The sequence below is a fragment of the Somniosus microcephalus genome, chromosome 4, assembly GCF_052327205.1.
Source record: "Somniosus microcephalus isolate GS21.2 chromosome 4, FLI_Smic_1.0, whole genome shotgun sequence".
Taxonomy (NCBI): Eukaryota; Metazoa; Chordata; class Chondrichthyes; order Squaliformes; family Somniosidae; genus Somniosus; species Somniosus microcephalus.
Genome location: NC_140990.1, coordinates 22,941,648 through 23,085,826, shown reverse-complemented (window position 1 = coordinate 23,085,826; position 144,179 = coordinate 22,941,648). Strand labels below are relative to the sequence as shown.

The following is a 144,179-nucleotide window of genomic DNA, read 5'->3' as shown; positions in this document are numbered from 1 at the left end:
AGTTCTACACTCACTGGTTCCCCTCCGCTGAAGGTGCTGACTCTGGCTGGGTTCAGTTCTACACTCACTGGTTCCCCTCCCTCTCCTCCCCTGAAGGTGCTGACTCTGGCCAGGTTCAGTTCTGCATTCACTGGTTCCCCTCCGTCTCTTCCCCTGAAGGTGCTGACTCTGGCCAGGTTCAGTTCTACATTCACTGGTTCCCCTCCCTCTCCTCACCTGTAGGTGCTGACTCTGGCTGGGTTCAGTTCTACACTCACTGGTTCCCCTCCCCTGAAGGTGCTGACTCTGGCTGCGTTCAGTTCTACACTCACTGGTTCCCCTCCCTCTCCTCTCCTGAAGGTGCTGATTCTGGCTGGGTTCAGCTCGACAATAACTGGTTCCCCTCCGTCTCTTCCCCTGAAGGTGCTGACTCTGGCCGGGTTCAGTTCTACACTCACTGGTTCCCCTCCCCTGAAGGTGCTGACTCTGACTGGGTTCAGTTCTACACTCACTGGTTCCCCTCCCCTGAAGGTGCTGACTCTGACTGGGTTCAGTTCTACACTCACTGGTTCCCTGCCCTCTTCTCCCCTGAAGGTGCTGACTCTGGCTGGGTTCAGTTCTACACTCACTGGTTCCCCTCCCCTGAAGGTGCTGACTCTGGCTGGGTTCAGTTCTGCATTCACTGGTTCCCCGCCCTCTCCTCCCCTGAAGGTGCTGACTCTGGCTGGGTTCAGATCTACACTCACTGGTTCCCCTCCCTCTTCTCCCCTGAAGGTGCTGACTCTGGCTGGGTTCAGTTCTACACTCACTGGTTCCCCTCCCTCTCCTGCGCTGAAGGTGCTGACTCTGGCTGGGTTCAGTTTTACATTCACTGGTTCCCCTCCCTCTCCTCCCCTGAAGGTGCTGACTCTGGCTGGGTTCAGTTCTACACTCAGTGGTTCCCCTCCCTCTCCTCCCCTGAAGGTGCTGACTGTGGCTGGGTTCAGTTCTACACTCTCTGGTTCCCCTCCCACTACTCCCCTGAAGGTGCTGACTCTGACTGGGTTCAGTTCTACACTCACTGGTTCCCCTCCCCTGAAGGTGCTGACTCTGGCTGGGTTCAGTTCTGCATTCACTGGTTCCCCTCCCTCTCCTCACCTGTAGGTGCTGACTCTGGCTGGGTTCAGTTCTACACTCACTGGTTCCCCTCCCTCTTCTCCCCTGAAGGTGCTGACTCTGGCTGGGTTCAGTTCTACACTCACTGGTTCCTCTCTCTCCTCCCCTGAAGGTGCTGACTCTGGCTGGGTTCAGTTCTACACTCTAGTTCCCCTCCCACTCCTCCCATGAAGGTGCTGACTCTGACTGGGTTCAGTTCTACACTCACTGGTTCCCCTCCCTCTCCTTACCTGTAGGTGCTCACTCTGGCCAGGTTCAGTGCTACATTCACTGGTTCCCCTCCCTCTCCTCCCCTGAAGGTGCTGACTCTGACTGGGTTCAGTTCTGCATTCACTGGTTCCCCTCCCTCTCCTCACCAGTAGGTGCTGACTCTGGCTGGGTTCAGTTCTGCACTCACTGGTTCCCCTCCCTCTTCTCCCCTGAAGGTGCTGACTCTGGCTGGGTTCAGTTCTAGACTCACTGGTTCCCCTCCCCTGAAGGAGCTGACTCTGGCCGGGTTCAGTTCTAGACTCACTGGTTCCCCTCCCCTGAAGGTGCTGACTCTGGCTGGTTTCAGTTCTGCACTCACTGGTTCCCCTCCCTCTGCTCCCCTGAAGGTGCTGACTCTGGCTGGGTTCAGTTCTGCATTCACTGGTTCCCCTCCCTCTCCTCACCTGTAGGTGCTGACTCTGGCCGGGTTCAGTTCTACACTCACTGGTTCCCCTCCCCCTCCTCCCCTGAAGGAGCTGACTCTGACCGGGTTCAGTTTTCCACCCACAGGTTCCCCTCTCTCTCCTCCCCTGAAGGTGCTGACTCTGGCTGGGTTCAGTTCTACACTCACTGGTTCCCCTCTCTCTCTCTCCTCCCCTGAAGGAGCTGACTCTGGCCGGGTTCAGTTCGACACTCACTGGTTCCCCTCCCTCTCCTCCCCTGAAGGTGCTGACTCTGGCTGGTTTCAGTTCTACACTCACTGGTTCCTCTCTCTCCTCCCCTGAAGGTGCTGACTATCGCCGGGTTCAGTTCTACACTCACTGGTTCCCCTCCCTCTCCTCCCCTGAAGGTGCTGACTCTGACTGGGTTCAGTTCTACACTCACTGGTTCCCCTCCCCTGAAGGTGCTGACTCTGGCTGGGTTCAGTTCTACACTTACTGGTTCCCCTCTCCTGAAGGTGCTGATTCTGGCTGGGTTCAGTTCTGCACTCACTGGTTCCCCTCCCTCTCCTCCCCTGAAGGTGCTGACTCTGGCTGGGTTCAGTTCTACACTCAATGGTTCCCCTCCCTCTCCTGCGCTGAAGGTGCTGACTCTGGCTGGGTTCAGTTATACATTCACTGGTTCCCCTCCCTCTCCTCCCCTGAAGGTGCTGACTCTGGCCGGGTTCAGTTCTACACTCACTGGTTCCCCTCCCTCTCCTCCCCTGAAGGTGCTGACTCTGGCTGGGTTCAGTTCTACACTCTCTGGTTCCCCTCCCACTCCTCCCCTGAAGGTGCTGACTTTTGACTGGGTTCAGTTCTAAACTCACTGGTTCCCCTCCCTCTCCTCACCTATAGGTGCTGATTCTGGCTGGGTTCAGTTCTACACTCACTGGTTCCCCTCCCCTGAAGGTGATGACTCTGACTGGGTTCAGTTCTGCACTCACTGGTTCCCCTCCCTCCTCCCCTGAAGCAGCTGACTCGCCCTGGGTTCAGTTCTACACTCACTGGTTCCCCTCCGCTGAAGGTGCTGACTCTGGCTGGGTTCAGTTCTACACTCACTGGTTCCCCTCCGTCTCTTCCCCTGAAGGTGCTGACTCTGGCCAGGTTCAGTTCTACATTCACTGGTTCCCCTCCCTCTCCTCACCTGTAGGTGCTGACTCTGGCTGGGTTCAGTTCTACACTCACTGGTTCCCCTCCCCTGAAGGTGCTGACTCTGGCTGCGTTCAGTTCTACACTCACTGGTTCCCCTCCCTCTCCTCTCCTGAAGGTGCTGATTCTGGCTGGGTTCAGCTCGACAATAACTGGTTCCCCTCCGTCTCTTCCCCTGAAGGTGCTGACTCTGGCCGGGTTCAGTTCTACACTCACTGGTTCCCCTCCCCTGAAGGTGCTGACTCTGACTGTGTTCAGTTCTACACTCACTGGTTCCCCTCCCCTGAAGGTGCTGACTCTGACTGGGTTCAGTTCTACACTCACTGGTTCCCTGCCCTCTTCTCCCCTGAAGGTGCTGACTCTGGCTGGGTTCAGTTCTACACTCACTGGTTCCCCTCCCCTGAAGGTGCTGACTCTGGCTGGGTTCAGTTCTGCATTCACTGGTTCCCCGCCCTCTCCTCCCCTGAAGGTGCTGACTCTGGCTGGGTTCAGATCTACACTCACTGGTTCCCCTCCCTCTCCTCCCCTGAAGGTGCTGACTCTGGCTGGGTTCAGTTCTGCATTCACTGGTTCCCCTCCCTCTCCTCAACTGTAGGTGCTGACTCTGGCTGGGTTCAGTTCTACACTCACTGGTTCTCCTCCTCTGAAGGTGCTGACTCTGGCTGGGTTCAGTTCCATACTCACTGGTTCCCCTCCCTCTCCACCCCTCAAGGTGCTGACTCTGGCTGGGTTCAGTTCTACACTCACTGGTTCCCCTCCCTCTCCTCCCCTGAAGGTGCTGACTCTGGCTGGGTTCAGTTCTACACTCACTGGTTCCCCTCCCTCTCCTGCGCTGAAGGTGCTGACTCTGGCTGGGTTCAGTTTTACATTCACTGGTTCCCCTCCCTCTCCTCCCCTGAAGGTGCTGACTCTGGCCGGGTTCAGGTCTGCACTCACTGGTTCCCCTCCCTCTCCTCCCCTGAAGGTGCTGACTCTGGCTGGGTTCAGTTCTACACTCAGTGGTTCCCCTCCCTCTCCTCCCCTGAAGGTGCTGACTGTGGCTGGGTTCAGTTCTACACTCTCTGGTTCCCCTCCCACTCCTCCCATGAAGGTGCTGACTCTGACTGGGTTCAGTTCTACACTCACTGGTTCCCCTCCCTCTCCTTACCTGTAGGTGCTCACTCTGGCCAGGTTCAGTGCTACATTCACTGGTTCCCCTCCCTCTCCTCCCCTGAAGGTGCTGACTCTGACTGGGTTCAGTTCTGCATTCACTGGTTCCCCTCCCTCTCCTCACCAGTAGGTGCTGACTCTGGCTGGGTTCAGTTCTGCACTCACTGGTTCCCCTCCCTCTTCTCCCCTGAAGGTGCTGACTGTGGCTGGGTTCAGTTCTAGACTCACTGGTTCCCCTCCCCTGAAGGAGCTGACTCTGGCCGGGTTCAGTTCTAGACTCACTGGTTCCCCTCCCCTGAAGGTGCTGACTCTGGCTGGTTTCAGTTCTGCACTCACTGGTTCCCCTCCCTCTCCTCCCCTGAAGGTGCTGACTCTGGCTGGGTTCAGTTCGACACTCACTGGTTCCCCTCCCTCTCCTCCCCTGAAGGTGCTGACTCTGGCTGGGTTCAGTTCTCCACCCACAGGTTCCCCTCTCTCTCCTCCCCTGAAGGTGCTGACTCTGGCTGGGTTCAGTTCTGCATTCACTGGTTCCCCTCCCTCTCCTCACCTGTAGGTGCTGACTCTGGCCGGGTTCAGTTCTACACTCACTGGTTCCCCTCCCCCTCCTCCCCTGAAGGTGCTGACTCTGGCTGGTTTCAGTTCTACACTCACTGGTTCCCCTCTCTCCTCCCCTGAAGGTGCTGACTCTGGCTGGGTTCAGTTCTACACTCACTGGTTCCCCTCCCTCTCCTCCCCTGAAGGTGCTGACTCTGGCTGGGTTCAGTTCTGCACTCACTGGTTCCCCTCTCTCTCTCTCCTCCCCTGAAGGAGCTGACTCAGGTAGGGTTCAGTTCTACACTCACTGGTTCCCCTCCCTCTCCTCCGCTGAAGGTGCTGACTCTGGCTGGTTTCAGTTCTACACTCACTGGTTCCTCTCTCTCCTCCCCTGAAGGTGCTGACTATCGCCGGGTTCAGTTCTACACTCACTGGTTCCCCTCCCTCTCCTCCCCTGAAGGAGCTGACTCTGACTGGGTTCAGTTCTACACTCACTGGTTCCCCTCCCCTGAAGGTGCTGACTCTGGCTGGGTTCAGTTCTACACTCACTGGTTCCTCTCTCTCCTCCCCTGAAGGTGCTGACTCTGGCCGGGTTCAGTTCTGCATTCACTGGTTCCCCTGCCTCTCTTCCCCTGAAGGTGCTGACTCTGGCCAGGTTCAGTTCTACATTCACTGGTTCCCCTCCCTCTCCTCACCTGTTGGTGCTGACTCTGGCCGGGTTCAGTTCTACACTCACTGGTTCCCCTCCCTCTCCTCCCCTGAAGGTGCTGACTCTGGCTGGGTTCAGTTCCACACTCAATGGTTCCCCTCCCTCTCCTGCGCTGAAGGTGCTGACTCTGGCTGGGTTCAGTTATACATTCACTGGTTCCCCTCCCTCTCCTCCCCTGAAGGTGCTGACTCTGGCCGGGTTCAGGTCTGCACTCACTGGTTCCCCTCCCCTGAAGGTGATGACTCTGACTGGGTTCAGTTCTGCACTCACTGGTTCCCCTCCCTCCTCCCCTGAAGCAGCTGACTCGCCCTGGGTTCAGTTCTACACTCACTGGTTCCCCTCTCTCTCTCTCCTCCCCTGAAGGTGCTGACTCTGGCCGGGTTCAGTTCGACACTCACTGGTTCCCCTCCCTCTCCTCCCCTGAAGGTGCTGACTCTGGCTGGTTTCAGTTCTACACTCACTGGTTCCTCTCTCTCCTCCCCTGAAGGTGCTGACTCTGACTGGGTTCAGTTCTACACTCACTGGTTCCCCTCCCCTGAAGGTGCTGACTCTGGCTGGGTTCAGTTCTACACTTACTGGTTCCCCTCTCCTGAAGGTGCTGATTCTGGCTGGGTTCAGTTCTGCACTCACTGGTTCCCCTCCCTCTCCTCCCCTGAAGGTGCTGACTCTGACTGGGTTCAGTTCTACACTCACTGGTTCCCCTCCCCTGAAGGTGCTGACTCTGGCTGGGTTCAGTTCTACACTTACTGGTTCCCCTCTCCTGAAGGTGCTGATTCTGGCTGGGTTCAGTTCTGCACTCACTGGTTCCCCTCCCTCTCCTCCCCTGAAGGTGCTGACTCTGGCTGGGTTCAGTTCTACACTCAATGGTTCCCCTCCCTCTCCTGCGCTGAAGGTGCTGACTCTGGCTGGGTTCAGTTATACATTCACTGGTTCCCCTCCCTCTCCTCCCCTGAAGGTGCTGACTCTGGCCGGGTTCAGTTCTACACTCACTGGTTCCCCTCCCTCTCCTCCCCTGAAGGTGCTGACTCTGGCTGGGTTCAGTTCTACACTCTCTGGTTCCCCTCCCACTCCTCCCCTGAAGGTGCTGACTTTTGACTGGGTTCAGTTCTAAACTCACTGGTTCCCCTCCCTCTCCTCACCTATAGGTGCTGATTCTGGCTGGGTTCAGTTCTACACTCACTGGTTCCCCTCCCCTGAAGGTGATGACTCTGACTGGGTTCAGTTCTACACTCACTGGTTCCCCTCCCTCTCCTCCCCTGAAGCAGCTGACTCGCCCTGGGTTCAGTTCTACACTCACTGGTTCCCCTCCGCTGAAGGTGCTGACTCTGGCTGGGTTCAGTTCTACACTCACTGGTTCCCCTCCCTCTCCTCCCCTGAAGGTGCTGACTCTGGCCAGGTTCAGTTCTGCATTCACTGGTTCCCCTCCGTCTCTTCCCCTGAAGGTGCTGACTCTGGCCAGGTTCAGTTCTACATTCACTGGTTCCCCTCCCTCTCCTCACCTGTAGGTGCTGACTCTGGCTGGGTTCAGTTCTACACTCACTGGTTCCCCTCCCCTGAAGGTGCTGACTCTGGCTGCGTTCAGTTCTACACTCACTGGTTCCCCTCCCTCTCCTCTCCTGAAGGTGCTGATTCTGGCTGGGTTCAGCTCGACAATAACTGGTTCCCCTCCGTCTCTTCCCCTGAAGGTGCTGACTCTGGCCGGGTTCAGTTCTACACTCACTGGTTCCCCTCCCCTGAAGGTGCTAACTCTGACTGGGTTCAGTTCTACACTCACTGGTTCCCTGCCCTCTTCTCCCCTGAAGGTGCTGACTCTGGCTGGGTTCAGTTCTACACTCACTGGTTCCCCTCCCCTGAAGGTGCTGACTCTGGCTGGGTTCAGTTCTGCATTCACTGGTTCCCCGCCCTCTCCTCCCCTGAAGGTGCTGACTCTGGCTGGGTTCAGATCTACACTCACTGGTTCCCCTCCCTCTCCTCCCCTGAAGGTGCTGACTCTGGCTGGGTTCAGTTCTGCATTCACTGGTTCCCCTCCCTCTCCTCAACTGTAGGTGCTGACTCTGGCTGGGTTCAGTTCTACACTCACTGGTTCTCCTCCTCTGAAGGTGCTGACTCTGGCTGGGTTCAGTTCCATACTCACTGGTTCCCCTCCCTCTCCACCCCTCAAGGTGCTGACTCTGGCTGGGTTCAGTTCTACACTCACTGGTTCCCCTCCCTCTCCTCCCCTGAAGGTGCTGACTCTGGCTGGGTTCAGTTCTACACTCACTGGTTCCCCTCCCTCTCCTGCGCTGAAGGTGCTGACTGTGGCTGGGTTCAGTTCTACACTCTCTGGTTCCCCTCCCACTACTCCCCTGAAGGTGCTGACTCTGACTGGGTTCAGTTCTACACTCACTGGTTCCCCTCCCCTGAAGGTGCTGACTCTGGCTGGGTTCAGTTCTGCATTCACTGGTTCCCCTCCCTCTCCTCACCTGTAGGTGCTGACTCTGGCTGGGTTCAGTTCTACACTCACTGGTTCCCCTCCCTCTTCTCCCCTGAAGGTGCTGACTCTGGCTGGGTTCAGTTCTACACTCACTGGTTCCTCTCTCTCCTCCCCTGAAGGTGCTGACTCTGGCTGGGTTCAGTTCTACACCCTAGTTCCCCTCCCACTCCTCCCATGAAGGTGCTGACTCTGACTGGGTTCAGTTCTACACTCACTGGTTCCCCTCCCTCTCCTTACCTGTAGGTGCTCACTCTGGCCAGGTTCAGTGCTACATTCACTGGTTCCCCTCCCTCTCCTCCCCTGAAGGTGCTGACTCTGACTGGGTTCAGTTCTGCATTCACTGGTTCCTCTCTCTCCTCCCCTGAAGGTGCTGACTCTGGCTGGGTTCAGTTCTACACTCTAGTTCCCCTCCCTCTCCTCCCCTGAAGGTGCTGACTCTGACTGGGTTCAGTTCTGCATTCACTGGTTCCCCTCCCTCTCCTCACCAGTAGGTGCTGACTCTTGCTGGGTTCAGTTCTGCACTCACTGGTTCCCCTCCCTCTTCTCCCCTGAAGGTGCTGACTCTGGCTGGGTTCAGTTCTAGACTCACTGGTTCCCCTCCCCTGAAGGAGCTGACTCTGGCCGGGTTCAGTTCTAGACTCACTGGTTCCCCTCCCCTGAAGGTGCTGACTCTGGCTGGTTTCAGTTCTGCACTCACTGGTTCCCCTCCCTCTCCTCCCCTGAAGGTGCTGACTCTGGCTGGGTTCAGTTCTGCATTCACTGGTTCCCCTCCCTCTCCTCACCTGTAGGTGCTGACTCTGGCCGGGTTCAGTTCTACACTCACTGGTTCCCCTCCCCCTCCTCCCCTGAAGGAGCTGACTCTGACCGGGTTCAGTTTTCCACCCACAGGTTCCCCTCTCTCTCCTCCCCTGAAGGTGCTGACTCTGGCTGGGTTCAGTTCTACACTCACTGGTTCCCCTCTCTCTCTCTCCTCCCCTGAAGGAGCTGACTCTGGCCGGGTTCAGTTCGACACTCACTGGTTCCCCTCCCTCTCCTCCCCTGAAGGTGCTGACTCTGGCTGGTTTCAGTTCTACACTCACTGGTTCCTCTCTCTCCTCCCCTGAAGGTGCTGACTATCGCCGGGTTCAGTTCTACACTCACTGGTTCCCCTCCCTCTGCTCCCCTGAAGGTGCTGACTCTGACTGGGTTCAGTTGTACACTCACTGGTTCCCCTCCCCTGAAGGTGCTGACTCTGGCTGGGTTCAGTTCTACACTTACTGGTTCCCCTCTCCTGAAGGTGCTGATTCTGGCTGGGTTCAGTTCTGCACTCACTGGTTCCCCTCCCTCTCCTCCCCTGAAGGTGCTGACTCTGGCTGGGTTCAGTTCTACACTCAATGGTTCCCCTCCCTCTCCTGCGCTGAAGGTGCTGACTCTGGCTGGGTTCAGTTATACATTCACTGGTTCCCCTCCCTCTCCTCCCCTGAAGGTGCTGACTCTGGCTGGGTTCAGTTCTACACTCACTGGTTCCCCTCCCTCTCCTCCCCTGAAGGTGCTGACTCTGGCTGGGTTCAGTTCTACACTCTCTGGTTCCCCTCCCACTCCTCCCCTGAAGGTGCTGACTTTTGACTGGGTTCAGTTCTAAACTCACTGGTTCCCCTCCCTCTCCTCACCTATAGGTGCTGATTCTGGCTGGGTTCAGTTCTACACTCACTGGTTCCCCTCCCCTGAAGGTGCTGACTCTGGCTGGGTTCAGTTCTACACTCACTGGTTCCCCTCCCTCTCCTCCCCTGAAGGTGCTGACTCTGGCCAGGTTCAGTTCTGCATTCACTGGTTCCCCTCCGTCTCTTCCCCTGAAGGTGCTGACTCTGGCCAGGTTCAGTTCTACATTCACTGGTTCCCCTCCCTCTCCTCACCTGTAGGTGCTGACTCTGGCTGGGTTCAGTTCTACACTCACTGGTTCCCCTCCCCTGAAGGTGCTGACTCTGGCTGCGTTCAGTTCTACACTCACTGGTTCCCCTCCCTCTCCTCTCCTGAAGGTGCTGATTCTGGCTGGGTTCAGCTCGACAATAACTGGTTCCCCTCCGTCTCTTCCCCTGAAGGTGCTGACTCTGGCTGGGTTCAGTTCTACACTCACTGGTTCCCCTCCCCTGAAGGTGCTGACTCTGACTGTGTTCAGTTCTACACTCACTGGTTCCCCTCCCCTGAAGGTGCTGACTCTGACTGGGTTCAGTTCTACACTCACTGGTTCCCTGCCCTCTTCTCCCCTGAAGGTGCTGACTCTGGCTGGGTTCAGTTCTACACTCACTGGTTCCCCTCCCCTGAAGGTGCTGACTCTGGCTGGGTTCAGTTCTGCATTCACTGGTTCCCCGCCCTCTCCTCCCCTGAAGGTGCTGACTCTGGCTGGGTTCAGATCTACACTCACTGGTTCCCCTCCCTCTCCTCCCCTGAAGGTGCTGACTCTGGCTGGGTTCAGTTCTGCATTCACTGGTTCCCCTCCCTCTCCTCAACTGTAGGTGCTGACTCTGGCTGGGTTCAGTTCTACACTCACTGGTTCTCCTCCTCTGAAGGTGCTGACTCTGGCTGGGTTCAGTTCCATACTCACTGGTTCCCCTCCCTCTCCACCCCTCAAGGTGCTGACTCTGGCTGGGTTCAGTTCTACACTCACTGGTTCCCCTCCCTCTCCTCCCCTGAAGGTGCTGACTCTGGCTGGGTTCAGTTCTACACTCACTGGTTCCCCTCCCTCTCCTGCGCTGAAGGTGCTGACTCTGGCTGGGTTCAGTTTTACATTCACTGGTTCCCCTCCCTCTCCTCCCCTGAAGGTGCTGACTCTGGCCGGGTTCAGGTCTGCACTCACTGGTTCCCCTCCCTCTCCTCCCCTGAAGGTGCTGACTCTGGCTGGGTTCAGTTCTACACTCAGTGGTTCCCCTCCCTCTCCTCCCCTGAAGGTGCTGACTGTGGCTGGGTTCAGTTCTACACTCTCTGGTTCCCCTCCCACTACTCCCCTGAAGGTGCTGACTCTGACTGGGTTCAGTTCTACACTCACTGGTTCCCCTCCCCTGAAGGTGCTGACTCTGGCTGGGTTCAGTTCTGCATTCACTGGTTCCCCTCCCTCTCCTCACCTGTAGGTGCTGACTCTGGCTGGGTTCAGTTCTACACTCACTGGTTCCCCTCCCGCTTCTCCCCTGAAGGTGCTGACTCTGGCTGGGTTCAGTTCTACACTCACTGGTTCCTCTCTCTCCTCCCCTGAAGGTGCTGACTCTGGCTGGGTTCAGTTCTACACTCTAGTTCCCCTCCCACTCCTCCCATGAAGGTGCTGACTCTGACTGGGTTCAGTTCTACACTCACTGGTTCCCCTCCCTCTCCTTACCTGTAGGTGCTCACTCTGGCCAGGTTCAGTGCTACATTCACTGGTTCCCCTCCCTCTTCTCCCCTGAAGGTGCTGACTCTGGCTGGGTTCAGTTCTAGACTCACTGGTTCCCCTCCCCTGAAGGAGCTGACTCTGGCTGGTTTCAGTTCTGCACTCACTGGTTCCCCTCCCCTGAAGGTGCTGACTCTGGCTGGTTTCAGTTCTGCACTCACTGGTTCCCCTCCCTCTCCTCCCCTGAAGGTGCTGACTCTGGCTGGGTTCAGTTCGACACTCACTGGTTCCCCTCCCTCTCCTCCCCTGAAGGTGCTGACTCTGGCTGGGTTCAGTTCTCCACCCACAGGTTCCCCTCTCTCTCCTCCCCTGAAGGTGCTGACTCTGGCTGGGTTCAATTCTACACTCACTGGTTCCCCGCCCTCTCCTCCCCTGAAGGAGCTGACTCTGGCCGGGTTCAGTTCTACACTCACTGGTTCCCCTCCCTCTCCTCCCCTGAAGGTGCTGACTCTGGCTGGGTTCAGTTCTACACTCACTGGTTCCCCTCCCTCTCCTCCCCTGAAGGTGCTGACTCTGGCTGGGTTCAGTTCTACACTCTCTTGTTCCCCTCCCACTACTCCCCTGAAGGTGCTGACTCTGACTGGGTTCAGTTCTACACTCACTGGTTCCCCTCCCCTGAAGGTGCTGACTCTGGCTGGGTTCAGTTCTGCATTCACTGGCTCCCCTCCCTCTCCTCACCTGTAGGTGCTGACTCTGGCTGGGTTCAGTTCTACACCCACTGGTTCCCCTCCCTCTTCTCCCCTGAAGGTGCTGACTCTGGCTGGGTTCAGTTCTACACTCACTGGTTCCTCTCTCTCCTCCCCTGAAGGTGCTGACTCTGGCTGGGTTCAGTTCTACACTCTAGTTCCCCTCCCACTCCTCCCATGAAGGTGCTGACTCTGACTGGGTTCAGTTCTACACTCACTGGTTCCCCTCCCTCTCCTTACCTGTAGGTGCTCACTCTGGCCAGGTTCAGTGCTACATTCACTGGTTCCCCTCCCTCTCCTCCCCTGAAGGTGCTGACTCTGACTGGGTTCAGTTCTGCATTCACTGGTTCCCCTCCCTCTCCTCACCAGTAGGTGCTGACTCTGGCTGGGTTCAGTTCTGCACTCACTGGTTCCGCTCCCTCTTCTCCCCTGAAGGTGCTGACTCTGGCTGGGTTCAGTTCTAGACTCACTGGTTCCCCTCCCCTGAAGGAGCTGACTCTGGCCGGGTTCAGTTCTAGACTCACTGGTTCCCCTCCCCTGAAGGTGCTGACTCTGGCTGGTTTCAGTTCTGCACTCACTGGTTCCCCTCCCTCTCCTCCCCTGAAGGTGCTGACTCTGGCTGGGTTCAGTTCGACACTCACTGGTTCCCCTCCCTCTCCTCCCCTGAAGGTGCTGACTCTGGCTGGGTTCAGTTCTCCACCCACAGGTTCCCCTCTCTCTCCTCCCCTGAAGGTGCTGACTCTGGCTGGGTTCAGTTCTGCATTCACTGGTTCCCCTCCCTCTCCTCCCCTGAAGGTGCTGACTCTGGCTGGTTTCAGTTCTACACTCACTGGTTCCCCTCTCTCCTCCCCTGAAGGAGCTGACTCTGGCCGGGTTCAGTTCTACACTCACTGGTTCCCCTCCCTCTCCTCCCCTGAAGGTGCTGACTCTGGCTGGGTTCAGTTCTACACTCACTGGTTCCCCTCCCTCTCCTCCCCTGAAGGTGCTGACTCTGGCTGGGTTCAGTTCTACACTCACTGGTTCCCCTCCCTCTCCTCCCCTGAAGGTGCTGACTCTGGCTGGGTTCAGTTCTGCACTCACTGGTTCCCCTCTCTCTCTCTCCTCCCCTGAAGGAGCTGACTCAGGCAGGGTTCAGTTCTACACTCACTGGTTCCCCTCCCTCTCCTCCGCTGAAGGTGCTGACTCTGGCTGGTTTCAGTTCTACACTCACTGGTTCCTCTCTCTCCTCCCCTGAAGGTGCTGACTATCGCCGGGTTCAGTTCTACACTCACTGGTTCCCCTCCCTCTCCTCCCCTGAAGGAGCTGACTCTGACTGGGTTCAGTTCTGCATTCACTGGTTCCCCTGCGTCTCTTCCCCTGAAGGTGCTGACTCTGGCCAGGTTCAGTTCTACATTCACTGGTTCCCCTCCCTCTCCTCACCTGTTGGTGCTGACTCTGGCCGGGTTCAGTTCTACACTCACTGGTTCCCCTCCCTCTCCTCCCCTGAAGGTGCTGACTCTGGCTGGGTTCAGTTCCACACTCAATGGTTCCCCTCCCTCTCCTGCGCTGAAGGTGCTGACTCTGGCTGGGTTCAGTTATACATTCACTGGTTCCCCTCCCTCTCCTCCCCTGAAGGTGCTGACTCTGGCCGGGTTCAGGTCTGCACTCACTGGTTCCCCTCCCTCTCCTCCCCTGAAGGTGCTGACTCTGGCTGGGTTCAGTTCTACACTCAGTGGTTCCCCTCCCTCTCCTCCCCTGAAGGTGCTGACTGTGGCTGGGTTCAGTTCCACACTCTCTGGTTCCCCTCCCACTACTCCCCTGAAGGTGCTGACTCTGACTGGGTTCAGTTCTACACTCACTGGTTCCCCTCCCCTGAAGGTGCTGACTCTGGCTGGGTTCAGTTCTGCATTCACTGGTTCCCCTCCCTCTCCTCACCTGTAGGTGCTGACTCTGGCTGGGTTCAATTCTACACTCACTGGTTCCCCTCCCTCTTCTCCCCTGAAGGTGCTGACTCTGGCTGGGTTCAGTTCTACACTCACTGGTTCCCCTCTCTCTTCTCTCCTGAAGGTGCTGACTCTGGCTGGGTTCAGTTCTGCACTCACTGGTTCCCCTCTCTCTCCTCCCCTGAAGGTGCTGACTCTGGCTGGGTTCACTTCTAGACTGACTGGTTCCCCTCCCCAGAAGGTGCTGACTCTGGCTGGGTTCAGTTCTGCATGCACTGGTTCCCCTCCGTCTCTTCCCCTGAAGGTGCTGACTCTGGCCGGGTTCAGTTCTGCAGTCACTGGTTCCCCTCCCTCTCCTCCCCTGAAGGTGCTGACTCTGGCTGGGTTCAGTTCTACACTCACTGGTTCCCCTCCCTCTCCTGCGCTGAAGGTGCTGACTCTGGCTGGGTTCAGTTATACATTCACTGGTTCCCCTCCCTCTCCTCCCCTGAAGGTGCTGACTCTGGCCGGGTGCAGTTCGACATACACTGGTTCCCCTCCCTCTCCTCCCCTGAAGGTGCTGACTCTGGCTGGGTTCAGTTCGACACTCACTGGTTCCCCTCCCCTGAAGGTGCTGACTCTGGCTGGGTTCAGTTCTACACTCACTGGTTCCCCTCCCTCTCTTCCCCTGAAGGTGCTGACTCTGGCTGGGTTCAGTTCTAGACTCACTGGTTCCCCTCTCTCTCCTCACCTGTCGGTGCTGACTCTGGCTGGGTTCAGTTCTACACTCACTGGTTCCTCTCTCTCCTCCCCTGAAGGTGCTGACTCTGGCTGGGTTCAGTTCTACACTCTCTAGTTCCCCTCCCACTCCTCCCATGAAGGTGCTGACTCTGACTGGGTTCAGTTCTACACTCACTGGTTCCCCTCCCTCTCCGCCCCTGAAGGTGCTGGCTCTGGCTGGGTTCAGTTCTGCATTCACTGGTTCCCCTCCCTCTCCTCACCAGCAGGTGCTGACTCTGGCTGGGTTCAGTTCTGCACTCACTGGTTCCCCTCCCTCTTCTCCCCTGAAGGTGCTGACTCTGGCTGGGTTCAGTTCTGCACTCACTGGTTCCCCTCCCTCTTCACCCCAAAAGGTGCTGACTCTGGCTGGGTTCAGTTCTAGACTCACTGGTTCCCCTCCCCTGAAGGAGCTGACTCTGGCCGGGTTCAGTTCTAGACTCACTGGTTCCCCTCCCCTGAAGGTGCTGACTCTGGCTGGGTTCAGTTCTACACTCACTGGTTCCCCTCCCTCCTCCCCTGAAGGTGCTGACTCTGGCCGGGTTCAGTTCGACACTCACTGGTTCCCCTCCCTCTCCTCCCCTGAAGGTGCTGACTCTGGCTGGGTTCAGTTCTCCACCCACAGGTTCCCCTCTCTCTCCTCCCCTGAAGGTGCTGACTCTGGCTGGGTTCAGTTCTGCATTCACTGGTTCCCCTCCCTCTCCTCACCTGTAGGTGCTGACTCTGGCCGGGTTCAGTTCTACACTCACTGGTTCCCCTCCCCCTCCTCCCCTGAAGGAGCTGACTCTGGCCGGGTTCAGTTCTCCACCCACAGGTTCCCCTCTCTCTCCTCCCCTGAAGGTGCTGACTCTGGCTGGGTTCAGTTCTACACTCACTGGTTCCCCTCTCTCTCTCTCCTCCCCTGAAGGAGCTGACTATCGCCGGGTTCAGTTCGACACTCACTGGTTCCCCTCCCTCTCCTCCCCTGAAGGTGCTGACTCTGACTGGGTTCAGTTCTGCACTCACTGGTTCCCCTCCCCTGAAGGTGCTGACTCTGGCTGGGTTCAGTTCTACACTCACTGGTTCCTCTCTCTCCTCCCCTGAAGGTGCTGACTCTGGCCGGGTTCAGTTCTACACTTACTGGTTCCCCTCTCCTGAAGGTGCTGACTCTGGCTGGGTTCAGTTCTGCACTCACTGGTTCCCCTCCCTCTCCTCCCCTGAAGGTGCTGACTCTGGCTGGGTTCAGTTCTACACTCAATGGTTCCCCTCCCTCTCATGCGCTGAAGGTGCTGACTCTGGCTGGGTTCAGTTATACATTCACTGGTTCCCCTCCCTCTCCTCCCCTGAAGGTGCTGACTCTGGCCGGGTTCAGTTCTACACTCACTGGTTCCCCTCCCTCTCCTCCCCTGAAGGTGCTGACTCTGGCTGGGTTCGGTTCTACACTCTCTGGTTCCCCTCCCACTCCTCCCCTGAAGGTGCTGACTTTTGACTGGGTTCAGTTCTAAACTCACTGGTTCCCCTCCCTCTCCTCACCTATAGGTGCTGACTCTGGCTGGGTTCAGTTCTACACTCACTGGTTCCCCTCCCCTGAAGGTGATGACTCTGACTGGGTTCAGTTCTGCACTCACTGGTTCCCCTCCCTCCTCCCCTGAAGCAGCTGACTCGCCCTGGGTTCAGTTCTACACTCACTGGTTCCCCTCCCCTGAAGGTGCTGACTCTGGCTGGGTTCAGTTCTACACTCACTGGTTCCCCTCCCTCTCCTCCCCTGAAGGTGCTGACTCTGGCCAGGTTCAGTGCTACATTTACTGGTTCCCCTCCCCTGAAGGTGCTGACTCTGGCTGGGTTCAGTTCCATACTCACTGGTTCCCCTCCGTCTCTTCCCCTGAAGGTGCTGACTCTGGCCGGGTTCAGTTCTGCATTCACTGGTTCCCCTCCCTCTCCCCCCCTGAAGGTGCTGACTCTGGCTGGGTTCAGTTCTACACTCACTGGTTCCGCGCCCTCTACTCCCCAGAAGGTGCTGACTCTGGCTGGGTTCAGTTCTGCATTCACTGGTTCCCCTCCCTCTCCCCCCCTGAAGGTGCTGACTCTGGCTGGGTTCAGTTCTACACTCACTGGTTCTCCTCCCTCTCCTCCCCTGAAGGTGCTGACTCTGGCTGGGTTCAGTTCTACACTCAATGGTTCCCCTCCCTCTCCTGCGCTGAAGGTGCTGACTCTGGCTGGGTTCAGTTATACACTCTCTGGTTCCCCTCCCACTCCTCCCCTGAAGGTGCTGACTCGGACTGGGTTCAGTTCTACACTCACTGTTTCCCCTCCCCTGAAGGTGCTCACTCTGGCTGGGTTCAGTTCTCGACTCACTGGTTCCACTCCCTCTCCTCCCCTGAAGGTGCTGACTCTGGCTGGGTTCAGTTCTACACTCAATGGTTCCCCTCCCTCTCCTGCGCTGAAGGTGCTGACTCTGGCTGGGTTCAGTTATACATTCACTGGTTCCCCTCCCTCTCCTCCCCTGAAGGTGCTGACTCTGGCCGGGTTCAGTTCTGCACTCACTGGTTCCCCTCCCTCTCCTCCCCTGATGGTGCTGACTCTGACTGGGTTCAGTTCTACACTCACTGGTTCCCCTCCCCTGAAGGTGCTGACTCTGACTGGGTTCAGTTCTACACTCACTGGTTCCCCTCCCCTGAAGGTGCTGACTCTGACTGGGTTCAGTTCTACACTCACTGGTTCCCTGCCCTCTTCTCCCCTGAAGGTGCTGACTCTGGCTGGGTTCAGTTCTACACTCACTGGTTCCCCTCCTCTGAAGGTGCTGGCTCTGGCTGGGTTCAGTTCTACACTCACTGGTTCCCCTCCCTCTCCTGCCATGAAGGTGCTGACTCTGGCCGGGTTCAGTTCTGCATTCACTGGTTCCCCTCTCTCTCTCCTCCCCTGAAGGAGCTGACTCTGGCCGGGTTCAGTTCTACACTCACTGGTTCCCCTCCCCTGAAGGTGCTGACTCTGGCTGGGTTCAGTTCTACGCTCACTGGTTCCCCTCCCTCCTCCCCTGAAGGTGCTGATTCTGGCTGGGTTCAGTTCTGCACTCACTGGTTCCCCTCCCTCTCCTCCCCTGAAGGTGCTGACTCTGGCCGGGTTCAGATCTACACCCACAGGTTCCCCTCTTTCTCCTCCCCTGAAGCTGCTGACTCTGGCTGGGTTCAGTTCTACACTCACTGGTTCCCCTCCCTCTTCTCCCCTGAAGGTGCTGACTCTGGCTGGGTTCAGTTCTAGACTCACTGGTTCCCCTCCCCTGAAGGTGCTGACTCTGGCTGGGTTCAGTTCTGCATTCACTGGTTCCCCGCCCTCTCCTCCCCTGAAGGTGCTGACTCTGGCTGGGTTCAGATCTGCACTCACTGGTTCCCCTCCCTCTCCTCCCCTGAAGGTGCTGACTCTGGCTGGGTTCAGTTCTGCATTCACTGGTTCCCCTCCCTCTCCTCAACTGCAGGTGCTGACTCTGGCTGGGTTCAGTTCTACACTCACTGGTTCTCCTCCTCTGAAGGTGCTGACTCTGGCTGGGTTCAGTTCCATACTCACTGGTTCCCCTCCCTCTCCTCCCCTGAAGGTGCTGACTCTGGCTGGGTTCAGTTGTCCACTCACTGGTTCCCCTCTCTCGCTCCACCCCTGAAGGAGCTGACTCTGGCCGGGTTCAGTTCTACATTCACTGGTTACCCTCCCCTGAAGGTGCTGACTCTGGCTGGGTTCAGTTCTACGCTCACTGGTTCCCCTCCCTCTCCTCCCCTGAAGGTGCTGACTCTGGCTGGGTTCAGTTCTACACTCACTGGTTCCCCTCCCTCTCCTCCCCTGAAGGTGCTGACTCTGGCTGGGTTCAGTTCTACACTCAATGGTTCCCCTCCCTCTCCTGCGCTGAAGGTGCTGACTCTGGCTGGGTTCAGTTCCACACTCACTGGTTCCCCGCCCCCTTCTCCCCTGAGGGTGCTGACTCTGGCTGGGTGCAGTTCCACATTCACTGGTTCCCCTCCCTCTCCTCCCCTGAAGGTGCTGACTCTGGCTGGGTGCAGTTCCACATTCACTGGTTCCCCTCCCTCTCCTCCCCTGAAGGTGCTGACTCTGGCTGGGTTCAGTTCTACACTCACTGGTTCCCCTCCCTCTCCTCACCTGTAGGTGCTGACTCTGGCTTGGTTCAGTTCCACACTCACTGGTTCCCCTCCCCTGAAGGTGCTGACTGTGGCTGGGTTCAGTTCAACACTCACTGGTTCCCCTACCTCTCCTCCCCTGAAGGTGCTGGCTCTGGCTGGGTTCAGTTCTACACTCACTGGTTCCCCTCCCTCTCCTGCCATGAAGGTGCTGACTCTGGCCGGGTTCAGTTCTGCATTCACTGGTTCCCCTCTCTCTCTCCTCCCCTGAAGGAGCTGACTCTGGCCGGGTTCAGTTCTACACTCACTGGTTCCCCTCCCCTGAAGGTGCTGACTCTGGCTGGGTTCAGTTCTACGCTCACTGGTTCCCCTCCCTCTCCTCCCCTGAAGGTGCTGAATCTGGCTGGGTTCAGATCTGCACTCACTGGTTCCCCGCCCTCTTCTCCCCTGAAGGTGCTGACTCTGGCTGGGTTCAGTTCCACACTCACTGGTTCCCCTCCCTCTCCTCCCCTGAAGGTGCTGACTCTGGCTGGGTTCAGTTCTACACTCACTGGTTCCCCTCCCTCTTCTCCCCTGAAGGTGCTGACTCTGGCTGGGTTCAGTTCTAGACTCACTGGTTCCCCTCCCCTGAAGGTGCTGACTCTGGCTGGGTTCAGTTCTACACTCACTGGTTCCCCGCCCTCTCCTCCCCTGAAGGTGCTGACTCTGGCTGGGTTCAGTTCTGCATTCACTGGTTCCCCTCCCTCTCCTCAACTGTAGGTGCTGACTCTGGCTGGTTTCAGTTCCATACTCACTGGTTCCCCTCCCTCTCCTCCCCTGAAGGTGCTGACTCTGACTGGGTTCAGTTGTACACTCACTGGTTCCCCTCTCTCTCTCCTCCCCTGAAGGAGCTGACTCTGGCCGGGTTCAGTTCTACACTCACTGGTTCCCCTCCCCTGAAGGTGCTCACTCTGGCTGGGTTCAGTTCTACACTCACTGGTTCCCCTCCCTCTCCTCCCCTGAAGGTGCTGAATCTGGCTGGGTTCAGATCTACACTCACTGGTTCCCCGCCCTCTTCTCCCCTGAAGGTGCTGACTCTGGCTGGGTTCAGTTCTGGACTCACTGGTTCCCCTCTCCTGAAGGTGCTGACTCTGGCTGGGTTCAGTTCTGCATTCACTGGTTCCGCGCCCTCTCCTCCCCTGAAGGTGCTGACTCTGGCTGGGTTCAGATCTACACTCACTGGTTCCCCTCCCTCTCCTCAACTGTAGGTGCTGACTCTGGCTGGGTTCAGTTCCATACTCACTGGTTCCCCTCCCTCTCCTCCCCTGAAGGTGCTGACTCTGGCTGGGTTCAGTTGTTCACTCACTGGTTCCCCACTCTCTCTCCTCCCCTGAAGGAGCTGACTCTGGCCGGGTTCAGTTCTACACTCACTGGTTCCCCTCCCCTGAAGGTGCTCACTCTGGCTGGGTTCAGTTCTACACTCACTTCTTCCCCTCCCTCTCCTCCCCTGAAGGTGCTGAATCTGGCTGGGTTCAGATCTACACTCACTGGTTCCCCGCCCTCTTCTCCCCTGAAGGTGCTGACTCTGGCTGGGTTCAGTTCGACACTCTCTGGTTCCCCTCCCACTCCTCCCCTGAAGGTGCTGACTCTGACTGGGTTCAGTTCTACACTCACTGGTTCCCTGCCCTCTTCTCCCCTGAAGGTGCTGACTCTGGCTGGGTTCAGTTCTACACTCACTGGTTCCCCTCCCCTGAAGGTGCTGACTCTGGCTGGGTTCAGTTGTACACTCACTGGTTCCCCTCCCTCTCCTCTCCTGAAGGCGCTGATTCTGGCTGGGTTCAGCTCTACAATAACTGGTTCCCCTCCGTCTCTTCCCCTGAAGGTGCTGGCTCTGGCTGGGTTCAGTTCTGCATTCACTGGTTCCCCTCTCTCTCTCCTCCCCTGAAGGAGCTGACTCTGGCCGGGTTCAGTTCTACACTCACTGGTTCCCCTCCCCTGAAGGTGCTGACTCTGGCTGGGTTCAGTTCTACGCTCACTGGTTCCCCTCCCTCCTCCCCTGAAGGTGCTGATTCTGGCTGGGTTCAGTTCTACACTCACTGGTTCCCCTCCCTCTCCTCCCCTGAAGCTGCTGACTCTTCCTGGATTCAGTTCTACACTCACTGGTTCCCCTCCCTCTTCTCCCCTGAAGGTGCTGACTCTGGCTGGGTTCAGTTCTAGACTCACTGGTTCCCCTCCCCTGAAGGTGCTGACTCTGGCTGGGTTCAGTTCTGCATTCACTGGTTCCCCGCCCTCTCCTCCCCTGAAGGTGCTGACTCTGGCTGGGTTCAGATCTACACTCACTGGTTCCCCTCCCTCTCCTCCCCTGAAGGTGCTGACTCTGGCTGGGTTCAGTTCTGCATTCACTGGTTCCCCTCCCTCTCCTCAACTGTCGGTGCTGACTCTGGCTGGGTTCAGTTCTACACTCACTGGTTCTCCTCCTCTGAAGGTGCTGACTCTGGCTGGGTTCAGTTCCATACTCACTGGTTCCCCTCCCTCTCCTCCCCTGAAGGTGCTGACTCTGGCTGGGTTCAGTTGTACACTCACTGGTTCCCCTCTCTCTCTCCTCCCCTGAAGGAGCTGACTCTGGCCGGGTTCAGTTCTCCACTCACTGGTTCCCCTCCCCTGAAGGTGCTGACTCTGGCTGGGTTCAGTTCTACGCTCACTGGTTCCCCTCTCTCCCTCCTCCCCTGAAGGTGCTGACTCTGGCTGGGTTCAGTTCTACACTCACTGGTTCCCCTCCCTCTCCTGAAGGTGCTGACTCTCCCTGGGTTCAGTTCTACACTCACTGGTTCCCCTCCCTCTCCTCCCCTGAAGGTGCTGACTCTGGCTGGGTTCACTTTTACACTCACTGGTTCCCCTCCCTCTCCTCCCCTGAAGGTGCTGACTCTGGCTGGGTTCAGTTCTACACTCACTGGTTCCCCTCCCTCTCCTCCCCTGAAGGTGCTGACTGGCTGGTTTCAGTTCTACCCTCACTGGTTCCCCTCCCTCTCCTCCCCTGAAGGTGCTGACTCTGGCTGTGTTCAGTTCTACACGCAGTGGTTCCCCTCCCTCTCCTCCCCTGAAGGTGCTGACTCTGGCTGGGTTCAATTCTACACTCACTGGTTCCCTGCCCCCTTCTCCCCTGAAGGTGCTGACTCTGGCTGGGTTCAGTTCCACATTCACTGGTTCCCCTCCCTCTCCTCCGCTGAAGGTGCTGACTCTGGCTGGGTTCAGTTCTACACTCACTGGTTCCCCTCCCTCCTCCCCTGAAGGTGCTGACTCTCCCTGGGTTCAGTTCTACACTCACTGGTTCCCCTCCCTCCTCCCCTGAAGGTGCTGACTCTGGCTGGGTTCAGTTCTACACTCACTGGTTCCCCTCCCTCTCCTCCCCTGAAGGTGCTGACTCTGGCTGGGTTCAGTTCTACACTCACTGGTTCCCCTCCCTCTCCTCCCCTGAAGGTGCTGACTCTGGCTGGGTTCGGTTCTACACTCACTGGTTCCCCTCCCTCTCCTCCCCTGAAGGTGCTGACTCTGGCTGGGTTCAATTCTACACTCACTGGTTCCCCGCCCCCTTCTCCCCTGAAGGTGCTGACTCTGGCTGGGTTCAGTTCGACACTCACTGGTTCCCCTCCCTCTCCTCCTCTGAAGGTGCTGACTCTGGCTGGGTTCAGTTCTACACTCACTGGTTCCCCTCCCCTGAAGGAGCTGACTCTGGCCGGGTTCAGTTCTACACTCACTGGTTCCCCTCCCTCTCCTCCTCTGAAGGTGCTGACTCTGGCTGGGTTCAGTTCTACACTCACTGGTTCCCCTCCCCTGAAGGTGCTGACTCTGGCTGGGTTCAGTTCCACACTCACTGGTTCCCGTCCCCCTCCTCCCCTGAAGCTGCTGACTCTGGCTGGGTTCAGTTCTACACTCACTCGTTCCTCTCCCTCTCCTCCCCTGAAGGTGCTGATTCTCCCTGGGTTCAGTTCTACACTCACTGGTTCCCCTCCCTCCTCCCCTGAAGGTGCTGACTCTGGCTGGGTTCAGTTCTACACTCACTGGTTCCCCTCTCTCTCTCCTCCCCTGAAGGTGCTGACTCTGGCCGGGTTCAGTTCTACACCCACTGGTTCCCCTCTCTCTCCTCCCCTGAAGGTGCTGACTCTGGCTGGGTTCAGTTCTACACTCAATGGTTCCCCTCCCTCTCCTGCGCTGGAGGTGCTGACTCTGGCTGGGTTCAGTTATACATTCACTGGTTCCCCTCCCTCTCCTCCACTGAAGGTGCTGACTCTGGCCAGGTTCAGTTCTACACTCACTGGTTCCCCTCCCTCTCCTCCCCTGAAGGTGCTGACTCTGGCTGGGTTCAGTTCTACACTCTCTGGTTCCCCTCCCACTCCTCCCCTGAAGGTGCTGACTCTGACTGGGTTCAGTTCTACACTCACTGGTTCCCCTCCCACTCCTCCCCTGAAGGTGCTGACTCTGGCTGGGTTCAGTTCTACACTTGTATTAAAGTATTACAGCTGCTGTAAACCTGAAATAAAACAGAAAATATTGTCAATACTCAGGCAGCATCTGCGGAGACAGAAAGAGTTAACATTTCAGGTGAATGACCTTTCATCAGAACTGGAAAAATGATGGGATGTAACAGGTTTTAAGCAAGTGCAGAGGCAGGGAAAGCGGGAGAGGAGGAAAGAACAAAGGGAAGGTCTGTGATCCTCTTTTTTGTGAACCCATAAATTTAGACAAATAAAAACTGTAAATAAACTATAAAACTGTAAATAAACCAATAAAACTCCAAATAAACCTTAATAATCAAATTAAAATTTGGTTCTCCAGCCCAATTATGCACTCCAGTCCCCGCGGCGCCCACCGGTCACGAAAGTAATCGAGCGCGCCGGCAGACACCGCGTGCTCCAGCTCCAGGGCCACCCGGGCGCGAACATGGCCACGGAAGAGAGGGAGGCAATGGAAGGTCTGTGATAGGATGGAAGAACAAAGGGAAGGTCTGTGATCCTCTTTTGGTGAAACCATAAATTTAGACAGATAAAAACTGTAAATAAACCATTAAAACTGTAAATAAACCAATAAAACTGTAATAAACCAATAAAACTTCAAATAAACCTTAATAATCAAATTAAAATTTGGTTCTCCAGCCCAATTATGCACTCCAGTCCCCGCGGCGCCCACCGGTCACGAAAGTGATCTAGCGCGCCGGCGGACACCGCGTGCTCCAGCTCCAGGGCCACCCGGGCGCGAACAAGGCCACGGAAGAGAGGGAGGCAATGGAAGGTCTGTGATAGGACGGAAGAACAAAGGGAAGGTCTGTGATAGGATGGATGGCAGGAGTGATGAAATGACAAAAGGGATGATTGTACAAAGCACAAGGAGATGGTAACGGGACAAGCAAAGAAACAAAGGATGGGTCGAGAAGAGGTGTAAATGGGAATAGCAGAATCAACAGCTGCTGTACTAAAAAATGGGAGCAGTGGTTATGATCTGAAATTGTTGAACTCAAGATCGAGTCTGGAAGGCTGTCAAGTGCCTAATTGAAAGGTGAAATGCTGTTCCTCAAGCTTACGTTGAGCTTCATTAGAACAGTGTAGGAGGCCGAGGACAGAGAGGTCAGAGAGGGAGTGGTCCAGAGAATTAAAATGACGAGAGACTGGAAACTCGGGGTCCTCTTTTTATTTGAACCCCAAAAAAAACCAATTAGACTGTAAATAAACAAAAGTTCAACCAAATCTTAACAAATCAAATTAAAATTTGGTTTGGAAACTCGGGGTCACACTTGCGACTGAACGGAGGTGTTCCCCAAAGCGATCACCCAATCTGCGTTTGGTCTCTCCAATGTAGAGAAGCAGTGAATACAGGATACATAATTGAAAGGAGTTCAAGTAAATCGCTGTTACCCCTGGAAGGAGTGTTTGGGGCCCTGGACGGTGGGAAGGGAGCAGGTAAAAAGGCAGGTGTTGCATCTCCTATTGTAATGTGGGAAATGCGGCAGCCAATTTGCGCACAGCAAGTTCCCACAAACAGCAATGTGATAATGACCAGGTAATCTATTTTAGTGATGTTGATTGGGGAATATATATTGGCCAGGACACCGAGGTAACGCCCCTGCTCTTCTTCGAAATAGTGCAATGGGATCTTTTACATCCACCTCAGAGGGCAGACGGGGTCTCGGTTTAATGTCTCATCCAAAAGACGGCACCTCTGACAGTGCAACACTCCCTCAGCACTGCACTGGAGTGCCAGCCTGGATTTTTGTTCTCAAGTCTCCGAGTACATGGGGCCTAAATCTGGGGCCCTTCTGTTACAATTCTGTGGGATGCAAACCGTAACCCCGGCACTTCAGGAGAGACGGTGAGAAACCCGCTGTGTGCAGAGTGAGAATAAAATCAATGAGTCAATGATTGTCTCTCCTGGTCACTGGGACCCTGAAGCCCCGCCCACTCTCTGTTCCTGGCCACGATGGCCGCGCATGCGCGGTACTACTTGTTGACTCATTATGGCGACGCTCAAAGCCTCCCGCTTTCCCTTACAAAGATGGCGGCCGTTAACCTGGGCCTGTTTTCAGGAAAAAGCCCGGTAGCTGCAAACGCGGGAGCTGTAGGTTATTATTCGGGACTTGCCACCTACTGTAACAGTTGATGAAGCCTTTCCCCTCCACCCGCCAGCTCCATTACTGCGCCGCACCACCTCGCACCCGCTGCAAAATCGCGCTCCCGACATCTGCCCGCCTCCCGTACTGCGCATGCTCCAAACCCAGCCCAGTTCCGCACCTGCGTACTGGGCTCCTATAGTCTGAGTGCGGCACATTCCCCACCGTGCGTAATGCTGGGTAAAAGACCAGATTCGTGACTAGAACATGATTTACTGTGATTGCATTGAGGACTGAACCATGTTCATTCTCGCAGTTATGGTTCGTTTCTGATCATCTTAATAACCCCTATAATTGGCTGGAGATTAATACTCTTTATAAATATGTAAAATAAATGTTTGTTTTAAAAGCAGTGTGTCGAATATTTGATTTCTCCATGATAAGAGACTAATTTAATGTTCTGTTACCGACTGTTACATTTTTCGGCCTTTTCTTACTCTATATTATTTCAGTTCTCATCTCGTTTGCCTTCTACCACATCAAACCCCAAGCTTGTTCCGTTTGAGTACATGGCTTGTGGGTGTCACAGACTGTAGTGTCTCACTTACACTCATCTGAAAGCCCTTTGAACCACCCCTTTACAGAACTATCTTGCATAAGATTTGAAATCAGTTATTTTCTGTATCATCACTTTTTTGGATCTGATTTAGTAAAACTCCTCCACAAATACTGCATATGACAATCTTTGAAATGTTCTGATCTTTGTAACTTACATTGCTGATTTTGATGGTCTCGTTGATTTAATCTCTTGTTACTAACATACCTTGCACTATTTCTTTAATTGAGATAATTGTTTCAAATACTTCCTTTATCAGGTCTTTAGCTCCTCCATTGATCTCTGTCAATAATCCTTGGTTAGGGGCTGGGGTAAGGGTGTAGGTTTAGGGGCTAGTGGTTAGGATTGGTGTTAGTGGTTGGGGCTAGTGGTTTTTGTTTAGGGTTGGGGTAGTCAATAGGATGTTGGCGTTAGGAGTTAGGGATTAGAGATGGAAACCACTATTGACAACGCCAGTGTAACTGGACACGTCCTTTTTCATTTTTTGTTTTTTAAACTCATGTAGACGAGTCACGAAACAGTCTCATAAATTGTTCATTCGAGGAATCTTCTTTCTGGCCAGAGCCCAATTTTACCCCTTCTTTCACATCTCTACATTTCTCACAGAACAAGATATCAGTGACAAGAACAGGTGGATCCAGGTTTTGCGCAGATAACGTCCAATCATTGGCCTGCCTGAAAAGGGTTTCTGACAATAGCCATCTGTTCCACCGTCACATCTTCATCCATTAGCGGCCTTTCACCCTCACTAGAGATGGAATCACCATTATGACCATTCCCATTTTACAGTCTCAGTGTACGTGGTCCCTGGATTTGGTGTCTCACTGTAAGTGGTCCCTAGATTTGGTGTCTCACTGTAAGTGGTCCCTAGATTTGGTGTCTCACTGTAAGTGGTGCCTAGATTTGGTGTCTCACTGTAAGTGATGCCTAGTTTTGGTGTCTCACTGTAAGTGGTGCCTAGATTTGGTGTCTCACTGTAAGTGGTCCCTAGATTTGGTGTCTCACTGTAAGTGGTGCCTAGATTTGGTGTTTCACTCTAAGTGGTCCCTAGATTTGGTGTCTCACTATAAGAACATAAGAAATAGGAGCAGGAGTAGGCCAATTGGCCCCTCGAGCCTGCTCCGCCATTCAATAAGATCATGGCTGATCTGATCCTAACCGCCAATCCACTATGACAGGACCATCTCCTGAATCTAACAGAATTAGACACACGAAACAGGAGCAGGATCAGGCTACACGGCCCCTGGGCCCGCTCCGCTACCCACAGGGCCATGACCGATCCGAACCTAGACTCATGTCCAAATTCCTGCCCGCTCCCCGTAACCCTTAATTCCCTTTTCTTCTAGGAAACTGTCTATTTCTGTTTTAAATTTATGTAATGATGTAGCTTCGACAGCTTTTTGGGGCAGCATATTCCATGGACCTACCACCCTCTGAGTGAAGTAGTTCCTCCTCATCTCAGTTTTGAAAGAGCAGCCCCTTATTCTAAGACTATGCCCCCTAGTTCTAGTTTCACCCATCATCTGGAACATCCTCCCTGCATCCACCCGATCCAACCCCTTCACAATCACACAGAAATCACACAGAAACCCCACAGTGCAGATAGAGGCCATTTCGGCCCATCGAGCCTGCACCGACACATATCCCACCCTATCCCTGTAACCCCAATCTTATATGTTTCAATAAGATCGCCTCTCATTCTTCTGAACTCCAATGAGTAGAGTCCCAATCTACTTAACCTCTCCTCATATGTCCATCCCCTCATCCCCGGGATTAACCGAGTGAACCTTCTTCGAGAGCAAGTATGTCTTTTCTTAAGTATGGACACCAAAACTGTACGCAGTATTCCAGGTGCGGTCTCACCAATACCTTGTACAACTGAAGCAATACCTCCCTATTTTTATATTCTATCCCCCTAGCAATGAAAGCCAACATTCCATTGGCCTTCTTAATTACTTGCTGCACCTGCATACTAACCTTTTGAGTTTCGTGCACCAGGACCCCCAGATCCCTTTGTACTTCAGTACTTTCCAGTTTCTTGCCATTAAGATAATAACTTGCTCTACGATTTTTCCTGCCAAAGTGCATAAGCTCACACTTTCCAGTATTGTATTCCATCTGCCAAATCTCTGCCCACTTGCTTAGCCTGTCTATGTCCCCTTGCAGGTTTTTTATGTCCTCCTCACTTGCTACTTTCCCTCCCATCTTAGTATCATCTGCAAACTTTGATATGTTACACTCGGTCCCCTCCTCCAAATCATTAATATAGATTGTAAAGAGTTGGGGACCCAGCACTGACCCCTGCAGAACACCACTAGTTACTGATTGCCAGCCTGAGAATGAACCATTTATCCCAACTCACTGTAAGTGGTCCCTGGATTTGGTGTCAGGGAGGAAACTCACTGTCTCCACCCACTCATCCCAGTCCATCTCTCGGCAACTTTTGATCTTTTTCTGGGCTCTCTTCCCAGTCTTGTTGTTTTACTCCTTTTAATGTGGGGCAAAGCGGGAGATCTCCCTGCCGAGCCCCCTCTGCTACCCCGTTTCCCTGCTGCACCTTTTGTGCTCGGATATTTCCCATTGAAAAGGGTGTTTAGCTGCAGAGCAAAGGAGCCGAGGCCCCGCTGCAGAGTGAGTAAAGGGGACTGAAGGACAGGCGCGGGCTGAGCACTCAAACCCCGCGGGGTAAGAGAGCGGGAAAAGGTAGGACCAGTGAGCATGTGTGGGAGGAGCAGAACTCAGTGCTCACCCCAACTCCTCTTTCACCCCAACTCCTCTTTCACCCCAACTCTCCAACCCCTCTCACCCCAACTCCTCTTTCACCCCTACTCTCCAACCCCTCACCCCAACTCCTCTTTCACCCCAACTCTCCAACCCCCTCACCCCAACTCCTCTTTCACCCCAACTCTCCAACCCCCTCACCCCAACTCCTCTTTCACCCCAACTCTCCAACCCCCCTCACCCCAACTCCTCTTTCACTCCTACTCTCCAACCCCTCACCCCAACTCCTCTTTCACCCCAACTCCTCTTTCACCCCAACTCCTCTTTCACTCCTACTCTCCAACCCCCTCACCCCAACTCCTCTTTCACCCCAACTCTCCAACCCCCTCACCCCAACTCCTCTTTCACTCCTACTCTCCAACCCCCTCACTCCAACTCCTCTTTCACCCCAACTCCCCTTTCACTCCTACTCTCCAACCCCCTCACCCCAACTCCTCTTTCACCCCAACTCTCCAACCCCCCTCACCCCAACTCCTCTTTCACCCCAACTCTCCAACCCCCTCACCCCAACTCCTCTTTCACCCCAACTCTCCAACCCCCCTCACCCCAACTCCTCTTTCACTCCTACTCTCCAACCCCCTCACCCCAACTCCTCGTTCACCCCTACTCTCCAACCCCCTCACCCCAACTCCTCTTTCACCCCTACTCTCCAACCCCCCTCACCCCAACTCGTCTTTCACTCCTACTCTCCAACCCCCCTCACCCCAACTCCTCTTTCACTCCTACTCTCCAACCCCCTCACCCCAACTCCTCTTTCACCCCAACTCTCCAACCCCCTCACCCCAACTCCTCTTTCACCCCTACTCTCCAACCCCCCTCACCCCAACTCCTCTTTCACTCCTACTCTCCAACCCCCTCACCCCAACTCCTCTTTCACCCCTACTCTCCAACCCCCCTCACCCCAACTCCTCTTTCACTCCTACTCTCCAACCCCCTCACCCCAACTCCTCGTTCACCCCTACTCTCCAACCCCCTCACCCCAACTCCTCTTTCACCCCTACTCTCCAACCCCCCTCACCCCAACTCGTCTTTCACTCCTACTCTCCAACCCCCCTCACCCCAACTCCTCTTTCACCCCTACTCTCCAACCCCCTCACTCCAACTCCTCTTTCACCCCAACTCCCCTTTCACTCCTACTCTCCAACCCCCTCACCCCAACTCCTCTTTCACCCCAACTCTCCAACCCCTCTCACCCCAACTCCTCTTTCACCCCTACTCTCCAACCCCCCTCACCCCAACTCCTCTTTCACTCCTACTCTCCAACCCCCTCACCCCAACTCCTCGTTCACCCCTACTCTCCAACCCCCTCACCCCAACTCCTCTTTCACCCCTACTCTCCAACCCCCCTCACCCCAACTCGTCTTTCACTCCTACTCTCCAACCCCCCTCACCCCAACTCCTCTTTCACTCCTACTCTCCAACCCCCTCACCCCAACTCCTCTTTCACCCCTACTCTCCAACCCCCCTCACCCCAACTCCTCTTTCACCCCTACTCTCCAACCCCCCTCACTCCAACTCCTCTTTCACCCCTACTCTCCAACCCCCTCACCCCAACTCCTCTTTCACCCCTACTCTCCAACCCCCCTCAGCCCAACTCCTCTTTCACCCCTACTCTCCAACCCCCTCACCCCAACTCCCCTTTCACTCCTACTCTCCAACCCCCTCACCCCAACTCCTCTTTCACCCCAACTCTCCAACCCCTCTCACCCCAACTCCTCTTTCACTCCTACTCTCCAACCCCCTCACCCCAACTCCTCTTTCACCCCTACTCTCCAACCCCCCTCACCCCAACTCCTCTTTCACTCCTACTCTCCAACCCCCTCACCCCAACTCCTCGTTCACCCCTACTCTCCAACCCCCCTCACCCCAACTCCTCTTTCACTCCTACTCTCCAACCCCCCTCACCCCAACTCCTCTTTCACTCCTACTCTCCAACCCCCTCACCCCTACTCTCCAACCCCCCTCACCCCAACTCCTCTTTCACCCCTACTCTCCAACCCCCTCACCCCAACTCCTTTCACCCCTACTCTCCAACCCCCCTCACCCCAACTCCTCTTTCACTCCTACTCTCCAACCCCCCTCACCCCAACTCCTCTTTCACCCCTACTCTCCAACCCCCCTCACCCAAACTCCTCTTTCACCCCTACTCTCCAACCCCCCTCACCCCAACTCCTCTTTCACCCCTACTCTCCAACCCCCCTCACCCCAACTCCTCTTTCACTCCTACTCTCCAACCCCCCTCACCCCAACTCCTCTTTCACCCCTACTCTCCAACCCCCCTCACCCCAACTCCTCTTTCACTCCTACTCTCCAACCCCCCTCACCCAAACTCCTCTTTCACCCCTACTCTCCAACCCCCCTCACCCCAACTCCTCTTTCACCCCTACTCTCCAACCCCCCTCACCCCAACTCCTCTTTCACTCCTACTCTCCAACCCCCCTCACCCCAACTCCTCTTTCACTCCTACTCTCCAACCCCCCTCACCCCAACTCCTCTTTCACCCCTACTCTCCAACCCCCCTCACCCCAACTCCTCTTTCACTCCTACTCTCCAACCCCCCTCACCCCAACTCCTCTTTCACCCCTACTCTCCAACCCCCCTCACCCCAACTCCTCTTTCACCCCTACTCTCCAACCCCCCTCACCCCAACTCCTCTTTCACCCCTACTCTCCAACCCCATCACCCGAACTCCTTTCACCCCTACTCTGCAACCCCATCACCCGAACTCCTTTCACCCCTACGCTGTAACCTCCTCTCCCCAACTCTCTAACCCCCTCTCTCCAACTCCTCCTTCAGAGTAACTCTGCAAACCCTAAACCCCAACTCCTTTTTCACCCCTTCTCTCCAATCCCTCACCCCAACTCCTTTCTTCCCTACTCTCCAACCCCCCCAACTCTGTTTTCACCCCAACTTTCCAAACCCCCCTCACCCCTACTCCTCTTTCACCCCTACTCTCCAGCCCTTCTCTCGTCTTCCATTGACTTCAATGGAACGTACACTGACAACTGATATCAGTCAGGATTTGAAAGATATTTACAAATGATTCTGGAGGTTCTTCGAGTTGGTATCTTTCTTTATTCTGTCCATTCGAGGAGTGTGATAACAGACTTTCTCCTGTGAATATAGAGCTGGAGTATTGGGCCCTGATGTGTTTACTTATTCATCTTGTTGACTCTAAAAATTGAGTCTTGTGGTTTCAGACACCAGATAATCAAGCTCACAACAACAGATAGTCTTTCACTGACTTTATTAACAGCACTGCAAAAATACAGACAGAGTATAATTACCCGATCCGGAGAACAGAGATAATACAGTGGATTCAGAGCTCTCTTCTCCCCAGGTCTGTTCTAACAAGCTGCGACTACACTGGCGATATTTATATTTAACTTGTTTACTACATTATTGACCTGGCCCTGCCCAAACCATAACCACAAGGATATCTGTCATTGTTCTGACTGTGACCACAAGGCTGTGTCACTATCACACACACACACACCGTTTCCTTCTTTCACATCTCCATACACAGACCATCTCTTTACACATCCCCTTTCTACACAATTACAGCCGATTTGAGCAAGGACATGAGGCTCATTAAAAGACACACTAATTTCATGACAGCAAACGTTACAATGAGACTAATCTTCAGTTATTTTCCATTACAGGTACAATGCAGAGCGGTCCAGCAGCACATGGCACCTTAACAGAGTCTCATCGACCTACAATATAGAGCTGGAGGATTGGGCCGTGATCTGTTTACTTGTTCAATACATTTGCTGAGTGCATTTACATTGAAAACCAGGTTCTGAGGCGTGATGCTCTATTCACACATCGAAGGTGAGAGAGATGCTGTGGGTCACACGCTAAGTCCAGTCGCTGAAAGCGATTAACAGACTGGGTTTTGTGTTTAGTGATCCCGGGCGTGTTACCGATACCTTCCCTGGATACCAAGGCTAGGAGAGGCACTCTGGAAGGTATGGGGAGCTGGGACTTGTCCATGAGAGTAACCGAAGGTCTGAGAACAGAAATAATCTAGAGTTAGAAAGGAGAAAAGGCCCAAAAATGGAGCAGTCGGTAACAGGACATCAATTAGTCTCCTCTTATAAGAACATAAGAAATAGGAGCAGGAGTAGGCCAATCGGCCCCTCGAGCCTGCTCCGCCTTTCAATAAGATCATGGCTGATCAGATCCTAACCGCCAATCTACTATCACAGAACCATCTCCTGAATCTAACAGAATTAGACACACGAAATAGGAGCAGGATCAGGCTACACGGCCCCTGGGCCCGCTCCGCTACCCACAGGGCCATGTCCGATCCGAACCTAGACTCATGTCCAAATTCCTGCCCGCTCCCCGTAACCCTTAATTCCCTTTACTTCTAGGAAACTGTCTATTTCTGTTTTAAATTTATGTAATGATGTAGCTTCGACAGCTTTTTGGGGCAGCATATTCCATGGACCTACCACCCTCTGAGTGAAGTAGTTCCTCCTCATCTCAGTTTTGAAAGAGCAGCCCCTTATTCTAAGATTATGTCCCCTAGTTCTAGTTTCACCCATCATCGGGAACATCCTCCCCGCATCCACCCGATCCAACCCCTTCACAATCTTATATGTTTCAATAAGATCGCCTCTCATTCTTCTGAACTCCAATGAGTAGAGTCCCAATCTACTCAACCTCTCCTCATATGTCCATCCCCTCATCCCCGGGATGAACCGAGTGAACCTTCTTTGTACTGACTCGAGAGCAAGTATGTCTTTTCTTAAGTATGGACACCAAAACTGTATGCAGTATTCCAGGTGCGGTCTCACCAATACCTTGTACAACTGAAGCAATACCTCCCTATTTTTATATTCTATCCCCCTAGCAATGAAAGCCAACATTCCATTGGCCTTCTTAATCACTTGCTGCACCTGCATACTAACCTTTTGAGTTTCGTGCACCAGGACCCCCAGATCCCTTTGTACTTCAGTACTTTCCAGTTTCTTGCCATTAAGATAATAACTTGCTCTACGATTTTTCCTGCCAAAGTGCATAACCTCACACTTTCCAGGATTGTATTCCATCTGCCAAATCTCTGCCCACTTACTTAGCCTGTCTATGTCCCCTTGCAGGTTTTTTATGTCCTCCTCACTCACTACTTTCTCTCCCATCTTAGTATCATCTGCAAACTTTGATATGTTACACTCGGTCCCCTCCTCCAAATCGTTAATATAGATTGTAAAGAGTTGGGGACCCAGCACTGACTCCTGCGGAACACCACTAGTTACTGATTGCCAGTCTGAGAATGAACCATTTATCCCAACTCTCTGCCTTCTGTTAGATAGCCAATCCTCTATCCATGCCAGAATATTACCCCCAATCCCGTGATTTTTTATCTTAAGCAATAATCTTTTGTGTGGCACCTTGTCAAATGCCTTTTGGAAGTCTAAATACACTACGTCCACTGGTTCCCCTTTATCCACCCTATATGTTACTTCCTCAAAGAACTCCAGCAAATTTGTCAAACATGACTTCCCCTTCATAAAACCATGCTGACTTTGTCCTATTAAATTATGATTATCCAAATGTCCTGTTACTGTCTCCTTAATAATGGGCTCCAAAATTTTACCTACCACAGATGTTAGGCTAACCGGTCTATAGTTTCCAGCCTTCTGTCTACTGCCCTTTTTAAATAAGGGTGCTACATTAGCAGTTTTCCAGTCTGCCGGGACCTTTGCTGAGTCCAGGGAGTTTTGGAAAATTATTACCAATGCATCCACAATCCCTACCGCCACTTCCCTCAAGACCCTAGGATGTAAGCCATCAGGTCCAGGTGATTTATCCGCCTTGAGTCCCATTATTTTACCGAGTACCACTTCCTTAGTGATTTTGATCGTGTTTAGCTCCTCCTCCTCTGTAGCCCTGTTTGTCCAGTGTTGGGATATTCTTAGTGTCTTCTACTGTAAAGACTGATACAAAATATTCATTGTGTTTTTGCCACCTCCATATTTCCCACCATTAATTTCCCGGTCTCATCCTCTAAGGGACCAACATTTACTTTAGCCACCCTTTTTCTTTTTATATAACTATAAAAACTCTTACTATCTGTTTTTATATTTTTTGCTAATTTACTTTCATAATCTATCTTCCCTTTCTTAATCAATCTTTTTGTTATTTTTTGCTGTCTTTTAAAGTTTTCCCAATCCTCTATCCTCCCACTAGATTTGGCTACCTTATATGCCCTTGTTTTTAGTCGAATACTATCCTTAATTTCTTTACTTAGCCACGGATGGCTGTCTTTTCTTTTACACCCTTTTCTTCTCAGTGGAATATATATTTTTTGGAAGTTGTAAAATAACTCCTTAAATGTACACCACTGATCATGTATCGTCTTACCCTTTAATCTATTTTCCCAATCCACTCTACTCAATTCCGCTCTCATTTCTTGGAGGAAACAAATACTCCACACACTGTGTGTTTGAAACAAAGCCGATTTATTTGGCATTGATCCAGAATATTAAGCTCCAGCCTAGTTACAGGTTAACATCAACAGAAACAAACCCCAACTGTCAGAATGAACATGGTTCAGTCCTGGATGTGATTCACAGCAGGAATAACAGCAGAATCTAATCCATGCAGTCACTTGTGAACTCGCCGGTGTCTCAACAGGTTGGATGTAAAAGTGAATCCCTTCCCACACACGGAGCAGGTGAATGGCCTCTCCCCAGTGTGAACTCACCAGTGTGTCAGCAGGTTGGATGTAAAAGTGAATCCCTTCCCACACACGGAGCAGGTAAACGGCTTCTCCCCAGTGTGAGTGCGTCGGTGTCTCAGTAGGTGGGATGGATCAGTGAATGCCTTCCCACACACGGAGCAGGTGAACGGCCTCTCACCAGTGTGAACTCGCTGGTGTCTCAGCAGGTGGGATGAACGAGCGAAACTCTTCCCACACATGGAGCAGGTGAACGGCCTCTCCCCAGTGTGAGTGCTTTGGTGTGTCAGCAGATCCTTACTTCTTTTAAAGGTCTTCTCACATTCAGAACATTTAAAAGGTCTCTTATCAGAGTGAACACATTGGTGTTCATGGAAGTGGGATGACTGAGCGAATCTCTTCCCACACACGGAGCAGGTGAACGGCCTCTCCCCAGTGTGAACTCGCTGGTGTGTCAAAAGTTCGTTTGAATGAGTGAATCCCTTCCCACACACGGAGCAGTAGAACGGCAAATCCCCAGTGTAAATGTCCTCATGTGTCAAAAGGTGGGCTAAACGAGTGAATCCCCTCCCACACACGAAGCAGTTGAACGGTCTCTCCTTGGTGTGAACTTGCTGATGTTCAGCGAGTTGCAATGACTGGCTGAACCTCTCCCCACAGTGAGAGCAACTGAATGGACTCTCATGAGTGTGAAGAAGCTGGTGTTGAGCCAGACGGAATGACTGCCGGAACCTCTTCCCGCAGTGAGAGCAACAGAACGGTCTCTCGTCAGTGTGAACTCGCTGGTGTTTCATCAGTTCCTCGGAGGTTTTAAAGCTGTTCCCACAGTCAGAGCATTTAAAAGGTCTCTCATCAGCGTGATCAAGTTGGTGTGCAGTGAGGTGGGATGAACAAGTGAATCCCTTCCCACACACTGAGCAGGTGAACGGCCTCTCCCTACTGCGAGCTCGCTGGCATGTCAACATGCTAGACAATTGAGTGAATCCCTTCGAATAAAAGGAGCTGGTAAACAGCCTCTTCCCAGATTCCAGCTAGGACGGTTAATTGAATCCCATCCCACTGTCCCCACATTTCTCCATGGTGCAGGTGTCCTTGTATCTCTCCAGGTTGGACGATCAGTTGAAGCCTCGTCCACACACAGAACACGTGTACAGTTTCTCCCCGCTTTGAATGGTGTGATGTTTTTTCAGGCTGTGTAACTGGTTAAAGCTCTTTCCACAGTCAGTGCACTGGAACAGTCTCAGTGTGGGTGTCTCGGTGCTTCTGCAGTTACACTGATGTTTGAAATCTTTGCCCACGGACAGAACAGGCAAACATTTCTACTACATTCAAAGGCCGATGATATTCAAGTCCTTATGAATCGAGTGACTCTTATCAGATCTTGACATGATGTTTGGTTTGAGTTTCTCGTTTGCAAATCCTCCCCATCTGATTCTCTGTAAAGGGAGTTTACAAAAGTCATCACTAAGTACAGGATAGAAATTCAGGACAGACAATTCTAGTTTCTATGGAACAATCTTTCCTCTCTCGCTCCCCCAAAGCTGTAAAGCACATCTGCCAATGCACTTTATTATGGTTATGTTTATGTTAATGTATTACAAGCCAAATGTATGTTGAATGTTTAAATGTCTTAATCTAAATGTACACTCTTGGGAGCCGCAAGCCAACATTTCGTTGTACTGCACTTGTGCACTAACAATGACAATAAAGTTGATTATTATTATCTTCCCGCCTCCCTGTGCTGAAATCCAAACCCATCGCACCATCTCCAACATTTCTTTAATAACAACAGAAAATGCTGGAAATACTCAGCAGGCCAGGCAGCATCCGTGGAGAGAGAAACAGAGTTAACGTTTCAGGTCTGGGACCCTTCATCAGAACTGGAAAAAGCTGGAGATGTAACAGATATTAAGCAGGTGCAGAGACAGGGGGGGGGGGGTTAGGAGGGGAGGAAGAAATAGAAAGAACATCCTGTACTTTTGTAAGAGGCAGGAAAGATAAAATGTTGCAAATGGGAATGGCAAAAATCATACTGCATGAAAAATGGGGGCAGGGATAATTATCTGAAATTGTTGAACTCAATGTTGAGTCCGGCAGGCTACAAAGTGCCCAATCGAAAGATGAGGTCCTGTTCCTCGAGCTTACATTGAGCTTCATTGGAACAATGCAATAGCCCGAGGACAGAGAGATCAGAGTGGGAGTGAAGCGGTGAATTAAAGTGACAGGCGACCGGAAGCTCAGGGTCACCCGTACAGACTGAACGGAGGTGTTCCGCAAAGCGGTCGACTAATCTGTGTTTGGTCTCCCCAATGTAGAGGAGACCCTCCACTCCCAGTTTTCCCCCTCCCTCTACTCTGGTTGGGTTCAGTTCTACACCCGCTGTGTGCAGAGTGAGAATGCAATGAGTCAATGATTGTCTTTCCTGGTCACTGGGACCCTGAAGCCCCGCCCAATCTCTGTTCCTGTACCAAGTTGGCTACGCATGCACCGTGATCCCTCCCTGTCCAAGATGGCGGCCGGGCCTGTCACCGCAGGGCAAACACGGGGCCTGTGGGCTCTTATTCGGGGCCTGAGGCCTACACCGGGTGTTTATGAAGCTTCCCAGCCCAACTGCGGGTCCAATTCGTCCCCGATCCCACAATCTCCTACCACCTCCTGGAACCGTGTCGTCCGACTCACTCCGGACTGGCCCGGATCACGTGTCCCTGGTGAGATGACGTCACTGAGGCCCCGGTCACGTGTCGCTGAGGAAGTCTGACCCGCTCCGGGAGGCTGACTTCGCTCCGTTCGCTTCCCGGGACCCTCGGACTCCAGGTTTGTGTTTACCGTCATTTATTTCCCCGTCCCTCTCCGCTCGTCCGTCTAGCTGAAAAAACTCGCTTTCCGCCAGTAATTCCGATTCTTCAACCATTAACGGCCGTTACCCAGTGTGTCGCCCCCGAGCATGCGCACTAGCAGCTGTTCGTGGGACTCTGGGCCCCTGAGCATGCGCACTAGCAGCTGGTTCTGGGACTCTGGGCCCCTGAGCATGCGCACTAGCAGCTGGTTCTGGGACTCTGCTACCCCTGAGCATGCCCACTAGCAGCTGGTCCTGGGACTCTGCTGCCCCCTGAGCATGCCCACTAGCAGCTGGTCCTGGGACTCTGCTGCTCCTGAGCATGCCCACTAGCAGCTGGTCCTGGGACTCTGCTGCCCCTGAGCATGCCCACTAGCAGCTGGTTCTGGGACTCTGCAGTCCCTGAGCATGCCCACTAGCAGCTGGTCCTGGGACTCTGCCCCTGAGCATGCGCACTAGCAGCTGGTTCTGGGACTCTGCAGTCCCTGAGCATGCGCACTAGCAGCTGGTCCTGGGACTCTGCCCCTGAGCCCTGAGCATGCCCACTAGCAGCTGGTTCTGGGACTCTGGGCCCCTGAGCATGCTCACTAGCAGCTGGTCCTGGGACTCTGCCCCTGAGCATGCCCACTAGCAGCTGGTCCTGGGACTCTGCCCCTGAGCATGCCCACTAGCAGCTGGTCCTGGGACTCTGCTGCCCCCTGAGCATGCCTACCAGCAGCTGGTTCTCGGACTCTGCTGCTCCTGAGCATGCCCACTAGCAGCTGGTCCTGGGACTCTGCTGCCCCTGAGCATGCCCACTAGCAGCTGGTTCTGGGACTCTGCAGTCCCTGAGCATGCGCACTAGCAGCTGGTCCTGGGACTCTGCCCCTGAGCATGCCCACTAGCAGCTGGTCCTGGGACTCTGCCCCTGAGCATGCGCACTCGCAGCTGGTCCTGGGACTCTGCTGCCCCTGAGCATGCGCACTAGCAGCTGGCCCTGTGACTCTGCCCGTGAGCATGCCCACTAGCAGCTGGTCCTGGGACCCTGCTGCCCCTGAACATGCCTACTAGCAGCTGGTCCTGGGACTCTGCTGCCCCTGAGCATGCTCACTAGCAGCTGGTCCTGGGACCCTGCCCCTGAGCATGCGCACTAGCAGCTGGTCCTGGGACTCTGCTGCCCCTGAGCATGCCTACTAGCAGCTGGTCCTGGGACTCTGCCCCTGAGCATGCGCACTAGCAGCTGGTCCTGGGACTCTGCTGCCCCTGAGCATGCCTACTAGCAGCTGGTCCTGGGACTCTGCTGCCCCTGAGCATGCTCACTAGCAGCTGGTCCTGGGACCCTGCTGCCCCTGAGCATGCCCACTAGCAGCTGGTCCTAGGACTCTGCCCCTGAGCCCTGAGCATGCCCACTAGCAGCTGGTTCTGGGACTCTGGGCCCCTGAGCATGCTCACTAGCAGCTGGTCCTGGGACTCTGCCCCTGAGCATGCCCACTAGCAGCTGGTCCTGGGACTCTGCCCCTGAGCATGCCCACTAGCAGCTGGTCCTGGGACTCTGCTGCCCCCTGAGCATGCCTACCAGCAGCTGGTTCTGGGACTCTGCTGCTCCTGAGCATGCCCACTAGCAGCTGGTCCTGGGACTCTGCTGCCCCTGAGCATGCCCACTAGCAGCTGGTTCTGGGACTCTGCAGTCCCTGAGCATGTGCACTAGCAGCTGGTCCTGGGACTCTGCCCCTGAGCATGCCCACTAGCAGCTGGTCCTGGGACCCTGCTGCCCCTGAACATGCCTACTAGCAGCTGGTCCTGGGACTCTGCTGCCCCTGAGCATGCTCACTAGCAGCTGGTCCTGGGACCCTGCTGCCCCTGAGCATGCCCACTAGTAGCTGGTCCTAGGACTCTGCCCCTGAGCCCTGAGCATGCCCACTAGCAGCTGGTTCTGGGACTCTGGGCCCCTGAGCATGCTCACTAGCAGCTGGTCCTGGGACTCTGCTGCCCCTGAGCATGCCCACTAGCAGCTGGTCCTGGGACTCTGCTGCTCCTGAGCATGCCCACTAGCAGCTGGTCCTGGGACTCTGCTGCCCCTGAGCATGCCCACTAGCAGCTGGTCCTGGGACTCTGCTGCCCCTGAGCATGCCCACTAGCAGCTGGTTCTGGGACTCTGCAGTCCCTGAGCATGCGCACTAGCAGCTGGTCCTGGGACTCTGCCCCTGAGCATGCCCACTAGCAGCTGGTCCTGGGACTCTGCCCCTGAGCATACGCACTCGCAGCTGGTCCTGGGACTCTGCTGCCCGAGCATGCGCACTAGCAGCTGGCCCTGTGACTCTGCCCGTGAGCATGCCCACTAGCAGCTGGTCCTGGGACCCTGCTGCCCCTGAACATGCCTACTAGCAGCTGGTCCTGGGACTCTGCTGCCCCTGAGCATGCTCACTAGCAGCTGGTCCTGGGTCTCTGCTGCCCCTGAGCATGCCTACTAGCAGCTGGTCCTGGGACTCTGCTGCGCCTGAGCATGCCCACCAGCAGCTGGTCCTGGGACCCTGCTGCCCCTGAGCATGCCCACTAGCAGCTGGTCCTAGGACTCTGCCCCTGAGCCCTGAGCATGCCCACTAGCAGCTGGTTCTGGGACTCTGGGCCCCTGAGCATGCTCACTAGCAGCTGGTCCTGGGACTCTGCCCCTGAGCATGCCCACTAGCAGCTGGTCCTGGGACTCTGCCCCTGAGCATGCCCACTAGCAGCTGGTCCTGGGACTCTTCTGCCCCCTGAGCATGCCCACTAGCAGCTGGTCCTGGTACTCTGCCCCCTGAGCATGCCCACTAGCAGCTGGTCCTGGGACTCTGCTGCCCCTGAGCATGCCCACTAGCAGCTGGTCCTGGGACTCTGCTGCCCCTGAGCATGCCCACTAGGGGCTGGTCCTGGGACTCTGCCCCTGAGCATGCCCACTAGCAGCTGGTCCTGGGACTCTGCTGCCCCTGAGCATGCCCACTAGCAGCTGGTCCTGGGACTCTGCTGCCCCTGAGCATGCCCACTAGGAGCTGGTCCTGGGACTCTGCCCCTGAGCATGCCCACTAGCAGCTGGTTCTGGGACTCTGCCCCTGAGCATGCGCGTTCTAAACCCCAACAAGTGCGGCGCATGCGGACTTTGAGGTGCCCAGAGAGGAATCTGTCATTTGCCTTTGATCAATAACCCTCATGGTCTTGAGGACCTCCATCAGGCTGGCCCTCATCCTTCGCTGTTTCAGTGCAAAAAAAGCCCCAAACTTCTCCAATCTCTGTTACTAACTGCTCTTTGGAACAGTGGAGACTGAGGGAGATTTGATTGAGGCGTATAAAATTATGAGGGGCCTGGATAGAGTGGGTAGGAAGAACCTATTTTCCTTAGCAGCGAGGTTAATAACCAGGGGCCATAGAATTAAAGTAATTGGTAGAAGGATTACAGGGGAGTTGAGGAGAACTTTTTTCACTCAGAGGGTGGTCGGGGTCTGGAACTTTCTGCCTGAAAGGGTGGTAGAGGCAGAAACCCTCATCTCAGTTGAAAAGTACTTGGAGATGCACATGAAGTGTGGTAACCTGCAGGGCTACGGGCCAAGAGCTGGAAAGTGAGATTAGGCTGGAATGCTGTTTTTCGGCCGGCTCAGGCACGATGGGCTGAATGGCCTCCTTCTGTGTCCTAAATTTCTGTGATTCTATGATAACCCCTCCATTGCTAGACAGTCTGGGTCAAAATGGAGTGAAAAAGAGAAACAAAGAACTTAAAGAAAGAAAAGAAAGACTTGCATTTATATAGCGCCTTTCACCACCATCGGACGTCCCAAAGCGCTTTACAGCCAATGAAGTGGACTCACTGCTGTAATGTAGGAAAAGCGGCAGCCAATTTGTGCTCAGCAAGCTCCCACAAACAGCAATTCCAAAATCCTATAGATTATGGAACAGTTCCTGCAGATTGGAGGGTGGCAAATGTAACCCCGCTATTAGCCTAACATCAGTAGTAGGGAAAATGCTAGAGTCGATTATAAAGGATGTGATAACAGGACACTTAGAAAATATCAACGGGATTAGACAAAGTCAACATGGATTTATGAAAGGGAAATCATGTTCGACAAACCTACTGGAGTTTTTTGAGGATGTAACTGGTAGAACAGATAAGGGAGAACCAGTGGATGTGGTGTATTTGGATTTTCAGAAGGCCTTTGATTAAAGTCCCACATCAGAGGTTAGTGTGCAAAATTAAAGCTCATGGGATTGGGGGTAATAAACTGGCATGGATTAAAAATTGGTTAACAGACAGGAAATAGAGAGAAGGAATAAATGGGTCTTTTTCTGGGTGGCAGGCGGTGACTAGTGGGATACCGCAGGGATCAGTGCTTGGGCCCCAGCTATTCACAATATATATCAATGATTTGGATGAGAGAACCAAATGTAATATTTCCAAATTTGCTGATGACATGAAACTAGGTGGGATTGTGAGTTGTGAGGAGGATGCAAAAAGGGTTCAAGGCGATTTAGACAAGTTGAGTGAGTGGACAAATACATGGCAGATGCAGTATAACGTGGATAAATGTGAAGTTATCCACTTCGGTAGAAAAAACAGAAAGGCAGAGTATTATTTAAATGGTGATAGATTGGGAAATGTTGATGTACAGAGGGACCTGGGTGTCCTTGTACACCAGTCACTGAAAGCAAACATGCAGGTGAGCAAGCAGTTAGTAAGGCAAATGGTATGTTGGCCTTCATTGCAAGAGGATTTGAGTACAGGAGCAAGGATGTCTTACTACAGTTATACAGGGCGTTGGTGAGACCACACCTGGAGTACTGTGTGCAGTTTTGGTCTCCTTACCTAAGAAAGGATATACTTGCTGTGGTAAACCACTGTTGTTAGTATTGTTGTTCACTGTTAGTACTGTTGTTCACTCTTGCATATTGTTGTACTTGTCTGTGCATGCCTCAGCTGACTCCGCCCCTGGCTCCACCCTCATGGCTGGGTATAAAGGTCGCTGCTCAGAAGCCTCCAGCCCTTTTGGATACCAGGCAACCACAAGAGGCATGCTCTGTTCTTTGGTAATAAAAGCCTGTTTATTACTTTCTCAATCTCCAGTCTTTTGTAGCAATTGATAGTGCATCAATTTTATTACCAAAGTTAAATGTTGGCTGCGGATGCTGATCAACCGATGGCGCAAAACGCTGAGCAGCAGGCGCTGCTGCGAGCCCTCAGACCAACATGCCTGGACCTAGACCCCCAAGAAGCGGGTTCGTCGACTAAATTCGCACAATGGCTGCGTTGCTTTGAGGCGTATCTGGAAGCCTCGACCGTGACTCTTGATGAAAATAAACTGAAAATCCTGGCCTCGAAGGTGAGCCACCAAGTCTATACTTTAATCCAAGATGCGACAACCTACGCGGCGGCTATCGACCTACTGAAAGGGCAGTATGCACGCCCGGTTAACACGGTCTATGCCAGGCACCTTTTAAGATCTCGCAGACAGCAGCCCGGGGAATCGGTGGAAGCCTTCCTACGGGCACTGCGGGTACTCGGACGCGGCTGCGACTGCAAGGAAGTATCGGCCGCGGCACATGCGGAGGGATTGATACGAGACGCTTTCGTTGCGGGTCTAAGGTCCGACTACTCCCGGCAGAGGCTGCTGGAGAAGGGTGAAATAGACCTGACAAAGGCAGTGTCCCTCGCGCTCTCGCTCGACGCGGCCCACAGAAATATGGACGCTTTCTCCCCTCATCGCCCCGCGCCGTGGACGCCGCAATCTTGGGCCATGGGACCGCCACCTCCGACTGCTGCAGCGATGTCCAAGGCACAAAAATGCTATTTTTGTGGCCAAGCTAAACACCCTAGAGCACGCTGCCCCGCGAAGAATGCTACCTGCTCCGGCTGCGGGAAGAAAGGTCACTACGTTAGCGCCTGCAAAGGGAAGACCGCTAACGCCAGCAGCGCTGCGTGCGAACCGTGGGCGCAGCCATCTTGTCCGCCATCTTGGGCTCCCCCAGCCGCGTGGGGATCGGGACCGTGGGCGCCGCCATTTTGTCCGCCATCTTGGACGCCTCCGACTTCAACCACGGGGGAGCCGGACTCAACCACCGCCTCATCTGACGACCACATCGACTCGCTCGACCATACGCTGGCCTCCGTGACGCTGGACCAATCTCTCCCTCATCAACTGTCCAGGTCCATGATGGATATTACGGTAAACGGCCGCGCCACTACCTGCCTTTTTGACAGCGGGAGCACGGAGAGCTTTATCCACCCCGACACGGTGCGCAGTTACTCTCTCCCGGTCCTGCCGACGCGCCATCGGATCTCTTTGGCTTCCAAAGCCCAGTCAGCGGACGTCGGTGGCTACTGTGTAGTGACCCTTTCAGTAAGGGGCACAGAATACAAAAATTTTAAACTTCTGGTCCTGCCCCATCTCTGCGCTGCCGTTCTACTGGGGTTGGATTTTCAGTGCCACCTTAAGAGTGTCACATTAGCGTATGACGGACCCCTCCCCCCACTCACAGTCTGCAGCCAGCAGCTTTTAAATCGCCCGCCGTGCACCATTTGCAGCCTCTCCACCCTTAAAGTTCCCCCCCCCTCCTTGTTCGCTAACCTCACCCGCGACTGTAAGCCCATCGCTACCAAAAGCAGGCGTTACAGTGTTGGGGATAGGAGCTTCATTAAATCCGAGGTAGCGAGACTCCTGAAGGAAGGGATTATTGAAAGTAGCACCAGCCCATGGCGAGCACAAGTGGTGGTAGTGAAGACTGGCGAAAAACAGCGCCTAGTTATTGACTACAGCCAGACGATCAATCGCTACACCCAACTAGATGCATACCCACTCCCCCGCATATCTGACATGGTCAATCAGATAGCACAATACCGGGTGTTCTCGACGATTGATCTGAAGTCGGCATACCACCAGCTCCCCATCAGGGCTGAGGACCGCCAGTACACAGCTTTTGAAGCTGACGGTCGGCTCTATCACTTTCTCAGAGTTCCCTTCGGCGTCACCAACGGAGTTTCTGTCTTCCAACGGGAGATGGACCGGATGGTTGACCAGAACGCGCTCCAGGCCACTTTCCCATATCTAGACAACGTCACCATCTGCGGCCACGACCAGCAGGACCACGACGTTAATCTAGAGAAATTCCTCCGGACGGCCCAGCGGCTGAATCTCACATACAACAAAGACAAATGTATGTTTCGTACTACGCGCCTCGCTATTCTTGGCTGCGTAGTGGAGAACGGAGTCATCGGCCCAGACCCCGATAGAATGCGCCCCCTTATGGAGCTCCCCCTCCCCCACTGCCAGAAAGCACTGAAGAGATGCCTGGGGTTTTTCTCTTACTATGCTCAGTGGGTGCCCAACTATGCGGATAAAGCCCGACCCCTCATCAAGTCCGCCTCCTTCCCCCTGACAGCAGAGGCCTGTGCAGCCTTCACTCTCATAAAAGGAGACATTGCGAAGGCCACAATGCACGCTGTGGATGAGTCCCTTCCTTTTCAAGTGGAGAGCGACGCATCCGACTTTGCCCTAGCTGCAACCCTTAACCAGGCGGGGAGACCCGTGGCCTTTTTCTCAAGGACCCTCCAGGGCCCCGAGATTCGACACTCCTCTGTCGAAAAGGAGGCCCAGGCCATTGTGGAAGCCGTGCGACATTGGCGGCATTACCTGGCCGGAAAACGATTTACCCTGCTCACTGACCAGCGTTCAGTGGCTTTTATGTTTCATAATAAGCAGCGGGGCAAAATCAAGAATGACAAGATCTTAAGGTGGAGAATCGAACTCTCCACCTACAATTACGATATCTTGTACCGGCCCGGGAAACTCAATGAGCCCCCAGATGCCCTATCACGTGGTACGTGCGCCAACGCGCAGGTTGATAGGCTACAGACCCTCCACAATGACCTCTGCCACCCGGGGGTCACCAGGTTCTTCCATTTTATCAAATCCCGTAACCTGCCCTACTCCATCGAGGAGGTCAGGACCATGACCAGGAACTGCCAGATCTGTGCCGAGTGCAAGCCGCATTTTTATAGGCCAGACAGAGCGAACCTGATCAAAGCCACGCGCCCCTTCGAGCGGCTGAGCATCGATTTTAAAGGGCCCCTCCCCTCCTCTGACCGCAATGTGTACTTCCTCAATATAATTGATGAGTACTCCCGTTTCCCGTTTGCCATCCCTTGCTCGGACATGACCAGTACCACGGTCATTAAATGTCTGAATGACCTCTTCGCCTTGTTCGGTTTCCCTAGCTATATCCATAGCGACAGGGGCTCATCTTTTATGAGCGACGAACTTCGGCAGTACCTGCTCGCGAGAGGCATTGCTACAAGCAGGACCACCAGCTACAACCCCCGGGGTAACGGCCAGGTGGAAAGGGAGAATGCGACAGTCTGGAAGGCAGTCCTTTTAAACTTAAAATCTAAGGGCCTTCCGACCTCCCGCTGGCAGGAGGTCCTCCCTGCGGCGCTCCATTCCATTCGGTCGCTGCTCTGTACACCCACCAATGCCACTCCTCACGAGAGAATGTTCTCCTTCCCCAGGAAGTCCACGTCGGGGATTTCGCTACCAACATGGCTGACTTCTCCAGGTCCCGTCCTACTGCGGAAGCACGTGAGGACCCATAAGGCGGACCCCCTGGTCGAGAGGGTGAGCCTCCTCCACGCCAACCCGCAGTATGCTTACGTGGTGTACCCGGACGGGCGGGAGGACACAGTCTCCATTCGAGACCTCGCACCTGCAGGTGCTCCTGAAACACCCTCTTCGCCACCCACCGCTACTCCTGCCTACCCCCAGGACACAGTCCCCGCACGGGACCTCGCACCTTCGGGTGCCTCTGAGAGACCACCATTGCTACCTCCCATTACCCATGCTCTGACCCCTGTAGACGGCATGCAGCAGCCCCAGGGTCCGCCACCTGCTACACCTCCTCTGAACGAGACACCGGGTTCACCATTGGATGCTGCACCATCACCGCCGCTGCTGCGACGCTCAGGACGGCTTACAAGGCCTCCTGATAGACTTCAGTACACAAATTTTTAGTGCACTTCACCCCGCCGGACTCAATTCTAAACAAGGGGTGAATGTGGTAAACCACTGTTGTTAGTATTGTTGTTCACTGTTAGTACTGTTGTTCACTCTTGCATATTGTTGTACTTGTCTGTGCATGCCTCAGCTGACTCCGCCCCTGGCTCCACCCTCATGGCTGGGTATAAAGGTCGCTGCTCAGAAGCCTCCAGCCCTTTTGGATACCAGGCAACCACAAGAGGCATGCTCTGTTCTTTGGTAATAAAAGCCTGTTTATTACTTTCTCAATCTCCAGTCTTTTGTAGCAATTGATAGTGCATCACTTGCCATAGAGGGAGTGCAGCGAAGGTTCACCAGACTGATTCCTGGGATGGCAGGACTGTCGTATGAGGACAGATTGGGTCGACTAGGCCTGTATTCACTCGAGTTTAGAAGAATGAGAGGGGATCTCATTGAAACGTATAAAATTCTGACAGGGCTAGACAGTCTGGATGCAGGGAGGATGTTTCCCCTAGCTGGGGGGGTCGAGAACAAGGGGTCACAGTCTCAGGATACGGGGTTGGCTAATTAGGACTGAGATGAGGAGAAATTTCTTCACTCAGAGGGTGGTGAACCTGTAGAATTCTCTACCACAGCAGGCTGTGGAGGCCAAGTCACTGAATATGTTTAAGAAGGTAGATAGATAGATTTCTAGACACAAAAGGCATCAAGGGGTATGGGGAGAGAGCGGGAATATGGTATTGAGATAGAGGATCAGCCATGATCGCATTGAATGGTGGAGCAGGCTCGAAGGGCCGAATGGCCTACTCCTGCTCCTATTTTTCTATGTCTCCGCCACTCACTCTGCGCATGCTCAGAGCGGCGTCCTGTCTCGCGCCTGCGCACTGGGTTCCTGTAGTCATTGATAGGGCACATTCTGCTGCGCGGTGCATTCTGGGTAAACGACGCCATTGAAAGCTCTAATTGGTGAACAAAACATTATTTTTGTCATCCGATTGAGAGTGGGCCTTTTTTGACTACCGGTAGGGGCGACACTAAGTCGTCCCACTGTCACCAGACAGGAACAAAACTGTTTAGGCAAGAGCCCTAGTGCACCACAAATATGAAACAAACAGTAATAACTCTGTCGTGTACAGCGACACACAAATACGGTGGAAAGATGGCTACAAACTTCCCTTCACTCCAATCCTCTGATTTCTCAGCCATCTTTCCATCCATTCTGCTGCCTGGCCCTTCACTCCACACGGCCTGGTCACCTTCTAGATCTTACATATTGTTATGGATAGCAAGCTGGTTACAAAACAGAGAGTAGGGGTTAGGAGTAGCTACTCAGACTGGCAAAAGGTGGAAAGTGGTGTTCCACAGGGATCGGTGCTGGGACCACTGTTTACATAAACGATTTGTACTCGGGAATCAGAAGTACAATTTCAAAATTTGTTGGTACCAAGTTGGAGGGTAAAGTTTATACTGAGGAAGACTGCGACAAAATGCAAGAAGATATTAATACCTTTGCAGAATGGGCATGTAATTTGCAAATGAATATCAATATAGATAAGTGTGAGGTGGTGTATTTTGGTCGGAAGAATGAGGAGGCCACACACTGCTTGGAAAGTAAGAATCTAAATAGGGTAGAGGAGCAAAGTGATCTCGGGGTCCAGATACACAAGTCACTAATAGTAACAATGCAGGTTAATAAGGCCATAAAAGGAGCAAACAATGAACTGGGGTTCTTCTCTAGAGGGATAGAATTGAACAGCAGCGAAGTTATGTTAAACTTGTTTTGAACCTTGGTTAGTCCACACTTGGCGGACTGTGAGCAGTTTTGGTCTCCATATCATAAAAAGTAGAGGCACTGGAGAAGGTGTAACAAAGATTTGCAAGGATGATCATAGACCTGACAGGATATACTTATCAGGAAAGGCTGAACAGGAATGGCCTCGCCTCTAACTCTGTCATCTCCTCCAGGCCCACAACCATCCGAGTTATCTGCACTTCTCTAATTCAGGCCTTTTGAGCACATCCGGTTTTAATCGCTCAATCATTGCTGGCTGTGCCTTCAGCTGCCAAGATCCTAACCTCTAGAATTCCCTCCCCAAACCTCTCTGCCTCTCTACCTCTCAAGAGGTTCCTTAAAACCTACCTCTTTGACCAAGCGTTTGGCCATCTGCTCTAATATCTCCTTCTGTGTCTCAGTGTCAAATTTAGTTTTATTATGTTCCTGTGAAGCGCCTTGAGACGTTTTACTGTGTTAAATGTGCTATATAAATACAAGTTGTTGTTGTAACTCTGGCACGGAGTTGATGGGCCAAATGGCCTCCTTCTGTGCCGTTATGACTATGTGACGATGCCTTCTGCCTCCTGACGTAGTTGGGAAAGTTTTGGTATTATTACCACAATTGTGCACCATCTTCTTTTCCAAAAATGTCTTAGTTTTTCGAATGGCTGCTTTTGTCCCCCTCAATTGTAGGTGATATTTGTCCCTATTCTCCTATAAACTGAATTGATGTTGTTCCAAACTGGGTTCAATGTAAGACAGTTCAGGGAGTCAGGAGTCATTCACCCCTAGACCTACGCTGGCAGGTAAAACCCCACACGGTTCCTTAGTAAGGATTCCTCTGGTTCCTCAGCATATATTTGTCAGGATACCGAAACCCAGCTTCCTTACCGTCCACTCCTGGAGGCCCCACTCCCTGAGCCTACAACCTTCAGCAGGGTCAGTGCTGGAGTTCCACAGCGGGAGTGATCCCAGAGTAACTGTCAGGATCACACCATAATGGATGATCATTCATTTTTAGTTATCCTGGTGTCTTAACGTGCACACATCAATAAACCAGGGAATTCCTGGAAACACGCTGCAGGTCCTTCTTTATCTGGAGATCAAAGGTCTGTTGTATAATTGTACCAGCAGTTAACAGGCTCCTGTGAACTCTTCCGTCTGCTACTTTAATGCGGACTTGAACCAACTTACTTTAATCGAATGAATGCCTGCCTTAAAATGGTACTCGGGACTGTCAGACAAACATGTTAAATCTTCATAGAATAATTACCACAGTCATTTTTAGACTGGAAACTTAAACCTGCTGTTTCACTTTCAGTCAGGAACAGATCGCAGTTTGACACCAATCTCTGATTTGACAGCATGTTTCCAGCATTCACCGTTGTTCTTCCCGACTCTAAACACAGTTGTAAAGGATCTATCTGTTCCATGCCTAGGAGCTCTGAACCATGGCAGAGAGCGGCTGGGACACGTTTCTGACACGCCTCAAGATTAACCCGCACAGGGACTTTGCTGTCGGTGAAGAGAGACGAGAAAGACCAAAGTGCCGTTTGCCCCTCTCAGTGTGGCCCTGAAGGACTGTGTCCAGGCTGGAGTTCTGTTCCCGCCGTACAATCCTCCCCCAGATTGTCCTTTCTGAGCTCCAGCCAGGTGATGCTAAACACTCAGGTGGGAAAGAAGAAAATCTACAACAATGTGTTTAAAACAAAACTCTATCTACCCTATCACCTCCTTTAATCATCTTAAACACCTCAATCAGATCACCCCGTAATCTTCTATATTCAAGGGAATACAAGCCCAGTCTGTGCAACTTGTCCTCATAACTTTACATCGAGTTACGGACAGGGTAGAAATTCTGAACAGACAGTACTCGTTTCCCTGGAACATTCTTTCCTCTCTTGCCCCTCCTAAGCTTTAAACCCTCATCCCACACACTCTCTCATCGCCTCATCCTCGCCGTTTGAAATCCCCATTTATCACAGGCTCGGATTTTCCTCCATTTCACTCCTGAAGGTGCTGTGTGATGGTGGGGTTCGGCCTCAGTCACTGTCTGCCCTCCAGCACCTCACCAAGTGGTAATTCTGAGCTGTGAGCCTATACTGAAGGTGCTGTGATGGTGGGGTTCGGCCCCAGTCACTGTCTGCCCTCCAGTACCTCACCGAGTGGTAATTCTGAGCTGTGAGATGGTGGGGTTCGGCCCAGTCACTGTCTGCCCCCCAGTACCTCACCGAGTGGTAATTCTGAGCTGTGAGCCTGTACTGAAGGTGCTATGTGATGGTGGGGATCGGCTCCAGTCACTGTCTGCCACCCAGTACCTCACCAAGTGGTAATTCTGAGCTGTGAGCCTATACTGAAGGTGCTGTGTGATGGTGGAGTTCGGCCCCAGTCACTGTCTGCCCTCTAGTACCTCACCAAATGGTAATTCTGAGCTGTGAGCCTATACTGAAGGTGCTGTGTGATGGTGGGGTTCGGCCCCAGTCACTGTCTGCCCCCCAGTACCTCACCAAGTGGTAATTCTGAGCTGTGAGCCTATACTGAAGGTGCTGTGTGATGGTGGGGTTCGGCCCCAGTCACTTTCTGCCCCCCAGTACCTCACCAAGTGGCAATTCTGAGCTGTGAGCCTATACTGAAGGTGCTGTGTGATGGTGGGGTTCGGCCCCAGTCACTGTCTGCCCTCCAGTACCTCACCAAGTGGTAATTCTGAGCTATGAGCCTAAACTGAAGGTGCTGTGTGATGGTGGGGTTTGGCCCAGTCACTGTTTGCCCCCCAGTACCTCACCGAGTGGTAATTCTGAGCTGTGAGCCTATACTGAAGGTGCTGTGTGATGGTGGGGTTCGGCCCCAGTCTCGGTCTGCCCTCCAGTACTTCAGCGAGTGGTAATTCTGAGTTGTGAGCCTGTACTGAAGGTACTGTGTGATGGCGGGGTTCGGCCCCAGTCACTGTCTGCCCTCCAGTACATTGCTAATTCTGAGCTGTGAGCCGATACAGCGAGCTGCCAACATTTCGACCATGGGGAGCAGCACAGCCGCCGGCCCTGGATGATTCTGTCTGGCAAAGCTCAAGCCAATGGTAGCACAACAACAACAACTTTCATTTACATAGCACCTGTAACGAAGTAAAACCTTCACTAGAGCGGAATCAGTCAAAAACTGACACCGAGACAAAGGAGGAGACTTTAGACAATGTGGAAAATTGCCGAGGTATGTCCTTTCTACAAAAAGCAGGACAAATCCAATCCAGCCAATTACTGCCCCATCACTGTGCTCTCAATCATCAGCAAAGTCATGGAAGGTGTCGTCGACAGTGCAATCAAGCGGCACTTACTCACCAATAACCTGCTCACTGATGTTCAGTTTGGGTTCCATCACGACCACTTGGCTCCAGACCTCATTACAGCCTTGGTCCAAACATAGACAGAAGAGCTGAATTCCAGAGGTGAGGTGAGAGTGACTGCTCTTAACACAAGGCAGCAATTGACCGAGTGCAGCATCAAGTAGCCCTAGTAAAACTGAAGTCAATGAGAATCAGGTGGAAAACTCTCCACTGGCTGGAGTCACACCTAGCACAAAGGAAGATAGTTGTGATTGTTGGAGGTCAATCATCTCAGCCCCAGGACATCACTGCAGGTTTGCCTCAAGGCAGTGTCCTAGGCTTAACCACCTTCAGCTGTTTCGCCAATGTCCTTCCTATCATAAGGTCAGAAGTGGGGATGTTCGCTGCTGATTGCACAGTGATCAATTCCATTCACAACTCCTCAGTGAATGAAGTAGTCCATGCCCGCGGGCAGCAAGACTTGGATGATGTAAGTGGCAAGTAACATTCGCGCCACACAAGTGCCAGGCATTGACTATCTCTAACAAGAGAGATTCTAACCACTGACCCTTTACATTCAACGGCATTACCATCACTGAATCTCCCACCATCAACATATTTGGGGTTACCATTGACCAGAAACTTAACTGGACCAGCCACATAAATACTGTGGTGACAAGAGCAGGTCAGAGGCTGGGTATTCTGCGACAAGTGTCTCACCTCCTGACTCCCCAAAGCCTTTCTACCATCTACAAGGCACAAGTCAGGTGTGTGATGGAACACTCTCCACTTGCCTGGATGAGTGCAGCTCCAACAACACTCAAGAGGCTCAACACCATTCAGGACAAAGCAGCCCGCTTGATTGGCACCCCATCCACCACCTTAAACATTCACTTCCTCCGCCACCGGTGTACCGTGGCTGCAGGGTGTACCATCTACATGATGCACTGCACCAAGGCTTCTTTGACAGCACCTCCCAAACCCGCGACTTCTTCCACCTAGAAGGACAAGGGCAGCAGGCACATGGGAACACCACCACCTGCAAGTTCCCCTCCAAATTACACACACCGTCTTGACTTGTAAATATATCGTCGTTCCTTCATCGTCGCTGGTTCCAAATCCTGGAACTCCCTCTATAACAGCACTGTGGGAGCACCTTCACCACACGGACTGTAGCAATTCAAGAAGGCAGCTCAAGAGCAGCTTCTCAATGGCAGCTGGGGATGGGCAATAAATGCTGGCCTTGCCAGCGATGTCCACATCCCAATTCAATAAAAAAAATCTAAATAGTAAACCTTTAAGAGGAGTAGAGGAGCAGAAAGAAGTGGGTGTTAGATTCCAGCTAACGCCTTGTCTTATTATTTAATAAATAGGTCCAAGAGTTGAGTGTCAACAACTTTAAGATGAGCAGATTCTCCGTCCTCTACCGTATCTTATATTGATCCATCAAGCAGAGTAAACAGGCAAGTCCCACGTCCGACTAAGGCAGGTTTGTTGGACACGACCTTCTTTTCCAGAAGCTGTGAGTATTTCTAATGGATCCTTCCCTGTCCCAGTGACCATAAACAGCATCTCTCAGGATCCCTTCAAGCATCTTCCCTCTAATCGAGATCACACTAATTCCAGGCGCTGACTTCTCCCTGTTTTGAAAATGGGAATGACGAGAGCTACCTCCAATCTCAGGAAACAAACCCTGACTCTATGGAGCTGTTGATGATATGGGCAAGGGGCTCACAGAGCACCATCCCATCTCTTTAAACACCCGTGAGTGGATATCATCTGGACCTGGAGCGCCATCTAATTTCAGATCTCCTATTTTATCCAAGGTGATAATCCCTTTCTATTTTAATACTTATGATGTTATTGCCCCCTGACCAGTCCCCATTTCTCCTCCATTTACAGACGCTCCCTGACCAGTCTCCATTTCTCCTCCATTTACAGACGCTCCCTGACCAGTCACCATTTCTCCTCCATTTACAGACACTCCCTGACCTGTCACCATTTTTCCTCCATTTACAGACGCTCCCTGACTTCCTGTCTGTCCCAGAGTTTGGCGCGGGGCCCCTTTGCTGAGCGAATCGGGAGAAACCGGGAAGCGGCGGGCGGATAATGTTGAGTGTTTTAATAATGGGGCCTGGGGCCGCACTCGGGGTGTGAGCGTCCCGCGTCCCCCCGGGGTCCATAAACCTGCTCCCTGAGCTCGGGGTGTGAGCGGCCCGCGTCCCCCCCGGGTTCATGAACCCGCTCCCTGAGCTCGGGGTGTGAGCGGCCCGCGTCTCCCCGGGGTTCATGAACCCGCTCCCTGAGCTCGGGGTGTGAGTGGCCCGCGTCCCCCTGGGGTTCATGAACCCGCTCCCTGAGCTCGGGGAGTGAGCGGCCCGTGTCAGGAGCAGCCCGACTAGAGCGGGCCTTGTGGGAACACAGCATCGGCAGCAGTTCAAACCGGCGGCAGTGAGTCAGGAGCAGCCCGACTAGAGCGGGCCTTGTGGGAACACAGCATCGGCAGCAGTTCAAACCGGTGGCAGTGAGTCAGGAGCAGCCCGACTAGAGCGGGCCTTGTGGGAACACAGCATCGGCGGCAGTTCAAACCAGTGGCAGTGAGTTAGGAGCAGCCCGACCAGAGCGGGCCTTGTGGGAACACAGCATCGGCGGCAGTTCAAACCGGTGGCAGTGTGTCAGGAGCAGCCCGACCAATTCAACAGCAGGGGAGAGAGGTAAAAAGTAAGCAAAGTGTGACGTCATCAGGAAGCAGGTAAGTGATTGGTTGGTGAGTATATCTCTTTTTTTTTAAACTTTAACTCTGGTTTATAGTTTCTAAGGTCTCTCTGGTGTAGCAGGGACTGTTGGTAAACCAGTTAACTGTAGTGTAATTAGTGGGATTGATTGATTTAATTTAAATTCAATTAATTAAAGGGTAAGTCATGGCAGGACAGCCGGGCCCCGTGATCTGCTCCTCCTGTGATATGTGGGAAATCAGGGACACTTCCTGTGTCCCTGACAACTACATGTGCAGGAAGTGCATCCAGCTGCAGCTACTGACAGACCGCATTGCGGCGCTGGAGCTGCGATTGGACACATACTGGAGCGTTCAGGATGCTCAGGACAACGTGAATAGCACATTTACGGAGTTGGACACACCGCAGGTAGAGGTTGGACAGGAAGAAAGGGAACGGGTGACCAACAGGCAGAGTACTAGGCGCAGGCAGGTAGTGCAGGGGTCCCCTGTGGCCATTCCCCTCTCCAACAGATACACCACTTTGAGTACTGTTGGGGGGGATGGCTTATCAGAGGAAGGCAGCAGCAGCCAACTTCCTGGCACCAGGGGTGGCTCTGCTGCACAGAATGGGAGGAAAAAGAGGGGTAGAGCTATAGTAATAGGGGATACAATTGTAAGGGGAATAGATAGGCGTTTCTGCGGCCGCAAACGAGACTCCAGGATGGTGTGTTGCCTCCCTGGTGCAAGGGTTAAGGATGTCTCCGAGCGACTCCAGAACATCTTGGAAGGGGAGGGTGAAGAGCCAGTTGTCGTGGTGCATATAGGCACCAACGATATAGGTAAAAAGTGGGATGAGGTCCTAAAAGCGGAGTATAGGGAGTTAGGAGATAAATTAAAAAACAGGACCTCGAAGGTAGTAATCTCAGGATTGCTACCAGTGCCACGTGCTAGTCAGAGTAGAAATAGAAGGATACTTCAGATGAATACGTGGCTAGTGGAATGGTGCCAGGGGGAGGGATTCACGTTCCTGGGACATTGGAACCGGTTCTGGGGGAGGTGGGACCAGTTCAAACCGGACGGTCTGCACCTGGGCAGGGCTGGAACCAATGTCCTAGGGGGAGTGTTTGCTAGTGCTGTGGGGGAGGGTTTAAACTAAAATGGCAGGGGGTTGGGAACCTGAGAAGGGAGACAGAGGAAAGGGAAACAAGGATAAAAGCAAAAGATAGGAAGGAGTAAAACAAAAGTGGCAGTCAGAGAAATCAACGGTTTAAATCAAACATGGCCACAGTAAATAATAATTCTAATAGGTCTAAGAGCGTTAAAAAAACAAGCCTGAAGGCTTTGTGTCTTAATGCAAGGAGCATTTGTAATAAGGTGGATGAATTGGCTGCGCAAATAGAAGTAAACAAATACGATTTGGTTGGGATTACGGAAACGTGGCTCAAGGAAGGCCAGGACTGGGAACTCAACATCCAGGGGTATTCGATATTCAGGAAAGATAGGTAAAAAGGAAAGGGAGGTGGGGTAGCATTACTGGTTAAAGAAGGGATTAACACAATTGTAATGAAGGATATTAGCTCTGATGAGGTGGAATCTGTATGGGTAGAATTGAGAAATACTAAGGGGAAAAAACGTTGGTGGGAGTGGTTTATAGACCTCCAAACAGTAAGGCGGAGGTTGGGGATGGCATTCAAAGAGAAATTAAAGAAGCGTGCAATAAGGGCACAGCAGTCATCATGGGTGACTTTAATCTACATATAGATTGGGCCAACCAAATGAGTAACAATACTGTGGAGGAGGAATTCCTGGAGTGTTTACGGGATGGTTTCCTGGACCAATATGTCGAACCAACCAGAGATCAGGCCATCTTAGACTGGGTATTATGTAACGAGAAAGGATTAATTAGCAATCTTGTTGTAAGAGGCCCCTTGGGTCGGAGCGATCATAATATGATCGAATTCTTCATTAAGATGGAGAATGAAGTAGTTGACTCGGAGACTAGGGTCCTGAATTTAAATAAAGGAAACTATGATGGTCTGAGGAGCGAGTTGGGTAGGATTGATTGGGGAATGACACTCAAAGGGTTGACGGTGGATAGGCAATGGCAAACATTCAAAGACCGAATGGATGAACTGCAGAATTTGTTCATCCCAGTTTGGCATAAAAATAAAACAGAAAAGGTGACCCAACCGTGGCTAACAAGGGAAATTAGGGATAGCATAAGGTCCAAGGAGAGGGCATATAAATTGGCCAGAAAAAGCAATAACCCTGAGGATTGGGAGCAGTTTAGGATTCAACAAAGGAGGACAAAGGGATTAATTAAGAAAGGGAAAATAGAATATGAGAGTAAGCTTGCAGAGAACATAAAAACTGACTGTAAAAGCTTTTATAGATATGTGAAGAGAAAAAGATTGGTGAAGTCAAGCATAGGTCCCTTGCAGTCAGAATCGGGGGAATTTATAATGGGGAACAAAGAAATGGCAGTCCAACTAAATACATATTTTGGTTCTGTCTTCACAAAGGAGGACACAAATAACCTCCCAGAGATGCCGGGGAACATAGGGTCTGATGAAAGGGTGGAACTGAAAGAAATCAGTATTTGTAGGGAAATGGTGTTAGGAAAATTGATGGGACTGAAGGCCGATAAATCCCCAGGGCCTGATAATCTACATCCCAGGGTACTTAAGGAAGTGGCCCTAGAAATAGTAGATGCATTGCTGGTCATCTTCCAGAACTCGATAGACTCTGGAACGGTACCCATGGATTGGTGGGTAGCTAATGTTACCCCACTATTCAAAAAAGGTGGTAGAGAAAAGGTGGGGAATTATAGACCGGTAAGCTTGACATCGGTAGTGGGGAAAATGCTAGAGTCCATTATAAAAGATGTAATAGCAGAGCACTTGGAAAGCAGTGACTGGATCGGACAAAGTCAACATGGATTTACAAAAGGTAAATCATGCTTGGCTAATCTACTGGAATTTTTTGAGGATGTATATGGTAAAATAGATAAGGGAGAACCAGTGGATGTGGTGTATTTGGACTTTCAGAAGGCTTTCGATAAGTTCCCGCATAAGAGATTAGCGTGCAAAATTAAGGCACATGGGATTGGGGGCAAGGTATTGACTTGGATAGAGAACTGGTTGGCGGACAGAAAGCAAAGAGTTGGAATAAACGGGTCGTTTTCCGAGTGGCAGGCAGTGACTAGTGTGGTACCGCAAGGATCGGTCCTAGGACCCCAGCTGTTCACAATATATATTAATGATCTGGACGAGGGAATTGGATGTAATATCTCCAAATTTGCAGACAACACAAAGCTGGGGGGGGAGGGTATGCTGTGAGGAGGATGCCGTGAAACTCCAGCACGATTTGGACAGGTTGGGTGATTGGGCAGAAACATGGCAAATGCACTATAATGTGGATAAATGTGAGGTTATCCACTTTGGTGGCAAAAACAGGAAGGCAGATTATTATTTGAATGGTAATAGTTTGGGAGAAGGGAAAGTGCAAAGAGACCTGGGTGTTCTTGTACACCAGTCGCTGAAGGTAAGCATGCAGGTGCAGCAGGCGGTTAAGAAGGCAAATGGTATGTTGGCCTTCGTAGCAAGAGGGTTCGAGTACAAGAACAAGGATGTCTTGCTACAGTTGTACAGGGCCTTGGTGAGACCACACCTTGAGTATTGTGTGCAGCTTTGGTTGCCTTACCTGAGGAAGGACGTTCTTGCCATGGAAGGAGTGCAGCGAAGATTCACCAGACTGATACCTGGGATGGCAGGAATGACGTATGAGGAGAGATTGTGTCGATTAGGCTTATACTCACTGGAGTTTAGAAGATTGAGAGGGGATCTCATCGAAACCTATAAAATTCTGTCAGGCCTGGACAGACTAGATGTAGGAAGGATGTTTCTGATGGCCGGGGAGTCCAGAACCAGGGGTCATAGTATAAGGATAAGGGGTAAGCCATTTAGGACTGAAATGAGGAATTTCTTCACCCAGAGAGTGGTGAACCTGTGGAATTCTCTGCCACAGAGGGCGGTGGAGGCCAGTTCATTAAGTATATTCAAGAAAGAGTTGGATATATTTCTTAAGGCTAAAGGGACCAAGGGATATGGGGAGAAGGCAGGGACCGGGTACTGAATTTGGATGATCAGCCATGATCTCATTGAATGGCGGAGCAGGCTCGAAGGGCCGAATGGCCTACTCCTGCTGCTATCTTCTATGTATCTACGTGTCCCCCCAGGGTTCATGAACCTGCTCCCCGAGCTCGGGGTGTGAGTGGCCCGCGTCCCCCCGGGGTTCATGAACCCGCTCCCCGAGCTCGGGGTGTGAGCGGCCCGCGTCCCCCCGGGGTTCATGAACCCGCTCCCCGAGCTAGGGGTGTGAGCGGCCCGCGTCCCCCCGGGGTTCATGAACCCGCTCCCTGAGCTCGGGGTGTGAGCGTCCCGCGTCCCCCCGGGGTTCATGAACCCGCTCCCCGAGCTCGGGGTGAGCGTCCCGCGTCCCCCCGGGGTTCATGAACCTGCTCCCTGACCTCTCACCTGATGTGTCAGCGGCTACTGCCAAGGGCCGCGCATGCTCAGCTCACCTTCTGTTCCGGTTTAAACGTCAAGCCCCTCCCCTCTCACACTCCGATTGGTTGGAGGACCCGCCGCCCGCTCGGTCCTCCAGCCCCGCCCTGCTCTTCCTATTGGTCTGGAGCTCCCGTCAATCACCCGGGCAGTGTGAGCTGAGCATGCGCGGACCTTGGCAGCAGCCACTGATACATCAGGTGAGAGTTCAGGGAGCGGGTTCATGAACCCCGGGGGGACGCGGGACGCTCACACCCCGGGCTCAGGGAGCGTGTTCACGAACCCCGGGGGGACGTGGGCCGCTCACACCCCGGGCTCAGGGAGCGTGTTCACGAACCCCGGGGGGACGTGGGCCGCTCACACCCCGAGCTCAGGGAGCGGGTTCATGAACCCCGGGGGGAGGCGGGCCGCTCACACCCCAAGCTCAGGGAGCGGGTTCATGAACCCCGGGGGGACGCGGGCTGCTCACACCCCGAGCTCAGGGAGCGGGTTCATGAACCCCGGGGGGAGGCGGGCCGCTCACACCCCAAGCTCAGGGAGCGGGTTCATGAACCCCGGGGGGACGCGGGCTGCTCACACCTCGAGCTCAGGGAGCGGGTTCATGAACCCCGGGGGGCCCGGGGCCGCTCACACACCGAGCCCAGGGAGCGGGTTCATGAACCCTGGGGGGACGCGGCTGCTCACACCCCGAGCTCAGGGAGCGGGTTCATGAACCCCGGGGGGACGCGGGCCGTTCACACCCCGAGCTCAGGGAGTGGGTTCATGAACCCCGGGGGGACTCGGGCCGCTCACTCCCCGAGCTCGGGGAGCGGGTTCATGAACCCCGGGGGTACGCGGGCTGCTAACACCTCGAGTGCGGCCCCAAGCCCCATTATTAAAACACTCAACATTATCCGCTTCACAAGCACCCGGGGTGGGCCTCAGGCCCCGAACAAGAGCCTCCGGGCTGGGTGTTTGCCCCGAGCGGGGCGGCAGCTGCGGGGCTTTCTCCCGGTGACAGGCCCGGGGTAACCGCCGCCATCTTGAGAAGCTCAGGGGGCAGCAGGGCGCATGCGTGGCCCCCTTGACCAGGAACCAGGAGGAGAGAATCTTGTCAATTTCTATCCTGGACACACAGTGATGGCTTTTGTAAACTCCTTTTACAGGCTGTGAGAAGGGCAGCATTTACACACCGCAAACTGAGACCAAACATCACATCAAGATCTGACAGAGAGTCACTCCATTCATCAGGACCTGAATATCATCGGCTTCTGAATATGGAAGGAGAAATGTTTGTCTGTTCTGTCTGTGGGGAAAGATTTCAATCAGTGTGACTGGAAAAGCACCGAGACTCTCACACCCGAGTGAGTGTTCCAGTGCACTGACTGTGGAAAGAGCTTTAACCAGTTACACAGCCTGAAAAATCATCGCACCCTTCACAGTGAGGAGAAACCATACACGTGTTCTGTGTGTGGGCGAGGCTTTAACCGATCGTCCAACCTGGAGAGACACAAGGACAGCCGCACCACAGGGAAACCGTGGAAATGTGGGGACTGTGGGAAGGGATTCAGCTCCCCGTCCCGACTGGAAACTCATCGGCGCATTCACACCGGGGAGAGGCCGTTCACCTGCTCTGTGTGTGGGAAGGGATTCAGTCAGTCATCACACCTTCTGACACACCAGCGAGTTCATACTGGGGAGGGGCCATTCAGTTGCTCTCATTGCGGGAAGAGATTCGGGCAGTTATCTAACCTCACTGACCACCAGCGAATTCACACGGGAGAGAGGCCATTCAGTTGCTCTCAGTGCGGGAAGAGGTTCGGGCAGTCATCTAGTCTCACTGACCACCAGCGAGTTCACACTGGGGAGAGGCCGTTCACCTGCATTGTGTGTGGAAAGGGATTTGCTCGATTAGCCAACCTCTCTAAACACCAACTTGTTCACATTGAAAAGAGACCTTTCAAATGTTCTGAGTGTGAGAAGAGCTTTAAAAGCACAAGAGATCTACTGACACACCAACACACTCACACTGGGGAGAAGCCGTTCACCTGCTCTGTTTGTGGGAAGGGATTTGCTAATTCATCCAACCTGCTGACACACCATCGAGTTCACACTGGGGAGAGGCTGTTCACCTGCTCCATTTGTGGGAAAAAATTCATTCAGTCATCCTACCTGACACACCAGCGAGTTCACACTGGGGAGCGGGCGTTCACCTGCTCCGTGTGTGGGAAGGGATTCAGTAATTCATCCACCCTGCTGAGACATCAGCGAGTTTACACTGGGGAGAGGCCATTCACCTGCTCTGTGTGTGGGACGGTATTCATTCAGTCATCCCACCTGCTGAATCATCAGCAAGTTCACACTGGGGAGAGACCGTTCACCTGCTCCGAGTGTGGGAAGGGATTCACTCGGTCATCCCACCTGCTGAAACACCAGCGACTTCACAAGTGACTGCAGGGGTTGGATTCTGTTGTTATTGCTGCTGTTAATCATATCCAGGACTGAATCTTGTTCATTCTGACAGTTGGGGTTTGTTTCTGCTGTATATAACTTCTATAACTGGGCTGGAGTTTAATATTCTCGATAAACGTCAAATAATTCAGTTTTGTTTCAAACACGCAGTGTGTCGAGTATTTGTTTCCTCCAAGATGAGAGGAGATGAACAGAACTGGAAAATATTGGAAAACTAACAGATTTTTAAGCAACGTTTTCCATTTCTGATGAAGGGTCATTGACCTGAAACATTAACTCTGTTTCTCTCCCCACGCTGCTGCCTGACCTGCTGAGTGTTTCCAGCATTTTCTGTTGTTGTTTCAGATTTCCAGCATTCACAGTATTTTGCTACAGAAAATCATCTGGTGGATGCTGATTCGCTCAATTCCTTCAAGCGAGAGCTGGACCTGTTTCTGGCTGGGGCGGAGATCACCTCTTACAGAAGGTTGGTATTGCAGGGATTTCATAGCCAGTGTGATCTCCTGGACTAGTTGCGATCACCTAGATGGGTCGGACAGGAATCGGGAAGATTTTTTTGGCCTGGGTTTTTACCTGTATTTTTGCCTCTCCCAGGAGTTCACGTGATTTCGGGAGAGGTGGAGTGTATATATTGTGATACACAAGGTATCGCCAATGTGTGGGACTGGCTGGATGGACCAGAGGGTCTTTACCTGTTCCTCATTGTTCGGATCTTCCATTCACTAATCTGGTCTTTCAAAGGTGGGGCTTTTACCCAGCATTCCCCGCAGTGGGGAATGTGCCGCACCCAGACTGCAGGAGCCCAGTGCGCAGGTGCGGTACTGGACTATGTTTGGAGCAAGCGCAGTAAGTGTACCGGGGAAGGACAGAGGTTGGACACTGGGTCCTTGCAGCGCGGAATAGACGGCGAGGCGGAGCGGAGTAATGGACCGGCAAGTGGGCGGGGCGGGTTCATAAACAACTGGAGAAGGCCGCAAGTACCGGATAATAACTCGAGGATCCCGCATTTGCAGCTACGGGACTTTTTCCGGGTGACTGGCCCAGGTTAACGATCGCCATCTTTGTGCAGCAAAGCGGAAAGATTCAGTGCGCCGCCATCATGATTCAAAACGTATCAGAGCGACTGCGCGGCCATCTTAGTATAGGAAGATAAAGGTTTCACAGTCTGTTCCCAGCCGGGACCCAGTGCCCGGGTGAGAGAATCATTGCTTCATTTATTTTACCCTTATTCTCCACACACAGCGTCACGATCTGACAGAGTCAGTCGATTGATCAGGACCAGACTATCATCGACCTTCGAACGTGGATGAGAAATGTTTTAACCAGTTACACAGCCTGAAACAACATTGCACCATTCACAGCGGGGAGAAACCGTATACAGAAGAATTCATAAGAAGCAGTAATAGGCCATACGGTCCTTCGAGCCTGCTACATGTTCTGTGTGTGGACAAGGCTCCAATTGATCGTCCAACCTGGAGAGTCGCAAGTATACCTGCACCACGGAGAAACCGTGGAAATGTGGGGACTGTGGGAAGGGATTCAATTGCCCGTCTCAGCTGGATAACATCAATGCACTCACACCAGGGAAAGACTGTTCACCTGCTCCGAGTGTGGGAAGAGATTCACTCGTTCATCCAACCTGCTGATGCACCAGCACATTCACACCGGGGAGAGGCCGTTCACCTGCTCCATGTGTGGAAAAGGATTTAATCCATCATCCAACCTTATGATGCACCAGCGCATTCACACTGGGGAGAGGCCGTTCACCTGTATCTGTGTGTGAGAAGGGATTCACTAATTCATCTGAGCTTCTGATACACCAGTGAGTTCACACTGGGGAGAGGCCGTTCACTTGTTCCGTGTTTGGGAAGCGATTCACTCAGTCATCCAACCTGCTGAGACACCAGCGAGTTCACACTGGGGAGAGGCCGTTCACCTGCTCCGTGTGTGGGAAGGGATTCACTCGGTCATCCCACCTGCTGACACACCAGCGAGTTCACAAGTGACTGCAGAGGTTGGATTCTGCTGTTATTGCTCCTGTTAATTGCATCCAGGACTGAACCGTGTTCATTCTGACAGTTCAGGTTTGTTTTTGCTGATGTTAAACTCCAGCCCAGTTATAGGGGTTATTAATATTCTGGATATATGGCTGATTGTCTTGTTGGGTTTGCAGTGTCTCTTTAAGAACCGCTGTCTGATTTTGCCCCTTAATTCAGGGACTCTCATCAGAAATTTGTTTGCAATAAAATTATGAACTTTTACTTCAATGCTAAATTGAGCTTTGGTACAAAATCTACAATTCAATATCTGAAAGGTTTCACTGATTAACATCTCCAATTAGAAAGTGCTGATTAATCCTCGCTGACAGTTCTCACTGACTTGAAGATTACACACAGTGGCATCTCCATTATCCAGCAGAAAGAAGGGGAATGGGAATTGGTGGATAATCGAGAGTCCCCAAATGTTGCCCCTCCCGTCTGGTACAGCAATCCCCTCGGCATGGGAATGGAGACAGTACGCAGTACTCCAGGTGTGGTCTCACTAATACCCTGTACAGTTGTAGCAGTTTGAGAGTGATGTAGTCCAATCTAAAACTAAGCTCTTCAATCTAAACAGAGGAAACAACAAGGGTATGAGGGACAAATTGGCCATGGTAGATTGGGAGACTACACTAAAAGGTATGAAGGTGGACATACAATGGCTAACATTCAAGGAAATAATGCATAATTTGCAACAAACATATATTCCTCTAGGGCATAAAAACCCAAAAGGAAATGTGATCCAACAAAAGAAATTAAAGCTAGCATTAAGTCAAAGGAGGAAGCTTATAAAGCTTCCAGAAAAAGTGGTCAGCCTGAGGATTGGGATCTTTTTAGAAATCAGCAAAGGGGGACCAAGAAATTGATAAAGAAAGGGAAAATGGAATATGAGCACAAACTAGCAAAAAATATAAAAACGGACTGTAAAAGCTTCTATAGGTATGTGAAAAGGAAAAGACTGGTGAAGGTAAATGTAGGTCCTTTACAGTCAGAGATGGGAGAATTTATAATGGGGAATGAGGAAATGGCAGGGAAATTAAATAAATACTTTGTTTCTGCCTTCACGGAGGAAGACACAAAAAACCTCCCAGAAATACAAGAAAACTAAGGGTGTGGCAAGAATGAGGAACTTAAAGAAATTATTATTAGTAAAAAAACAGTACTAGCAAAATTAATGGGACTAAAAGCTGATAAAGCCCCAGGACCGGATGACCTACATCCTAGGGTTTTGAAAGAGGTGGCCATTGGGATAGTGGACGCATTGGTTGTCATCTTCCAAAATTCTATAGATTATGGAATGGTTCCTGCAGATTGGAGGATAGCAAATGTAACCCCACTATTTAAGAAAGGAGGGAGAGAGAAAACTGGGAACCTCAGACCTGTTAGCCTCACATCAGCAGTTGGGAAAATGCTGGAATCTGTTATAAAGGATGCAATAACTGGGCACTTAGAAACTAATAGTAAGATTGGGCAGAGTCAACATGGATTTATGAAAGGGAAGTCCTGTTTGACAAACCTATTGGAGTTCTTTGAGGTTGTAACTAGTGGAGTAGACAAAGGGGAACCGGCAGATGTGTATTTGGATTTTCAGAAGGCCTTCAATAAGGTCCCACACAAGAGGTTGGTGAACAAAATTAGGGGTAATATACTAGCATGGATTGAGAATTGGTTAACAGACAGAAAACAAAGAGTAGGGATAAACGGGTCCTTTTCAGGATGGCAGGCTGTGACTAGTGGGGTACCGCAAGGATCGGTATTTGGGCCCCAGCTATTCACAATCTATATCAATGATTTGGATGAGGGGACTACATGTAACATTTCCAAGTTTGCTGATGATACAAAGCTAGGTGGCAGTGGCAGTTGTGAAGAGGATGTGAAGAGGCTTCAAGGGGATCTCGACAGGCTCAGTGGGTGGGTGAGAACATGGCAGATGGAATATAATGTGGATAAATGTGAAGTTATCCACTTTGGTAGGAAAAAACAGAAAGGCAGAGTATTTATTAAATGGTGAAAGATTGGGGAATGCAGATGCTCAAAGGGACCTGGGTGTCCTTGTACATGAGTCACTGAAAGTGAATGCGCAGGTGCAGCAAGCCATTAGGAAGGCAAATGGTATGCTGGCCTTCATTAGAAGAGGATTTGTGTACAGGAGTAAAGAAGTCTTACTCCAATTATATAGGGCCTTGGTGAGACCACACCTGGAGTACTGTGTACAGTTCTGGTCTCCTTACCTAAGGAAGGATATACTTGCCATAGAGGGAGTGCAATGAAGGTTCACAAGATTGATTCCTGGAATGGCGGGACTGTCGTATGAGAAGAGATTGAGTAAACTGGGCCTGTATTCTCTTGAATTCAGAAGAATGAGAGGGGATCTCATTGAAGCATACAAAATTATTACAGGACTTGATAGGGTGGATGATGGGAGAATGTTTCCCTTGGCTGGGGAGTCTAGAACCAGGGGCCACAGCCTCAGGATAAAGGGTAGGCCATTCAGGACTGAGATGAGAAGAAATTTCTTCACACAGAGGGTGGTGAATCTTTGGAATTCTCTACCCCAGAGGGCTGTGGAGGCTGAATCATTGGGTATATTCAAAACAGAAGTAGATATATTTCTGACTAGTAAGGGCATCAAGGAATACGGCGATCGGGCCGGTGAATCGAATTCAGGCAGAAGATCCGCCATGATCTTATTGAATGGCGGAGCAGGCTTGAAAGGCTAAATGGCCCACTCCTGCTCCAATTCTTATGTTCTTATAAGACCTATGCATGGAGGCAGAGGCCATGCCTGAGGTACTAAATGAGTACTTTGCATCTGTCTTCACCAAGGAAGCAGATGCTGCCAAAGTCATAGTGAAAGAGGAGGTAGTGGAGATACTGGTTGAGATAAGAATTGATAAAGAGGAGGTACTAGAAAGGTTGTCTGAACTTAAAGTTGATAAGTCACCAGGACCTGATGGGATGCATCCTCGGATGCTGAGGGAGGTTAAGGAGGAAATCGCAGAGGTACTGGCCATAATCTTCCAATCCTCCTTAGATACAGGGGTGGTGCCAGAGGACTGGAGAATTGCAGATGTTACACCCTTGTTCAAAAAAGGATGTAAGGATAAACCCAGCAGCTACAGGCTAGTCAGTTTAACCTCAGTAGTGGGGAAGCTTTTGGAAATGATAATCAGGGACAAAGTTAACAGTCACTTGGAGAAGTGTGGATTAATTAAGGAAAGCCAGCATGGAATTGTTAAAGGCAAATAGGTTTAACTAACTTGATCGAGTTTTTTGATGAGGTAACAGAGAGGGTTGATGAAGGCAATGCGGTTGACATGGTGTACATGGATTTCCAAAAGGTGTTCGACAAGTGCCACGTAATAGGTTTGCCAGCAAAGTTGAAGCCCATGGAATAAAAGGGACAGTGGCAGCATGGATATGAAATTGGCTAAGTGACAGAAAACAGAGAGTAACGGTGAACGGTTGTTTTTCGGACTGGAGGAAGGTATACAGTGGTGTTCCCCAGGGGTCGGTACTAGGACCACTGCTTTTCTTAGACTTGGACTTGGGTGTACAGGGCACAATTTCAAAATGTGCAGATGACACAAAATTGGAAGTATAGTGAACAGTGAGGAGGATAGTGATAGACTTCAAGAGGACATAGACATGCTGGTGGAATGGGCGGACACGTGGCAGATGAAATTTAACGCAGAAAAGTGTGAAGTGGTACATTTTGGTAGGAAGAACGAGGAGAAGCAATATAAACTAAAGGGTACAATTCTAAACTGGGTGCATGAACAGAGAGACCTGGGGGTATGTGTGCACAAATCGTTGAAGGTGGCAGGGCAGGTTGAGAAAGTGGTTAAAAAAGCATACGGGATCCTGGGCTTTATAAATAGAGGCATAGAGTCAAAAAGCAAGGAAGTTATGATGAACCTTTATAAAACACTGGTTCGGCCTCATCTGGAGTATTGTGTCCAATTCTGGGCACCGCACTTTAGGAAGGGTGTGAAGGCCTTAGAGAGGGTGCAGAAAAGGTTTACAGGAATGATCCCAGGGATGAGGGACTTCAGTTACATGGATAGACTCGAGAAGCTGGGGCGGTTCTCCTTAGAGCAGAGAAGGTTGAGAGGAGATTTGATAGAAGTGATCAAAATCATGAGGGTTCTGGACAGAGTAGATAGAGAGAAACTGTTCCCATTGGCGGAAGGGTCGAGAACCAGAGGACACAGATTTAAGGTGATTGGCAAAAGAACCAAAGGCGACATGAGGAAAAACTTTTTTACTCAGCGAGTGGTTAGGATCTGGAATGCACTGCCTGAAAGGGTGGTGGAGGCAGATTCAATCACGGCTTTCAAAAGGGAATTGCAGGGCTATGGGGAAAAGGCGGGCAGTGGGACTAGCTGAAGTGGTTTCGCAGAGAGCTGGCACAGGCTCGACGGGCCGAATGGCCTCCTTCTGTGCTGTCACCATTCTATGATTCTATATATGTCAAATAAATCAGCTTTGTTTCAAACACAATGTGTTGAGTCCTTGACGTCTCCAAGATAAGAGGAGACTATTTGATGTCCTCTTACTGACTGCTCCATTTTTGGGCCTTTTCTCCTTTCTAATTATTTCAGTTCTGATACCTTCGGTTACTCTCATGGACCAGTCCCAGCTCCCCATACATTCCAGAGTGCCTCTCCCAGCCTTGGTATCCAGGGAAGGTCTCGGTAACACACCCGGGATCACTAAACACAAAACCCAGTCTGTTAATCACTTTCAGCTACTGGACTTAGCGTGTGACCCACAGCAGCTCTCTCACCTTCGATGTGTGATTAGTGCATCATGCCTCAGAGCCTGATTTTAAATTTAAATCCACTTAGAAAATGTATTTCACAAAATACGAACAAATAAACACGTCACGGCCTAATAATCCAGCTCTATGTTCACAGGAGGAAGCCTGTTATCTAACTCCTGGAGTGGACAAAATAATGAAAGATCCCAAATGTAAGAGTCCCTCGAATCCTTTGTTAATACCTTTCAAATCCTGAACGGTTCCTGCCTTATTCTAGAATTCCCCATCCCTGTGGGAGTCGATTTTGGTTAAAAACTACTAATTGGAAATATCTTTCTTTCAGGTGTTTCAAGCTGACCAGGTCCTTCTCTCAGAGAATCTCCAAGGAGACTCTTTGATTTAAACACAGCTCCCCCCTCTTTTATATCCGGGATTAGTTACCGGGAATTTGAATACTTGACCATTCAAATTTAAAAGGACCCTTCAATGATATACAGATTGAACCAATCGCACAGCTCTGGTGTGGAAGACTGCTAATGTGGTACCCTTGTTTAAAAAGGGAGAAAAGGATAGACTGAGTAATTAGAGGCCAGTCAGCCTAACCTCGGTGGTGGGAAAATTATTGAAAATAATTCTGAAGGACAGGATAAATCTTCATTTAGAAAGACACGGATTAATCAAGAATAGTCAGCATGGATTTGTTAAGGGAAGGTTGTGTCTGACAAATTTGATTGAATTTTTTGAGGAGGTAACGAGGATAGATGAGGGTAGTGCATTTAATGCAATGTATATGGACTTTAGCAAGGCTTTTGTTAAGGTTCCACATGGCAGACTGGTCACGAAGTTAAAAGCCCATGGGATCCAGGGCAAAGTGTCAAGTTGAATTCAAAACTGGGTCGGAGACAGGAAGCAGAGGGTAATGGTAGATGGGTGTTTGTGTGACTGGAAGGCTGTTTCCAGTGGAGTTCCGCAGGGCTCAGTACTAGGTTCCTTGCTTTTTGTGGTATATATCAATGATCTAGACTTGAATATAGGGGGTATGATTAAGAAATTTGCAGATGATACTAAAATTGGCTGTGTGGTTGATACTGAAGAAGGAAGCTGTAGACTGCAGGAAGATATCAATATCAATAAGTTGGTCAGGTGGGCAAATCAGTGGCAAATGGAATTCAATCCGGAGAAGTGTGAGGTAATGCATTTGGGGACGGCTAACAAGGAAAGGGAATACACATTAAATGGTAGGACACTGAATAGTGTAGAGGAACAAAGGGACCTTGGAGTGCATGTCCCTTTATCAACTTGTCCTCCCACTTTTAAAGGTTTGTGTATCTGAACCGCTTGGAGGTTTTAGAGACATTAACATAACATGGTTAAAATACATTAGCATAAAATGTCTGATAGAATGTGTATTTTGGGAAAGAGAAGTTTAGTCTGAGTTAGAAACTCAAACAGGTGTTTCACTGCAGACAGGTCGCCATGGCAACACTGATAAGACATTCCATTCACTGAATCGACTGATTGGAATCTGTAATCAGATCAGGGGAAAGAACAGGTTTTGTCTGTTGTTAACCACAATATAAGCTTAAACCAGAGTGAGTAATAGAATAGATTAGATTATAATGTGTGATGTTTATACCTATAATTGTGAAACTATAAGAAATAACATAATTAACAGCAGGCAGGGTAGTTTAGGGAAAAATGAGAAAATTACTGAAGAAAAGTAACAGCTGGGAACCAGGGAATGTGTCTTTTCCTCGCTTCCTGCCAAAACCCAGAGTCCGGTGCCAGAGATGGATCACTGCAGGGTATAAAAGTGAGGGGATGCTGATGTAAGGGGGCAGTCGGGACTGGAGACACCGGAGATCAAGCTCAGGGTGCCTGAGGTTCCATCCAGCGGGCAGACCTTGTGTAAGTTACCGTGGACACGCAGGACTTGCATGTTTACCCTGATTGAGGATCAATATAAGGTACAACAGAAAATGCTGGAAAAACTCAGCAAGTCAGGCAACATCCGTGGAGAGAAATTTGAGTTGACGTTTCGGGTTTGACCCTTCTTCAAACCCGAAACGTCAACTCAAATTTCTCTCCACGGATGTTGCCTGACTTGCTGAGTTTTTCCAGCATTTTCTGTTGTTATTTCGGATTTCCAACATCTGCAGTATTTTGCTATCAATATAAGGTACGGTGGAGGACAGAGAATCTGCTCATCTTATATTTCTTAGTAAGGTGTTAAAGTTGCTGAGACTAGACTCTCGAACCTGCTAATTAATAAGACAAGGCATTAGCTAGAATCTTACACCTCCTTTACTGTTCTGCTGCTCTACTGCTTTTAAAGCTTTTCCATTTAATATACTTTTCCTACTATTGTCTTCCTCCCAAAATGTATCAGTGGTAAATTTCATCTGACATCTACCTGCCCCATTTACTAACCTGTGTATATTCACACTGAAGTCACTTAACATTATCCGCCTCCCCACAACTACCCGCCAGTTTAAGACACAAACTCCGGGACAACCAGGAAGTGCTGGGAAATCCCCAGCGAGTCAGGGAGCGTCTGTAAATGAAGGTGAAATGGTGACTGGTCAGGGAGCGTCTATAAATGAAGGAGAAATGGAGACTGGTCAGGGAGCGTCTATAAATGAAGGAGAAATGGAGACTGGTCAGGGAGCGTCTATAAATGAAGGAGAAATGGAAACTGGTCAGGGAGCATCTGTAAATGAAGGAGAAATGGAGACTGGTCAGGGAGCATCTATAAATGAAGGAGAAATGGGGAATGGTCAGGGAGCGTCTGTAAATGAAGCTGAAATGGAGACTGGTCAGGGAGCGTCTGTAAATGGAGGAGAAATGGTGACTGGTCAGGGAGCGTCTGTAAATGAAGCTGAAATGGTGAGTGGTCAGGGAGCGTCTGTAAATGAAGCCGAAATGGTGACGCATTAGGAGCGTGTAAAGAAGTAGAAATAGTAAACAGTTAGGAGGACATAGATGGACTGGTGGAATGGGCAGACACATGGCTGATGTAATTCAGTGCAGGGAAGTGAAAAGTAATGCATTTTGGAAGGTCGAAAGAGGAATGGCAATATAAACTAAATGGTACAGTTTTAAATCGGGTGCAGGAACAGAGAGACCTGGGATTGTATGTGCACGAACCATTGAAGATGGCAGGACAAGTTAATTGTTAAAATAGCATACGGGATCCTTGGCTTTATTAACAGAAGCATAGAGTACAAAAGCGAGGAAGTTATGCTGAACCTTTATAAATCTCTAGTTCGAGTATTGTGTCCAATTCTGGGCACCACACTTTAGACAAGACCTCAAGGCCTTGGCGAGGGTGCAGAGGAGATTTACTCGGATGGTGCCAGGGATGAGGGGGTTCAGTTATCTGGAGAGACTGGAGAAGCTGAGATTGTTCTCCTTCAGGCAGAGAAGGTTAAGGGGAGATTTAATAGGGGTGTACAAAATTATGAGGGGTTTTCATGGAGTTGATAGGATAGTAGATGTTTCCACTGGCAGGAGGGTCGGTAATCAGAGGACACAGAGTTAAAATAATTGGGCAAAAAGCCAGGGGGAGATGGGGAGAGACTTTTTTAATCAGTGACTTGTTGTGATCTGGAATGCATTGCCTGAAAGTCTGGTGGAAGCAGATTCAATAGTAACTTTTTAAAGGGAATTGGATAAGTACTGCCCAAGGAATATTTTCCAGTCTATGGGGAAAGAGCCGGGCAGTGGGACTAATTGAATGGCTCTTTCAGAGAGCAGCACAGGCACGATGGACCGAATGGCCTCCTCCTGTGCTGTATGATTCTGTGAAATGGTGATGGTCAGAGAGTGTCTGTAGAAGAAGGTGAAATGGAGAGTGTTCAGGGAGAGCCCAGCACCAAATCAGGGAGATATTACAGATGGATAGGAGGGGCCGGAGTGTTGGAAAGAGCGGGAGAGAGCACAGACACCCAGCCAGAGACGACAGCTTCAGGGGAGGAGAGGGAGGAGAACCAGTGAGTGTAGAACTGAACCCAGCCAGAGTCAGCACCTTCAGGGGAGGAGAGAGAGGGGAACCAGTGAGTGTAGAGCTGAACCCAACCAGAGTCAGCACCTTCAGGGGAGGAGAGGGAGGGGATCCAGTGAGTGTAGAACTGAACCCAGCCAGAGTCAGCACCTTCAGGGGAGTGGAACCAGTGAGTGTAGAACTGAACCCAGCCAGAGTCAGCACCTTCAGGGGAGGAGAGGGAGGGGAACCAGTGAGTGTAGAACTGAACCCAGCCAGAGTCAGCACCTTCAGGGGAGGAGAGGGAGGGGAACCAATGAGTGTAGAACTGAACCCAGCCAGAGTCAGCACCTTCAGGGGAGGAGAGGGAGGGGAACCAGTGAGTGCAGAACTGAACCCAGCCAGAGTCAGCACCTTCAGGGGAGGAGAGAGAGGGGAACCAGTGAGTGTAGAACTGAACCCAGCCAGAGTCAGTACCTTCAGGGGAGGAGAACCGGAGAGTGTAGAACTGAACCCAGCCAGAGTCAGCACCTTCAGGGGAGGAGAGGGAGGGGAACCAGAGAGTGTAGAACTGAACCCAGCCAGAATCAGCACCTAGAATTGCCTGTTCTGAATTTCTATCCTGTACTTACAGTGATGACTTTTGAAAACTGCTTTTACAGGGTATTAGAAGGGGAGGATTTGCAGACAGGAATCTCAAACCAAACATCACATCATGATCTGACAAGAGTCACTCGATTCATCAGGAACTGAAAATCATCAACCTTTGAATGTAGACAGAGAAAAGTTTTAACCAATTACACAGCCTGGAAAAACATTGCACCATTCACAGCGGGGAGAAACTGTACATGTGTTGTGTGTGTGGATGAGGCTTCGACTGAACATCCAATCTGGAGAGAGACAAGGACACCCGCACCATGGAGAAACCGTGGAAATGTGGGGACTGAGGGAAGGGGCTTAATTAACCATCCCAGCTGGAAACTCATCAACACAGTCACACTGGGGAGCAACCGTTCACCTGCTCAGTGTGTGGGAAAGGATTCACTCAGTCATCCGACCTTCTGACACGCCAGCGAGTTTACACTGTGAAGAGGCCGTTCACCTGCTCTGTGTGTGGGGCGGGATTCACTAATTCTTCCCACCAGCTGAGACACCAGCGAGTTCACACTGGGGAGAGGCCGTTTGCCTGCTCCATGTATCGGAAGGGATTCACTCTGTCATCTCACTTGCAGACACACCAGCGAGTTTACACTGGGGAGAGGCCGTTCACTTGCTCAGTGTGTGGGGAGGGATTCACTAATTCCTCCCACCAGCTGAGACACCAGCGAGTTCACACTGGGGAGAAACCGTTCACCTGCTCCATGTGTGGGAAGGGATTCACTCAGTCATCCAACCTGCTGAGATACCAGCAAGTTCACAAGTGACTGAAAGAGTTGGATTCTGCTGTTATTGCTGCTTTTAATCACAACCAGGACTGAAGCATGTTCATTCTGACAGTTGGGTTTGTTTCTGCTGATGTTAATAACCCTATAACTGGGCTGGAGTTTAATATTCTGGATATATAGCAGACTGTGATCTCGGGGCTGCAGTGTCCCTTTAAGAACTGCTGTCTGATCTTTCCCCTTAATTCAGGGACTCTTCAGAATTTAGTTTCCAATAAAATCATTAATTTTACTTCAATCCTATATTAATCTTTGGTACAAATCAGTGTCTGAAAGGTTCCATTGATTAACATCTCCAATTAGAAAGTGCTGATTAATCCTCGCTGACAATTCTTACTGACTTACACATTACACACAGTGGCACCTCCATTATCCACCAGAAAGAAGGGGAATGGGAATTGGTGGAGAATCGAGAGTCCCCAAATGTTGCCCCTCCCGTCTGGTACAGCAATCCCCTCGGCACGGGAATGGAGACAAGTCCAATTCAAATAACGGGCTGAGTTTAATCTCTCTGGGCCTGTGGGGTTGGTTTATATCAGACAGGAGGAGATTGGTGTCAGTGACTGTGGGGTCAGTTTATATCAGACAGGAGGAGATTGGTGTCAGTGACTGTGGGGTTGGTTTATCAGACAGAGGATAGGAGCAGGAGTAGGCCATTCGGCCCCTCAAGTCTGTTCCGCCATTTAATGAGATCATGGCTGATCATCCAAATTCAGTACCCTGTCCCTGCTTTCCTCCCGATATCCCTTGATCTCTTTAGCCTTAGGAAATATATCTAACTCCTTCTTGAATATATTTAATGAATTGGCCTCAACTGCCTTGTGTGGTAGAGAATTCCACAGGTTCACCACTCTCTGGGTGAAGAAATAGAAACATAGAAGATAGGAGCAGGAGTAGGCCATTTGGCCCCTCGAGCCTGCTCCGCCATTCAATGAGATCATGGCTGATCATCCAAATTCAGTACCCTGTCCCTGCCTTCTTCCCATATCCCTTGATCCCTTTAGCCTTAAGAAATATATCTAACTTCTTCTTGAATATATTTAATGAATTGGCCTCATCTGCCTTCTGTGGTAGAGAATTCCACAGGTTCACCACTCTTTGGGTGAAGAAATTCCTTCTCATCTCTGTCCTAAATGGCTTACTTCTTATCTTTAGACGGTGACCCCTGGTTCTGGACTCCCCCACCATCAGGAACATCTTTCCTGCATCAAGTCTGTCTAGTCCTGTTAGAATTTTAGAGATCCCCTCTCATTCTTCTAAACTCTAGTGAATATAAGCCTAATCAACCCAATTTCTCCTCGTCATTCCTGCCATCCCAGGTATCAGTCTGGTGAATCTTCGCTGCACTCTCTCCATGGCAAGAACATCCTTCCTCAGATAAGGCGACCAAAACTGCACACAATGCTCAAGGTGTGGTCTCACCAAGGCCCTGTACAACTGCAGCAAGACATCTTTGTTCCTGTACTCAAACCCTCTCGCTACGAAGGCCAACATACCATTTGCCTTCTTAACCGCCTGCTGCACCTGCATGCTTACCTTCAGCGGCTGGTGCACAAGGACACCCAGGTCTCGTTGCACTTTCCCTTTTCCCAATCTATTGCCGTTCAGTTAATAATGTCTTCCTGTTTTTGCCACCGAAGTGGATAACCTCGCATTTATCCACATTGAGCAGATGCATGGCAAATGCAGTATAATCACCCAACCTGTCCAAATCAGACAGGAGGAGATTGGTGTCAGTGACTGTGGGGCTGGTTTATATCAGACAGGAGGAGATTGGTGTCAGTGACGGGACATAAGAACATAAGAAATAGGAGCAGGAGTAGGCCAATCGGCCCCTCAAGCCTGCTCCACCATTCAATAAGATCATGGCTGATCTGATCCTAACCTCAAATCTTCTATCACTCTCCATCCCACCCGAACCCATGTGATCTCCCGGGAGAGGCGAAAAACCAGATAAAAAACCCAATGGCCAATTTGGGAGAAAAAATCTGGGAAATTCCTCTCCGGCCCATCTAGGCGATCGAAACTCTTCCAGGAGATCACTCTGTCCCTATATTTTCTACAGTACTTAGCTTCTGTAAAGGCGATCTCCACCCCAGCCAGGAACAGGAATAAAACCATCTCCTGAAATATAACACAGAATTAGAACACAAGAAGTAGGAGCAGGACCAGGCTACACGGCCCCTGGGCCCGCTCCACTACCCACAGGGCCATGACCATTCTGAACCTAGACTCGCGTACAATTTCCTGCCCGCTCCCCGTAACCCTTCATTTCCTTTACTTCTAGGAAACTATCTATTTCTGTTTTAAATTTATTTAATGATGTAGCTTCCACAGCTTTCTGGGGCAGCAAATTCCACAAACCTACCACCCTCTGAGTGAAGAAGTTTTTCCTCATCTCAGTTTTGAAAGAGCAGCCCCTTATTTTAAGATTATGCACCCTAGTTCTAGTTTCACCCATCATTGGGAACATCCTCACCGCATCCACCTGATCAAGCCCCTTCACAATCTTATATGTTTCAATAAGATCACCTCTCATTCTTCTGAACTCCAATGAGTAGAGTCCCAATCTACTCAACCTCTCCTCATATGACCACCCCCTCATCCCCGGGATTAACCGAGTGAACCTTCTTTGTACTGACTCGAGCAAGTATGTCTTTTAAGTATGGACACCAAAACTGTATGCAGTATTCCAGGTGCTGTCTCACCAATACCTTGTACAACTGCAGCAATACCTCCCTGTTTTTATATTCTATCCCCCTAGCAATAAAAGCCAACATTCCATTGGCCTTCTTGATCACTTGCTGCACCTGCATACTAACTTTTTGAGTTTCGTGCACCAGGACCCCCAGATCCCTTTGTACTACAGTACTTTCCAGTTTCTTGCCATTAAGATAATAACTTGCTCTATGATTTTTCCTGCCAAAGTGCATAACCTCACACTTTCCAGTATTGTATTCCATCTGCCAAATCTCTGCCCACTTACTTAGCCTGTCTATGTCCCTTTCCAGATTTTTTATGTCCTCCTCATTCACTACTTTCCATCCCATCTTTGTATCATCTGCAAACTTTGATATGTTACACTCGGTCCCCTCCTCCAAATCGTTAATATAGATTGTAAAGAGTTGGGGACCCAGCACTGACCCCTGCGGAACACCACTAGTTACTGGTTGCCAGTCTGAGAACGAACCATTTATCCCAACTCTCTGCTTTCTGTTAGAGAGCCAATCCTCCACCCATGCCAGAATATTACCCCCAATCCCGTGATTTTTTTATCTTGAGCAATAATCTTTTGTGTGGCACCTTGTCAAATGCTTTTTGGAAGTCTAAATACACTACATCCACTGGTTCCCCTTTATCCACCCTGTATGTTACTTCCTCAAAGAACTCAAGCAAATTTGTCAAACATGACTTCCCCTTCATGAAACCATGCTGAGTTTGTCCTATTAAATTATGTTTATCCAAATGTCCCGTTACTGTCTCCTTAATAATGGACTCTAACATTTTACCAACCACAGATGTTAGGCTAACAGGTCTATAGTTTCCAGCCTTCTGCCTACTACCCTTTTTAAATAAGGGTGTTACATTAGCAGTTTTCCAATCTGCCGGGACCTTTGCTGAGTCCAGGGAGTTTTGGAAAATTATTACCAATGCATCCACAATCCCTACCGCCACTTCCCTCAAGACCCTAGGATGCAAGCCATCAGGTCCAGGGGATTTATCCGCCTTGAGTCCCATTATTTTACTAAGTACCACTTCCTTAGTGATTGTAATCGTATTTAGCTCCTCCCCCCCTAGAGCCCCCTGTTTGTCCTGTGTTGGGATATTCTTAGTGTCCTCTACCGTAAAGACTGATACAAAATAATTGTTCAGCATTTTTGCCATCTCCATGTTTCCCAGCATTAATTTCCCGGTCTCATCCTCTAAGGGACCAACATTTACTTTAGCCACCCTTTTTCCTTTTATATAACTATAGAAACTTTTGCTATCTGTTTTTATATTTTTTGCTAATTTACTTTCATAATCTATCTTCCCTTTCTTAATCAATCTTTTAGTTATTTTTTGCTGTCTTTTAAAGACTTCCCAATCTTCTATCCTCCCACTAGATTTGGCTACCTTATATGCCCTTGTTTTTAGTCGGATACTATCCTTAATTACTTTACTTAGCCACGGATGGCTATCTTTTCTTTTACACCCTTTTTTCCTCAGTGGAATATATATTTTTTGGAAGCTGTAAAATAACTCCTTAAATGTACACCACTGATCATGTACCGTCGCACCCTTTAATCTATTTTCCCAGTCCACTCTAATCAATTCCGCTCTCATACCTTCATAGTCTCCTTTATTCAAGCTCAGCATGCTTGTTTGAGATACAACCTTCTCACCCTTTAATTGAATATGGAATTGAACCATGTTATGGTCACTCATTCCAAGGGGATCCTTTACTAGGACATTTTTAATTAATCCCGTCTCATTACACAGGACCAAATCTAAGGTTGCTTGCACCCTGGTCGGTTCAGTTACATACTGCTCAAGAAACCCATCCCTAATACACTCAATGAACTCATCCTCAAGGCTGCTCTGCCCAATTTGATTTGTCCAGTTAATATGATAATTAAAATCCCCCATAATTATAGCTGTTCCCTTATTACAAGCCTCAACTATTTCCTGATTAATACTCCATCCAACAGAGTTGCAACTGTTCGGAGGCCTATAGATTACGCCCACTAGTGTTTTTTTCCCCTTATTATTCCTTATCTCCACCCAAACTGTTTCACTATCCTGCTCCTTTGACCCAATATCATTTCTCTGTATTATAGTGATTCCTTCCTTTATTAACATAGCCTCCCCTCCCTTCCTGCCTGCCCTTCCTGATTGTTAAATAACCTGGTATGTTTAATTCCCAGTCATGGTCACCCTGCAGCCATGTTTCTGTAATGGCCACAAGATCATACCCATATGTCGTTATTTGTGCCGTTAACTCATTCATTTTGTTACGAATGCTACGTGCATTTAGATAAAGAACTTTCAAATATGTTTTGTAACACTTAGTTCCTGTTTTTTCCCCTTTTAGTACTTTACTTTTTACTCCATACTTTCTGTCCCTTCCTGACACGTTCTGTTTTTTAATTCCCCCACTGCTACCTAAATCTATGACCTTCTCCATTGTCATTTCTATTATTTGCTCTCTAGAAACCTCCCCCCCACTAATTAGTTTAAAGCCCTCTCTACAGCCCTAGTTATATGATTCACCAGGACTCTAGTCCCAGCACTGGCCAAGTGGAGTCCGTCCCAATGGAACAGCTCCCTCCTGTCCCAGTACTGGTGCCAGTGTCCCAAGAAGCAAAACCCATTTCTCCCACACCAGTCTTTGAGCCACACATTTAACTCTTTAATTTTATTTATCCTAGCCAAATTCGCTCGTGGCTCAGGTAATAACCCAGAGATTATTACCCTTGAGGTTCTGTTTTTTAATTTGACCCCTAGCTGCTCATACTCCTTTAACAGAACCGTCTTCCTTGTCCTATCTACATCGTTTGTACCAACATAGACCACGACAACTGGATCCTCCCCCTCCCACTCCAAGTTTCTTTCCAGCCTAGAAGAGATGTCCTTAACCCTGGCACCGGGCAGGCAACACAGCCTTCGGGACTCCCGCTCTTGACTGCAGAGAACCCTATCTATCCCCCTAATGATACTATCCCCTACCACTACAACATTTCTTTTTACTCCCTCCACTTGAATGGCCCCCTGTACCATGGTGCTGTGGCCAGGTTGCTCATCCTCCCTGCAGTCTCCGCTCCCGCCCTCACAGGGAGTAAGAACCTCGATCCTGCTTGACAAGAGCAAGGGCTGTGGCTCCATCAACACTGCCTCCTGGATCCCTGTACCTGCCTCACTCGTAGTCACACCGTCCTGTCCCTGACTACGGATTACATCTGCATTAATTAATTTCATAGGTGTGACCATCTCCTGAAACATAGAGTCCAGGAACTTCTCCCCCTCCCTGATGTGTCGCAGTGTCTGAAGCTCGGTCTCAAGCTCTTTAACATGGAGCTTGAGTTCCTCTAGCAGCAAACACTTATCGCAAATGTAATGACCGTGAGCCTCAATGGGGTCCACCAGCTCCCACATTTTGCAACAGTGACACATCACCTGTTCACCCATATCTATGTAATTAATTAAATTTATTATTATTATTTATGAAGACCCTCTGCCCCGATATAGATGATACTATTACACCACTATTCAATAGGACTTACCAACTTAAAGGAATAAAAGAGAAGGAAGAAAATCAACCAACCAGCTGATCACCAACCTCCTCCTTGAATACTGTCTGTGGGGCCTGTTTGGTTGACTCGTCTCGCTGCTCCGCTTCCGCAGTGCTGTCTAAGCCTGGGAGTGGGTGTTGTATCTGTGTGTTAATAGAGACACTGAAGGCAGGAGTTGGTTTCACAGGTGTTTACTGAACAAAGTCTGGAGGTGAACTATCTGATACAACACAATATACAGGCTTATATAGCCCGAGTGGCCATTACCGGCATTACAGTACACAGGGGGCTCTTAAAAGCACATACACTACAATTCCTCCCCTTATAGCCAACCAGTACACAATATTTTAAGTAATCATTAATTACATGTTACAAGAACAATAATCTACACATTGCTGCTGTTAATCAATTATAAGTCAGTCTCTCTGGAGGCTTCCTGACTCGGTCCGGATAACGCCTCGGTGGTGTAGTAGTTTCTGGTGGTGGTGTAGGTTCTTTTCGCAAGGCTGATTCGGCTTGAATGCCAGTGTCGGGTTCATCTGGTTCCAGTATCACCGGATCGGAGGTAGATACTATGGGTATCTCTACTTCATCATTAGGCGTATAGAGTTGTGGTGTAGGTTGTCCCTTTTCGGATGACTCTATGATCTGGTCAGCATGGTGCCTTATTATGCTTTCTCCAATGTCCGCGGTTTACATTAGCGGTCCTAGTCGTGTGCAAATAGTTCCAGGCTGCCATTTCTCGGTACGGTAGTCCCGGGCCAAAACTTGTTGACCTATCTGGAAGGTTCTAGTTGGCCTTTCATTCATGCCTTGAAATTGCCGGTTCTCCACGTCCCTTCTGATGTTTGGCTTGATCAAATACAGCCGGCATCTTAGGCTTCGATTGAAGAACATCATGGCGGGAGTTTGGTTTGTAACCATATCTGTTGCATTCCTGTATGCAAACAAGAAGTTATCTACCTTATGCTGAAGTTTTATGTCTTCATTACCCATGGCCTTTATGGCCTTCTTGAAGGTCTGGACAAACCATTCAGCCAATCCATTGGTGGCGGGATGGTATGGGGCGGACGTGTAGTGTTTAACCCCATTGTTTTTTAAGAACTTCCTGAATTTTTCGGACACAAATTGCGGTCCATTATCAGAACAGATCTGTTCAGGCAGCCCATTCCTGGCAAATATGGTCCTTAATACTGTGATGGTTTTTTCCGTGGTGGTGGAGGACATCTTTATTACCTCCAGCCACTTGGAGTGTGCATCAACCGCGATTAAGAACATTGAGTCCATAAATGGACCAGCAAAGTCGATGTGTACCCTTTGCCATGGAGATGAGGGCCACTCCCATGGATGTAGAGGGGCTTGTGGTGGAGCGTTTTGGACCGTCTGGCATCCTAGGCAGCTCTTGGTCATTTCTTCGATGTCTCCATCGATACCTGGCCACCATACAAATGCCCTGGCTAGGTTCTTCATTTTCACTCCACCCAGATGCCCCTCGTGAAGCTTCTTTAGCACTTTATCCTGGAGTTTGGGTGGAATCACCAATCTGGATCCACACATCAAGGTTCCTCAGCACACTGACAGCTGTTCTCTTTGCAAGAATGCTGGCAACAGTGGTTCGCCATTTGCTGGCCATCCCTTCACGGTTAAATCGTAGACACGTGAGAGTGTCGGGTCATTTCTCGTTTCCCTTTCAATGGCAGAATTTGTTACTGGTAGACATTCCACTATGGTAGAGTGGAACATCTCCACTGGGTCTACTGTAGGTGCCTCTTCTGCCGTTGGCAACGGTAGGCGCGATAAACCGTCAGCATTCCCATGCTGTTTTGATCCTTTGTATTCTATGTCATATTGGTGTGCCCTAGAAAAAGGGACCACCTCTGTAGCCTTTGCGCTGTCATAATGGGAACACACTTTTTAGGGTTGAATATGGAGATGAGGGGTTGATGGTCAGTCAACAAGGTAAATTTTAGTCCGTGTAGGTAATGGTTGAATTTCTTCACTCCCCATACCAGGCTGAGTGCTTCCCTGTCGATTTGGACATAGTTATGCTCAGCTGAGTTCAATGAGCGTGACGCAAAAGCTATCGGCCACTCCGAGCCATCAGGGAATCTATGCGATAATACCGCTCCTACGCCGTAAGGGGATGCATCGCACGCCAGTCTGATTGGCAGTGATGGGTTGTAATGAGCCAAAACTTCCTTGGACGTGATTAAGTCTTTGCACTTATGGAAGGCATGTTTACAGTCTTCGCTCCATTTCCAAATTACTCCTGTTTGTAGCAGTTCATTAAGAGGGTGCAGACAAGTTGATAAGTTCGGTAAAAATTTATGATAGTAATTTATCAATCCCAGGAACGACCTTAATTGTGAAACATTTTCAGGTGCTGGGGCTTTTATGACCGCTTCAATTTTGTCAGGTGACTTATGCAACCCTTCCTTATTAATTATGTGGCCACAATATGATATTTGTTTCTGGAAAAATTCGCACTTGGGGCGATTTGCTCGCAGGCCCCGTTCTCTCAGCCTAGTAAGCACCTGCTCCAAATTGGCAAGGTGCTCGTTGTCATTTTCTCCTGTTACAAGGATGTCGTCTAGGTAGCATTGAGTCCCTGGAATCCCTTGGAGGACTTGCTCCATAGCTCTTTGCCAGATAGCTGGAGCTGATGCTACTCCGAAAACCAGTCGATTGTACTGGTAGAGGCCTTTGTGTGTATTTATCGTGAGATACTTTTTAGAGGCCTCTTCAACCTCCATCTGTAGATATGCCTGTGCCAATTCAATTTTGGCGAAACGTTTCCCTCCGGATAGTGAGGCGAAAATATCTTCTACCCTCGGAAGAGGATACTGTACCGTGTGAAGGACCGGGTTTACAGTCACCTTGAAGTCTCCACAGATGCAAATTTTTCTCTGTTCTTCAGATTTATCATTATTCAACGTTTTCCTCATGACCGGGACGATGGGTGTTGCCCGCTCGCTCCAATCTATCTTGGATAATACGCCTGCCTTTTCCAAATTCTCCAGCTCTGCCTCGACTGCTGGACGAATTGCGTATGGCACCGGCCTTGCCTTAAAAAACTTGGGAATTGACGCATCTTCCACTTTTATTGAGGCGATGATGCCTTTCAAGGTTCCTAGTTTCTCTTGAAACACTTCCTTGGCGTTGGCCAAGATGTCTTTTAATTGTTCAGGTATGAATTGGGGGAAGGCCGATTTTAATATGATAAGGCAGGATCTGGCCAAATTGGACTGGGAGCAGCTACTTATAGGAAAATCCGCATCAAAACAGTGGGAGACTTTCAGAAGGGAAATAGAGAGAGTACAACGCCAACATGTTCCTGTAAAGGTCAAGGGTGGGACCAACAAGCAAAGGGAACCTTGGATGACAAGGGATATACAAAAATGCATTAGAAATAAAAGGGGGGCTTTTGGCAGTTACAAAAGACTAAAGACGGAAGAAGCCCTAGAGGAGTATAAAAAATGCAGGGGCATACTTAAAAAAGAAATTAGGAGGGCGAGGAGGGGCCATGAAATAACACTGGCGAGCAAAATAAAGGAAAATCCTAAGATGTTTTATAAGTATATTAAGGGCAAGAGGATAACCAGGGAAAGGGTAGGGCCCATTAGGGACCAAAGTGGCAATCTGTGTGTAGAGCCAGATGATGTAGGCGGGGTTTTAAATGAATTTTTTGCATCTGTGTTCACTATGGAGAAAGACGATGCAGACATAGAAATCGGGCAAGGGGGCTGTGACATACTTGAACATATTAGCATCGAGAGGGAGGAGGTGCTAGCGGTTTTAGCAGGCCAAAAAGTGGATAAATCCCCAGGCCCAGACGAGATGTATCCCAGGCTGCTGTGGGAGGCAAAGGAGGAGATTGCAGGGGCTCTGACACAAATTTTCAGAACCTCTCTGGCCACAGGGGATGTACCAGAGGACTGGAGAACAGCTAACGTAGTACCATTATTCAAGAAGGGTAGCAGGGATAAACCAGGGAATTACAGGCCAGTGAGCCTAACATCTGTGGTAGGGAAATTATTGGAAAAAATTCTGAGGGACAAAATTAGTCTCCACTTGGAGAGGCAAGGATTAATCGGGGATAGTTAGCATAGCTTTGTCAAGGGTAAATCATGTCTGACAAATCTGATTGAATTTTTCGAGGGGCTGACTAGCGGGGTGGATGAGGGAAATGCTGTGGATGTGGTTTACATGGACTTCAGTAAAGCTTTTGACAAAGTCCCGCATAGGAGACTGGTCAAGAAGGTAAGAGCCCATGGGATCCAGGGTGCCTTGGCGCGTTGGATCATAAACTGGCTGAGTGGCAGGAGGCAGAGGGTGATGGTCGAAGGTTGCTTTTGTGACTGGAAGCCTGTGTCCAGTGGGGTACCTCAGGGATCGGTGCTGGGTCCCTTGTTGTTTGTGATCTACATAAATGATTTGGATGAGAATGTAAAAGGTATGATCAGTAAGTTCGCAGATGACACGAAAATTGGTGGGGTGGTAAATTGTGAGGAGGAAAGCCTCAGGCTACAGGACGATATAAACGGGTTGGTCAGATGGGCGGAAAAGTGGCAAATGGAATTTAACCCTGAAAAGTGCGAGGTGATGCATTTTGGACGGACAAATAAGGCAAGGGAATACACAATGAGTGGTAGGACCCTAGGAAGTACAGAGGGTCAGAGGGACCTTGGTGTACATGTACATAGATCCCTGAAGGCAGCGGAACAGGTAGATAAGGTGGTTAAAAAGGCATATGGGATACTTGCCTTCATTAGCCGAGGCATAGAATATAAGAGCAGGGAGGTTATGATGGAGCTGTACAAAACGCTGGTGAGGCCACAGCTGGAGTACTGTGTGCAGTTCTGGTCGCCTCACTATAGGAAGGATGTGATTGCTTTGGAGAGGGTGCAGAGAAGATTCACCAGGATGTTACCTGGGATGAAGCGCCTCAGCTATGAAGAGAGGCTGGACAGGCTGGGGTTGTTTTCCTTGGAGCAAAGAAGGCTGAGGGGGGACCTGATTGAGGTGTACAAAATGATGAGGGGCATAGATAGGGTAGACAAAGAGGAACTTTTCCCCTTAGTAGGGGGGTCAATAACAAGGGGGCATAGATTCAGGGTAAGGGGCAGGAGATTTAGAGGGGATTTGAGGAGGAACTTTTTCACCCAGAGGGTGGTTGGAATGTGGAACTCAATGCCTGAAAGGGTGGTAGAGGCAGGAACCCTCACAACATTCAAGAAGCATTTGGATGAGCACTTGAAATGCCATTGCATACAAGGCTATGGACCAAATGCTGGAAAATGGGATTAGACTGGACAGGGATGGATGGGCGGCGCAGACACGATGGGCCGAAGGGCCTCTTTCTGTGCTGTAAAACTCTATGACTCTATGACTCTATAGGTATTTTTAATAGGTGGAGACTCGTTCCCGCCGGACTCTCTGGGACTTTTCCCTCCCTCTGCTTGGTCCGAACGCCGACCTGCTTTGCAGCGCTGGCCGTCTCCCGAGTGCTCCACCCCCTGTCTCTGTCTGCCTCCGCTTTCGCTGCTCGGCCCCACTGCAGAGCCAGCCGATGGAGCCCCAGCCCGCCGCCCAGGAATGATTATTGCAGTACCTGCCACCAGCTCAGCTAGCTGGTGAAACCACAGTTTTTTTTTCTTTCTTGTTTTTCTTCAACTTTCGTCTGACGAATCGATGTCCTTGAGGTGCTGCCGAATTGCAGGTAAGTCCGTTTCCAATTCGTCGCCACTGTTGTATCCGTGTGTTAATGGAGACACGGAATGCAGGAGTTGGTTTCACAGGTGTTTACTGAACAAAGTCTGGAGGTGAACTAACAGATACAAGACACTATACAGGCTTATATAGCCCGAGTGGCCACTATCGGCTTTACAATACACAGGGGGCTCTTAAAGGCACATACACCACAATCTCTGTCTTCAATGGTCGACCTCTTATCCTGAGACTATGCCCCCTATTTCTAGACTCTCCAGCCAGGGGAAAGAACCTCTTAGCATCTACCCTGTCAATTCTCCTCAGAATCTTATGTTTCAATGAGATCACCTCTCATTCCTCCAGGTCCCAGCAAACACTCCCAGGGCAGGTACAACATGGGTTAGATACAGAGTAAAGCTCCCTCTACACTGTCCCATCAAACACTCCCAGGGCAGGTACAGCATGGGTTAGATACAGAGTAAACCTCTCTCTACACTGTCCCATCAAACACTCACAGGGCAGGTACAGCATGAGTTAGATACAGAGTAAAGCTCCCTCTACACTGTCCCATCAAACACTCCCAGAGCAGGTACAGCACGGGTTAGATACAGAGTAAACTTCTCTCTACACTGTCCCATCAAACACTCACAGGACAGGTACAGCACGAGTTAGATACAGAGTAAACCTCTCTCTACACTGTCCCATCAAACACTCACAGGGCAGGTACAGCCCGGGTTAGATACAGAGTAAAGCTCCCTCTACACTGTCCCATTGAACACTCCCAGGACAGGTACAGCTCGGGTTAGATACAGAGTAAAGCTCCCTCTACACTGGCGCATCAAACCCAGGACAGGTACAGGGACGTGTTACCAATACCTCCCCTGGATACGAAGGCTAGGAGAGGCACTCTGGATGCTATGAGGAGCTGGGACTTGTCCATGAGAGTAACTGAAGGTATGAGAACTGAAATAATCTAGAGTAATGATCGGGTGCTAGTCGTGGCTCAGTGGGAGCACTCTCTCTCTCTCTCTCTCTCTCTCTCTCTCTCTGTGTGTCTCAGTGGGAGCACTCTCTCTCTCTCTCTCTCTCTCTGTGTCTCAGTGGGAGCACTCTCTCTCTCTCTCTCTCTGTGTCTCAGTGGGAGCACTCTCTCTCTCTCTCTCTCTCTCTCTGTCTCAGTGGGAGCACTCTCTCTCTCTCTCTCTCTCTCTCTCTCTCTCTCTGTCTCAGTGGGAGCACTCTCTCTCTCTCTCTCTCTCTCTCTCTTGTCTCTGAGTCAGTAGGTTGTGGGATCAAGTCCACCTCCAGAGACTTGAGAACACAATCTAGGCTGACACTCCAATGCAGTACTGAGGGAGCGCTGCACTGACAGAGGTGCCGTCTTCAGATGAGACGTTCAAGCGAGGCCCCATCTGCCCTCTCAAGTCGACGTAAAAGATCCCATGATGTTATTTCGAAGAGCAGGGGATTCTCCCTGGAGTCCTGGCCAACATTTCTCCCTGAACCAACATCACTAAAACAGATCATCTGGTCATTATCACATTGCTGTCTGTGGGACCTTGCTGTGCACAAATTGGCTGCTGCATTTCCTACATTACAACAGTGACTGCTCTTCAAATGTACTTCATTGGCTGTGAAGCACTTCGGGATGTCCTGAAGTTGTGAAAGGTGCTGTATGAATACAAGTCTTTCTTTAACAAAGGAGAAAAGGCCCAAACTGGAACAGTCGGTAACAGGACATCAATTAATCTCTTATCTTAGAGACATCAAGGACTCAATACAAAGTGTGTTTGAAACAAAGCAGATTCATTTGATTTATATCCAGAATATTAAACTCCAGCCCAGTTACAGGGGTTATTAACATCAGCAGAAACAAACCCCAACTGTCAGAATGAACACAATTCAGTCCTGGATGTGATTAACAGCAGAAAAAACAACAGAATCCAACCCCTGCAGTCACTGGTGAACTCGCTGGTGTCTCAGCAGGGTGAATGACTGAGTGAATCCCTTCCCACACACGGAGCAGGTGAACGGCCTCTCCCCAGTGTGAACTCGCTGGTGTTTCAGCAGACTGGAGTGCCGAGTGAATCCCTTCCCACACACGGAGCAGGTGAACCATCTCTCCCCAGTGTGAACTCGCTGGTGTGTCAGCAGACTGGAGTGCCGAGTGAATCCCTTCCCACACACGGAGCAGGCGAACAGCCTCTCCCCAGTGTGAACTCGCTGGTGTCTCAGCATCTGGGAGCTGTACAGAGCTCTGGTTAGAACCCACCTGGAGTATTGCGTTCAGATCTGGGCACCGCACCTGAGGAAGGAGATATTGGCATTGGAGAGGGGTCGCGGCGCAGATTCACCAGAATGATATCGGTGCTAAAAGGGTTAAATTTTCTTTAAAAAACTCAAGCAGGTTTGTAGGACACGACCCAGCCCACGTAACGTCAGGAGGCAGGTCATTGTCCCCGAGGCAGCAGGGGAGTCACAACCACAAACAGGGGCCGGCAAATGGAATCTGCCATTTGCTGCATCAATGTGTCTGGCTCTGTTCCATGGAGGAGCCGGCAGATTTCCAGTTTCACCCACCCCCCGCCCTCTGATCTGCAAGCTCCCTGTCAGCCCTGGTTTAGCGGTTGGAGCTGGATATTGCACAGATGAGGCCCGGCCATCAAAATGGCTGGGTCCTCTCGCCGAGGACATTGGACAGGCAGCACCATCGCACCGCTCGCCCGACGTCCACCCAGAATGAAAATTAGCCCCAAGAAGTCTAAGCTCAGCAATCTCAGCAACATCAAACACATCCAAGATCCCTGATCAGCTGCAAGAGAAGGATCGACATTCCATTCTTGCCCATGTGCCAGTTGCAATTGAGCCTTACTTTGAAAATGAGCCTGACTGAATGATCTGATCTGTGGTGTTTAATGGACTTGGGAAGCCAATCATATTTGGAAATATGAAACTGAACCCTGTATTTATTGAAAATATCGAATCTACCTTATTCAGCTGACTGATGCATCTCAATGGCAAAAGCATTTCGATAATAAAGGTTTGCAAATCAGAGCTGAATTTGATATTTCCAATAAAATCAACCTCAATGTTTTACAAATCCGAGATGTTCCAAGAGTTTTCAATGCGGAGGACCAGACTGGATGGTGATAAATATTTGGACATTTCCAAGCACACTGCCTGACACTAGATTGTCCTCCACATTACAAGCTGTCTTATCCTCTTCAGCAATGCACATCTTCAAATGAGAGAAAAGGTTGTCGCGTGTCTGGGTTTCTTCCTGCACAATGGACCTCCAGTTTGTTCCCATTGGCTCACTCTCACTGCATGTGACGAGATCACTGCTTTGCTGTCAGATCACAGGCCAAATGTCAGAATTAAAGCAATTGTGGTGATAAGAGTAGCTGGATTATTATTAAGGATCAGAACCAAACTATTGTCAGGAGAAATTTGCTTGGGTTGTGTTTGGAAACAGCAGGGGGCGATTTTAACCTCACGCACCCGGCGGGAAACTAATGCGATCGGATCGGCCGCTTGTTTTACACCCGCCCGATTTCACTATTCGACTGAAATTATTGGAGAGCAAAATCGGGGAAGGTGTAAAACGGGCAGGAAATTCAATCCCATCAGGTGGGGGAGGTTCAAATTACCCCCAGCATATCTGAACTAGAAGGACAACTACTAAAAAATGGCCAAAAGGACAATAAAATAACGATGGAAACTGCCTGAGCAGTTCCGCAGCAACACGAATCCCCAAATGGGAAGCTTTCTGCTTTTTAACCTCATACGCTATTTATCTACAAAGTACATCTCTAATTATCATCAACAGCAAGCTGCAATATCACTTATTGGAATATGATTGTTTGACTAAGTAAGAGTTTAGCCAAAGAACTACCTGCAGTTATTTTACAAATATAGTATTTTCTTACTTTAAGCAAATCCTTTGAAGTTTTCTTTTGCCTTTTACTTTTTGTGGTGTGTTTTTTGCTCTTTAGGTCCCTGCACACAACCAAAGCATTCTCAGCTGAGGGAACAGGTGGGCAGCTTGCTCTGACCCTGCCATTCTACTGTGACCCATGGGGTCTCACCCTCCAAATGGACTTCCTTGTGGGGACATGCTCACTTTCTGTTGACCCCCTCTTTCTTCCTGACAGTCCAGTGGAGATTAAGGATTTGCAGTGTGAGGGAGAATGGGCATCAACCCACATTCCACCATTCTTTGGTGCCATTTGTTAAGCTGGCATGCTGTGCCCGTCTCCGTTAATGGCTTCTGATGTTCTTCAGTTTTTTGAAGCAGAAACAGCGTCCACAAAGAGCTACTTGTGCTTCAAAAGACTCGAGCCGCTCGGCCAAACAGCCACGTGGACTTTCAGTCCAACATATAATCCATCGATCGGTTGATCACTCATTTCATTCATTTAGTAACGGCAGATTTTACTATCTTACACCACATTCTGTGTATTTAAGATAGTATCTGAGGACGATCTGAATTTATGTTGGTAAATTATTGGGAGGGTAGAAGTGGTGCGATGCTCAACACTAAGAGTCGGACTGTTTCCGATTCACCAATTGAACACTTTGCTCTCACCAACATGCGTGGTCCCTTTAAATATGCTGCACGGTTTCTCTCCCAGCGGCAGGAGCTGGTGAGCGGCCTGCGTGGGACCTCGCCATTGCTGCGCCACCGTGCAGCCGCACACATTAGGGGCAACATTGGTGTGCGGCCCTCAACAGCTCACCACAACTTGTTAAGTGGCCCTCCAGCCCAAATCATTGCCCACCCCTGCCCGAAACCATCTTTAATGGGATTCTGCCTCCTGACGGAGCTGGGAAAAATGTTGCCATTATTACCACAATTTTGCACCATCTTCTTTTCCAAAGATCTCTGAGCTTCTCCAATGGCTGCTTTTGTCTCCCTCAACTGTGGGTGATATTTCTCTCTATTCTCCTGTAAACTCATTTATCTTGATCTCAACTGGGTTCAATGTACGATAGTTCAGGGAGTCGGGCATCATTCACCCCTAGACCTACGCTGGCCGGTAAAACCCCAGATGGTTCCTTAGTAAGGATTCCTCTGGTTCCTCACCATATATTTGTCAGGATACTGAAACCCAGCTTTCTTACTGTCCACTCCAGGAGGCCCCACTCCCTCAGCCTACAACCTTCAGCAGGGTCAGTGGTGGAGTTCCACAGCAGGAGTGAACCTAACTGTCAGAGTGAACAGGGTTCAGTCCTGGATGTGATTAACAGCAGCAATAACAGCAGAATCCAACCACTGCAGTCACTTGTGAACTTGCTGGTGCGTCAGCATGTTGTATGACCGAGTGAATCCCTTCCCATACTCGGAACAGGTGAATGGCCTCTCCCCAGTGTGAGTGCGCTGGTGTCTCAGCAGGATGGAGCTCTGAGTGAATCCCTGCCCACAAACTGAGCAGGTGAACGGCCTCTCCCTAGAGTGAACTTGCTGGTGTGCCAGCAGGCTGCAGTTCTGAGTGAATCCCTTCCCACACACTGAGCAGATGAATGGGCACCTCTCCGGTGTGAACTCGCTGGTGTGTCAGTAGGTGGGACAAATTTGTGAATCCCTTTCCACACACGGAGCAGGTGAATGGCCTCTCCCCAGTGTGAACTCGCTGGTGTGTCAGAAGTGTGGTTGAATTCGTGAATCCTTTTCCACACTCAGAGCAGGTGAACGGCCTCTCCCCAGAATGAATTCGCTGGTGTGTCAGCAGATCCCTTTTGCTTTTAAAGCTTTTCTCACAGTCAGAACATTTAAAAGGTCTCGGCCTAGAAATTCATTATAGCCACTTTTGGGGCGGTAAAGTCGGGCGGCCGCTAAAGTTTGCGCCCGGCGCAAATTCGAGGCCACTTCTCCGATATTCATTAGCTTCGCCCTAAGAGTTTGCTCGAGCACTAAAACTGGCGATGCACGCCTCTCTTTAGGTGCTAAGCCGGAGGTGCTGAGCAAGAGCACCGAGGCCGGGCGCAGCGCAGGTGTGGCCATTTCTTGATTGACAGCAGACACCCTGGCGCCGGCCAGCTCTTAAGGGGAAAGGGTCGACTTGGTCTGCTGCCACGCCCTGGATAGTGGAGCCCTGCAGCTAGGTCTGAACACTGCTGCTGGACCCAAATAGCACCTGAAACTATGGAGAAGGCCCGTGAACGAGCGCAGCGCTTCTCAGAGCTTGATCTGAGGGTGCTGGTTGGTGCTGTGGAGAAGAGACGCCATATTTTGTTTCCGGACAATGGCAGGAAGCCACCGGCCCGCGTCTACCGGAGAGCCTGGAGGCATGTCGCCACCAAGGTGTCATCCAACAGCGAGATCCCCAGGAGTGGTGTCCAATGCCGTAAAAAGCTGAATGACCTCACCAGGATTGTCAGGGTGAGTACACTTTCCAGTGTCCTCCTCATCCTTGCATGTGCACCTCACATTATGGGCAAAGGGACCTGAAAGCCCTAATGGCCAGCCCTCATGCAGCAGCTATGGGACACTCATGAACATCAATTGCACATTGTGCACTTAACGCACTGGCCAGGCTATTCGACCATGGGAGGCAGTGCACACAAGATCAGGGCTACACACTGGCCAGGCTATTCGACCATGGGAGGCAGTGCACACAAGACCAGGGCTACACACTGGCCAGGCTATTCGACCATGGGAGGCAGTGCACACAAGATCAGGGCTACACACTGGCCAGGCTATTCGACCATGGGAGGCAGTGCACACAAGATCAGGGCTACACACTGTACTTAGAGGCCGTCCTTTCTCTTGCAGGCCAAGCTGGCCAATAATAAGAGGAGCCGGACTGTGACCGGGGGAGGCGGACCCCAGATCCAGCCGCTCACCGAGCTGCAACATCGCATGGAGCGCATCATGGGTGCCCGGGTGATTGGGCCCGTTGTATCTGGAGATGCCGACCCTGTTCTGGGCACCAATGGTAAGGACATCACCTTTTGGACCTCTCTCGTCCCACTTGCGCATCAGATCTACATCCTTTGCCACTGTCCGACCAATGTGCTAAATGCCACCACTCATGCATCCCTCGCTGATGCCCTCTCCTCACTCTAAAGTTACTCTTGTGCCTTCCTGCTTTCAGATGGTGAGGAGGAGGTCCCTGAAGTTGCCAGTGACAGCCCCTCAGAAGAGGAGGAGGAGCAAGAGGAAGGCGGCCCATCAGGGGAACCCTCAGCCGCGGCAACCCATGCCAATGTAGGGGACACGTCTTCCCTGGAGGGGAGCGTAGCTCCTGGGACCAGCGGCCTGCAGAAACGTGGGAGGGGGGTGGAAGCTCAGCAGCCTTCTCCCCAGAGGGGGGAAGGGTCGGAGGGGAGTCCAATTGCTGGGCCCAGCGGCGTCCAGCAATGCAGGAAGGGTCGGCCAGCTCGGTGGCCTTCTCCCCAGAGGGTGAGTCCGGCCTCCAGTCCGGAGACGGCCAACGCCGAGGAGATGCGCCGCCTCGAGGACTTGTCTGCAGACTTGGAGCGCCGGCACACGGAGCTCATGGGGGTAGTGGCACGGTTGCCTGAGGCCATCGAGTCCCTGTCTCGGAGTGTGACCAAGTTCGGGGCCTCACAGGCCACCAGTCGGGCGGAATTCGGGGCAGCTCAGGCAGCGAGTGGCCAGGTGATCAGTGGTGCCGTGCAGTCACTGGGTGCTCTGATGCGGTCACTGAACAGGTCAACACGGGCACTCACTGCTGCCACACTCGCTGTGTCAGCCAGGCATCGCCAGGGCACCCGGCGCGCTGCAGCAGCACAGCGGTCTGTCCCTCGGCAGATTGGTGCGCATGCTGCAGTGCTGGCCCGGCCGAGTGCCAGTGTCTCAGGTGACCAGCGAGCGCCTGCCATCCACCAGCTTGCCCCCATTCCTCCAGCCGCCACTGCCACTCCCCCAGTGGAGCTGCCAGGAGCTGCTGCAGCGACTGATGCTGGCCAGCCACAGCTGCAGCATTCACCAGCCGCCCCCTCGACGGCCAGACCTCGTCTAGGCCGACCCCCAAGGGCATCTGCCATCACGCCAGGTGCCCCTCAGGAGCCTGCCCCCAGCCTTGCAGCAGCCAATGGCCTCACTTTGAGGAGGAGCAGCAGGGCGTGCAGGGGCCGCCAAAGTTTGCGGAAGGCATCGCCCTCGCGGGCCACTAAGTAGAGGGTGTGTCTAAATGTTGTGTTTTCGGGAATGTGTGTTTTGTGAAGGCCGAGGATGAAGGCCATTTTTGTTTACATCTTTTGTTAATGCTCCCCAGGTTGTGGGAGTGAGTCATGTGTGTGAGTATTTTTTGGGGGTTTCGTCTGTTTTTGGTTTTCATGTGGGAAGGGCGCTGAGTTTGTACAATAAACCATTTTATTTATTCACATTGTCCATGTTTGATCTTTGAAGTGTTTGTTGCCTTAACCGGCTGACGGCTTGCAGAGCGGCTGCAATCATGTTCTTTCATTGGCACAAGCCATTCCCTGACAGGGGGCCTAGAAGTGATGGTCAATAAGCCACCGACGGGCGGCCCTTGGACCTTCTGCCCCCCTCCTGGGCTGGTACTCCTCGTCCTCCTCCTCCTCCTGCTCCTCCTCCTGAGGTGGTGGTCCAACGTGAGGTGGCAGTGCCTGAGTCCTGCGGATAGCCAGGTTGTGCAGCATGCAGCACACGACGACGAATTGGGAGACTCGCTCCTGCGAATACTGGAGGGCTCCCCCGGAGCGATCCAGACAGCAGAACCAATTCTTGAGGACGCTGATTGTTTGTTCTATGATGTTCCTAGTCGCTTGATGGCTCTTGTTGTATGCCTCTTCAGCAGGGGTCGTGGGCGCGCGGAGCGGGGTCATGAGCCAGGTACACAAAGGATAGCCTTTGTCCCTGATAACCCATCCTCTTGGGTGAGGCTGTGCCTGGAACATGTCAGCCACAGTTGTCTGTCGCAGGATAAAGGCATCGTGGCTGCTGCCTGGAAAGCGGGCATTGACAGCTAGGATGCGCTGCCTGTGGTCACACACCAGCTGTACATTGAGGGAATGGTAGCCCTTCCGGTTGCGGTAATCCTCGGCATGCTCCAGAGGTGCCCGCAAAGCCACATGCGTGCAGTCAATGGCGCCCTGCACCATGGGGAAGCCCGCTATTCTTGCAAATCCCACTGCACGCTGCTGCTGCTTGTCCAGGGTCATGGGGAAGGAGATGAATTGATGTCTCCTTCTGAAAAGGGCATTGGTCACCTGGCGGATGCAGCAATGCACGGCGAACTGGGAGATGTTAGCGATGTCCCCAGCAGTGGATTGGAAGGAGCCGGTGGCATAGAAGTTGAGAGCCACCGTCACCTTCACTGCCACCGACAGAGATGTCCTGCGCATCAGCTGTGGACACAGATCTCTGTGCAGCAGCTGGCAGATGTCTGCAACCACCTCCCTTCTGAATCGCAGCCTCCTAACACACTGCGCGGCAGACATGGTCAGATAGGAGGACTGCTGGTGGTATAACCTGGGTGGGTAAGGCCTCACTTGGCGACGCCTGTTGCCCCCTCTGTGTCTAGCCAGGGCTGCCACTCTCTCACAGCATCTGTAAGCCCTTCCGGCATAAGGCTGAAACTCAGTGTTGGCACCCAATGCAGCCCCCATTATATGCTGGCAAACACTGAGATCTCAATGAAGGCAAAGATAATTGTTAAGCTCTGGCCTGAGCCAAAAACACCTGTCCTAGTGTTGGGCCAAAGCAGTAAGCTCTCCTCCTTGGTCTCTCTCCAAAAAACCGTTGCACAAGAGTGAATGCTGCAAAATGGCTGGCCTTTATAGTGCAGGGTAAGTGCCCTTTAATTTGCGCTCCCCGCTGCCCGCCTTGGCTGTGTACCGTTCCACTTCACAGTCGTTAGGGCCGCCCGGCGCACAATGGGGCGGCGCGAGTGAAGTTCCGGTTCCGGGCGCACAAAGGGCGTTGCACGATGAAATGACGTCATGATCTGCGCGCGCAGCAGGGCGCACGCTAAGACTTTGCGCCAGCGCTAAATGTCTACTGAAGTTGGGGCGAGGCGCAGATCGTGCTGCGCCCGGGCGCTAAGCACCTAGCGCTCGAGATCTACTCCTCCTAAGGCGCTAATGGCTGGCGCGCCCAACTGAATTTCTAGGCCCTCATGTTTGCATGAACAAGTTGGTGTCTCAGTAGCTGGAATGACTGAGTGAGTCCCTTCCCACACATAGAGCAGGTGAACGGCCTCTCCCCAGTGTGAATTCGCTGGTGTGTCAGCAGGTCACTTGACTGAGTGAATCCATTCCCACACACTGAGCAGGTGAACGGTCTCTCCCCGGTGTGACTGCGCTGATGAATTTCCAGCTCAGACGGGTAATCAAATCCTTTCCCACAGTCACTACATTTACAGGGTTTCTCCCCGGTGTGCCTGCGCTTGTGTTTCACCAGGCCAGAGGATCAACTGAATTCTCATCCACACACAGAACACATGTACGGTTTCTCCCCACTGTGAACGGTGCTTTTTGCTTCCATGTTATGTTTCATGATATTCAGGTCCCGATGAATAGAGTGACTCTGTCAGATCTTGATGTGAGGTTTGAGTTAAATATCCTGTCTACAAATCCTGCCCTTTGAATACCCTGTAAAATAATATAAAACAGGAAAAAGGGAGCGTGAGAGAAAACCCACAAAAACACAAAGACAGGTTGTGAAATTGAGCTCAATGAATCTGGGAATTTGTGGGGCCGGTACTAGGAAATAAGGAGCGATGAAAGCTGCCGGATTGTCATTAAAATCCCAACTGGTTCACTGATGTCCCTCAGGGCTATGGGGATTGGGTGGGAAAGTCAAGTTGAGGTCAAAGATCAGCCATGACCTTATTGAATGGCGGAGCAAGCTCAAGGGGCCTCCTGTGCTGTAACCATTCTATTATTCTATAAAATATTAGAAAGTTTGGGCCACAGAAGCACGGGTTTTATCTGCTTTTATTCATGAATTTATAAAGTCTCCATTAAAATCTGAGCCAGTGTGTTGTGAGACAAAGAGCCTTGAGTCCAATAAGGGGAATAAAGGCCCACAGCCTCCCCAGGCCCCGGGCCCTGAACAAGGGACTGGAGAAACTCGCTGCCCTGCGGATCAGACAATCAGCCGGCGCTAGTCCCGCCCCTCGGGCTCCCTGATTTGTTGGAGGACCTGCCGCCGGCTTGCTCCTCCAGGCCCGCCCCGCTCGCTCCCTATTGGTCAGAAGCTCCCGTCAATCAGGCCGTGGGCCCGGGTCACGTGTCCCTGATGAGATCACGTGCGCCATCCAACTGACTGCATATGGCCTAATCGTGCTCCTAATTCTTGTGTTCTTATGGAAGGGAACCTGTCACCCTACCTGTCCCATGACTTCTACCGCCCAGAAGGAAAAGAGCAGCAGGTGCATGGGAACACCATCATCTGCAAGTCACACACCATCCTGTCTTAGACATAGATCGTCATTCCTTCATTGTCACTGGGTCTAAATCCTGGAACTCCCTCCCTAACAGCACTGTGGGAGCACCTTCACCACACGGACTGCAACGTTTCACGAAGGTGGCTCACCAACACCTTCTCAAAGGGCAACTGGGGATGGGTAATAAATGCTAGCCTTACCAGTGACGCCCACATCCCATGAATTATAAAATCTGCATATGTAAAATAGATTAAAAGCCTTTACAGAAATACTTGTTCCTGAAACAATATTAGGGCAGGTGTCGGATGGCAACTTTTTTTTGGCCGACTGCCAGCACCCGTCCCCTTCCCCTTTCTTCTTCGGGGTGTCGGCCGCGATCGCTCAGCCCGGCGCACTTCTTGATCCAACACCCCGCTCCCCGGTGGTCCAGCAGGGCCCCGGTGTGCGCAGTGCTAGGCCCCTCCCCTTTAATCAAGGAGGGAGGTCTGCTATGATGCGGTGCTATGTGCCGACGGGCGTTGCGCTGTTACACAAAACACCGCGAAATTCACTGGTAGCACCTCAAGAGGGAGGGGAGCACTTCCAGTAGCACCCCACCTCCTGCTTGGGGCGCTACCACTGAATTTAATGCGCAGGGGCGCTAATTTTTTTGGGGCACTAAAATTAGCCCCAGCGACGTTAGCGACCCAAAGGGGGCGCCACTGAATTTTTCCCCCTAATAGTCTAAATGGGCTGGAGGAGCACAGGGATCCAGGGATACAGATACACAAATCACCAAAAGTAGTGACACAGGTTAATAAGGCAATTAAAAGAAAAGCACTGGGTACATTCCTACAGGAGCCTTCTGTTCCATGCCTAGGAGCTCTGAACCATGGCAGAGAGTGGCTGGGACACGTTTCTCACACGCCTCGAGATTAACTGACACGGCGACTTTGCTGTCATTGAAGAGAGACGAGAAGACCAAAGTGCCGTTTGCCCCTCTCAGTGTGGCCCTGAAGGACTGTGTCCAGGCTGAAGTTCTGTTCCCACTGTATGATCCTCCCCCAGATTGTCCTTTCTGAGCTCCAGCCAGGTGATGCTAAACACTCAGGTGGGAAAGAAGAAAATCTACAGCAATGTGTTTAAAATAAAGCTGGTTTATTTGACATATATCCAGAATATCAAACTCCAGCCCAGTTATAGGGGTTATTAACATCAGCAGAAACAAACCCCAACTGTCAGAATGAACAAGGTTCAGTCCTGGATGTGATTAACAGCAGCAACAACAGCAGAATCCAAACCCTGCAGTGGCTTGTGAACTCGCTGGTGTGTCAACAGGTTGGATGAATGAGTGAATCCCTCCCCACACATGGAGCAGCTGAATGACCTCTCCCCGGTGTGAACTCGCTGGTGTGTCGGCAGGGTGGATGACTGAGAGAATCCCTTACCACACACGGAGCAGGTGAACGGCCTCTTCCCAGTGTGAGTATGCTGGTGGACAGTGAGTTCAGATGATCGCCTGAACCCAGTCCCACAGTGAGAGAACCTGAACGGTCTCTCGTCAGTGTGAACACATTGATGGCATGTCAGTTCCCCGGAACTTTTATAGCACTTCCCACAGCCCGAGCATTTAAAAGGTCTCTCCCCAGTGTGAACTCGCTGGTGATTCAGTAGGGTGGATGACTGAGTGAATCCCTTCCCACACCCAGGGCAGGTGAACGGTCTCTCCCCAGTGTGAACTTTCTGGTGTCTCAGTAGATGCGTTTTGCTTTTAAATCACTTCTCACAGTCAGAACATTTAAAAGGTCTCTTATCAGTGTGATCAAGTTGGTGTGACAGCAGGTGGGATGAACGAGTGAAACACGCCCCACACTCAGAGCAGGTGAACGGTCTCTCCCCAGTGTGAACTCACTGGTGTGTCTGAAGGTCAGATGACTGAATGAATCCTGTCCCACACTTGAAGCAGGTGAATGGCCTCTCCACAGTGTGAACTCGCTGGTGTTTCAGCAGGGTGGATGACTGAGACACACACGGAGCAGTTGAATGGCCTCTCTCCAGTGTGAACTCACTGGTGTACAGTGAGTTCAGATGACCCGCTGAACCCAGTCCCGCAGTGAGAGCAGCTGAACGGTCTCTCCCCAGTGTGAACACGTTGATGGCATGTCAGTTCCCCGGAACTTTTATAGCACTTCCCACAGTCCAGGCACTTAAAAGGTCTCTCATCAGTGTGAACTCACTGGTGATTAAGCAGGTTGGATAACTGATTGAATCCCTTCCCACACACAGAGCAGGTGAATGGCCTCTCCCCAGTGTGAATTTGCTGCTGTCTCAACAGGTTGGATGACTGAATGAATCCCTTCCCACACATGGAACAGGTGAACAATCTCTCCCCAATGTGAACTCGCTGGTGTCTCAGTAGGTGGGATGAATTAGTGAATCCCTTCCCACACTAAGAGCAGGTGAACGGCCTCTCCCTTGTGTGACAGCGCTTGTGTGTTCTTAGGCCAGAGGATCGGTTGAAGCCTCGTCCACACACAGAACACGTGTATAGTTTCTCCCCACTGTGAAGAGTGCTTTTTGCTTCCATATTGAAAGGCTGATGATATTCAGGTCCTGATGAATCGAGTGACTCGGTCAGATCTTGATGCGGTGTTTTGTTTGAGTTTCCTGTCTGCAAACCCTCCCTTTCTAATACCCTGTAAAATGAATTTAAAACAGGAAAAAGGGAATGTAAGAGAGAACCCACAAAAAGAGAGATTGTGAAATTGAGCTTAATGACTCTGGTAATTTGTGGGGCTGGCACCAGAAAAAAGTGACCCTGAAAGCTGCCGGATTGTCGTAAAATCCCACTGGTTCACTAGTTCACTGGAACCTGCCACCTGGTCTGGGCCTGCACAAGACACTGGCCTCTATGTGAGGAGAGAGGGGCGTCAGGGGGAGGGGTGATGGAGAGTCACTTTATACATCTGCACCTTGACTCGCACTTTGACAGAACCTCCCAAACCCCAGACCTCCACCACCTAGAAGGGCAAAGGCAGAAGGTGCATGGGAACACCATCACCTCCAAGTTCCCCAAGTCACAAACCATCCTGCCTTGGACATGATGGCCTTGCTAGCGACACCCACACCCCAAGAATGAATAAAAAATCTGTGTATGTAAAATAGATTAAAAGCCTTTACAGAAATACTTGTTCCTAAAACAATACTCTTTTACATTGTAGGGACAGTGTCTGTTTAACAACCTAATCTCCCCCAGAATCCACCTCCCTTGACAGTCCCACATTGGAAATTGTTGGGTCCTCCTGGGCTCAGAAGAACTGGGGGTTAAACCCAACAGCTTCTCCTCCATCTCCACTCCAGCTCAAACTGAAGCAACAAAAAGACCTACACAGGCGGCCAGGGACCGACTTCCGCATCCAGCACCCGCCCTGATACACGCCGGCTCTGGATTGGCGGCTCTGCTGTGTCGATCCAGTTGTGGTTTCTCCTGTCTGGTCACTCCCGCGCATGCTCAGCTCACACTGCCATGTGATTGACGGGAGCTCCGGACCAATAGGAAGAGGGGGCGGGGCTGGAGGTAAGAGCCGGCGGCGGATCCTCCAACCAATCGGGGAGCCCGAAGGGCGGGACTAGCGCCGGCTGATTGTCTGATCCGCAGGGCAGCGAGGTTCTCCAGTCCCTTGTTCAGGGCCCGGGGCCAGTGTAAGGGGTTTTCTTAGATCGCAGAGATCTCTCTCTCTCCAGAGGCCTCCCTCTCTTTTGTACAGTAAAACCGTGAGTGTTTCGACCCACTCGCCCCTTAGGTTCTAGACGCTGGACATTGAGGCAGGAACTGCAATGCAGAGAAAAACTCTATAGACCAGGTTTAATGAAAAAACTAAATGAAACTTTATTGCGTAAAGGAACAAATCAAACTGCAAGCCAATAAAGTACATGGGAGGGAAAAACAAATCATAATACAATACTGGCTAAGATATATACAGGCATAATATACTTTACAAAAGTCATCACGAAATGGGGAAACACACGGAACATCGAGGGACAACAACTCATTGTTAATTATACCCAAAATGCCCACCCCCTAAGCCTAGCTAGATCAGATTATGAGGGGCCAGAAACATGCTCACCAATCCAGTTGGAAAGTGCAGAGTTTTGAAACAGGTCTGCGTTTTGATCCTTGCAGGCGTCCTGTCTCCACGTGGTCAGCAGAATGCAGCGGGCTGCGACACACCTTCTCCTCCCTCGAGGTGAAGATCACGGACAGGCTGGATGTCAGCAGGCCTGGTCGTCAGTGTGGGGAGAGACCGACTGTTTGACCATTTTCATATAGGTCTCTTCCTGTCTCGTCAGCGTCCCGGGGTTGGTCAATGATCTCCCGACAGTTACCCCGGGGCTAGATGCTGACTTGATCTCCCTTCTCGAACCTCGATCCTCCGTCGTCTCCACTCGAACTCTGCACCGAACAGGGCTGCGTCTTTCGATGGCTGGCGATGTAAAGGTGTAGAAGCCCAGCTGAAGCCCCAGATCCTGTGAACACCTCGATCGCTACCCCGGGTTCCCCAGATATACTTCTCAAAAGAGGCCTTTATCTCCCGCCAAATCAAGGTTAGTCTTTGTTTAACTTTTGGCGGGCTTGTAGCACAGCGGGGTAGTTATTATGTTTTAAACTACTTTGGGATGGCCGGTAACAGCCATCTCTGGTCTGGAATGACCCTGTATTGTTTTTAATGTCTTCTTGATGTCTTTAATGGTTCTTGATGTTCCCCCTATGAATTTGAAATTGTTTTCCTTTGTCTGGGTAAACATCTAGATGGCCTTTATCTACAGGCCGATCTGACTGGATCTGCATCCAATCCATATGTATGTGGTTCTGTCTGGTTTCGTTTTCTCCGAAACGGCCTTCCAGAACTTACTGTGGGCTGAATCCACAAAAGCTGTCTGGGAACTGCAGGAACCATTTTAAAGTGTCCCAAAAAGCTGGTCACGGGGTCTGGAGGCCATTTTGAATGCCCCTTTTTCTGGGCTTCTTTTAAAATAGTCTTTAAAATCAAGGCCTCTTCTGCCAATAGACCCCCATAGGACAATATTCATATTTTGCGAATCTTACACCAGGGGAGGCTGTGGGCCTTTATTCCCCTTATTGGACACAAGGCTCTTTGTCTCACAACACACTGGCTCAGGTTTTAATAGAGACTTTTTAAATTCATGAATAAAAACATAAACCCCGTGCTTCTGTAGAACAAACTTTTTAATATTTGGGAGTAAAAATACAAGTTTTTTTCCCTCTGGGGAATTTATTATTAGTTTCAGGAAACAACAACAACCACTTGTATTTATAAAGCGCCTTTAATGTAGTAAAATGTCCCAAGGCTCTTCATAGGAGTGTTAGAAAAGGTCAAAGAGGTAGGTTTTAAGGACATCTTAAAGAAGGAGAGAGATGGAGAGGTTTAGGGAAGGAATTCCAGAGCTTAGGGCCCAGGCAGCTGAAGGCACGGCTGCCAATGGTGGTGTTATGTCTGACATTGGTGATAGGTACTCGATTGCCTTGGCCTGAGCACATGGAGTTTGATAGTGCTGTTATCATTGTATTGTGTATAGGTATTCGATTGCTTGTGCCTGGAAGTGTGTGTGTGTGTGTGTGTGGCAGCCATTATAAAAGCAACATGAACTGAACTCTGCTTACGGTCTCTGGGTTATCTTTGCAAACGCAACATTTGGCGACAAGGATGGCTGAAATCTCTCTTCCACCACCTCCTCCCTTCCTTGCACTACCAGGTGAGCCCCCGATCCCATGGGTTCGCTGGTTACAGTCCTTTGAAACCTACCTCATTGCTCTTGGACTAGAAACTGTGAGTACGGCTCGGAAAAAGGCACTGTTATCCCATTGCTTGGGAGCGGAGGGCCAGTGTGTTCTTGGGACATTATGCACAGCAGACTCAATCCAAACATATGATGAGGCTGTGGCTCTGTTAAGCACACACTTCTCTGCCCCACAAAGTGCCCTCCTGCGGCGATTCATTTTTAGACAGTGTCACCAGCTCCTCGGCGAGTCGGTGCATCAATTCGTGGTTAATTTGAGGGGGTTAGCTAGCTCGTGCAAGTTCGGTGCACTACAAGATGAGATGGTGCGTGATCAACTAATAGAGCACACAAACAACGTGAGAGTGTGTGAAAGACTGTTACTCGAGTCCGACGATCTGTCAATGTCACAGGCAGTCAACATTGCCTTTCAAGTGGAGTCTGCAGCCGAATGTGCAGCGAAACTAGCACACACACCCAGTGACAGCACCCTCGGCCCCGACAGCTCTGACACGGTAATGCTTGTGCGATGGCAGCAACGCGCGCTACCGCGGCAACAGTGTGGAAACTGCGGATTTCGTTCACATGCTACCAGAGCGCAGAATTGCCCCGCGCACGGCCAAGCCTGTCGCAATTGTGGAAAACAAAATCACTTTGCCAATGTCTGCCGCTCTGCCCCGGTTGCTACAAATGAACACTCTCAGTCCTCAAGCATGATAATTCACAACGTGAGCTCTGGGCCAGTAGTGGCTTTCAAGTCATGCACAATTAACCTGAATGAAGTGTGCATCCCGCTGTTGTTGGATACCTGTGCCAGCGTCTCACTGCTGAATGTGGACACATTCAAACGCTTTTTCAGCTGCCTGCCACTCTCTGCACCCTCCACTACCCTTTGCGGGTATGGTAATTCGAAAATTGGACTAGTGGGCTCAGTCAACCTCACTGTACGCTTTGGAACAAAAGTTTTGCCAGATTTTTGTTTTCATGTGGCATGCCAAGGAGCTAACCTAATGGGACTGGATCTTTTCACTGACCTGGGTTTTTCTCTCTTGGACACCGGTGGGTCTGCAATTCTGCACGTCGCCTCACCGTGGTGCCAAACATGGCCAGCACTCTTCGAGGGTCTGGGCTGCCTGACTGCCTTCACCCACCAGCCCATGGTTGACTCCACCGTTACCCCTGTCATTCAGCCACTGCGCCGCATCCCGCTTGCTCTCCATGACGGGGTCACAGCTGAACTAAAGCAGCTACTGGAAGCCGGCATCATCGAACCAGTTGATGCTGCCCCATGGGTCTCCAACCTGGTGGTCGCAATGAAAAAGTCAGGTGGTCTACGCGTCTGTGTCGATCTTCGAGCAGTGAATAAGTCTGTAATCCCTGACAAGTATCCACTGCCCACGTCAGAGGAACTCACAGCGCAGTTCTATGGTTCCATCCTGTTCTTGAAACTAGACCTTCGACAGGGCTATCTACAGGTTCCCCTCCACCCCAGCAGCGGGGACCTCACTGCTTTTGTGACACATGCTGGCGTCTTTCGATACACCAGGATGCCATTTGGACATAGCTCTGCACCCAGCTGCTTCCAAAAGGTGATGTCCTCTGTGCTCGCGGGCATTCTTGGGGTGGCCATCTACCTGGATGACATCGTCGTGCATGGGCCCTCGACCTCCACTCACGACGAACGCCTTCACAGAGTTTTCACAGCTCTAGCAAAACACAAGCTCACACTGAATGACGAAAAGTGTGTCTTTGCTGTTTCAGAGATCGAATTTGTGGGGTTTTGGTTGTCGGCTGACAGTATAGCCCCGCTCCAGTCAAACGTGGATGCCATTCACAGCATCCCAGAACCCAGCTCTGCAGCACAGGTTGCCTCCTTCCTTGGCATGACTGGGTACTACCTGAAGTTTTTGCCCCAGTACTCAGCCACCACAGCCCCACTGCGCCAGCTCCTGCGAAAGGATGAGCCCTGGGTGTGGTCACAAGCCTGTACGGAAGCTGTTCGCCTCCTCAAATCGCAGCTCACGTTGCCTCCAGTGTTGGCTCACTTAGACATTGCCAGCCCCACCCTCGTCACCTGTGACGCGTCCACTGCAGCTGTGGGGGCGGTGTTATCGCAGATACAGAATGGAGTGGAGAAACCAATCGCCTTTGCCTCCCGAGCCCTTAGCCCCACCGAACAGAAGTACTCAGTAGGCAAGCGTGAGGCACTGGCGTGCATCTGGGCATGTGAGCGGTGGCACCTGTACACGTATGGCCGTGCCTTCATCCTGCGAACCGATCACCAGGCTTTCACTGCCCTGCTGTCGACACCCAGCACGGGCCACAGACCACTGCATCTACACCGCTGGTCTGACCGCCTCTGCCAATACAATTTCAGTCTCCAGTTCACATCAGGACGTGACAATGTTGTTGCAGATCTGCTCTCCCGCACTGTCTCTGCCCCAGCCCCACTCGTTGGGTCTGAACATGTGGAACAGCATATCGTCCAGATGCTGCACACGCCTCTCCAAACCACAGTCTCTCTCCAGGAGCTCAAAGAGGCCTCGGAACAGGATCCGGCCCTCTCCCAGGTGTGCACCTTCATCAGAGATGGCTGGCCTCGCAAGGTGCCTGAGGAACTGTCTGCCTACTCCAGAGTTAAAGAGGAGCTCTCCTGCTGGAATGACTGTGGTCCCAAGTGCTCTTCATGCACGTGTTTTATCCATGGTGCATGAGGGCCACTTGGGCATAGTGAAGCTCAAACAATGATGCCGAGACCTAGTGTGGTGGCCGGGTATCAACAGGGAAATCGAGGCCCTGGTCAAGGACTGTGCAGCCTGCCTTGTAAGTGGCAAGACTGGCCAACAAGCCCCTCCACCCCTGCAACCCCTTGCCTGGCCCTCTCAGCCCTGGGAGCACCTTCAGCTGGACATCTACGGGGAGATCCATGGTGTCCCCCACCATCAATGGTTCCTAGTGGTGACCTATGACCTGCACTCAAAATGGCCAGAGGTCACTGCCATGGGCTCCGTCACCTCTCGGGTCATCATTGATATCCTTGAGTCCCTCTTCTCCTGCTGGGGGCATCCAAAGGCCATCACCACAGACAATGGCCCCCAAATGGTCTCTTCGGAACTCTCCTCTTACCTTGAGAGCAAGGGCATCCATCACATTCGCACAGCGTACTACCACCCCGAGTCAAATGGGGGGTGGAGCGTTTTAACCAGACACTGAAAAATGGCCTCAGAGCACACCTATCCCAGGGGTGTGCGTTTGACAAGGCTGTCCTCCACACACTGCTGCACTACCGAGCCTCCCAGCATTCCACTACAGGGGTCTCACTGGCGTCCCTCATGCTAGGCCGTGAGCTCATGCTGCCCCTTGGCAGGCTCCGCCCCTCGCTAGCTCAGAGCCCTGCTCCACCAGCTCAAGCCACAGTCGCTAGACAGCAGGAGAAGATGAAACTCCGCTTCGACCAGTCGAAGAGGGCCAAGGCACCCAACATCTCAGTCTCCGATTGGGTCAGAGTCCGCAGGCCTCACCGCAACAATAAGATGGCGTCATTCTGGTCCTCCCCTCTCCAAATCAGCCGCCAACTTGGACCAGCCACTTTCTGCCTGATGCGCCATCAACAACTCAAAAGACTGAGATTAAGCGAGTAATTAACAGGCTTTTATTAACAAGAGAATGAAGGTGTGCCTCGAGTGGTCAACCAGTCCAGAATACAGAGGGGCTGTGGAGCAGTCACCTTTATACCTGGACTCGTGGGAGGAGTCAGCTGAGACATGTACAGGCATGTACACAGTGGAATACAAACAGTGGTTTACCACATTCACCCCTTGTTTAAAAATGAGTCCAGCGGGGTGAAGTGTATTAAAAGTTAGTGTATTGGAGTCTCTCCAGAGGTCTTGTCTGCCTCTGTGATCGACGTGGCGATGGCAGGGGTAGTGAAGCTTCCGGCATCGAGTCCCGCGTAGGCTGGGGCACTGGTGTGCAGTCCTCGTAGGTGTCGAGCGGGTCGCAGGGCCCAAGCCCGCCGTCTGCTGGGGCTGGATATCGGGTCGTGGGGGGGGCGGTGGTAGTGGGTAGTGGGTTACTGCGGCCCCCGAGGGTGCGAGGTCTCATATGGAGACTGTGTCCTCCCGCCCGTCCGGGTACGCAATGTAAGCATACTGGGGGTTGGTGTGGAGGAGGTCGACCCTTTCGACCAGGGGGTCCGTTTTATGGGTCCTCACGTGTCTTCTCAGTAGGACCGGCCCTGGGGACGTCAGCCATGGCGGTAGCGATGTCCCCGATGTGGACTTCCTTGGGAAGACAAACATTTTCTCATGAGGGGTGGCATTAGTGGCAGTGCAGAGCAGTGACCGAATAGAGTGGAGTGCATTGGGGAGCACATCCTGCCAGCGGGAGGTCGGAAGACCCCTAGACTTTAAGGCTAGCAGGGCGGCCTTCCAAACTGTCGCATTCTCTCTTTCCACCTGTCCATTCCCCCGGGGGTTGTAACTGGTGGTCCTGCTTGTGGCAATACCCCTAGCGAGCAGGTACTGGTGGAGTTCGTCGCTCATAAACGATGAGCCCCGGTCGCTATGGATATAGCTGGGGAAACCGAACAGGGTGAAGAGGTCGTTCAGACATTTAATGACCGTGGCACTGGTCATGTCCGGGCAGGGGATGGCGAACTGGAAATGGGAGTACTCATCAATAATGTTGAGGAAGTACACATTGCGGTCGGAGGAGGGGATAGGCCCTTTAAAATCAACGCTCAGGCGCTCGAAGGGGCGAGTGGCTTTTATCAGGTGAGCCCTGTCTGGTCTATAAAAGTGCGGTTTGCACTCAGCGCAGACTTGGCAGTTCCTGGTCATGGTCCTGACCTCCTCAATGGAGTAAGGCAGGTTGCGGGCCTTGATGAAGTGGAAGAACCTGGTGACCCCCGGGTGGCAGAGGTCATTGTGGAGGGCCCGCAGTCTATCGATCTGCGCGCTGGCGCAGGTGCCACATGATAGAGCATCCGGGGGTTCATTGAGCTTCCCGGGCCGGTACAAGATCTCATAATTGTAGGTGGAAAGTTCGATTCTCCACCTCAAGATCTTGTCGTTTTTGATTTTGCCCCTCTGCTTGTTGTTAAACATAAACGCAACTGAACGCTGGTCAGTGAGCAGGGTAAATCGTTTTCCGGCCAGGTAGTGCCTCCAATGACGCACAGCCTCCACAATAGCCTGGGCCTCCTTCTCAATGGTGGAGTGTCTGGTCTCCGGGCCCTGGAGGGTTCGTGAAAAGAAGGCCATGGGTCTCCCCGCCTGATTGAGGGTAGCGGCCAGGGCAAAGTCGGACGCGTCGCTTTCCACCTGGAAGGGGATGGATTCGTCCACTGTGTGCATGGTGGCTTTGGCAATGTCTTCCTTGATACGGTGGAAGGCTAAGCGGGCCTCTGCCGTCACGGGAAAAGAGGTGGACTTGATCAGCGGACGGGCCTTGTCCGCATAGTAGGGGACCCACTGGGCATAATAACAGAAAAACCCTAGGCACCTCTTCAGGGCCTTGAGGCAGTGGGGCAGTGGGAGTTCCATAAGGGGACGCATCCGGTCGGGGTCGGGACCGATGACTCCATGTTCCACAACACAGCCAAGGATGGCGAGGCGGGTTGTGCGGAATATGCACTTCTCCTTGTTATACGTCAGGTTGAGGAGTTTGGCGGTGCAGAGGAATTTTTCGAGGTTTGCGTCATGGTCCTGCAAGTCACGGCCGCAGATGGTCACATTGTCCAGATATGGGAAGGTGGCCTGCAATGCATTTTGATCGACCATCCAGTCCATCTCCCTTTGGAAGACGGAGACCCCGTTGGTGACGCCAAAGGGAACCCTAAGGAAGTGATAGAGGCGGCCGTTTGCCTCAAAGGCAGTATACTGGCAGTCCTCAGGGCGGATAGGGAGCTGGTGGTACGCTGATTTCAGGTCAATGGTCGAGAAGACGCGGTACTGCGCGATCTGGTTGACCATATCAGCTATACGGGGGAGTGGGTAAGCGTCCAGCAGGGTGTAGCGATTTATTGTCTGGCTGTAGTCGATGACCAGGCGCTGCTTCTCGCCGGTCTTAATGACCACAACCTGGGCTCGCCAGGGGCTGGTGCTGCCCTCAATAATCCCCTCTTTCGGGAGCCGCTCCACTTCGGTTTTAATGAAAACCCTGTCCCCGGCACTGTATCGCCTGCTCTTTGTGGCGATGGGCTTACAGTCGGGGGTGAGGTTAGCAAACAGTTGGGGGGGGTGGCTCTGAGTGTGGAGAGGTTGCACCTGGTGCGCAGCGGGCAGTTTGGAAGCTGCTGGCTGCGGACTGTGAGTGGGGGGAGGGGTCCACCGTACGCCATTGTAACACTTTTAAGGTGGCACTGAAAATCTAACCCCAGTAGAACGGTAGCGCAGAGGTGGGGCAGGACCAGAAGTTTAAAATTATCATACACAGTCCCGTCTACTATGAGTGTCACCACGCAGTAGCCGCCAATGTCCGCCGACTGGGACTCAGAGGCCATAGAAATCCGCTGGTGCGCAGGCAGGACTGGGAGAGAGCAACGCCGCACTGTGTCGGGGTGGATGAAGCTCTCTGTGCTCCCAGAGTCAAAAAGGCAGATTGTTTTGTGACCATTTACCTTAATGTCCATTGTGGACCGGGCCAGCTGGTGCGGTCTCGCTTGGTCCAGCGGAACGGAGGCCAGCGTAGGGGTCGGTGTGTCGCTGCGGGTATCAGATGAGGCGGTGTTGGGGGCCTGCTGCGTCCCAGCTGTTGTCCAAGATGGCGGCGTCCATGATCCCCATGTGGCTGGAGGCGTCCAAAATGGTTGCTGTTCCGGTGGTTCGCACATGGCTGGGGAGGCCCAAGATGGCGGCCCGCACGGCCCACACGTGGCGCTGCTGGGGTTCGGGGTGGCTTTGGCCCTGCAGACACTGGTGTAGTGTCCTTTCTTCCCGCAGCCTGAGCAGATCGCATTTTTCGCCAGGCAGCGCGCTCTGGGGTGTTTGTCCTGGCCACAGAAGTAGCATTTCTGGCCTTGGGGCACTGCTGTCTGGCCTTGGGACACTGCTGCGGTAGTTGGGCCGTTGCTGGGATGTGGCTGGGGTGGCACGGCGCTATGAGACGGTCCTACCGTGTCCCAGGCTGTCGTTCCCCGTGGCGTCCACGGTGCAGAGGAGTAGGCATCCATGCCCCGGTAGGCTGCGTCCAATGATAGTGCGAGTTCAGAGGCCTTGTTGAGATTGAGGTCACTCTGCTCCAACAGTCGCTGTTGGGTGTAATTGGACCAGTGGCCCGCTACAAAAGCGTCCCGGATAAGTTCCTCTGTGTACACGGTGGCCTTTACATCCTTACAACCACAGGCCCGGCCAAGCACAGACAGTGCCTGAAGGTATTCCTCGGTCGATTCCCCAGGTTGTTGTTTACGACTCCCCAGGAGGTGCCTAGCGTACACCTCGTTCACTGGGCGCATGTACTGGTCCTTGAGGAGCTTGATAGCGTCTGCGTACGAGGTCACATCCTGGATGACCGAGTACAATCGGTGGTTCACTTTGGAGGTCAGGACATCCAGTTTGTCCTCGTCCGATTTGACCATTTCAGCGGAGGCGATCAGAAATTTTTCAAAACACCTAAGCCAGTGAGTAAACTTGGTGGATGAGTCCACCTCCCGATGATCTAGGTCCAGGCATGCTGGTGTGAGGATCTTCTCCATTATAAAAATCTTGTTAATAAAATTGATGCGCTATCAATAACTCAAAAGACTGAGATTAAGCGAGTAATTAACAGGCTTTTATTAATAAGAGAATGAAGGTGTGCCTCGAGTGGTCGACCGGTCCAGAATACAGAGGGACTGTGGAGCAGTCACCTTTATACCTGGACTCGTGGGAGGAGTCAGCCGAGACATGTACAGGCATGTACACAGTGGAATACAAACAGTGGTTTACCACACTGCCTCACTGACGGCTCTCGGTGGCATGCCAGCCGCCTTCGGAAGGTGCCAGCACCCCCTGATGCGGGATTATACGGACCTAACCCCCAAGCCTTACCCCCAGAGTGGCGAGATGCACATGTGACCCAACCAGCCAACCCTCAAGCAGATATTGTGCCTCAGCCTGCTCCTCAGCAGTCCCCACTTCGGCCTGCTCTTCACCAGTTCACACCTCGGCCTGTTCGTACACGTTCTCGCCCTGGCCACGTACAGGACTTTGTCACTACATTTCATGTTTGAAATTCTGTGAGGGGGGAGGAAATGTTATGTCTGACATTGGTGATAGGTACTCGATTGCCTTGGCCTGAGCACATGGCGTTTGATAGTGCTGTTATCGTTGTATTGTGTATAGGTATTCGATTGCTTGTGCCTGGAAGTGTGTGTGTGTGGCAGCCATTATAAAAGCAACATGAACTGAACTCTGCTTATGGTCTCTGGATTATCTTTGCAAACGCAACAGGTGGAGCGATTAAAATCGGGGCTGCACAAGAGGGCAGAATTAGAGGAGCACAAACATCTCGGGGGGTTGTGTGACTGAAGGAGATTACAGAGATAGGGAGGGGCGAGGCCATGGAGGGATTTGAAAACAAGGATGAGAATTTTAAGCATGAGACACTTGAGGAAAAGCAGGGAGTGGGGGAGGGTCAAGCCCTTAAAGGGACAGGGTCGTTAATTCTGTTCTGCGACAGTTACTGGGACAGACTGTATCTCCCCCTCTCCTCCTCACAGGGATTTGTGGTAGTTAAAGGGACAGTGATTCTCCTTGTTCTGTGAGATTGTAATTAAAGGGTCACTACTCTGAGATGGCTGCAAACTTTTAGTGCCGCCAGCCTTTCTAAAACATTTTCCTTTCTTTGAGGATCTGTGTGAACTCGCTGGTGACTCAGCAGGTTGGATGAACTCTGAAACCTCTTTGCAGTCAGAACATTTAAAGGGTCTCTCATCGGTTCTGGGGCAGGAGGGATCTGGCTAACAGTGGTCACAATATCATTAGGCTTAAAGTAGTTATGGAAAAGGACAAAGAAAAATCAACGGTGAAAATACCCAGCTGGAAGAGAACCAATTTCAGTGATTTGAGAAGGGATCAAGCACAGGTGGACTGGAAACAAAGATTGTCCAGGAAAACAGTGAATGACCAATGGCAGGCCTTCAGGGCTGAGACAGTTCGGGTACAATCCAAGCATATTCCCATCAGGAGGAAAGATGGGACATCCAAAGCTAGAGCTCCTGATGACAAAGGATATAAAGGTTAAAATAAAACAGAAAAAGGAGGTTTACGACAAATGTCAGGTACAGAATACAGTCAAAAACCAGGCAGAATACAGAGAGTGCGGGGGAAATTGAAACAGGATATAAGAAGGACAAAGAGAGAATATGAGAAAAGATTAGCGGGTAACATAAAAGAGAACCCAAAAATCTTCTATAAACATATGAAAAGTAAAAGGATAGTTAAAGGAATGGTGGGGCCGATTAGGGACCAAATAGGAGCTCATCATACGGAGGCAGAGGGCGTGGCTGAGGTACTGAATAGTACTTAGCATCTGTCTTCACAAAAGAAGAGGATGAAGTTAATGTCGCAGTAGAGGAGAGGGTAGAGAAATTGGATAAAAATAGATAGAAAGGAGGTGCTAAATAGTTTGGCATCACTCAAAGTTAACAAGTCACCCGGTCCAGATATGATGCATCCTAGATTGCTGAGGGAAGCTAGGGTGGAGATAGCAGAAGCTCCGAACACAATCTTTCAATCTCCCTCAGATATATGGGAGTGGTGCCAGAGGACTGGAGGATTGTAAATGTTACACCCTGTTTAAAAAAGGGGAGAGGGATAAACCTGGTCACTACAGGCTGATCAGTCTAATGTCAGTGATGGGTGAACAACTAGAGACCATTGTCAAGGACAAAATTCATTCTCACTTGGAGAAGCATGGGTTAATAAGGGGCAGCCAGTATGGATTTGTTAAAGGTAAATCGTGTCTGACTAACCTGATTGAGTTCTTTGATGAAGTAACAGAGGGTTGATGAAGGTAGTGCAGTAGATGTTATACATATGGACTTTCAAAATGCATTTGATAAACATAGAAACATAGAAGATAGGAGCAGGAGTAGGCCATTTGGCCCCTCGAGCCTTCTCCGCCATTCAATGAGATCATGGCTGATCATTCACATTCAGTACCCTGTCCCTGCCTTCTCATCAGATCACTTGATCCCTTGAGCCTTAAGAAATATATCCAACTCCTTCTTGAATATATTTAATGAATTGGCCTCAACTGTCTTCTGTGGCAGAGAATTCCACAGGTTCACCACTCTCTGGGTGAAGAAATTCCTCCTCATTTCTGTCGTAAATGGCTTACCCCTTATCCTTAGACTGTGACCCCTGGTTCTGGACTCCCCGACCATCGGGAACATCCTTCCTGCATCTAGCCTGTCCAGTCCTGTCAGAATTTTATAAGTTTCAATGAGATACCCTCTCATTCTTCTAAACTCCAGCGAGTATAAGCCCAATCGACCCAATCTCTCCTCATACGTCATTCCTGCCTCCCCAGGTATCAGCCTGGTGAATCTTCGCTGAACTCCCTCCATGGCAAGAACATCCTTCCTCAGAGAAGGCGACCAAAACTGCACACAATACTCAAGATGTGGTCTCACCAAGGCCCTGTATAACTGCAGCAAGACACCCTTGTTCCTGTACTCAAACCCTCTTGCTACGAAGGCCAACATACCATTTGCCTTCTTAACTGCCTGCTGCATGTGCATGCTTGCCTTCAGCAACTGGTGCACAAGGACACCCAGGTCTCGTTGCACTTCCCCTTCTCCCAATCTATTGACATTCAGATAATAATCTGCCTTCCTGTTTTTGACACCAAAGTGGATAACCTCACATTTATCCACGTTATATTGCATCTGCCATGCTTTTGCCCAATCACCCAACCTGTCCAAATCATACTGGAGTTTCTCAGCATCCTCCTCACAGCACACACGCCCACCCAGCTTTGTGTCGTCTGCAAACTTGGAGATATTACATCTAATTCCCATAAAGTACCACACAAGAGACTTACTCGGAAAATAGAAGCACAGGGAATTAAAGGGCTGATGGTAATTTGGGTTTTTAATTGGCTAAGGGATAGGAGACAGTTAGCAGTGCTGAGGGATGTTTTTCTGACTGGAGGGAAGTATGCAGTGGGCTCTCCCAGGGGTAGGTATAAGGACCATTGCTTTTCTTGACACCTCCTCCTACCTCCACCTGGACCATGACCCCACTACCGAACATCAAACCACCATTTCCAAGACTGTCACTGACCTCATCTCCTCTGGAGATCTTCCCCCCACGGCCACCAACCTCATAGTTCTCCAACCCCGCACAGCCCGTTTCTAACTCCTTCCCAAAATCCACAAACAGGACTGCCCTAGTAGACTCATCATTTCAGCCCGTTCTTACCCCACGGAACTTATCTCTTCCTATCTCGACTCTTATCTTTTCTCCCCTTGTCCAGTCTCTTCCCACCTACATCCGCGACTCTTCGGATGCCCTCCGCCACTTTAACAGTTTTTGGTTTCCTGGCCCCAACCACTTCCTTTTCACTATGGATGTCCAATCCCTCTACACCTCCATCCCCCACCAGGATGGCCTGAGGGCGCACCGCTTCTTCCTTGAACAGAGGCCCGACCAGTCCCCATCCACCACTACTCTCCTCCGCCTGGCTGAACTTGTTCTCACATTGAACAACTTCTCCTTTAACTCCACTCATTTCCTCCAAATCAAAGGTGTTGCTATGGGTACCCGCATGGGTTCTAGCTGTGCCTGCCTTTTCGTGGGATATGTGGAACACTCTTTGTTCCGGTCCTACATGGGTCCCCTCCCTCACCTCTTTTTCCGATACATTGATGACTGTATCGGTGCCGTTTCCTGCTCTCGCCCCGAACTTGACAATTTCATTCACTTTGCCTCCAATTTCCACCCTTCCCTCACCTTCACATGGTCCATCTCTGACTCTTCCCTTCCCTTTCTCGACTTCTCCATCTCCATCTCTGGGGATAGGTTATCGACCAATATTCACTACAAGCCCACTGACTTCCACAGCTACCTGGACTACACTTCCTCCCACCCCGCTTCCTGTAAGGACTCTATTCCATTTTCCCAGTTTCTCCGTCTCCGCCGTATCTGCTCTGACGATGCCACCTTCCACACCAGTGCTTCAGACATGTCTTCCTTTTTCCACAACCGAGGATTCCCCTCTACCGTGGTTGACACTGCCCTCGACCGTGTCAGTTCTATCTCCTGCACTTCTGCCCTCACCCCTGCCCCTCCCTCCCAGAACCACAATAGGGTTCCCCTTGTCCTCACCTTTCACCCCACCAGCCTCCAGATTCAACAGATCATCCTCCGGCATTTCCGCTACCTCCAAAGTGATCCCACCACCAAACGTATCTTCCCCTCCCTTCCCCTTTCAGCATTCCGTAGGGACCGCTACCTCCGAGACACCCTAGTCCACTCCTCTATCACCCCTTCCCCTTCGCCTGGCACCTTCCCGTGCAAGCGGAGGAGATGTAACACCTGCCCCTATACCTCCCCCCTTCCCACTGTCCAGGGCCCCAAACACCCCTTCCAGGTGAAACAGCGATTTACTTGTACTTCTCGCAATCTAGTATACTGTATTCGCTGCTCACGATGTGGTCTCCTCTACATTGGGGAGACCAAACGCAGATTGGGTGACCGCTTTGCGGAACACCTCCGTTCTGTCCATAAGGGTGACCCCGAGCTTCCGGTCACCTGTCATTTTAATTCACTGCTCCATTCCCACTCGGACCTCACCGTCCTTGGCCTCTTGTATTGTTCCACGGAAGCTCAACGTAAACTCGAGGAACAGCACCTCATCTTCCGATTAGGCACTCTGCAGCCTTCCGGACTCAATATCGAGTTCAACAATTTCAGATCATAACCTCGGCCCCCATTACATTTTTTCCTGTAATTTTTCCACTCCTTTCCCCCCCCCCTTCCTTTTGTTTCTCTCTCACACCTGGCAGCTATCTCTTGCCCTGCCAGTACACTTGACACCTAATCTCAGCCTATTACCATCTCGTCTGGCTTCGAAAACCTTTTATTGTCTCTTTTACATCTTTTGTTTCTTTTAATTCTTTTGTCCGATCGCAGCCCTGCCTTCGATCTATTTTCTTTTCTTTCCAGTTTTGAAGAAGGGTTCGACCCGAAACGTCAAATCAAATTTCTCTCCACGGATGTTGCCTGACCTGCTGAGTTTTCCCAGCATTTTCTGTTGTTATTTCGGATTTCCAACATCTGCAGTATTTTGCTATCGAACATACAATGACAATTGATATGTCAGAATTTGACAGATATTTACAATGATTCTAGAGGCTTTCTTTATTCTGTCCACTCGAGGAGTGTGATAAGACTTTCTCCTGTGAATATAGAGTTGGAGTTTTGGGCCATGATGTGTTTACTTGTTCATCTTGTTGACTCTAAAAATTGAGTCTTGTGATTTCAGACACCAGATAATCAAGCTCACAACAGATTGTCTTTTACTGACTTTATTAACAGCACTGCAAAAATACAGAGAGTATAGTTACCCAATCCGGAGAACAGGGATAATACAGTGGATTCAGAGCTCTCTTCTCCCCAGGTCTGTTCTAACAAGCTGTGACTACACTGGTGACCTTTATATTTAACGTGTTTACTACATTATTGACCTGGCCCTGCCCAAACCATAACCACAAGGATATCTGTGCATTGTTCTGACTGTGACCACAAGGCTGTGTCATTATCACACACACACACCGTTTCCTTCTTTCACATCTCCATACACAGACCATCTCTTTACACATCCCCTTTCTACACAATTGCAGCCGACATGAGCAAGGACGTGAGGCTCATTCAAAGACACACTCATTTCATGACAGCAAAGGTTACACTGGAACAAATCTTCAGTTATTTTCCATTACAGGCAAAACACAGAGCGGTCCAGCAGCACATGGCACCTTAACAGAGTCTCATTGGCCGACAATATAGAGCTGGAGGATTGGGCCGTGATCTGTTTACTTGTTCATCTCTTGTTCAATAAATTTGCTGACTGCATTTAAATTTAAAACCAGGTTCTGAGGCCTGATGCTCTAGTCACACATCAAAGGTGAGAGAGATGCTGTGGGGCACATGCTAGGTCCAGTAGCTGAAAGTGATTAACAGGCTGGGTGTTGTGTTTAGTGATCCCGGGCGTGTTACCAATACCTTCCCTGGATACAAAGGCTGGGAGAGGCACTCTGGAAGGTATGGGGAGCTGGGATTTGTCCATGGGAGTAAACGAAGGTATGAGAACTGAAAAGATCTATATTTAGACAGGAGAAAAGGCCCAACAATGGAACAGTCAGTAACAGAATATCAATTAACCTGTTATCTTGGAGGAAACAAATACTCGACACACTGTGTGTTTGAAACAATGCCAATTTATTTGGCATTGATCCAGAATATTAATCTCCAGCCCAGTTATTGGGGTTATTAACATCAACAGAAACAAACCCCAACTGTCAGAATGAACATGGTTCAGTCCTGGATGTGATTATCAGCAGCAATAACAGCAGAATCCAATTTCGGCAATAACATGTGAACTCGCTGGTGTGACCGCAGGTTGGATGAAAAAGTGAATCCCTTCCCACCCACGGAGCAGGTGAATGGCCGCTCCCCAGTGTGAATTCACTGGTGTATCTTTAGGTAGGATGATTCACTGAATTTCTTCCGACACACGGAGCAGGTGAACGGCCTCGCCCCAGTGTGAACTCGCTGGTGTCTCAGTAGGTGGGATGAATCAGGGAATCCCTTCCCACAAACGGAGCAGGTGAAAGGATTCTCCGCAGTGTGAGTGCGTTGGTGTGTCAGCAGATCGTTGCTGCTTTTAAAGGTCTTCTCACAGTCAGAACATTTAAAAGGTCTCTTATCAGAGTGAACTTGCTGGTGTCTCAGCAGGGTGGATGACAGAGCGAATCTCTTCCCACACACAGAGCAGGTGAACGGTCTCTCACCAGTGTGAACTCGCTGGTGTTTCAAAAGGTAGGGTAAACAAGTGAATCCCTTCCCACACACGGAGCAGGTGAATGGCCTCTCACCGGTGTGAACTCGCTGGTGTATCAAAAGTTGGGATGAAGGAAACTCTTCCCACACACAGAGCAGGTGAACGGCCTCTCCCCAGTGTGAACTCACTGGTGTTTAGTGAGGCCGGGTGACTGAGTATATCCCTTCCCACACTCTGAGCAGGTGAACTCCCTCTCCCCAGTATGAACTCGCTGGTGCGTAGTGAGGTTGGATGAACAAATGAATCCCTTCCCACACTCGGAGCAGGTGAACGGCCTCTCCTCAGTGTGAGTGCGCTGGTGTCTCAGTAGGTGGGATGATTCAGTGAATCTCTTCCCACACACAGAGCAGATGAACGGCCTCTCCCCGGTGTGAACTCGCTGGTGTCTCAGCAGGTAGAATGAATTAGTGAATCCCCTCTGACAAACAGAGCAGGTGAACAGATTCTCCCCAGTGTGAGTGCATTGGTGTGTCAGCAGAGCATTACTTCTTTTAAAGCTCTTCTCAGTCAGAACATGTAAAAGGTCTCTTATCAGAGTGAACTTGCTGGTGTGTCATCAGGGTTGATGACTGAGCGAATCTCTTCCCACAGACGGAGCAGGTAAACGGCCTCTCCCCAGTGTGAATTCGCTGGTGCATCAAAAGGTGGGATGAACGAGGGAAACTCTTCCCACAGACGGAGCAGGTGAACGGCCTCTCCCCTGTGTGAACTTGCTTGTGTGTCAAAAGTTGGACTGAGCGAGTGAATCTCTTCCCACACACGGAGCAGTAGAACGGCCATTCCCTAGTGTGAATGTCCTCATGTGGCATAAGGTGGGCTAAACGAGTGAATCCCTTCCCACACTCGGAGCAGTTGAACGGTCTCTCCTTGGTGTGAACTCGCTGGCGTTCAGCGAGTTGCAATGACTGGCTGAACCTCTGCCCACAGTGAGAGCAACTGAATGGACTCTCATTGAGAGTGTGAAGGAGCTGGTGTTCAGCCAGACAGAATGACTGCCAGAACCTCTTCCCACAGTGAGAGCAACAGAACGGTCTCTCGTCAGTGTGAACTCGCTGGTGTTCAATCAGCTCCTCAGAGGTTTTAAAGCTGTTCCCACAGTCAGAGCATTTAAAAGGTCTCTCATCAGCGTGATCAAGTTGGTGTGCAGTGAGGTGGGATGAACAGGTGAATCCCTTCCCACACACGGAGCAGAACGGCCTCTCCCTATTGTGAGTTCGTTGGTGTGTCAGCATGCGAGACAACTGAGTAAATCTCTTCCGATAGAGAGCAGGTGAACAGCGTATCCCCGGTCTCCAGCTGGGACAGTTAATTGACTCCCTTCCCACAGTCCCCACATTTCCATAGTTTCTCCATGGTGCAGGTGTCCTTGTGTCTCTCCAGGTTGGATGATCAGTTGAAGCCTCGTCCACACACACAACACGTGTACGGTTTCTCCCCGCTGTGAACGGTGCGATATATTTTCAGGCTGTGTAACTGGTTAAAGCTCTTTCCACAGTCAGTACACTGGAACACACTCACTCGGGTGTGCGTGTCTCGGTGCTTTTCCAGTCACAATGATGTTTGAAATCTTTTCCCACTGACAGAGCAAACATTTCTCCTTTCACATTCAAAGCACGATGATATTCAGGTCCTGATGAATCGAGTGAATGTCAGCTCTTCACATGATGTTTGGTTTGAGTTTCTCATTTGCATATTTTCCCCTTCTAATACCCTGTAAAAGGAATTTACAAAATCATCACTAAGTACAGGATAGAAATTCAGAACAGACAATTCTAGTTTCTATGGAACATTCTTTCCACTCTTGCTCCCCCAAAGGTGAGACTGGGTTGGCCCAGGAGCACATGTGTTCGGTCGGGAGGCTCCGCTTGGTGATGCAGAGAGCTCTGTGGATGGAGAAGAATGTCAACCAGAGTCTGCCGGATCTGCACAAACTCTCCACTGGGAGCGCCGACCCTCATCTGTGTGAATTCCTGGAGACCCGCTATCTGGATGAACAAGTGAAGATGATCAAGAAGCTTGGAGATCACATCATTAACTTAAAGAGACTGGGACCCCTGCCTTGCAGGGAATGATGGCTTGTGACTTTGTGCAAAGAGCCGAGACCTGAGCTCTGTAATGTTATTAACTGTAAATAAAATGTTCAATTTTAAATTTAAAAAAATTATTTAAAAAAAACCAAGAATCAGCCCAATTCAGGGGTCACTAATATGGGAGAAACATGTGGTCCAATCAAACTGACAGAGACCCTGAAGCCCCGCCCACAGTACCGCGCATGCGCCGTGAGACCCGCCCTGTCCAAGATGGCGGCTGGTGACCCGGATCACCAGGGCGGTTACTGACCGGGACTGTAACCGGGGAAACACGGGGCCTGTGGCTCTTATTCGGGGCCTCAGGCCTACACCAGGTGTTTATAAAGCTTTTAAACCCACCCGTGGGTCCAAACGATCCCCTGCAACAGCAAACTCCTTCCGGATCCCGGCCGCTGACCCGCCTGTTCTGTTCAAATCATTGCCACCACTCGCACTGCGCATGCCCAGAGCAAATAGTTACTGCGCCGGCGCACTCGGCTCCTGTCGTCATTGATAGGGCACCTTCCACCACGTGGGGGATTCTGGGTTAATGCACCGCCATTGTTGTCATCGACGTGAACACCACGTCTCCCCTCTACACTGGCCCGTCAAACACTCCCAGGGCAGGTACTGCACGGGTTAGATACATGTAAAGCTCCCTCTACACTGTCCCATCAAACACTCCCAGGGCAGGTACAGCACGGGTTAGATACAGAGTAAAGCCCCCTCTACATTGTCCCATCAAACACTCCCACGGCAAGTACAGCACGGGTTAGATACAGAATAAAGCTCAAAGCTACCTCTACACTGCCCCATCAAACACTCCCAGGGCAGGTACAGCACAGGTTAGATGCAGTCACTGACACCAATCTCCTCCTGTCTGATATAAACCAACACCACAGTCACTGACACCAATCTCCTCCCGTCTGAAACCAGCCCCACAGGCCCAGAAAGATTAAACTCAGCCCGTTACTTTGACTGGACTTGTCTCCATTCCCATGCCGAGGGGATTGCTGTACCAGACGGGAGGGGCAACATTTGGGGACTCTCGAGTCTCCACCAATTCCCATTCCCCTTCTTTCTGGTGGATAATGGAGGTGCCACTGTGTGTAATGTGCAAGTCAGTAAGAATTGTCAGTGAGGATTAATCAGCACTTTCTAATTGGAGGTGTTAATCAGTGGAACTTTTCAACAATAAATTGTAGATTTTGTACCAAAGATCAATTTAGGGTTAAAATAAAATTCATAATTTTGTCAAATAATTTCTTATGAAAGTCCTAAATTAAGGGGAAAGATCACAGACAGCGGTTCTGAAAGGGACACTGCAGCCCCAACAAGTCAATCAGCTATATATCCAGAATATTAATAACCCTACAACTGGGCTGGAGTTTAATATCAGCAGAAATACACCTCAACTGTCAGAATGATTTCAGTCCTGGATGTGATTAACAGCAGCAATAACATCAGAATCTAACTTCTGCAGTCACTTGTGAACTCGCTGGTGTGACAGCAGGTTGGATGACCGAGTGAATCCCTTCCCACACACAGAGCAGGTGAATGGCCTCTCCCCAGTGTGAACTCGCTGGTGTGTCAGCAGGTTGGATGAATGGGTGAATCCCTTCCCACACACAGAGCAGGTGAATGGCCTCTCCCCAGTGTGAACTCGCTGGTGTGTCAGCAAGTTGGATGAATGGGTGAATCCCTTCCCACACACAGGGCAGGTGAATGGCCGCTCCCCAGTGTGAACTCGCTGGTGTCTCAGCAGGTTGGATGAATGAGTGAATCCCTCCCCACACACGGAGCAGGTAAACGGCCTCGCCCCAGTGTGAACTCGCTGGTGTGTCAGCAGGTGGGATGAACGGGAGAATCCCTTCCCACACACAGAGCAGATGAATGGCCTCTCCCCAGTGTGAACTCGCTGGTGTGTCAGCAGGGTGGATGAATGGGTGAATCCCTTCCCACACATGGAGCAGGTTAACGGCCTCTCCCCAGTGTGAGTGCGCTGGTGTACAATGAGATTGGATGAATACCTGAACCTCTTCCCACAGTGAGAGCAACTGAATGGTTTCTCATCAGTGTGAACTCGCTGGTGTTGAATTAGTCCCTCAGAGCTTTTAAAGCAGTTTGCACAGTCGGAGCATTTAAAAGGTCTCTCGTCAGTGTGAACTCGCTGGTGTGTCAGCAGGGTGGATGAACAAGTGAATCCCTTCCCACACTCTGAGCAGGTGAATGGCCTCTCCCCAGTGTGACTGCGTTGATGAATTTCCAGCTGGGACGGGTAATTAAATCCCTTCCCACAGTCCCCACATTTCCAGGGTTTCTCCATGGTGCGGGTGTCCTTGTGTCTCTCCAAGTTGGACGATCAGTTGAAGCCTCGTCCACACACAGAACACGTGTACGGTTTCTCCCCGCTGTGAATGGTGCGATGTTTTTTCAGGCTGTGTAACTGGTTAAAGCTCTTTCCACAGTCAGTGCACTGGAACACTCTCACTCGGGTGTGTGTGTCTCGGTGCTTTTCCAGTCACACTGATGTTTGAAATCTTTTCCCATGGGCAGAACAGACAAACATTTCTCCTTCCACATTCAAAGGCCGATGATATTCGGGTCCTGATGAATTGAGTGGCTCTGTCAGATCTTGATGTGATGTTTGGTTTGTGTTTCCCGTCTGGAAATCCTCCCTTCTAATACCCTGTAAAAGGAGTTTACAAAAGTCATAATTCTAAGTACAGGATAGAAATTCAGAACAGACAACATTCTTTCACACATAGGGATTCTAACCCTGGGACTGTACATGGTGATCACAAAACACAAAACCCAGGCTGCTAATCACTTTCAGCTACTGGACTTAACGTGTGTCCAATCGCATCTCTCTACCTTTTAATGTGTGAATAGAGCATTACGCCTGCAAACCTTGTTATAAATTTAAATTCACTCACCAAATGTATTTAACAAAAGATGAACAAGTAAACCCATCACAGCGCACTAATCCAGCTCTACATTCACAGGAGGAAGCCTGTTATCTAACTCCTCGAGTGGATGAAATAAAGAAAGCTCCCAAATGTAAGAGTCCCTTGAATCCTTTGAAAAGAACTTTCAAATCCTGACCGGTTCCTTCCTTATTCTAGAATTCCCCATCCTTGTGGGAGTCGATATTGGTCAAAAACTGCTAATTGGAAATTTTTTACCGATTTTTCAGCTGTTTCAAGCTGACCAGGTCCTTCACTCAGAGAATCTCCAAGGAGACTCTTTGATTTAAACACAGCTCTCTCCATTTTTATATCAAGGATTAGAGTTACGGGGAATTGAATATCTGACCACTCAAATTTAAAAGGGCCCATCAGTGATATACAGACTGAACCAATCACACAGCACTGGGTCAGATTGGTTACCGGCTGGAGAGAGGAATAATTCAATGAAACTTGCAACACTGAGGCTGAAATTCCACTTCTGGGTGTGGGGTTCCAGCCCCGGGACTGTACACGGGGACTCCAACCCCTGGATTGTACACGGGGACTCCAACCCCGGGACTGTACATGGGGATTCTAACCCCGGGACTGTACATGGGGATTCTAACCCTGGGACTGTACACGGGGATTCTAACCCTGGGACTGTACACGGGGACTCCAACCCCAGGATTGTACACGGGGTCTCCAACCCCGGGACTGTACATGGGGATTCTAACCCCGGGACTGTACACGGGGTCTCCAACCTGGGGATTGTACACGGGGACACCAACTGTACATGGAGATTCTAACCCTGGGACTGTACATGGGGATTCTAACCCTGGGACTGTACATGGGGATTCTAACCCTGGGACTGTACATGGGGATTCTAACCCTGGGACTGTACATGGGGATTCTAACCCTGGGACTGTACACGGGGACTCCAACCCCGGGACTGTACACGGGAATTCTAACCCTGGGACTGTACATGGGGATTCTAACCCTGGGACTGTACATGGGGATTCTAACCCTGGGACTGTACATGGGGATTCTAACCCTGGGACTGTACATGGGGATTCTAACCCTGGGGCTGTACATGGGGATTCTAACCCTGGGATTGTACATGGGGATTCTAACCCTGGGACTACATGGGGATTCTAACCCTGGGACCGTACATGGGGATTCTAACCCTGGGACCGTACATGGGGATTCTAACCCTGGGACTGTACACGGGGATTCTAACCCTGGGACTGTACATGGGGATTCTAACCCTGGGACTGTACATGGGGAGTCTAACCCTGGGACTGTACATGGGGATTCTAACCCTGGGACTGTACGTGGGGATTCTAACCCTGGGACTGTACGTGGGGATTCTAACCCTGGGACTGTACATGGGGATTCTAACCCTGGGACTGTACACGGGGATTCTAACCCTGGGACTGTACACGGGGATTCTAACCCTGGGACTGTACACGGGGATTCTAACCCTGGGACTGTACACGGGGATTCTAACCCTGGGACTGTACATGGGGATTCTAACCCTGGGACTGTACACGGGGATTCTAACCCCGGGACTGTACACGGGGATTCTAACCCCGGGACTGTACACGGGGATTCTAACCCTGGGACTGTACACGGGGATTCTAACCCTGGGACTGTACACGGGGATTCTAACCCTGGGACTGTACATGGGGATTCTAACCCTGGGACTGTACATGGGGATTCTAACCCTGGGACTGTACACGGGGATTCTAACCCTGGGACTGTACACGGGGATTCTAACCCTGGGACTGTACACGGGGACTCTAACCCTGGGACTGTACACGGGGACTCTAACCCTGGGACTGTACATGGGGATTCTAACCCTGGGACTGTACACGGGGATTCTAACCCCGGGACTGTACACGGGGATTCTAACCCTGGGACTGTACACGGGGATTCTAACCCTGGGACTGTACATGGGGATTCTAACCCTGGGGCTGTACATGGGGGCGCAGCTCTGAACAAATGAAAGATTTACATTTCTATGACGCCTTTCACAAACTTGGACGTCCCAAAGCGATTTATAGCCAATGAAGTACTTTAGTTCAGTGTAGGGCAGGCGACAGCCAATTTGCGCACAGCAAGCTCCCGCAAACATCAATGTGATAATGACCAGATAATGTTTTTTTTTAATGATGTTGATTGAGGGATAAATATTGGCCAGGACACCGGGGATAACTCCCCTGCTCTTCTTTGAAATAATGTCCTGGGATCTTTTACGCCCACTTGAGAGAACAGACAGGGTCTCGGTTTAACTTCGTATCTGAAAAAACGGCACCGCTGACAGTGCAGCACTCCCTCAGCACTGCACTGGAGAGTCAGTATAGATTTTTGCGCTCAAGTCTCTGGAGTGGGCTTTGAACCCACAACCTTCTGGGGCTCTTTTACAATTCTATGACATGTAAACTCTAAGCTTGCCACTTACCAGCGCCTTCAGGAGAGATGGTGAGAAATGCCCTGTGTGCAGAGTGAGAATACAATAACTGAGACACTGATTGTATCCCGGGCACTGGGACCCAGATGGAAGCAAACACTGAAGCCTTGCCCACTATGTTCCTGTACTAAGATGGCTGCGCATGCACTGTTACACAATGAATCAAAATGGCGCCGCACTAGAACTTTCCGCCCTCCTTTACAATGATGGCAACCGTTAACCTGGGCCTGTTAGCGGAAGAAATCCCCGCAGCTGCAAACACGGGATTTTCAGATTATTATTCAGGGCTTCCAGCCTACCCCAGTTGTTTAGAAAGCTGCCTCACCTACCTACCGGACCAGTATTCTTCTGCACTCCTCGATTCTTACCCGCTGCGGAATGGTGTTCCCAGCTTCTGCTCCTCTCCGTCTGTCCGGCTCCAAATCGCACTGCGCATGCTCAATATACTCTCCCCTCCCGCGCCTGCGCACTGGGCTCCTGCAGTCTGGGTGCGGCACATTCCCCACCGCGGGGAATGCTGGGCAAAAGCCCCCGGAAAGACCATATTAGTGACCAGAACATGATTTACTGTGATTGCATTGAGGACTGAACCATGTTCATGCACAGACGGGACCACTGGAACTCATTCGGGCTGGAGACCGTTCTTCAACTTTAGAAACCGTGCAGCATGCTCACCCACAGCATCTCCCGACTCCGCTTCTGCCGACCAGCCGCTCCGCCCTAGGCCCCCCGCCTGGGGTCCTCCGTGCTGGGCCTCCCGCCTAGGACACTCTCCTCTGGGCCTTCCACCCTGGGCCTTCTGCACTGGGCCCTCGGCACTGGCATTCGCAGCCCGTTCACACAGCACCAAGCAGGGCTGAGCTGCTGAGAATCTCGCAGCCTCCCCCGGGGTTCATGAACCCGCTCCCTGAGCTTGGGGTGTGAGCAGCCCGTGTCCCCCCGGGCTTCATGAACCCGTTCCCTGAGCTCGGGGTGTGAGCAGCCCGTGTCCCCCCGGGGTTCATGAACCCGTTCCCTCAGCTCTGGGTTGAGCGGCTCGCGTCCCCCCTGGGTTCATGAACCCGCTCCCTGAGCTCGGGGTATGAGCAGCCCGCGTCCCCCCGGGGTTCACGAACCCGCTCCTTGAGCTCTCTCACCTGATGCGGCAGCGGCTGCTGACCAGATCCGCGGATTGACGGGAGCTGCTGACCAATAGGAACAGGGGGCGGCGGGCCCTCAAACCAATCGGAGTGTGTGAGGAGCGGGGCTTGACCTTTAAACCTGAACAACAGAAGGTGAGCTGAGCATGCGCGGGAGAGGCTGATTGTTGGGCAGTGTGAGCTGAGCATGCGCGGGAGGGGTTGCTTGTTGGGCAGTGTGAGCTGAGCATGCGCGGGAGAGGCTGATTGTCGGGCAGTGTGAGCTGAGCATGCGCGGGAGAGGCTGATTGTCGGGCAGTGTGAGCTGAGCATGCGCGGGAGAGGCTGATTGTTGGGCAGTGTGAGCTGAGCATGCGCGGGAGAGGCTGAGTGTTGGGCAGTGTGAACTGAGCATACGCGGGTGGCGAGGCTGCAGCAGGTCAGAGGGAGGCGGGTTAATGAACCCCGGGGGGACGCGGGCTTCACATACCCCGAGTGCGGCCCCAGGCTCGATTATAAGAGCAGTGAACATTATCCGCCCCCACCCGCGGGTTCCCGTTTCACTCCGGCCCGAATCTCAACAATGCGCCAAACTCCGGGACAGACAGGAAGTGAGTCAGGGAGCGTCTGTAAATGGAGGAGAAATGGTGACTGGTCAGGGAGCCTCTATAAATGGAGGATAAATGGTGACAGGTCAGGGAGCATCTGTAAATGGAGGAGAAATGGTGACAGGTCAGGCAGTGTCTGTAAATGGAGGAGAAATGGTGACAGGTCAGGGAGCGTCTGTAAATGGGGGAGAAATGGAGACTGGTCAGGGAGCGTCTATAAATGGAGGAGAAATGGAGAATGTTCAGGGAGCGTCTGTAAATGGAGGGTAAATGGTGACTGGTCAGGGAGCGTCTGTAAATAGAGGAGAAATGGTAACTGCTCAGGGAGCGTCTGTAAATGGAGGAGAAATGGAAACTGGACAGGGAGCGTCTGTAAATGGAGGAGAAATAGAGACTGTTCAGGGAACCTCTATAAATGGAGGAGAAATGGAGACTGGTCAGGGAGCGTCTGTAAATGGAGGAGAAATGGGGACTGGTCAGGGAGCATCTGTAAATGGAGGAGAATTAGAGACTGGTCAGGGAGCGTCCTTCACCTAAACTGAGAAATATTACACAGGGACAGTTTATAGGGAGGGACCGAGTGTGGGAAAGGAGGTTTTAGAAGTCCGGAATTAAAATTAAAATATTGTCATGATTAAATTAGACTTAGAATGAAATTCTAAACACAAGACAGATTTTCTTTATTTCATATACATATGACCTGCTGAGTGTTTCCAGCATTTTCTGTTGTTATTTCAGATTTCCAGCATTCGCAGTATTTTGCTATTGTATGTTTACATAGAGGCTGCTAGATTCTGAATTAAAAGACTAATTGCCCAGAAACTCTTAAATTGAAGCTTTTTTTCAATTCCTCCTTGGCCTCACCCCTCCCGATCTCTGTAACCTCCTCCAGCCCTACAACCCTCCCAGATTGCTGCGCTCCTCCAATTCTGGCCTCTTGCATGTCCCCAGTTTTAATCGCTCCATCATTGGCGGCTGTGCCTTCAGCTACTGGGCCCTAAGCTCTGGAATTCGTTGCCCCAAACTCCCCAACTCGCTTTCCCCTTTTAAGCCGCTCCTTAAAACCTACCTCTTTTGCACTGATATCTCCTTATGCGGTTTGGTGTCAAATTTTGTTTGATAATAGGCTCCTGTGAAGCACCTTGGGACATGTTACTATGTTAAAGGTGCTACATAAATGTAAGTTGTTATTCTCTACAGAGACCTTCCCTGTTGGAGAGGTCCATAAACATCATTGAGCTGTCTAGGCAATGGGCAAAGCCATCCGTCTTAACTATCAATTTAAGAAGTTTATAATTTCATTTAACTCCTGAGGCACAACACTCAATTGTGGGAAGAAAATATACTGAAGGAGCTGTTAGTTACAAAAACAGTCTGCCAAGCCTATGTCTATGGAAGATCGAGTTAGAGCGAGCTCATCTGTAAAAGGAATGCAGCTGGAAGTAATATTCCTTGCAGTTCTCTGGCGGCCCTTTGTTAGTTCATTAATTGTAAGTCTCGTTTGAGGTTGTTTGTTCTGTAACTTTCCTTCAGCAGGATGATCTGATTGACAGATGTAACAAGAATCATGCAGGCTCTACTTTTCAGGCCTGAATAGCAGGGCAGTTAGCAGCTTGGTTGAGAGTCCGTACCCCAGGGATAAGAAAGCTGGCTGCTGCAGTCAAGGTGGAACATCTTGTGGCGCCTCCCAGATCTGCTATCAGTCTGCTCAGTTGGTGGACGCTGCCTGTCAGAAGAACTTTACTACACAACTATAATATTGTATGAATATCATAATTAGTATTTGTAGAATCTGTTGTATAAGGAAAATTTTCACAGCGGGGAGTAACCATATATGTGTTTTGTGTGTAGACGAGGCTTCAACCGATCGCCCAACCTGGAGAGACACAAGGACACCCGCACCATGGAGAAACCTTGGAAATGTGGGGACTGTGGGAAGGGATTCTCTTGCCCATCTGAGCTGGAAGCTCATCGGCGCAATCACACTGGGGACAGATCATTCACCTGCTCCGTGTGTGGGAAGGGATTCACTCGTTCAAGGAACCTCACTGAACACCAGCGTATTCACACTGGGGAGAGGCCGTTCACCTGCTCCGCGTGTGGGAAAGGATTCATTTCTTCATCACACCTCACTACACACCAGCTTGTTCACACTGATGATAGATCTTTTAAATGTTCTGAGTGTGAGAAGAGCTTTAAAAGCAGAAATTCTTTGCTGGCACACCAACGCATTCACACAGGGGAAAGGCCATTCACCTGCTCCATGTGTGGGAAGGGATTCACTCATTCATGGAACCTCATTGAACACCAGCGTATTCGCTTTAGGGAGAGGCCGTTCACCTGCTCGGTGTGTGGGAAGGGATTCACTTCATCAGCTGACCTCACTTCACACCAAGTTGTTCACACTGATAAGAGACCTTTTAAATGTTCTGACTGTGAGAAGACCTTTAAAAGGAAAAATGATCTGTTGGCACACCAACGCACTCACACTGGGGAGAGACCGTTCACCTGCACCGTGTGTGGAAACAGATTCATTTGTTCACCCCACTTGCTGAGACACCAACGCACTCACACCGGGGAGAGGCCGTTCACCTGCTCCGTGTGTGGGAAGGGATTCACTCAGTCAGTCACACTCACTGAACACCAGCTTGTTCACACTGATAAGAGACCATTTAAATGTTCTGAATGTGAGAAGAGCTTTAAAAGCACAAGGGAGCTGCTGGCACACCAGCGAGTAAACACTGGGGAGAGGCCGTTCACCTGCCCTGTGTGTGGGAAGGGATTCACTCAGTCAGCCCACCGCACTGCACACCAACGTGTTCACACAAATAAGAGACCTTTTAAATGTTCTGACTGTGAGAAGACCTTTAAAAGCAGGAAGGATCTGAGGCAACACCAATGCACTCACACCAGGGAGAGGCCATTCACCTGCACCGTCTGTGGGAAGGGATTCAGTCAGTCATCCAGCCTACTGAAACACCAGCGAGTTCACAAGTGACTGCAGGGGTTGGATTCTGCTGTTATTGCTGCTGTTAATCACATTCAGACTGAACCATGTTCATTCTGACAGTTGGGGTTTGTTTCTGATGTTAATAACTCCCTAATTGGGCTGGAGTTTAATCTTCTGGATATATGTCAAATAAATCAGCTTTGTTTCAAACACACAGGCCTAGAAATTCACTGGCCTTAGCGCTGCTTTTGAGGCGCTAGAGGGCCTAGCGGCGAAGTTATGGCCAGTTTTGAAATTGACAGGGGCCCTAAATCGGCGTTAGGCCGGTAGCGCTGCGCCGGCACCGATGACGTCATCGGTGTGCGCAGCGTCCCGGTTGCCATGGTAACCCGCCCGAACTCGGAAATTGAGTTGCAGCCGCCTCGCCCGTGGCAGCCGCAAGCAACGTTCTGGCAGAGGTGCCTTACAGAACGTTGCGCCGGCGCATTAAAGGCCCCGCGGCGGCCGGCCGCTTTCCCGCCGCCCGCCTGGCCGCAGCTCCCTCCCCGGGCTTCCCCCCCACCCCCCCCACCGGAACAGAAGCAAGCCCGGCACTTGTCCGAGGTGCCGGGCTCATTTTTAAAAAGATTATCGCGGGCCGCGGCCGGGTGCAGGCAGCTCCTCCTTAAGGGAAGGAGGAGGCCTGCACTTCCCGAACCTGCCGCACCGCAGCGGGCGCCGCAGCGCCGGAATAGCGCCGAAATTCAGCGCATAGCGCCAGTTTTCAGGCGCTAACAGCTTTCAGCAGCGCCGGCAGCCGTTTGGGCGCAGAAGTAGTGAATTTTTGGCCCGCCCAGCGCGACTTAGCTCCGGCTCTAACTTCCGGCGCTAAAGCCGTCGCTGCGCCAAAACCCAATTTCTAGGCCACAGTGTGTGGAGCCCTTGACGTCTCCAAGATAAGAGGAGACTAATTGATGTCCTGTTACTGACTGCTCCATTTTTGGGCCTTTTCTGCTTTCTAACTCTAGATTATTTCAGTTCTCATACCTTCGGTTACTTTCATGGACAAGTCCCAGCTCCCCATACATTCCAGAGTGCCTCCTAGCCTTGGTGTCCAGGGAAGGTATCGGTAACACGCCCGGGATCACTAAACACAAAACCCAGTCTGTTAATCACTTTCAGCTGCTGGGCTTAGCGTGTGACCCACAGCATCTCTCTCACCTTCGATGTGTGAATAGAGCATCACGCCTGCAAATCTGGTTTATATTTAAATTAACTCAGGAAATGTATTTAACAGAAGATCAACAAGGAAACACATCACGGCCCAATAATCCAGCTCTACATTCACAAGAGGAAGTCTGTTATCTAACTCCTTGAGTGGACAAAATAAAGAGAGATCCCAAATGTAAGGGCCCCTCGAATACTTTAAAACCTTTCAAATCGTGACTGGTTCCTTCTTATTCTAGAATTCCCCATCCCTGTGGGAGTTGATATTGGTCAGTTTGCTCAGATGGTTCGAGCATGGTGCTAATAACGCCAATGTCGCGGGTTCAATCCCTGTCCTGATGAGCTACGCTGTTTCGGCACGGGCTCGACGGGCCCAATGGCCTCCTGTGCTGTAACCATTGATTCTATGGTCAAAATCTGCTAATTGGAAATTTCTCACTGATTTTTCTCATTCAAATTTCAAGCTGACCAGTTCCTTCTCTCAGAGAATCTCCAAGGGGACTCTGATTTAAACACAGCTCTCCCCTCTTTTATATCCGGGATTAGTGTTTACGGGAATTTGAATACCTGACCACTCAAATTTAAAAAGGCCCGTCAGCAATATACAGACTGAACCAATCACACAGGTCTGGGTCAGATTGAACTATTCCTCTCTCCAGCCTGTAACCGATGAAACTTGTAACACTGAGGCTGAAATTCCACTTCCATGCGCCGGGGGTGCAGGCAGTGCTGGACACAGAAGGAGCAGTAAAGCGGGCTCAGAGTGGGCACAGTGGGCCTGCCGTTGACCTGGGTTTTACTGGGGCCCAATCTCATTGCCAACGCATGGATTCCAACCCTGGGACTGTACATGGGGATTCTAACCCTGGGACTGTACATGGGGACTCTAACCCTGGGACTGTACATGGGGATTCTGACCCTGGGACTGTACATGGGGAATCTAACCCTGGGATTGTACATGGGGATTCTGACCTTGGGACTGTACATGGGGATTCTAACCCTGGGATTGTACATGCGGATTCTAACCCTGGGACTGACCATGGGGATTCTAACCCTGGGACTGTACATGGGGTTTCTAACCCTGGGACTGTACATGGGGATTCCAACCCTGGGACTGTACATGGGGATTCTAAACCTGGGACGGAACATGGGGATTCTAACCCTGGGATTGTACATGGGGATTCCAACCCAGGGACTGTGCATGGGGATTCAAACCCTGGAACTGTACATGGTGATTCTAACCCTGGGACTGTACACGGGGATTCTAACCCTGGGACTGTACATGGGGATTCTAACCCTGGGACTGTACATGGGGATTCTAACCCTGGGACTGTACATGGTGATTCTAACCCTGGGACTGAACACGGGGATTCTAAACCTGGGACTGTACATGGGGATTCTAAACCTGGGAATGTACATGGGGATTCTGACCCTAGGACTGTACACGAGGATTCTAACCCTGGGACTGTACATGGGGATTCTAACCCTGGGACTGTACATGGGGATTCTTACCCTGGGACTGTACATGGGGATTCTAAGCCCTGGGATGTACATGGGGATTCTAACCCTGGGACTGTACATGGTCATATCAACCCTGGGACTGTACATGGGGATTCTAACTCTGGGACTGTACATAAGGATTCTAACCCTGGGACTGTACATGGGGATTCTAACCCTGGGACTGTACATGGGGATTCTAACCCTGGGACTGTACATGGGGATTCTAACCCGGGGACTGTACATGGGGATTCTAACACTGGGACTCTACATGGGGATCCTAACCCTGGGACTGCACATGTGGACTCTAACCCTGGGACTGTACATAGGGATTCTAATCCTGGGACTGTACATGGGGATTCTAACCCTGGCACTGTACATGGGGATTCTAACATTGGGACTGTGCAAGGGGATTCTAACTCTGGGACAGTACATGGGGATTCTAACCCTGGGACTGTACATGGGGATTCAAACCCTGGGACTGTACATGGGGATTCGAACCCTGGGACTGTATCTGGGGATTCTAACCCTGGGACTGTACATGGGGATTCTAACCCTGGGGCTGTACATGGGGATTCTAACGCTGGGACTGTATATGGGGATTCTAACCCTGGGACTCTACATGGGGATTCTAACCCTGGACAGTACATGGGGATTCTGACCCTCGGACTGTACATGGGGATTCTAAACCTGGGATTGTAAATGGGGATTCTAACCCTGGGACTGAACATGGGGATTCTAACCCTGGGAATGTACATGGGGATTCTAACCCTGGGACTGTACAAGGGGATTCTAACCCTGGGACTGTACATGGGGATTCTAACCCTGGGACTGTACATGGGGATTCTAACCCAGGGACTGTACATGGAGACTCTAACCCTGGGACTGTACATGGGGATTCTAACTCTGGGACTGTACATGGGGATTCTAACCCTGGGACTGTACATGGGGATTCTAACCCTGGGACTGTATATGGGGATTCTAAACCTGGGACTGTATATGGGGGTTCTAACCCTGGGACTGTACATGGGGAATCTAACCCAGGGACAGTACATGGGGATTCTAACCCTGGACAGTACATGGGGATTCTAACCCTGGGACTGTACATGCGGATTCTAACCCTGGGACTGTACATGGGGATTCTAACCCTGGGACTCTACATGGGGATTCTGACCCTGGGACCGTACATGGGGATTCTAACACTGGGATTGTACATGGGGATTCTAACCCTGGGACTGAACATGGGGATACTAACCCTGGGACTGTACATGGGGATTCTAACCCTGGGACTGTACATGGGGATTTTAACCCTGGGACTGTACATGGGGATTCTAACCCTGGGACTGTACATGGGGATTCCATCCCACGGACTGTACATGGGGATTCTAACCCTGGGACTGTACATGGGGATTCTAACCCTGGGACTTTACAGGGGGATTCTAACCCTGGGACTGTACATGGGGATTCTAACCCTGGGACTGTACATGGGGATTCCAACCCAGGGACTATACATGGGGATTCTGACACTGGGACTGTACATGGGGATTCTAAACCTGGGATTGAACATGGGGATTCTAACATTGGGACTGACCATGGGGATTCTAACCCTGGGACTGTACATGGGGATTCTAACCCTGGGATTGTACATGGGGATTCCAACCCTGGGACTGTGCATTGGGATTCTAACCCTGGGACGGAACATGGGGATTCTAGCCCTGGGATTGTACATGGGGATTCCAACCCAGGGACTGTACATGGGGATTCTAACCCTGGAACTGTACATGGTGATTCTAACCCTGGGACTGTACACAGGGATTCTAACCCTGGGACTGTACATGGAGATTCTAACCCTGGGACTGAACACGGGAATTCTAACCCTGGGACTGTACATGGGGATTCTCACCCTGGGAATGTACATGGGGATTCTGATCCTGGGACTGTACACGAGGATTCTAACCCTGGGACTGTACATGGGGATTCTAACCCTGGGAATGTACATGGGGATTCTAACCCTGGGACTGTACATGGGGATTCTATCCCTGTGACTGTACATGGGGATTCTAACCCTGGGACTGTACATGGTGATTCTAACCCTGGGACTGTACATGGGGATTCTAACTCTGGGACTGTACATAAGGATTCTAACCCTGGGACTGTACATGCGGATTCTAACCCTGGGACTGTGCATGGGGATTCTAACCCAGGGACTGTACATGGGGATTCTAACCCTGGGACTGTACATGGGGATTCTAACCCTGGGACGATACATGGGGATTCTGGCCCTGGGACTTTACATGGGGATTCTAACCCTGGGATTGTACATGGGGATTCTATCCCTGGGACTGTAGATGGTGATCCTAACCTTGGGAATGTACATGGGGATCCTAACCCTGGGACTGTACATGGGGATTCTAACCCTGGGAATGTACATGGGGATTCTAACCCTGGGACTGTACATGGGGATTCTAACCCTGGGACTGTACATGGGGATTCTAACCCTGGGACTGCAGAATGGGACTCTAACCCTGGGACTGTACATGGGGATTCTAACCCTGGGACTGTACATGGGGATTCTAACCCTGGGACTGTACATGGGGATTCCAACCCAGGGACTGTGCATGGGGATTCAAACCCTGGAACTGTACATGGTGATTGTAACCCTGGGACTGCACACGGGGATTCTAACCCTGGGACTGTACATGGGGATTCTAACCCTGGGACTGCACATGGGGATTCTAACCCTGGGACTGTACATGGTGATTCTAACCCTGGGACTGAACACGGGGATTCTAAACCTGGGACTGTACATGGGGATTCTAAACCTGGGAATGGACATGGGGATTCTGACCCTAGGACTGTACACGAGGATTCTAACCCTGGGACTGTACATGGGGATTCTAACCCTGGGACTGTACATGGGGATTCTTAGCCTGGGACTGTACATGGGGATTCTAAGCCCTGGGATGTACATGGGGATTCTAACCCTGGGACTGTACATGGTCATATCAACCCTGGGACTGTACATGGGGATTCTAACTCTGGGACTGTACATAAGGATTCTAACCCTGGGACTGTACATGCGGATTCGAACCCTGGGACTGTACATGGGGATTCTAACCCTGGGACTGTACATGGGGATTCTAACCCTGGGACTGTATATGGGGATTCTAACACTGGGACTCTACATGGGGATCCTAACCCTGGGACTGCACATGTGGACTCTAACCCTGGGACTGTTCATAGGGATTCTAATCCTGGGACTGTACATGGGGATTCTAACCCTGGCACTGTACATGGGGATTCTAACATTGGGACTGTGCAAGGGGATTCTAACTCTGGGACAGTACATGGGGATTCTAACCCTGGCACTGTACATGGGGATTCGAACCCTGGGACTGTACATGGGGATTCGAACCCTGGGACTGCATCTGGGGATTCTAACCCTGGGACTGTACATGGGGATTCGAACCCTGGGGCTGTACATGGGGATTCTAACCCTGGGACTGTATATGGGGATTCTAACCCTGGGACTCTACATGGGGATTCTAACCCTGGACAGTACATGGGGATTCTGACCCTCGGACTTTACATGGGGATTCTAAACCTGGGATTGTAAATGGGGATTCTAACCCTGGGACTGAACATGGGGATTCTAACCCTGGGAATGTACATGGGGATTCTAACCCTGGGACTGTACAAGGGGATTCTAACCCTGGGACTGAACATGGGGATTCTAACCCAGGGACTGTACATGGAGACTCTAACCCTGGGACTGTACATGGGGATTCTAACTCTGGGACTGTACATGGGGATTCTAACCCTGGGACTGCACATGGGGATTCTAACCCTGGGACTGTATATGGGGATTCTAAACCTGGGACTGTATATGGGGGTTCTAACCCTGGGACTGTACATGGGGAATCTAACCCAGGGACAGTACATGGGGATTCTAACCCTGGACAGTACATGGGGATTCTAACCCTGGGACTGTACATGCGGATTCTAACCCTGGGACTGTACATGGGGATTCTAACCCTGGGACTCTACATGGGGATTCTGACCCTGGGACCGTACATGGGGATTCTAACACTGGGATTGTACATGGGGATTCAACCCTGGGACTGAACATGGGGATACTAACCCTGGGACTGTACATGGGGATTCTAACCCTGGGACTGTACATGGGGATTTTAACCCTGGGACTGTACATGGGGATTCTAACCCTGGGACTGTACATGGGGATTCCATCCCACGGACTGTACATGGGGATTCTAACCCTGGGACTGCACATGGGGATTCTAACCCTGGGACTTTACAGGGGGATTCTAACCCTGGGACTGTACATGGGGATTCTAACCCTGGGACTGTACATGGGGATTCCAACCCAGGGACTATACATGGGGATTCTGACACTGGGACTGTACATGGGGATTCTAAACCTGGGATTGAACATGGGGATTCTAACATTGGGACTGACCATGGGGATTCTAACCCTGGGACTGTACATGGGGATTCTAACCCTGGGATTGTACATGGGGATTCCAACCCTGGGACTGTGCATTGGGATTCTAACCCTGGGACGGAACATGGGGATTCTAGCCCTGGGACTGTACATGGGGATTCCAACCCAGGGACTGTACATGGGGATTCTAACCCTGGAACTGTACATGGTGATTCTAACCCTGGGACTGTACATGGGGATTCTAACCCTGGGACTGTACATGGGGATTCTAACCCTGGGACTGTACACAGGGATTCTAACCCTGGGACTGTACATGGAGATTCTAACCCTGGGACTGAACACGGGAATTCTAACCCTGGGACTGTACATGGGGATTCTCACCCTGGGAATGTACATGGGGATTCTGACCCTGGGACTGTACACGAGGATTCTAACCCTGGGACTGTACATGGGGATTCTAACCCTGGGAATGTACATGGGGATTCTAACCCTGGGACTGTACACGGGGATTCTATCCCTGTGACTGTACATGGGGATTCTAATCCTGGGACTGTACATGGTGATTCTAACCCTGGGACTGTACATGGGGATTCTAACTCTGGGACTGTACATAAGGATTCTAACCCTGGGACTGTACATGCGGATTCTAACCCTGGGACTGTACATGGGGATTCTAACCCAGGGACTGTACATGGGGATTCTAACCCTGGGACTGTACATGGGGATTCTAACCCTGGGACGATACATGGGGATTCTGGCCCTGGGACTGTACATGGGGATTCTAACCCTGGGATTGTACATGGGGATTCTATCCCTGGGACTTTAGATGGTGATCCTAACCTTGGGAATGTACATGGGGATCCTAACCCTGGGGCTGTACATGGGGATTCGAACCCTGGGAATGTACATGTGGATTCTAACCCTGGGACTGTACATGGGGATTCTAACCCTGGGACTGTACATGGGGATTCTAACCCTGGGACTGCAGAATGGGACTCTAACCCTGGGACTGTACATGGGGATTCTAACCCTGGGACTGTACATGGGGATTCTAACCCTGGGACTGTACATGGGGATTCTAACATTGGGACTGTAGAAGGGGATTCTAAGCCTGGGACAGAACATGGGGATTTTAGACCTGGGTCTGTAAATGGGGATTCTAACCCTGGGACTGCACATGGGGATTCTAACCCTGGGACTGCACATGGGGATTCTAACCCTGGGACTGTATATGGGGATTCTAACCCTGGGACTGTACATGGTGATTCTAACCCTGGGACTGTACATGGGGATTCTAACCCTGGGACTGTACATGGGGATTCTAACAATGTGACTGTACATGGGGATTCTAATCCTGGGATGGTACATGGGGATTCTAACCCTGGGACTGTATATGGGGATTCTAAACCTGGGACTGTACATGCGGATTTTAACCCTGGGACTGTACTTGGGGATTCTAACCCTGGGACTGTTCATGTGGATTCCAACCCTGGGGCTGTACATGGGGATTGTAACCCTGGGACTGTACATGGGGATTCTAACGCTGGGACTGTACATGGGGATTCCAACCCTGGGACTGTAAGTGGGGATTCTAACCCTGGGACTGTACATGGGGATTCTAACCCTGGGATTGTAAGTGGGGATTCTAACCCTGGGACTGTACATGGGGATTCTAACCCTGGGACTGTACATGGGGATTCTAACCCTGGGATTGTACGTTGGGATTCGAAATCTGGGATTATACATGGGGATTCTGGCCCTGGGACTGTACATGGGGATTCTAACCCTGGGATTGTACATGGGGATTCTAACCCTGGGAATGTCCATGGGGATTCTAACCCTGGGATTGTACATGGGGATTCCAACCCTGGGACTGTACATGGGGATTCTAACCCTGGGACTGTACATGGGGATTCTAACCCTGGGACTGTATATGGGGATTCCCACCCTGGGAATGTAAGTGTGGATTCTAACCCTGGGACTGTACATGGGGATTCTAACCCTGGGATTGTACATAGGGATTCTAACCCTGGGACTATACATGGGGATTCTGGCCCTGGGACTGTACATGGGGATTCTAACCCTGGGAATGTACATGGGGATTCTATCCTTGGGACTGTACATGGTGATTCTAACCTTGGGAATGTACATGGGGATTCTAACCCTGGGACTGTACATGGGGATTCTAACCCTGGGACTGTACACGGGGATTCTAACCCTGGGACTGCAGAATGGGACTCTCACCCTGGGACTGTACAAGGGGATTCTAACCCTGGGACTGTACATGGGGATTCTAATCCTGGGACTGTACATGGGGATTCTAACTTTGGGACTGTACAAGGGGATTCTAACCCTGGGACAGTACATGGGGATTTTAGACCTGGGTCTGTACATGGGGATTCTAACCCTGGGACTGTACATGGGGATTCTAGCCCTGGGACTGTATATGGGGATTCTAACAATGTGACTGTACATGGGGATTCTAATCCTGGGATGGTACATGGGGTTTCTAGCCCTGGGACTGTATATGGGGATTCTAAACCTGGGACTGTTCATGGGGATTTTAACTCTGGGACAGTACATGGGCATTCCAGCCCTGGGACTGTACTTGGGGATTCTAACCCTGGGACTGTACATGTGGATTCCAACCCTGGGACTGTACATGGGGATTCTAACCCTGGGACTGCACATGGGGATTCTAACCCTTGGACTGTACATGGGGATTCCAACCCTGGGACTGTAAGTGGGGGTTCTAACCCTGGGACTGTACATGGGGATTCTAACCCTGGGATTGTAAGTGGGGATTCTAAACCTGGGACTGTAAATGGGGATTCTAACCCTGGGACTGTACATGGGGATTCTAACCCTGGGATTGTACATGGGGATTCTAACCCTGGGTCTGTACATGGGGATTCTAACCCTGGGACTGTGCATTGGGATTCTAACCCTGGGACGGAACATGGGGATTCTAGCCCTGGGACTGTACATGGGGATTCCAACCCAGGGACTGTACATGGGGATTCTAACCCTGGAACTGTACATGGTGATTCTAACCCTGGGACTGTACATGGGGATTCTAACCCTGGGACTGTACATGGGGATTCTAACCCTGGGACTGTACACAGGGATTCTAACCCTGGGACTGTACATGGAGATTCTAACCCTGGGACTGAACACGGGAATTCTAACCCTGGGACTGTACATGGGGATTCTCACCCTGGGAATGTACATGGGGATTCTGACCCTGGGACTGTACACGAGGATTCTAACCCTGGGACTGTACATGGGGATTCTAACCCTGGGAATGTACATGGGGATTCTAACCCTGGGACTGTACACGGGGATTCTATCCCTGTGACTGTACATGGGGATTCTAATCCTGGGACTGTACATGGTGATTCTAACCCTGGGACTGTACATGGGGATTCTAACTCTGGGACTGTACATAAGGATTCTAACCCTGGGACTGTACATGCGGATTCTAACCCTGGGACTGTACATGGGGATTCTAACCCAGGGACTGTACATGGGGATTCTAACCCTGGGACTGTACATGGGGATTCTAACCCTGGGACGATACATGGGGATTCTGGCCCTGGGACTGTACATGGGGATTCTAACCCTGGGATTGTACATGGGGATTCTATCCCTGGGACTTTAGATGGTGATCCTAACCTTGGGAATGTACATGGGGATCCTAACCCTGGGGCTGTACATGGGGATTCGAACCCTGGGAATGTACATGTGGATTCTAACCCTGGGACTGTACATGGGGATTCTAACCCTGGGACTGTACATGGGGATTCTAACCCTGGGACTGCAGAATGGGACTCTAACCCTGGGACTGTACATGGGGATTCTAACCCTGGGACTGTACATGGGGATTCTAACCCTGGGACTGTACATGGGGATTCTAACATTGGGACTGTAGAAGGGGATTCTAAGCCTGGGACAGAACATGGGGATTTTAGACCTGGGTCTGTAAATGGGGATTCTAACCCTGGGACTGCACATGGGGATTCTAACCCTGGGACTGCACATGGGGATTCTAACCCTGGGACTGTATATGGGGATTCTAACCCTGGGACTGTACATGGTGATTCTAACCCTGGGACTGTACATGGGGATTCTAACCCTGGGACTGTACATGGGGATTCTAACAATGTGACTGTACATGGGGATTCTAATCCTGGGATGGTACATGGGGATTCTAACCCTGGGACTGTATATGGGGATTCTAAACCTGGGACTGTACATGCGGATTTTAACCCTGGGACTGTACTTGGGGATTCTAACCCTGGGACTGTTCATGTGGATTCCAACCCTGGGGCTGTACATGGGGATTGTAACCCTGGGACTGTACATGGGGATTCTAACGCTGGGACTGTACATGGGGATTCCAACCCTGGGACTGTAAGTGGGGATTCTAACCCTGGGACTGTACATGGGGATTCTAACCCTGGGATTGTAAGTGGGGATTCTAACCCTGGGACTGTACATGGGGATTCTAACCCTGGGACTGTACATGGGGATTCTAACCCTGGGATTGTACGTTGGGATTCGAAATCTGGGATTATACATGGGGATTCTGGCCCTGGGACTGTACATGGGGATTCTAACCCTGGGATTGTACATGGGGATTCTAACCCTGGGAATGTCCATGGGGATTCTAACCCTGGGATTGTACATGGGGATTCCAACCCTGGGACTGTACATGGGGATTCTAACCCTGGGACTGTACATGGGGATTCTAACCCTGGGACTGTATATGGGGATTCCCACCCTGGGAATGTAAGTGTGGATTCTAACCCTGGGACTGTACATGGGGATTCTAACCCTGGGATTGTACATAGGGATTCTAACCCTGGGACTATACATGGGGATTCTGGCCCTGGGACTGTACATGGGGATTCTAACCCTGGGAATGTACATGGGGATTCTATCCTTGGGACTGTACATGGTGATTCTAACCTTGGGAATGTACATGGGGATTCTAACCCTGGGACTGTACATGGGGATTCTAACCCTGGGACTGTACACGGGGATTCTAACCCTGGGACTGCAGAATGGGACTCTCACCCTGGGACTGTACAAGGGGATTCTAACCCTGGGACTGTACATGGGGATTCTAATCCTGGGACTGTACATGGGGATTCTAACTTTGGGACTGTACAAGGGGATTCTAACCCTGGGACAGTACATGGGGATTTTAGACCTGGGTCTGTACATGGGGATTCTAACCCTGGGACTGTACATGGGGATTCTAGCCCTGGGACTGTATATGGGGATTCTAACAATGTGACTGTACATGGGGATTCTAATCCTGGGATGGTACATGGGGTTTCTAGCCCTGGGACTGTATATGGGGATTCTAAACCTGGGACTGTTCATGGGGATTTTAACTCTGGGACAGTACATGGGCATTCCAGCCCTGGGACTGTACTTGGGGATTCTAACCCTGGGACTGTACATGTGGATTCCAACCCTGGGACTGTACATGGGGATTCTAACCCTGGGACTGCACATGGGGATTCTAACCCTTGGACTGTACATGGGGATTCCAACCCTGGGACTGTAAGTGGGGGTTCTAACCCTGGGACTGTACATGGGGATTCTAACCCTGGGATTGTAAGTGGGGATTCTAAACCTGGGACTGTAAATGGGGATTCTAACCCTGGGACTGTACATGGGGATTCTAACCCTGGGATTGTACATGGGGATTCTAACCCTGGGTCTGTACATGGGGATTCTAACCCTGGGACTGTACATGGGGATTCTAACCCTGAGACTGTACATGGGGATTCTAACCCTGGGATTGTACATGGGGATTCTAACCCTGGGAATGTACATGGGGATTCTAACACTGGGACTGTACATGGGGATTTCAACCCTGGGGCTGTACATGGGGATTCTAACCCTGGACAGTACATGGGGATTCTAACCCTGGGACTGTACATGGGGTTTCTAACACTGGGATTGTACATGGGGATTCTAACCCTGGGACTGTACATGGGGATTTTAACCCTGGGACAGTACATGGGGATTCCAACCCTGGGACTGTACTTGGGGATTCTAACCCTGGGACTGTTCATGTGGATTCCAACCCTGGGACTGTACATAGGGATTCTAACCCTGGGACTGTACATGGGGTTTCCAACCCTGGGACTGTAAGTGGGGATTCTAACCCTGGGACTGTACATGGGGATTCTAACCCTGGGATTGTAAGTGGGGATTCTAACCCTGGGACTGTACATGGGGATTCTAACCCTGGGATTGTACATTGGGATTCTAACCCTGGGACTACACATGGGGATTCTGGCCCTGGGACTGTACATGGGGATTCTAACCCTGGGATTGTACATGGGGATTCGAACCCTGGGAATGTACATGGGGATTCTAACCCTGGGACTGTATATGGGGATTCTAACCCTGGGACTGTTCATGGGGATTC

The 144,179-nt window shown here is 51.1% G+C and overlaps 3 protein-coding genes and 1 pseudogene across 7 annotated transcripts; 2 read left to right on the top strand and 2 right to left on the bottom strand.

Moving 5' to 3' along the window:
• Positions 1-35,113: 35,113 nt before the first annotated feature.
• Positions 35,114-121,720, bottom strand: LOC147118414 (uncharacterized; annotated as a pseudogene).
• LOC147118415 (uncharacterized) lies at positions 59,701-64,248 on the top strand. The gene is made up of 3 exons (XM_085987014.1): positions 59,701-59,755; positions 60,885-62,453; positions 63,230-64,248. Exons 1-2 carry the CDS (start codon positions 59,701-59,703, stop codon positions 61,964-61,966), a joined length of 1,137 nt encoding a protein of 378 aa, XP_085843140.1. The 3' UTR covers positions 61,967-62,453; positions 63,230-64,248.
• A 104-nt stretch (positions 121,721-121,824) lies between the features above and the next one.
• Positions 121,825-127,168, bottom strand: LOC147118413 (uncharacterized). 5 transcript variants are annotated; one of them, XM_085984427.1, is made up of 2 exons: positions 126,217-127,168; positions 121,825-123,158 (listed from the first exon to the last, which is right to left on the bottom strand). In XM_085984427.1, exon 2 carries the CDS (start codon positions 122,793-122,795, stop codon positions 121,953-121,955), a length of 843 nt encoding a protein of 280 aa, XP_085840553.1. In that variant the 5' UTR covers positions 122,796-123,158; positions 126,217-127,168; the 3' UTR covers positions 121,825-121,952. The 5 variants fall into 5 exon arrangements, with proteins under 5 accessions (XP_085840553.1, XP_085840552.1, XP_085840551.1 ...); XM_085984426.1 differs by having other exon boundaries at positions 126,256-127,168; XM_085984425.1 differs by having other exon boundaries at positions 126,563-127,168.
• A 2,279-nt stretch (positions 127,169-129,447) lies between these two features.
• On the top strand, positions 129,448-130,788 carry LOC147118412 (uncharacterized). Its single transcript, XM_085984421.1, has one exon. The coding sequence runs from the start codon at positions 129,448-129,450 to the stop codon at positions 130,609-130,611; it is 1,164 nt and encodes a 387-aa protein (XP_085840547.1). The 3' UTR covers positions 130,612-130,788.
• Positions 130,789-144,179: the final 13,391 nt, after the last annotated feature.

Coding starts and splice junctions, on each gene's coding strand:
- LOC147118415 (XM_085987014.1), top strand. CDS start 59,701: ATGCGCGGACCTTGGCAGCAGCCACTGATACATCAGGTGAGAGTTCAG. Junction 59,756..60,884: donor GGTGAGAGTTCAGGGAGCGG/GTTCATGAACCC, acceptor CACCCGAGTGAG/TGTTCCAGTGCACTGACTGT.
- LOC147118413 (XM_085984427.1), bottom strand. CDS start 122,795: ATGGAGAAACCCTGGAAATGTGGGGACTGTGGGAAGGGATTTAATTAC.
- LOC147118412 (XM_085984421.1), top strand. CDS start 129,448: ATGTGTTTTGTGTGTAGACGAGGCTTCAACCGATCGCCCAACCTGGAG.